Consider the following 143,763-nt stretch of genomic DNA (forward strand, 5'->3'; position numbering starts at 1 on the left):
AGGTCAGCAATGAGCAGGGGCTATTTTTTATTTTTAATTGACGGGTGCTCACCCCGCCACGGGCTGGCCTCGAACTCATGACCTCATGGTCAGAGTCATTTATTGCAGCTGCTCAACAGCCTGCGCCACAGCCCGAGTTTTCTGCTGCTCCAGAGATATAAGTCACAGTGGAGCATAAATGCAGGAAAAGAAATCCTACCTAACATTAGGACAAGTTTCCTGACAGTAAAGGACACTTGAGAGTGGAATCTGCTGCTGTTTTGGAGCCTGGTGGAGACTCCTTCTCTGGATGTATTTCATCAGACTGGATGGTCATCTATCGGGAGGACTTGGATAGTGTATGTTTGCTATAGAAAGGGATTGGACTAGATGTCTCAGGGGGTCCCTTCTAACTCTAATGCCTCAAATGGGGACTCTCCTTCAGTGAAAGCCTTTAAATAAAAGTTGGGTAGCTGTCTCCAAGCGATGCTTTAGGGGTTGACTGGATGACCACTGGAGTCCATATCAATGCCACAATCCTAAACATCCATGATTTGAAGAATTGTCAATAGAGAGGGGAGATGGAGAAGGAAAAAGGGTCAGACGGACAGATGGAAAGATAACAGCTGTGGAAGAGGCAAAGAGAAAGATAGGGATGGAGACCCGAAATCAGCACTCTCCCTGGCTCACTTTCATTTCCTTCTGAGCATTATCCAGGTTTCTTGTGTTTCAGTGAAACCCGGAGCATGTCCTCTGCGGCTGAGGGGGTCCATGGGTCCCTGTCCGGAGCCAAATCTGCAGAACTGCAGCAAGGACGATGACTGTGCCGGGGCCCAAAAGTGCTGCCCCATTGGCTGCAGCAGCGTCTGCAAGGAGCCTGAGGAAGGTAGGTTTCCTCCCCAGGAAAACAGCAGAATGACAGAGAAACTGCAGTTGACTTAAGAGAAGGAGGAAGTGGATAATGAGATGGCAATGGAACAAATATCCTCAGGCTTTGCCTACAGTCCTGCCTCAGTTCAGAGTGACATAGTTTAGACCAGGCATGGGCAAACTGTCAGGGGATGATGGGGTGCAGAGTGGATTCCAAAAATTCATCATCCCAGTCTCACCTCCTTCTCCAGACTGTATTCCCATGCGGAGAATCAGCACTGGTCAAGAAAACACTCCAGCAGGCGAAGTCCAACTGTTGATTAACTTTATTTACATGTCTATTTACAGTTTGCATTTCTCGGCTTCAGAGCATAGCATTCATAGTCCATCTTCTGAGAAAGCTCAAGCCGAACACCACAGATAAGATAAACAACACATTCCTCTGTCCAGAGAAAGTTCCCCCAAAGGCTGGAAGTCATGCCTGATAGGTCATAGCAATCACAACAGGTTGTCAGTCAAAACTAGCCTGCTGTTAACTATTTCATCACTGAAAAATACACACTCCTGCTCATCAGCAGTAAACACTTGATTTACATTTCATACAAAATACAACCATACTCCAACACAAACTTGGGTTCTCCAGGGGTTTTGGACTTCAACTCCCACCATTCCTCACAGCCTCAGGGCCCTTCCTTTTCCCCCTCAGCCGCTTAAGCGGCTGAGGGGGAAAAGGAAAGGGCCTGAGGCTGTGAGGAATGGTGGGAGTTGAAGTCCAAAACACCTGGAGAACCCAGATTTTCCCATGCCTGGTCTAGAAGGAGCCAAATCAGTAATGGGACTTTAAACAAAACCCAATGATGAATCATTGCGAAGCTTGCTCACAAACTAGCAACACTTATGTAAAGTTTTTTCCCTGAATTTCAATGTCCCAATATGTTCCAGAAATGATTTGCATATAGAAAAAAATATATATAGACTTTTTGTGCAAAATTCCACATTTTTGTACAAAAAGATGCATATTTTCTGAATTTTTTGTGAGCTGCTCAAAAATAGGGGAGAAAATGTTCACAAATGTCTCTTTCCTCCCAAAGTGTTGACAAATATCTCTCCAAAGGGAGGGGGAAGCTCCAGTAATTAATATATCTTTGCATTCAAGGATGTAATAAATAAAAATTTACCTCCCTGCAGTGGGTGCATCCTGAGAATATGATACTGGAAATCTTTCTGGAAATCTGGTTGGAAAGAAGTAGATGCCCTCTTGTGGACAGTATCCACTTGGCACTGAAGCCAACTAGCACCATTGTGCATACATATATGGACTAGATCTGGAGACATTTCCCCTAAAAGGAAGGCTAGTCCAAATAGGCATTAGGCACCGGAACTTCCCACTTTTGTGCCTGTGGGAATGTGCAGCCATCACTTTTGGAGATGCCTTTCCAAAATCCCCTCATGCATTTTTATGTTGCATCAATCGAACTGCCATAACTTTATGTCCAGATGAAGGGTAGCCCCAGCACCATTGTATTTGTGGAAATTTGACTTTGTTCCACTTTGGAGGGACTGCCTTTGAATTCCTGTTCTGGATACCAGAGCTTTATCAGCAAGATAATGTGTAAAGATGTTATTATTACGTCTAAGGCTCTTTCAGGCAGGGGGGAATCTTTTTATCCCACCACTGCCACCAATTGTAATGGAGCTTAATTACTACTGCCACCAATTTGTGAAGGGCTAATTATGACTGCCACTAATTTAGAAGATGGGACCACCAATTGAAGTGATCTAGCCACCAAAGACTCAGGGAGGAGACCTTTTACTTTTACTTCTTTTCTTCTTATTATTCACTCTAGATGGTAGCGTCCTTGGTTTATAATATATATGACAGAGGCTTCGATGTTGGAAAAACAAGAACAAGTTTATTCAGGCACAAAGCTTAGTGGTTACAATGATGTTTCTCATGAAGAGGTATTCTTATTAACAATTACAATTCTTGAATAAGATGAATCAACTCTCTAAAATATTACTTCTTTAACCTAAGGTAGTTAAATTCTATTCCTCAGCCACTTTTATACCACAGTCAACCCTGTGATCTGCTATCACAGATTCTCTGTTCCTTACCAGGACACAGATTATATCAAATAAGTCACCAAACTTATTTTAAACTGACTCAAAATGACCAATTGAGTCTCCCTGATCCCCTTAACCTAGGATCAATCTTCCCTGTGCCTCATCAGAGCACAGACCGGCCCTCTTTTTTAAACTCTGCACTTCTTCAGCAAAACAGCAGTTGGCTCCGCCCACTTCTCCATGGCAACCAGCCTCTGAGTGCTAAGAGCAGCAACTGCAATACTTACCCTTTTAAACCCTTTTACCCTGTTTGTTTGATTGTTATATTGTTATTTTCTTGTTTTGTTTTGTATTTTAACTTGTTTATATCCTGTTTTCTTTTGGGCTTCGCCCCATGTTAGCCGCCCCAAGTCCCTTCGAGGAGATGGTGGCGGGATACAAAAATAAAGTATTATTATTATTATTATTATTATTATTATTATTATTATTATTATTGTATTAATGCTTATCAATAGAGTGCAACTGCACCATCTGACCTTGTGCTGCTTACTGTTTAGAAATTCTCTGATTCAGTTTTCACCCAAACTCAGGAAGCTTTTGATCTTGGCAGGTTGCTCTAGATACAAAATATACGTACTCAGATCAGGATCCCCTGATCCCCAATCAGTCAATGGCATATACAGCGATATACTCACGATGTAGGCAAACTGATACACGAGCAAGAGGTAACAGCAAGAGATGTACCGCAAAAGAGTTCATGGGGCAAGAAAAAGAACAAGTGTTTCCTACCTTTTTTATTCCCACTGCTGGCCTGTCATCAGCCAGGGACAAAAATGAATTATGCAACCTTTGTCATGAATGTCTCATGATCCTATCTCAGCCTTTTCAGCATGTCCCTTGGGTAACACATCACCGCCCACACAATCATTCTACAGGTGTGTGACCATGTGTCCATTAGAACTGTATTTTACACAATAGGATTACTGCCAATGCATTCCTGCCTAGCAATGCATTCGCTATCTTGCAACTGGAGTCTTATGGAACACTCAAGTTGCTGCTTGTAGGACAATGTGTTGTCAAAGGCTTTCATGGCAGGGATCACAGGGTTGTTATATGTTTTTCGGGATGTACGGCCATGTTCCAGAAGTATTCTCTCCTGACGTTTCACTTGCATCTGTGGCTGGCATCTTCAGAGATTGTAAGGTATGGAGAAAGGTTGTGAGGTATGGAGGTATGTTTCTCCATACCTCACAACCTCTGAGGATGCCTGCCATAGAAGTGGGCGAAACATCAGGAGAGAATACTTCTGGAACATGGCTGTACAGTCCCAAAAAACCATACAACAACTGCTTGTAGGACAGTTGCTACTTGTAGAACCATCCTTCATTCTCTGAGAGACTACCTATCTGTCACCTGTCTAAAGGAAATCAGTGAGGCAAACGAGCAGATGAACAATGGTGGCTGCATCTCGCATGGGTGCCTTAGGCACCTCTTGGCTTTAGAGCTGAGCTAGGTATGGATCCAAATGTACCCCCTACCAAATGCAGAGAGACCCCAGCAGAGCCCCACAGAACAAGGGGTCCAGAAGGAAGAAGAACCATAGAATCATAGAGTTGGAAGAGACCTCATGGGCCATCCAGTCCAGCCCCCTGCCAAGAAGAAGGAAAGTCACATTCAAAGCACCCCCGACAGATGGCTATCCAGTCTCTGTTTAAAGGAAGGGCATCTGGATCCAATAGCAGTCATCTTCAGTGGAAAGTTAAGGAGCCAACAGCATCCCTTTAGCTCTGCTTCGCTATGCACTGGTTGCCTTGTATGCCAAGGAATTGCCCTGCAGTGGGTCACATCCTTTCCACCCACCTGCTCTTTCTCCCCTGCAGTGCGCCCCGGATCCTGTCCCCTTGTGTCTACACAGAGCAGCAAGGAACCTGAGTGTCCCACCTTGACCTTCTGCATTAGAGACAAGGACTGCTCCCAGAAACATATGAAGTGCTGCTGGCACACCTGTGGCTGGGTCTGCTTGGCTGCCACAGGTAAGGATCAAATAGAGGACGAAGGAGGAAGGGAGTGAACCTTGCCCCCAAACTGGGAGTGCATCAACAATGTAGAGTTAATGTTCTGTCATGCGCTAGGCCTATAGCTATTGTCTTTGTATAGGACATATACTTTATGCCCAGCGGGAAGCCAGGGCGCCTCAAAGAAAGGTTCTTGAGGATTTTCCTGAAAAAGGATAGTCATTTGAGTCTTTAATGAGATAACAAAGTCTTTATTATTGAACAAATAATAAATCTTCAAGGAGTCAAATAACACTTCAAGGTTTCCTTAATAAACTGTTGGCCTTTTCAGTCTTGTCCCCAGGGGAGAGACAATTGGCTTTGGATAACTGTGCTTTCTCTATAAGAAGAAAACCCCCTTATAACCTCTCCCAGGCTCTATTATGGGCCTAGCTGATGTGGGACCCACTACCAATTCCAAATGCGTCTGGGTATCGAGTGGACCTACCAACCAAGGCTTGCAGATGTTTCAGCTGGGGTTCCGTGGATCTGTGGTGCTGTTCCCTCTCCGAGGTTTCTTTGGAAACTTTAGGGCTGTTTCCCTCAGGAGCTGTGAGGCTGAGGGGCTTTGAGCTCTTAGCCAGAACCTTTGGGACCTTTCCCCTGGAATTTCTGTTTCCCCTGGAATTTCTGTTTCTGATTCCTCGGGTGTTCTATATCCCCGGATGTTCTTGAGATATGAAGCTTTTCTATGGGACGATCTGGTCTACGTCCTATAGCTTAGCTTCCTTAAGTGAGACTGACTTAAAAATGGCTCCTCCCCCCCCCCCCCCAGAGCCCTGAACAAGAGGCGGAACCAAACTTAATGATGATGGACAGGTGGCCTGCCCTATGACTGCAAACATTAGCAGCAAGAAAATAAAGTTGGAGCTTCTGGTACAGCCGTGCCACCACAGTTAATGAGGTTTGAGACCACTTGGACTGCCACAACTCAATGCTATGGAATCCTGGGAGCTATAGTTTTATAATGTCTTTTTCCTTCTCTGCCAAACAGAGCAGGTGCCCCAGCAAACTACTACTCTGCAGGATTCCACAGCATTGAGTTGTGGCAGTTCGTGGTCCCACTCTTTGACTCTCTAGATTGCTCACGGTGGTTTCATTTCTGGTTGGTATTTCTCCCACAGGCTCACTGACTCCTCTGCCTCTGATGAAGGAAGAACCGGCAAAGTCAAAAGCAGAAGAGATGGTGAAGGCATAGTGTTTGATAGATAGCAAAATTTCCCATGTACTGAGATGATCAGCCAGCCATTCAGCTTCTTATTTGGTTGTTTGGATGTGTTACCATTTGCTGATTGTGATGCCCAAGAACCTCACTCTGTACAGAGATATGAATGCATCTACACCAGGCATGGACAAACTTAGGCCCTCAAGGTGTTTTGGACTGCAACTCCCACCATTCCTAACAGCCTCAGGACCCTTCCTTTTGCCCCTCAGCCGCTTAAGCGGCTGAGGGGCAAAAGGAAGGGTCCTGAGGCTGTTAGGAATGGTGGGAGTTGCAGTCCAAAACACCTGGCAGGGAGGCCCAAGTTTGCCCAGGCCTGATCTACACTGTGGACCAACTGTAATAGCAAATAATGAGATGCTGTGTCTGCATGGATATATATGTACAATTATAAATAATAGAGTTTAGGATTCTATGTTTTTATATGTCATATGCCAGGGTTTGGTAACAGGATTCGAAATGTGTGAGTGCTAAAATCCCATTATATGAAATAGCATTGCAAAAACCGGTAATGCATATATAAAATTGCAAAAAAATAATAATAATCATGATGATGTTGTAGATGATAGAAAAATATAGATAATATAACTGTGGATGCTCAAGTTACATTATATAAATTGTAAAATTGTGTGCCTGGTATAAAATGGCAAAATCAAGGGCTGCTTTTGGGAATTTATAATCATTATATTTGTTGGGTTGTTGTATGTTTTCCGGGCTGTATGGCCATGTTCCAGATGTATTGTCTCCAAGCATTTGGCCTGCATCTGTGGCTAATGGCATCTCCAGAGGACTGTTGGCAGTGAGGCAAATGGAGTGTATATATCTCTGTGGAATGTCCAGAGTGAGAGAAAGAACCCTTGTCTGTTTAAAACACTGGTCCTCAATCTGTGGGTCTCCAGATGTTTTGGCCTTCAACTCCCAGAAATCCTAATAGCTTGTAAACTGGCTGGAATTTCTGGGAGTTGTAGGCCAAAATACCTGGGAGCGCACAGGTTGAGGACCATTGGTTTAAAGCATGTGTTATGTCTCAGGGACCTTTGGCCCATGACCCCGCAGCCATCATAGATCAACTTGAAGAGGATTTGGGTTTTTTCCCATCTCAGCAAGTCCCCTGTTGACATTTTCGTGCCAGAGCCAATTAGGGATGCCCTTGAAACAGAGCCTGGTTCCCCGGAAAGTTTGGTGTTTGATAGGAAGGCTTTTCTCAAAACACATCGCTCCCATAAGCAGTTTCTAAGACAAAGCGCGAGATTAGCGGAGAGAGATGATTGTGATTAAATCGTTTCCCTTGGGAAGTTTCGGGGAGGCAGGCATCTGGTACAATGTTGAAACAGCTTCGTTCTCTGGGAAGATTTGGGGAGTTAAACACCTGTTGGGGGAAGCTCTTGAACTTCCATAAAAGTTCTGCACTGAGCTTTCCCTATCGCGGTGTCAACGTGACTATTCATAGAAGAACATCGACTCTTGTTCCTGAGCTTTGAAGCGGCCCTCCGGTGCGCTTACTCACGAGTAAACCGGGAGTTGCATTCCACTCCTTGTCAAGTTTGGACTGCGTTTCAGATCCACCACGAAATACCTTACGTAGCCTTGAATCCTTGTTCTGGACTTTTCTCCTTGTGAAACCTTGCTCCTTCCCCACTCAAACTTCCAAAGAGTTTGAGTATGTTTCAGTTATTTGGATTGTAGACTTTGGACTCTAATACTGGACATATAACTTCATTATATTGGACTAATTTTGATCTTCTCTAAAAGGTCAACTGCTAGACTATATACTCTGCTCATTTTTGTTTGGAACTTTTATTGCTTTAATAAAGATATTAGATTGTTTATTGGCCTCCGTGTTGGTTTCCAGTGTTCGCGCTGCTTAGGGGTGTTACAGCATGTGTGAATGTTACAATTAGTAAGCTTGAGTAGCATTGAGCAGCCATGAAGCTGCAAAATCAATCAGTGAGGGTATCTGCGTAGAAGTGGCCTGGTTATTGTTGCCTGGAGGCATCCTCTGTTTGGGAGGTGTTAACTGGCACTTGATTGTTTGCTGTCTGGAGTTCTCCTGTTTCAGAGTGCTGTTCTTTATTTACTGTCTTGATTCTGGGGTTTTTTTTAATACTGGTAGCCAGATTCTGTTCATATCCATAGTTTTCTCCTTTCATTTGAAATTGTCCACATGCTTGTGGATTTCAGTAGCTTCCCTGTGTCGCCTGACATGAACACTACTCAGAAACAGGAGGACACCAGAAGTAAACAAGCGTTAGTCAATACCTCCCAAGCAGAGGGTGCCTCCAGGCAACAAAGGCCAGGCTACTCCTATGCAGAGACCCTCACTGATTAACTTTGCAAACATCATGGCTACTCAATGCTATTTTTTTTCCGTGTCAGGAGCAATCGGAGTTGCTTCTGGAGTGAGAGAATTGGCCATCTGCAAGGATGTTGCCCAGGGGATGCCCGGATGTTTTGATGTTTTTACCATCCTTGTGGGAGGCTTCTCTCATGTCCCCGCATGGAGCTGGAGCTGAGAGAGGGAGCTCATCCACACTCTCCCCGGGTGGGATTCGAACCTGGCAGCTTTCAGGTCAGCAACCAACCTTCAAGTCACAAGGCTTTTATCCGCTAGGCCACCGGAGGCTCCACTCAATGCTATTCAGGCTTGCTAATTGCAACATCCAAACTTTGTTTCTTTCTCCCACCGTGGACACTCCACAGATATATATACAGTAGAGTCTCACTTATCCAACACTCGCTTATCCAACATTCTGGATTATCCAACACATTTTTGTAGTCAATGTTTTCAATACATCATGATATTTTGGTGCTAAATTCATAAATACAGCAATTACTACATAGCATTACTGCGTATTGAACTACTTTTTCTGCCAAATTTGTTGTATAACCTGATGTTTTGGTGCTTAATTTTTAAAATCATAACCTAATTTGATGTTTAATAGGCTTTTCCTTAATGTCTCCTTATTATCCAACATATTCGCTTATCCAACATTCTGCTGGCCCATTTATGTTGGATAAATGAGACTCTACTGTGTATATATATATATATATATATATATATATATATATATATATATATACACTCCACTTGCCTCACTCCCAACAGAACTTCGCCAGCCACAGGTGCAGGTGAAACATTAGGAGAGAATGCTGCTGGAACATGGCCATACAGCCCAAAAAACTTACAGAAACCCTGTGATTCTGGCCATAAAAGCCTTCGACCATGTGCTGCTGCTTTTGCACAGAGAAGCCTGTAAATATGTAATAAACTCTGGACTGGAGCCCAAGCTGTTGCCACACCAACGATTTGTGAGGTGTATTCTGGGACTTTTCAGGGAACAAAATAAACCCTGGTCCCTGCAGCGGAGTGTGACACAACTCTTTGATTCCTTGGCTCACAAGTGGCACAATCGGAGGGCACCATGAGGTTACCTGGAACCAGTTCAGAAATGACTGCAAGAGCTAAGAGAAAATATTTGGAGGTATTGTGTGTTTTGGCAGCATCTCCTACTCAGCTGGAACTCGTGAGGGGGCATCTACAATGCAGAGTTAATGTAGTTTGGCCCTACTTTAATTGCCACGGCTCCATGCTGTGGAATCATGGGATTTATAGTTTAGCAAGGTCTTTAGCCATCATCATCAAAATAGTTTATTGTACGGGCCCAGGGCCATGACAAAAAGCAATGCATGCACACAATACCGTATTTCCCCGAAAATAAGACAGTGTCTTATATTAATTTTTGCTCCCAAAGATGTGCTAGGTCTTATTTTCAGGGGATGTCTTATTTTTCCATGAAGAAGAATTCACATTTATTGATGAACAAAAAAATGAACATTTATTATAGACTGTACCGTAGTTGTCATCATAAACCAGCATAACCAGACAACTGTGAATCCTATCAAGAATTTCTTGTTACTACCATTATTTCCATGTACAACTGGTATGTACATTTACCAATCCTGCATGCTCTGGTGTTCTGTTTGGCAGGCGCTGGGCATGCTTCCAAACAAAAACTTTGCTAGGTCTTACTTTCGGGGGAGGCCTTATATTTAGCTATTCAGCCAAACTTCTACTAGGTCTTATTTTTCGCGGATGTCTTATTTTCAGGGAAACAGGGTAGTACCCTCGGAGCAATAGACTCCAAAGATACTGAGCAGAAGCCATAAACATGTTCCCACAAGGAGCTAAAAAATGCCAGTTAACAGTAATTTAAAAAAAAAACATATTGCAAAAGAGTTCATATACAGATGCATATTGTGAGTCCACTTAATCCTTTGAGTCTCCTCGGCAGTTGATGGCAATTTTATCTAATTCTATCTTTCTGATCTTTTTTGCAGATAGAGCAAACAGGGCTACTTTGTGAGTTACATAGTCGTTTGTGTCACTCAGCAGAAAATGCACAGTTTCTGCTAAGCAATTCCCTTTACCTTGAGTCAACAAGGGTTCCAGGTGTCTTTCTCTTGGGGTACTATACAATGGACAGACTAACATGTAATGCACAATGTCTTCTACCTGACTTTGGCCGCAGATACATAGCCTATTTTCCCATGGCACATTGTGATAGCAACCATCTAACACCACAATAGGCATTACTTGGAATCGCAGCTCAGTAAAGGCAATTCTTAAGGATGGTGGCTTGAGCTTAATCAGATATCTGGCTCTGAAATGTTCAGTTTTCAAAAAAGGGAACCACGGGGAGAATTCTGAATTCCTGGTTGATTGCAAAGTCCTTCTTGAATCAATCCAAAATAGCCAGTCTCTTAGTTGCCTCTTATTCATGTCCAGGGCAGAATTCAATTCAGGAAGATTCTAGCTGAGTAGGAGGTTTTCTAGGCCAAATTTCTTGTGTTGCCGGTTCCTCATTTCCTCCAAGCACAATGCTGGGAGACGGTCGTTATGAAGAGTAGCAATTCGCTTGAGGTATCTTAACTGGGCACAGTCTACTTTTGCTTTTACTGTTGGCCAACCCGATTCAGGGCACAGCAGAGCTGCAGGCATTCCAGATGGAAGAGAATAAAGTTTATGTAGGAACTTGTTCTGCAAAATCTCCAGGGTTTTGCAAATGTTGGTATCTAAGCCTTCTTTTCATAGACGGCTGGTGCTTCACCAAACTGCAACTCCTAGGGTTCCATAGCACTGAGCCAAGGCAGCTATAGTGGTACCAAACTGCATTATTTCTCCAGTGTAGATGCACCCAGACATGACCTCACCTACTTTTAATTCTATCTTCATTCATCACAGGCCTACAGCTCTCAGTAGGTTGTCCAACTCCCAAAGGTTTATCTGTCTCCTATAGCCAAAAAAGGTGCCCACCGTTGGTACATGTAGTGAGTCTGATTGTCTTCTGAATGATGGGGACTCTCTGAAGCATGGGGAGAACATCACTAATCCATCCTGCCAGTCACTTCTAGTTCATAAGGTTACCAAGACCTGGCAGAGAAACGTTGCTCATAAAACCATGCACATGTTCCAAGGTCAGTGCACATGTTGACAAAGGAGCTCGATCCAAAAAAGCACAGCCAAAGGCTGAGGACCATTTAAAGCCAAAACACGTTCCAACCTAAACTTGTGAGCTTTACAAAGATGCCAACTTCACACTAGGCCAATGCATAGCTCTCTCTTTCTGGCTACACAAACAAGTTCTGGTTGTGCATTCCTGCATGGCAGGATGGGGTTTGGCTGGATAGCCCTTGGGGACTCTTCCAACTTTCTTATTCCCTGATGCTAGGAAAACCTAAAGTACTCCACAACAACAGCCTTTGCAGGCAGTACCCGGGTTACAAACATCCAATGTACAAATGACTCATAGTTAAGAATGGTGGTGAGAAAACAGGAAGTCAGAGAAATCAACCCCAGAGATTTATAGTTCGCCAAGGACACCTAAACAAAATAGGATGAAATGATTTCTTTTCCCTTTCTGTGAGGTCTCCATAACTCTCCACAATGGAGCCCCTTCAGAATCTATTTCTCATTTTTATATTTTTACTAGCTTTGCCCGGCCACGCGTTACTGTGGCTTATGGGAATCCTTTGTTGGCCAGGTGGAATAGCAATGAATAGCTTTGCAGTCTCAAAGCCTGGCCATTTTCTGGAGTAGCTGGAGCTTTTTGTTGTATGAACGTAGAGGCATAGATGAGGGGTTGTGCTGCCAAGTTTAGTGTTTCTGGGATGTGTAGTTTTGTCGTTTTGTCCTAGGCCGAAATTTCATTACCCTTTTATATATATAGATTGAAAGACCGTAGATATGCTCCGATTCATCCCAGCGCATGTACGAAGCAGGTCTGCAGCAGAAGATCTCTTGCAGAGGCAACGAGCCTCCAACCTTTTTAATTAAAACATATCCTTCCCTGTTGCCCCTGCCTACAGTGTATCCCCTTTTTACAGCCTTTTAGCCACATTAAAGGTAGACAACCCTCAGGCTTGGAAGGAGGTCACCCATAGAAGGAGACACAGGACCAGGCAGCCTCCGCAGAACTCCTCTGCTCAGCTGCATTTACACAACAGGTTTGAAATTCTAACACCATTAACATACAATCAGGAAACACATCTTGTGGAGGACCACAGTTTCTTAGATACCACTCAGTGGGCCACCCTTGATCAATGCGCAGGGGATAGCCCTGACGGGGACAGTGCATCACCACAGTCACACTTATGTAATCATGCAAATGCTCCATCCCCAGTCGTAGACCAGGAGCAACAGGAACATCCTTGGGAGAGTAATGGGCTCTCAGATGTATCTCAATGGATTGTCATTGATGAATGCACTGGGGATGTTGTGGAGGAGGACAACACTTTACACCTGCATGATTCACTTCAACAGGAACACTCTTCAGGGGACATACACACTGTCTTGCACAAAAGGGACCCTGTCAATCCTCAAAGGAAACAGGTCTTGGTAGTAGGTGACTCCCTCCTTAGAGGAACGGAAGCCATCATTTCCAGACTGGATGGGATGGCTCGAGAAACATGCTGCCTCCCGGGGGCAAAAATACACCATATCACTCAGAGGCTCAGCAGGCTCCTAAAGCCCCATCACCTTCCGCACCTTATGTTGATTCATGTAGGTACCAATGACACCGCTAGGCATACTTTTCAAAAGATCACAAATGATTTTCGAGCTCTGGGAACAAAGCTAAAACTGTATAATGTACATGTGATCTTTTCATCCCTCCTCCCCGTTGTAGGACACGGCTCTACAAGGGCCGGAAAAATAGTACAGGTCAATAACTGGCTCAGAAAATGGTGCCAAGAGGAGCATTTTGGCTTCCTTGACCATGGTCTACTCTTCCAGGAGGATGGCCTATTGGCAAGTGATGGGGTGCATCTCACACAAGCAGGAAAACATCTTTTCGCACAAAGACTCACAAACCTGATCAGGCGCACTTTAAACTAGATCCACTGGGGGAGGGGAACAACATCCTGGCGAACACTATATTACCCACGACCATAGGGAACTGCCAAAAGGCTAAACGGAGGGCTGCACAAACACAGCAAGGACCAAGTACAGAGAGCACAATAATCCCAAATAAACAGTTCGAGGGGAGGTCACAGGGGCTTACATGTCTTTACACTAATGCTCAGAGCATGGGAAATAAGCAAGACGAACTCCAACTCCTAGCACAGCACCACACATACGATGTCATAGGCATCACTGAAACCTGGTGGGATGACTCCCATCACTGGAATTTAACCATTGAGGGCTATAACCTCTTTCACAGAAATAGAACAAAAGGAAGAGGAGGGGGAGTAGCTTTATATGTCAAAAACAGTTATGTTGCAGAAGAAATGCAAGACTGTCATCCGGGAAACCAGCTTGAAAGCATCTGGATAAGAATCAAGGGAACCGGGACTCAAAAAGATCTTGTCGTGGGTGTCTACTACAGACCTCCGAGTCAGGATGAAGGACGTGATGAAGCCTTCTGTCAACAGCTGACCAAACAGGCACAAAGAAGAGATATAGTAGTCATGGGCGATTTCAATTATTCCGATATCTGCTGGAAAACAAACTCAGCCAAGAGTACAAAGTCCAACAAATTCCTCACTTGCCTTGCAGATAATTTTATGGTCCAGAAGGTAGAAGAGGCAACAAGGGGATCAGCAACTCTTGATCTAATCTTAACAAATGTGGAAGACCTGATCAATACAGTTGAAGTGGTTGGATCCTTAGGGGCAAGTGACCATGTGCTCCTGCAGTTTGCAATACAAAGGAATGCTGAAAGTAAGACAAGTCAAACACGCATTCTCGACTTTAAGAGAGCTGACTTCCAAAAAATGAAGGAATTACTGAGCGGCATTCCATGGACGCCGATATTAAAAGACAAGGGAGTTAAGGATGGATGGGAGTTTTTCAAAAGTGAAATACTCAAGGCGCAAATGCAAACAGTGCCAACAAAGAAGAAAAATAAGACAAGTGCAAAGAAGCCAGAATGGATGTCCAAAGAACTTCTAACTGAGCTAAAGCTCAAAAGTGACATGCACAAGAAGTGGAAAAGGGGAGAAATCACCAAAGAAGAATTCAAACGTATAGCCAACACCTGTAGGGAAAAGGTTCGCAAGGCTAAAGCGCAAAATGAGCTCAGGCTTGCCAGGGACATAAAAAACAACAAAAAAGGCTTTTTTGCTTACGTTGGTAGAAAAAGGAAGAAAAAGGAGGCGATAGGGCCTCTGCAAGGAGAAGATGGGGTGATGGCGACAGGGGACAGGGAAAAGGCAGAACTGCTCAATGCCTTCTTTGCCTCAGTCTTCTCACAAAAAGAAAGCCATCTTCAACCTCAGCAACATGGAATGGACGAAGGATTGGCGGAAATCCAACCCCAAATAGGGAAACAAGCTGTCCAGGAACACCTGGCCACTCTAAACAAATTCAAGTCCCCAGGGCCAGATCAGCTACATCCAAGAGTATTGAAGGAATTAGCGGAAGTTATTTCAGAACCACTGGCAATTATCTTCGAGAGTTCTTGGAGAACGGGAGAAGCCCCAGCAGATTGGAGGAGGGCGAATGTGGTCCCTATCTTCAAGAAGGGAAAAAAGAACGACCCAAACAATTACCGTCCGGTCAGCCTCACATCAATACCAGGCAAGATTCTGGAAAAGATCATTAAGGAAGTGGTCTGCGAACACTTAGAAACAAATGCGGTCATTGCTAATAGTCAACACGGATTTACCAAAAACAAGTCATGCCAGACTAATCTGATCTCTTTTTTCGATAGAGTTACGAGTTGGGTCGATACAGGGAATGCTGTGGATGTAGCGTACCTGGATTTCAGTAAGGCCTTCGACAAAGTCCCCCACGACCTGCTGGCAAACAAACTAGTAAAATGTGGGCTAGACAAAACTACGGTTAGGTGGATCTGTAATTGGCTAAGCGAACGAACCCAAAGGGTGCTCACCAATGAGTCGTCTTCATCATGGAAAGAAGTGACAAGTGGAGTGCCGCAGGGCTCCGTCCTGGGCCCGGTTCTGTTCAACATCTTTATTAACGACTTAGACGAAGGGTTAGAAGGCACGATCATCAAGTTTGCAGACGACACAAAACTGGGAGGGATAGCCAACACTCCAGAAGAAAGGAGCAGAATTCAAAACGATCTTAACAGACTAGAGAGATGGGACGAAACTAACAAAATGAAGTTCAACAGGGACAAATGCAAGATACTTCATTTCAGCAGAAAAAATGGAAATCAAAGATACAGAATGGGGGACGATGCCTGGCTTGACAGCAGTGTGTGCGAAAAAGACCTTGGAGTCCTCGTGGACAACAAGTTAAACATGAGCCAACAATGTGATGCAGCAGCTAAAAAAGCCAACGGGATTCTGGCCTGCATCAATAGGGGAATAGTGTCTAGATCCAGGGAAGTTATGCTCCCCCTTATTCTATTCTGCCTTGGTCAGACCACACCTGGAATCACACTGTGTCCAATTCTGGGCACCACAGTTGAAGGGAGATGTTGACAAGCTGGAAAGCGTCCAGAGGAGGGCGACTAAAATGATTAAGGGTCTGGAGAACAAGCCCTATGAGGAGCAGCTTAAAGAGCTGGGCATGTTTAGCCTGCAAAAGAGAAGGCTGAGAGGAGACATGATAGCCATGTACAAATACGTGAAGGGAAGTCATAGGGAGGAGGGAGGGAGCTTGTTTTCTGCTGCCCTGCAGACTAGGACACGGAACAATGGCTTCAAACTACAGGAAAGGAAGGAGATTCCACCTGAACATCAGGAAGAACTTCCTCACTGTGAGAAGGGCTGTTCGGCAGTGGAACTCTCTCCCCCGGGCCGTGGTGGAGGCTCCTTCTTTGGAGACTTTTAAGCAGAGGCTGGATGGCCATCTGTCGGGGGTGCTTTGAATGCGATTTCCTGCTTCTTGGCAGGGGGTTGGACTGGATGGCCCATGAGGTCTCTTCCAACTCTACTATTCTATGATTCTATGATTCTATGATTCTATGATTCTATGATTCATTATGTCTTTTATCTCATATCCTATCCTTCTCTATATTTATATATGTCAAAATGTATTGCCAAGATAGGATTTTCACCAGAACAGCCACGGGGTCATCGCCTCCCCGTTGACTTCATGGAGGAAATTCCTGGACTTTCGGGTTGGGCTGATCTTTGAACAAAGGTGACCATCAAAGACTCATTGTGTGTTCATGCAGGCTTCTGTTCTCAATCTGATATAGTCTGATATATCTACTGATCATCTCGATTGAGCTGAGAGATGACTGACAGTGCACACATTGGACTCCTTTCTTTTAATCCAAGACTTGATTGAAGATAATCATCCCCTTTGTTCTGGAAGCCCATGCCCTTGTTTTCTCCCAAAGGATTTCCTCCTTGCCACAAAGCCGATTCAAAATCCATTTACATTGTATTTTTGGTGCTAGCCATGCTTGCATCCTTTCTGGCCAGATTGTAATTAAACCTCTGTGACTGTCTTCACCTGGTGAGCCTGTTCTTTAATCTGAAACTTTGGGTCTTAGCGTGAATGCTTGCCAGGCAGGACCCTCCTTTAACCGCGGTCCATTGTCTAAATTGGACTTCACTAGGAAGGGAAATTCACTCCTGAAAGAGTTATTATCATGGGGAAAGGGGGTCTCCACTGAAGCTTTATCACTAATCCTTGTTTCCAGAACAAGCCAAATTAGGAAGAACAATTTTTGGTGTTAGATTTGTTAGCCCAGTGGTGTCAAACTTGTGCCCCCCCCCCCCCCAAGTGTCTTGGCCTTCAGCTCCCAGAATTTCTTGACATTAGACAAGCTAGCTAGGGTTTCTGGGAATTAGAGGCCCAAACAGTTAGATGACCACAAGTTTGACATCTGAGTTAGAAAGGGGATAGATCTATCCTCCAGGTTGCACCACTATTTTATGACCCTGTTCTTTGAGGTTTTTATTCTTATTTCTTTCTCACCCCGAGTTTTAACTTAGTGTTCATGTGGCCCGCCCTTGTTTTTATTGTTCTTCTGATTTTGCATTGTAATGTATATTATCATTTATTGTATTGTTCAATGTGTTATGATTTCTTGTTCTTTTTATATTCTGTTATATTGTATTGTTCTGGGCATGGCCCCATGTAAGCCGCCCCGAGTCCCCGTTGGGGAGATGGTGGCAGGGTATAAATAAAGTTATTATTATTATTATTATTATTATTATTATTATTATTATTATTATTATTATTATCATCATCTCCTTGGATGATAGTGGATTCTCCTTTGGCAATCTTCCAACAAAAGTTGAAAGGAGATCTTTAGCTGTCTGCCCGAAAGCTGGCCTAGATGCCCCTTGGGTTCCTTTCTAAGATGCTATGACTCAATGAAAGTCAGCCAGACAACAGCATTAAAGTTGACTGTGAACTTCAATAGTTTCTGCTCACCGTGACACTCTTTGGGGGAAGCTCATTGAAAACATGTGTGCTTTTGATTTCCAACAGTCATAGAAGCTAATAATAATAATAATAATAATAATAATAATAATAATAATAATAATAATAATAAATAAATAAATAAATAAATAAAATTTATTTTTATATCCCGCCCCATCTCCCCGAAGGGACTCGGGGTGGCTTACATGGGGCCATGCCCAAACACAACAATATAAAAGCAAGCAAAACAATAAAGCAAATCACTCAACAATAAAAACAACAATATTGATAAAAACGGTCATAAAACGTCAACATACAAAATAAGGTGTTAAAAACATGGGTTAAAATCACATTTCAACAATACACAAAATAAAATAATGGACAATACATTAAAATCCAAGCAGATAAAATCAGAGTAATTAAAAGCAAACCAGCAGGGACAAGTTTCATAAAGTGCTGTATAATCGAAATGAGTAAGAGTGATAAAGTGCCATACACTTTTAAAACATAAAGAAGTACAGTAGAGTCTCACTTATCCAACACTCGCTTATCCAACGTTCTGGATTATCCAACGCATTTTTGTAGTCAATGTTTTCAATACATCGTGATATTTTGGTGCTAAATTCGTAAATACAGTAATTACTACATAGCATTACTGCGTATTGAACTACTTTTTCTGTCAAATTTGTTGTATAACATGATGTTTTGGTGCTTAATTTGTAAAATCACAACCTAATTTGATGTTTAATAGGCTTCTCCTTAATCTCTCCTTATTATCCAACATATTCACTTATCCAACGTTCTGCCGGCCCGTTTATGTTGGATAAGTGAGACTCTACTGTATTCTGAAGACAGCTCTATTGGGCCTATTCATTCAAACACGCTCCGGAACAACCATGTTTTCAATTCCCGGGGGAAAATGGGCAGGGAAGGAGCTAACCTGATCTCCTTAGGGAGAGAATTCCAGAACCGGGGGGCCACTGCCAAAAAGGGGCCTCTCCCTCATCCCCACCAGCCGCATTTGAGACAAAGGCGGGCGCGAGAGGAGCGCCTTATGTTGCTTCTACCCCAGGTTAACTGTAATAACTGAATCCTATGGACACCTGGGAGTTGTAGTTTGGTAGGGCACTGGTACTTTTGCAGGTATGACTTAGTAAAACTACAACTCCCAGGACTCCATAGCCTTGGGCATGGTAGTTGAAGTGAGGTCGAGCTGCATTCATTTGACAATCTATGAAACTAAAGTGTATGTGAATTCTGGAAAGAACTAAGATGCATCTACACTGCAGAATCAGTGCAGTTTGGCACTACTTGAATTGCCATGGCTCAAAGCTATGGGGTCCTAGGAGCTGTAGTTTGGTAAGGGACCATTGACTTTGGGAGAAAAGGATAAAGACTTTGAAAAAAATTCCATAACTTTGGTCCACGGCATTTAAAATGTGGGCCAAACTGTATCATAGTTCACAGCTAATGTGATGTCAAACTGGATCAAACCGACAGAACTGAAAGTGACCACAAGGGCCATCCAGTCCAAGCTCTTTGTGTGCACAATACTAATCTGTCATGCTAATAGACTGCAAAGATGGGCTGTATCCCACATTCTGCAAGCCTTGGCTGCCCAAAATAAGTGGTTGTGGTCAGAGAGCCCAATGACCAGAACATTGTGTGTCTTCTCCCAAAAGAGACAATGACCTGCCCCAGCTGATTCATTGAGGTCTCAGATAAAACAAGTAGATAATAGTGTTGACATAAGGCAGCAGGATTCAATACCAGCTGTCTAAGGTGCAGGACATGGCACAACGAGAAGACCCCTCGGGCCTGGCCTTGGCATCCGGGAGGGTTTATATTCCAGGCTGCTCCTCCCTGGCCAAGGACTCCAGCAGCCATGAAGAGCCACCACGTTGCCCTGCTGCTCCTGGGCTTCTTCACCCTCGGGACAGAGCCCATTGAGGCCACACTCAGGAGAAGGATAGGCAGTGAGTACAGATATCCCCATGCCTGGCCTGGAGGGAGATTGCCTATATTATGTCCTTGTTTTTCCCCATATTTAAGGCCTACACAGTTTGAGCTTGGACTGTCTTAGCATGCATCTACATTGGAGAATCCACTGCCTATGAGATCCTAGCAATTGTAGTTTGGTGAGATATTTCAGTGGGATCAAACTACATTTATTCTATAGTGTAGGTGCACTCAGTGCCTTTTCAGTGGTTGTTCCCACTGCTTTCTTTCTGCTACTTTTCTATGTAGGTATTAGGGATGTGCAATTTCAGTATCCAATTTTCGGTTGCCTCATTCTGTTTTTTCGGAAGGGCAAAGTTCTCTTTATTGATCTGGCATCTGGAAAATCCATTTTCGCTCTAGGAAGATCTAGACCCAGTGGTGGCAATGAAGCTGTTCAAATGGTTCCACCCCAGAAGGGAACAATGCTGCAAAGGCTCCTGACTGTGACTAATTGCAGCATTCATATTTGCCACACCAAGACTATTAATTGCCATTCAACCTGGGCAACCAAGGATTCCATAAGGTAGAATGTGGCTAGGCTTGCAAGCTGCAAGACTATTCAGTGCAATTCAAGGTGGCCAAACAATGATTCCCCTACAAATCAAGTAGCCAGGCTTCATAGTGGCTCTTTGATTGAGGGTGCTACTCCAGCTCACCAAACAAGAATTCCCCTAGCTATAACACAGCCAGGCATTGAAGCTGCAAGGCTATTCAGTGCAATTCAACCAGACCAACAAAGGATAAACCTTGGTAGAAGACGGTCAGACTTTCAAGCAGCGAGACTAGTGGAACTCTCTCCCCCAGGGCCGTGGTGGAGGCTCCTTCTTTGGAGGCTTTTAAGCAGAGGCTGGATGGCCATCTGTCAGGGGTGCTTTGAATGCGATTTCCTGCTTCTTGGCAGGGGGGTTGGACTGGATGGCCCATGAGGTCTCTTCCAACTCTACTATTCTATGATTCCTCTATGATTCCTCTATGACTGGCCATTGATTAATCTTATGGATTGGTTGGTTGGTTGGTTGGTTGGTTGGTTTGAATAGGGTGCCCGCTTTTCTCAAAATGGGACTCATCTGGTCTTGACTGGAAGGAGAAAAAAAGCAAGAGTGTGCAAACAGGAAGCATCCACTCTCCTTCTTCTTCCCTTAGAAGCATCTTCCAGTTTGAATGACCACCATCCCCTCGATTGTTCCTTGCTTGCAATCACCAAGACTTGCCTTTTTTTTCTGGGGAAGCTTTCGAGGGGGTGTAAAAGGCCAGGAAAAATACCCCTATACCATATACCCAATCCAAAAGATAAATTGCAATGAGGAATATGCATGCTGCTCACAAGATGATTGCCCACCCATAAGATTCGTCTAGGTTCTCAGCCTATATGAAACCCATGGTAGCTGGCATGCTCCTTCCATGGCCATGCATCTTGCTCCCCAAAGAGGCATCTGCCTACCATTGTAAGAAGTCATCTTCTGGGTAAGAGATGCCTTGGACTTGACCTAGGAGATATCTTCTGACATTCAGAGGGCCATGGAAAGGAGTCTTTTCCAAAGTCTGCCTTTCATGGAACTATTTCTCCCCATGAGAGCTGAACATGGGGTCCTGCCCAAAATGGGGAGGACAAGCAACTCTTGAGAGCCTTGCAGCACTTTCTGCAGTTGAGAGTTTGGCCAGTGAGGGGTTGTTCCAAAGAGTCAAAAGGCTGCACTAGAAGAGGGAATCAATTGTTGGAGACATGGTTGGCTTAAGACCTTTTGCTGCCAAAGGCAAGGAATACGATGTCAGCCCCCTTTCCCCTTCCATAGGTGTTATTGCCAGCTCCATTTCATTTCAACACAGGAAACCACCACTTCCATCACCACAAGAGCTTGGAAGTCCTGTTTGGAATACCCTTACTATGATGTGTGTCCCTCTCCTCCAAGAAAATGGGTCCACCAAGGCCTTTGACAGTGCTCATGCTCAGCCTGATGGGATGTCCAGTTGGGTTGGACCTAACCCGTTTTTTTTTCTCTCTTTTTAGAAATGGAAGCACATGATAAGCCACCCACACTTTCCCTGGCAACCTTCCAAGGTGAGAAACTACAACCAAAGCTAAAAAGGTGTTGTAGATATGCAATGAGCAAAGCATCTGGAAGGGTTTTGGGACCCCTCTTCTTGTGCTATAGGGCCTTAGGATTTTTACACACTAGGTAACTAGGCAGCAATGTGGGATGGATACGAGAATGCCTTCTAAACTTAAGTTTCCGTTCCTGGAGTTCTCTTTCTGGTACGATGCCAATAGTTAGAAGGTCCACTGAACTACTGGCCTTGTCCTTTCCCATGTATCTGTACAGTGTCTAAGGAGATGTTGGGTTCAGCCACCCAAGCTGCCAATATCTCATGTTGTTTTACGAATGTACACTGGAGGCACTCTGCCTTGTCGTTCCTTGTCCAGATTCCTGCAAAACTGGAGTTGCAGTGGGTCATCTGGAGAAGTGGACACCATCCACTCTGGCGAATCCAGGGCTACAAAGAAGATAATTGTTTTAAAAAATTAAAATATTATCACCCATTTTCCTCCAAAGGGCTCAAGAGCAGGGAAAATATACAATAAGTGGTAGGAGGAGCATCCCAGGTTCTGCATCCTTTGTAAAACTACTCTGGCAAAAGTAATGGGACTGTGCAAATCTGTTTAGGCATGCATCTCTCCCCTTTGGAATACCTGGTTGACTTCCTACAGTTTTGCTTGTATAGTTATTGGCTTTCCAGGTGGACATTTTCTTTACCTATCCATTTTTAATATGACCAGAATTCAAACTCCCAACCAGCCATTGAAACCCAGAAGATGACCTTAGACAAGTGATCCTTTCTCAGCCGTAGAGGAAGATAATGATAAACCTCCATTAAAGGGGGAAGAAAAAGGATGGCGCAGGACAGAAATAAGGCAGAAATGAGCTTCTCCCAAGCCTTTCTCCTTCCAGAGAAATCATGAGGCAAACACAGCAGTATTCTACCAGGACCACCAAGGCCATATCCAAAACATTCCAACCAGTTTAGGATTATCCACCACAAACACTTTAAAGTCAAGAATCATAGAATAATAGAGTTGGGAGAGACCACATGGGCCATCTAGTCCAACTCCTTGCCATGCAGGAAAAGAACAATCAAAGCTCCTCTGACAGAAAGCTACTGAATTGCAAGCCATTTAATCGACCTTGGTTTCATCTCTCCTTCTAAACATGGAATGACATTCCAGTGGGTCCCAGAAAAGGTTTCCCACCCCTTGCAAAAGGCCTTGTCTGTGGGTTTGTGAGGTGGAGAAGGAGCAACCCAAGCAAGGCCAGTCAAGAGGGGTCTTTGAGGATGGGCCTCCCTGTCCCACCTCGTGCTCAGTGTCTTTTTCCTTCCTTCTTCTAGATATCTGCCTCTTTCCACCTGAAGAAGGACACTGTAGAGGAAACATGCCCCGATTCTTCTTCAACTCGACCTCAAGGAGGTGTGAGAAATTCATTTATGGTGGATGCAGTGGAAATGGGAACAACTTTGAGACACGGGAGGAATGTCACCAGGTCTGCTCACGCCGAGGTGAGGGGCAGAAGGCAACTGGATGACCTTAAAGCTCATCTGGACTTGCTGGACAAGGAGAAGGCGGGAGGGGGAATCACTCTTCAGATACAACCAAGGATTGTATCTCAGGTGGACATCTTCACCTGGTTGTTTCAAAGACAAGAATAAGGCACTCCCACATCAAAATGAACTTTGTGCACTTTTAAATTGCAGAGTATGAGAAACATCACCACAGTTTTCTAGCCACGAACCTGGAGGAGATTATAGGACCCAAGGCATGCAATGTGGCAGCTTCATGCTGCTCCGGGGATTCCTTAGTGGTCATTGATTAGTCTTATTGATAGACTTCCAGAAGCGACTCAAGTTGCTCCTGACACGAAAAAAAAATTGATAGACTGGGTTGGATAGGATGTCTGCTTTTCTCAAAATGGGACCCATCTGGTCTTAGCTAGAAGAGGAAGAGAAGTGAGCGTGAGCAAACAAGTAACATCCACTCTCCTTCTCCTTCCCTTGGAAGCATTTTCCGGTTTGAATTGCCACCTTTCCCTCTATTGTTCCTTGATTACAATCAACAGGACTTGCCTTTTTTTCTGGATTGTATACCCAATCCAAAAAAGGATAAATTGCAATTGGGTATATGCATGCCACTCACAAGATGCCTACCTTTAGTTTCATATAGGGTCTTAGCCTATATGAAAGGGTGGCTGGCATGCTCCTTCCATGGCCATAGATCTTGCTCCCCAAAGAGACATCTGCCTGCCATTCTGAGAAGTTGTCTGCTGGGTGAGAGATGCCTTTGACTTGACCTAGGAGATTTCTTCTGACATTCTGAGGACCATGGTCTTTTCCAGACATTCTGAGTTGGACTTTTCCAAAGTCCACCTTCCATGGAACTATTTCTCCCCATGGGGACTGAACATGGGGTCCGGCCCAAAATGTGGAGGACAAGCAACTCTTGAGAGGATTGCAGCACTTTCTGTGGCTGAGAGTTTGTCCAGTGAGGTGTCATTCCAAAGAGTCAAAAGGCTGCACTAGAAGAAGGAATCAGTTGTGGATGACATGGTGGGCTTAGGACCTTTTGCTGCAGAAGGCAAGGAATACGATGGCAGCTCCTTTTCCCCTTCCATATACGAAGGAAGCGGAAAGGTGTTATTGCCAGCTACATTTCACTTCAACACAGGAAACCACCACTTCCATCACCACAAAGACTTGGAAGTCCTGTTTGGAGCACCCTTGCTATGATACGTGTCCCTCTCCTCCAAGAAAATGTGATGCAAGGGGTCCACCAAGGTTTTTGGCAGTGGTCATCCTCGGCTTGATGGGAGGTCCAGTGCTATTAAATGGTGAAACCTGGGATCTAACTCTGTCCTTTCTCTCTGTTTAGGTGTCCATCACCATCATGAAACAGACGCACATAATGAACAACCAGCACTTTCCATGGCAACCTTCCAAGGTGAGAAACTATGCCCAAAGCTTAAAAGGTATTCTAGAGATGTCTCGGATAAGCGTCTCAGAATACAAAGAAGATAATCTTTTTTAAAAATTAAAACATTATCACTCATTTTCCCCCAAAGTGTTTTAATGCAGGAAACACATATAATAAGTGGTAGGAGGAGCATCCCAGGTTTTGCATCCTTTGTAGAACCATACTCTGGTGAAAGTAATGGGACTGTGTGACTCCATTTAGGCATGTATCTCTTCCATTTGGAATACCTGGTTGACTTCCTACAATTATGCTTGTATGGTCATTGGCTTTCCAGGGGGACATTTTCTTTATCCATTTTTAATAAGATCAGAGTTCAAACCCCCAACCAGCCATGGAAACTCAGAAGGTGACCTTAGACAAGTGATCCTTTCTCAGCCGTAGAGGAAGACAATGATAAACCTCCAATAAGGGGAAAGTAAAAGGATGGTGCAGGACAGAAATAAGGCAGAAATGAGCTTCTTCCAATCCTTTCTCCTTCCAGAAAAATCATGTGGAGAACGTAGTAATATTCTACCAGGACCACCAAGACCATATTCTTTGATCAAAGCATTCCAACCAGTTTAGGATTATCCACCACAAACACTTTAAAATCAAGAATCATAGAATAATAGAGTTGGGAGAGACCACATGGGCCGTCTAGTTCAACTCCTTGCCATGCAGGAAAAGAACAATCAAAGTACCTCCAACAGATTCACCGCTACTGAATTGCAAGCCATTTAATAGACTTCTCAACATGGGATGATGTTCCACTTGGTCCCAGAAAAGGCCCCTTGCAAAAGGCCTTGCCTGTGGGTTTGTGAGGTGGAGAAGGAGCAACCCAAGCAAGGCCAGTCAAGAGGGGTCTTTGAGGATGGGCCTCCCTGTCCCACCTCGTGCTCAGTGTCTTTTTCCTTCCTTCTTCTAGATATCTGCCTCTTTCCACCTGAAGAAGGACACTGTAGAGGAAACATGCCCCGATTCTTCTTCAACTCGACCTCGTGGAAGTGTGAGAAATTCATTTATGGTGGATGCAGTGGAAATGGGAACAACTTTGAGACACGGGAGGAATGTCTCCAGGTCTGCTCACACCGAGGTGAGGGGCAGAAGGCAATGGGGTGGCCTTAAAGCTCATTTGGACTTGCTGGACAAGGAGAAGGAAATGCACTTTGTGCTCCATATTTTTAAACTACAGAGCATGAGGAACATCACTACATTTTCTAGCCATGAACCAGGAGGAAACTACAGGACTATTGATGTTGTTGTTTTCTTCCTTGGGTTTCATTGTGACTGAGACCCAATGACTCCAAGGAAGGCATGGAACATTGGGCCTTGATGCTAGGTCTCCCTGTGCTGCTTTCTGCTTCCTTCTTGAACTTCTCCATGATCATGAATCTCCTTCTCTTCCTTCCAGGGCTCCTTAAACCTGGTGATTGCCCAAGAAGAAGGCTTCCTGGGCTTCCTCGGCCTACCCAGGCCTACTGCATAGAGGGTGGGCCCTGTCCAGGAGAAGAGCAGTGTTGTCCCATCGGCAACATCAGGAAATGTGTCCTTCCTGTTGGAGGTACGTCAGCACCCATTCAGATATCCTCAAAGCAATGAATGAATTGGTGACCCAGAGGAGCAGGAGGAGTCTTCCCTTTCATGTGGGGCTTTGATTGCTGAGATGCTCTAGGATTGGGGGATCTATCTAGAGAAAAATTTCCTGGCATCAAGTACTTCTTCCCCAGGTGGTCCTCAATATAATAGTTCTTCCTTCCTTCCTGAAATTTTCTTCCCTCACAAATAATCTCGAAAATGGGAAGCATGGCTTACTGGTTGAACATGTCTTCAGTAAAACTGGGACATCACCTCCCAAGTGCCACTTGTTCTGAGAGTTTTGACATATGAGAACACATTTGATAAAAATTGCATCAACAAGGGAGTTGGGTTTGCATAGCAGTTAGTCCAAAATATTGTTTTGGATCAAAAAAACCTGATTTTTCCAACCCATACATTATAAAAGCAAGATTTGGAAATGGAGACACAAACTATAATCTTCATGTACAAAAACAAATACACTGCCACTCGATCACGGTTTTGCCACCAGCCTGGGCTGATCTGAAGAGTTGTCCCCTTTGCTGTCACTCGTGAAACAGTTTTCTCCCTTTCTGGACCCACTTCAGGGGTCCAGAAAGCAGTGACCATTCTTGGCCCCTCTCTGTCCCTTTGCCTTGCAGTACATCCTGGTTTTTGCCCCAGGAGAGATGATGCCACAGTCTTCACAAAGCACTGTTCGTGGGACTTGGATTGTACCTTGGATGAGAAGTGTTGCCCCAGTGAAGGACAGAGAAGATGCACCAAAGCCTTGCCAGGTAAAGACCCTTCTGGAGACGTGGACCCAGAGGCAGTCAGCACCCCACATTGCAAGCAGCCCTGCTGTCTAGAACTTCAAAAGAGGTAGCAAGGCTGAACCTTGAAACCCATGGGCCCATGGAGGACTTCACCCTACCTTTCCCTCAGGGAGGACATTCCTCAGTCCTTCAATGCCTCTTTGTTGGCTTCATCCATTGGATCAATGGCCAAAATCTAGCACAGTCTCAAAGTAGCATGGGTGAACCCAAGGATCACTACTTTCTCCCCCAACCCAAGCCTCCAGACCCGAGGAGCACATCATCAAAGCTATGCCAGATAATGATCCTTCTGGATGAGCAATGTCTTCACCACATTGCCAGGGGCTCTGCCAAATAGACATCCTTACAAAAGACTCTGCATGTGTGTCAGTGTCCAAGGGGCACCACTTTCTTCTTTCACCCAAAACCATAGAGTCATGGAGAACCTCCCCCTGCTTATCCCTCAGAGAGAACTTGCCCTCAGTCCTTCACTGCCTCTTTGTTGGGCTATTCCATTGGGTCAATGGCTGGCGTGAGATGCACCTTCGATGTGTGTCAGGGTGACCCTGTTCCTGAATTCTTATCTCAAGGGATGACATTGGGACCTAAGGGAGGAGGGGACACGAGGCTCCCAGTGCCTAGTATTGCCTGATGTCCCCATTTTGCCTGCCTGCCTGCCCTTCCTTTGGGGGATTATGGGTTAACTCTTTATGGGAAGGAGGTACTGTTTGTGTCCCTTGCTAATCCCTTCCCACTCCTGCAGCCAACCCTGGCCTTTGTCCCAAGAAGAGGCTCTCACGGGTGTCCAGCCCCTGTGAAGGCAAATGCAGGGATGACCAGGCTTGTCCCAAGGGGCAAAAGTGCTGCTTTGTCGACTGTGGGCTGAAGTGTGTCCGCCCAGAGAGCCATCACAGTAGAGAGCGAGTGGAGCTGCATCAGGACCGGGACCTTCCCTCACTGGAAGCAGGGCACAAAGGTGAGTTGTGGGCTGGAAGGGTGGTTCTTCCTCGGTTCTACCCTCTGGGACAGTGGTTCTCAACCTGTGGGTCCCCAGGTGTTTTGGGCTACAACCTCCAGAAATCCCAGCCAGTTTACCAGCTGTTAGGATTTCTTGTAGTTGAAGGCCAAAACATCTAGGGACCCACAGATTGAGAACCACTGCTCTAGGACATTGATTCCAGGCCAAAGGGTTGGGTGGCTTCTTGCAATTTCCACTCCTTTACTTTATCTTGCACAAATTGAGGTTCTTCCCTTCAATATGCTAATTTTAAAAACGTAAAGGAACATAGATATAGTGTCTCGTCATTGCTTATCTACACAGCAGGAAAAATTCTGATTTGTTTAATGTGTTGTCGAAGGCTTTCATGGCCAGGATCACAGGGTTGTTGTATATCTTTCGGGCTGTGTGGCCATGTTCCAGAAGTATTCTCTCCTGACATTTTGCCCACATCTATGGCAGGCATCCTCAGAGGTTGTGAGGTATGGATAAACTAAGTAAGGAAAGGAAAGAATATATATCTGTGTGGAGTCCAAGGTGTGGCAAGAGTTCTTTGTCACTGGGAGCCAGCATTAATGTTTCAGTTGATCACCCTAATTCGCATTGGAAATGTTTTGTCTCATGCCTGGGGGCATCCTTTGTTCAGTCAAGCCCTCAAAGTGTTGGTTCCCATCTATTGTTTTGATTTTGGAGTTTTGTAATACTGGTAGCCAGATTTTGTTCATTTTCATAGTTTCTTCCTTTCTGTTGAAGTTGTCCACATGCTTGTGGATTTCAATGGCTTCTCTGTGTCGTCTGACATGATAGTTGTTGGAATGGTCCAGCATTTCTGTGTTCTCAAATAACATCCTGTGTCCAGGCTGGTTCATCAAATGCTCTGCTATGGCTGATTTCTCTGGTTGAAATAGTCTGCAGTGCCTTTCATGATCTTTGACTCGTGTTTGGGCAATGCTGCTGCGTTTGGTGGTCCCTATGTAGACTTGTCCACAGCTGCATGGTATCCGGTAGACACCTGCAGAGGAGAGAGGATCCCTCTTGTCCTTCGCTGACCATAGCATTTGTTGGATTTTCTTTGTGGGTCTGTAGATAGTTTGTAGGTTGTGCTGCTTCATCAGTTTGCCTATGCGGTCAGTGGTTCCCTTGATGTATGGTAAGAACACCATTGAAATCCACAAGCATGTGGACAACTTCAACAGAAAGGAAGAAACCATGAAAATGAACAAAATCTGGCTACCAGTATTACAAAACTCCAAAATCAAAATAATAGATGGGAACCAACATTCTGAGGGCTTGACTGAACAAAGGATGCCCCCAGGCAAGGGACAAAACATTTCAATGCTAATTAGGGTGATTAACTGAAACATTAATGCTGGCTCCCAGTGACAAAGGACTCTTGACACACCCTGGACTCTACACAGATATATAGAATCATGGAATCATAGAATAGTAGAGTTGGAAGAGACCACATGGGCCATCCAGTCCAACCCCCCGCTAAGAAGCAGGAAATCTCATTCAAAGCACCCCCGACAGATGGCCATCCAGCCTCTGCTTAAAAGCCTCCAAAGAAGGAGCCTCCACCACGGCCCCGGGGAGAGAGTTCCACTGACGAACAGCTCTCACAGTGAGGAAGTTCTTCCTGATGTTCAGGTGGAATCTCCTTTCTTTCCTGTAGTTTGAAGCCATTGTTCCATTGTGTCCTAGTCTGCAGGGCAGCAGAAAACAAGCTCCCTCCCTCCTCCCTATGACTTCCCTTCACGCATTTGTACATGGCTATCATGTCTCCTCTCAGCCTTCTCTTCTGCAGGCTAAACATGCCCAGCTCTTTAAGCCGCTCCTCATAGGGCTTGTTCTCCAGACCCTTAATCATTTTAGTTGCCCTCCTCTGGACGCTTTCCAGCTTGTCAACATCTCCCTTCAACTGCGGTGCCCAAAATTGGACACATATTCTTTCCTTCTCTTGCTTAGTTTATCCATACCTCACAACCTCTGAGGATGCCTGCCAGAGATGTGGGCGAAATGTCAGGAGAGAATACTTCTGGAACATGGCCACACAGCGCGAAAGACATACAACAACCCTCTGATGTGTTTGTTTATATAGTTCTGTTTCTCTTTGGATCTGTCCATCAACTTTGTCCCATCTTTGCACACATGTTCAGTCCACCCAGAGGTTGCATTATGCACGTTCTTCCTTCTGGAATAAGACACGTCCCTCCCTTTCTTCCAATGAAATGATTCTGGTCATGTCCTGTCTTGAAAACTGCCACTGCCTCTGTTGTGGCCTTCCATTTCCTTTTCTTCATTTGGACTATGATGCCTGTAGAAACCTTCATGGTCCTTCTCTCCACTAAGAGATTCAGCAGAAACATCTCACTGTTTCCTTCAAAGTCTCCTAAAAGTAAAGGTTTCCCCTGACGTTAAGTCCCGTCATGTCTGACTCTGGGGGTTGGTGCTCATCTCCATTTCTAAGCCGAAGAGCCAGCATTGTCCGTAGACACCTCCAAGGTCATGTGGCCATAGGCATGACTGCATGGAGCACCATTACCTTCCTGCCGGAGCGGTACCTATTGATCTACTCACACTGGCATGTTTTCGAACTGCTACGTTGGCAGGAGCTGGAGCTAACAGTGGGCACTCACTCTGCTCCTGGGATTTGAACCTGGGACCTTTCGGTCTGCAAGTTCAGCAGCTCAGCGCTTTAATGCACTTCGCCACCGGGGCTCCCACTGCTGCATTTTTGTACTCTGCCTGTTTATCTCCCTCTGAGTAGCATTCCCCTTCTTTCTTCTAGATCTCTGTCTACTTCCTCCTAATCAAGGAGACTGTTATGCCTACATGCCCCGATTCTTCTATAATTCAACCTCTGGGAAGTGTGAGAAATTCATTTATGGAGGATGTGGAGGAAATGAGAACAACTTTATGACACGGGAGGAATGTTACTATGCCTGCATTGGCACAGGTGAGAGCCAGAAGATGATGGGCCAGTATGGGCTTGTTAGATGGGAATGGGACTTGTTGGATAATGGAAGAGGAATTTAGATCAAATATAGCTAGACATTGATCCAGATGTTGCTTCTCACTTGGACTGGTTCACAAAACCATTTTAAGGACATGAACAAGTTCAGATGGAGTTCTGGTGGAGATAGAGGTCAGAAGGCAATGGGGTGGTCCTATGACTCATCTGGACTAGTTTAACCAGGAAAATTGTTCAAGGAAGAATCCCTCTTCAGATTCAGCCAAAGATCGCATCTAGCTGGACAGTTTTTCAGCCAACTAGGAGCTGGCGTGGGTTTCTTGAATTGCTGTCAGATGAAATAAAATGTGTTACATTTTTCAATTGTGTTATATCAGTACTTTGGAGTGCTTTCACCACTGACATCCTCTCTGGCCATTGAGAATAAAGCTCTGCTTTTTCCTTCTACCCATCTGTGTCCAATTTGGCCTTCTGGGAGGCTATTCACACTAGGCCCCCAAAGCAGAGCTGAAATTACTCAACATGACCATAGAGGAAATGATGGGCTTCACCAGAGCTAGAGGAAGAATCTGAGTCAAATATAGATAGACATCCATCCAGATGTTGCTTCTCACCTGGATCTGTTCACATGGTCATGGCCAGAACATGAACTCTCATCTTAGTTCAGGTGGAGGTAAGAGGCAGGAGGTAATGGGGTGGCCCTAATTCTCATTTAGACCAGTTTGACAAGAAGAAATTTTGGAGAAACAAACTCTCTTAAGATACAGCCCAAGATTGCATCACTGGTGGACATCTTCACCTGGTCATTTGAAAGACAAGAACCAGTACTCCCACCTCAATATGAATGTTGTGCTCCATAGTAACAAATTACACCATGTGAAGGACATCGCCATCCTTCTAGCCATGAATCCAAGAGGAAATGATGAGCAATTGTTTGTTGTGGTGGTGGTGGTGGTGGTTTTGTCTTCCTTGGGTTTCCTAGCAGCCTTGGGAGACTCAGCAACCCAAGCAAATGCATGCAACAAGGGAGTATAAATCTGAGCATCCTTGTGTCGTCACTTTCTGCTTCCTCCATGTTCTGTCTCCTTAAGATTCTCTGTGACCTTTTGTCTCATTTCCAGCATTGTCCAAACCTGGCAACTGCCCAAGCAGGACAGATCCTGCTCTTCCAAGGTCCTCCAAGGCCTACTGTGCAAAAGATGCAACTTGCCCAGGAGATCAGAAGTGCTGTCACGTTGGAAATATCAAGAAATGTGTCCTCCCTGATGGAGGTAGGCCAACATCCATAAATCTGTCTCTGCAAGGAATGAATGGGTGGTCAGCAGGAGGAACCGTGGTCCTTCTCTCTCATGGGAGGCTCACCTTCCTTATTTATTTATTTATTTCGTGTCAAAAGCATTGCATAATAAATAAGTTTAAAAGTGATAAAATAAAGCAATCACAAACAGCCAAATAGTTTTAGACCAAAAGCGGGCAACAGCAACCGCATTGTCTGTAGCTTTAAACAACTCCTCCTCCGTGCATGAGGCAGGGCATTGTGGGCAAGCAGACATGTGAGGAGTTGTTTGTTCAGCTCCACAGTCACACAAGGTGGAGGATTCCTCCAGGTAGGGCCACCTTGCCAAGTTGTCTTTAGATCTGCCCACCTCGCTTCTGAGTCTGTTCAGGGACTTGCAAGTTGCCCATTCTTGGTTTGCCCCTGGAGGAAGACCCTCTTGGGGGGCCATCCAGTTGGGATTGCCTGGTTTAGCTGCCCATAGAGACACCCTTGGTGTTGCTGGGGGGACATCAAGAGGAGTGGTGGTTCTCATGAAGCCCTTCCGTGATTTGAGTCTGGTGGGAGGAGGCTGATAGTCATGCAGTGGGTGGCTTTCACAATGTTCGACCTTCTTTCTCTCACCGTTAGCAGCAACTTCCCGTCGCACGTCAGGAGGGGCAATGCCAGCTAACTTGTAGAGTTTATCAACAGGTGTAGGTTTAAGGCATCCCGTGATGATTCTGCATGTTTCATTCAGTGCTATGTCCACCTGCTTTGCATGGGCAGACTTATGCCAAACAGGACAGGCTGACTCTGCAGTTGAGAAAGACAAGGCCAGGGCTGATGTTCTTACTACTTGTGGGTCTGCACCCCATGCGCTGCCAGTCAGTTTCCGCAGGATGTTATTGCGTGCAGCTACTTTGTGCTTGGTGTTCATGCAGTGTTTCCTATATGTTAGTGTTCGGTCTAAGGTGACACCAAGGTATTTAGGATGAAAACAGTGCCCGAGCTCTTGGCCTTCCCAAGTAACTTTCAGTTTCCTGTTGGCTTCGCGGTTACGTAGGTGGAAAGCACACCCTTGTGTCTTGGCAGGGTAAGGCTTCAGGTGGTTCTCTTTGTAGTAGCTGGAGAGGTCTTTCAAGATCTTTCAACCTTCCTGGGATGCAGTCAGTGGCAACATTCAGGATTATGCATAATGCACCAAGGAGCTCCTTTCTCACCTTGGAATTTGCAAACATTAATGGTCCCCTGAGTGGCCTTCCCTGGTACAAACTGGTGTTTTTGAATCATCTCAGCAAATGGGAGGCATAGAGCTCAGAACACGTGGAGGCATCTCACCAAACAAATGGTGGATAGAGGATAGCTCTGACATTTGTCACATTGGTGTATATTTTTGCACAAAATGGTTATTTGCACAGTGTTTCTTTGATACACCATACGTAAAAGAACCCTTCTTAGGTGGCTTTGTTTTGCTTTTGCAATATATATATATATATCCCTAAAGTCAAAAATACAATCTACCAACCAGGTCCAGGTCCTGAATAGGCTGTGCTGAGTATATCTGTGTTTTGGGAGAAGGGATACAAAAAACCAACAAAACAAAACAAAACCTATCTCAGCCATCTGCCATGTTCCATGAGGCCATTGTTGTGGCTACTAGATGTTCATAGGAAAGAGCATATATAGGTGTTGACCAAGCCCTTGGGGTAGCTTTCCATATCCTCACCAGCTTAGAGTGACACTCATGCTCATACCTCACATGCATGTTTAGATCATTCATATGTCTCCAATAGAACATATGAATGCTCCAGTTTTATTCACTGATTTTAATACAATTCATTCACAACAGAATAATCAACATTTCAAAAGAAAAGAAAAAATGGGGCAAATATATACTATTTATATATACTAAACCTAACTATACTAAACCTAACTAACTACACTATGCTAAAAACATTAAACTATTGCAATGCAGACAACCCAACTAATCACTAAGATACAAAAGAACTCTTAACACTCTCCAACGAGTTGTAATGAAAATTTTAAAACCCTAATTAAACCCTAATTAATTAGAACCCTAATTAATTAATTAATTAATTAATTAATTACAGTATTTATATTCCGCCCTTCTCACCCCGAAGGGGACTCAGGGCGGATTACAATGAACACATATATGGCAAACATTCAATGCCAACAGACAAACAACATATATAGACAGACACAGAGGCATTTAACATTTTTTTCCAGCTTCACGATTCCGGCCACAGGGGGAGCTGTTGCTTCACTGTTCACTAGTGGCTGTACTTCCTCATTCCTTTCCTCGTGTTTTGCTGGCAGTTTTATGATGTTGTAAATTAGTTAAATTAGCCTCCCGCATAAAGCGTACCTAAATTTCCCTACTTGACAGATGCAACTGTCTTTCGGGGCTGAATAGGTCAACAGCAAGCCGGGCTATTTATTGGTCGGGGGCTTAACCCGACCCGGGGCTTCGAACTCATGACCTCTCGGTCAGTAGTGATTTATTGCAGCTGGTTACTAGCCAGCTGCGCCACAGCCCGGCCCTATAGATAAAGGTGGTGGTAGTGATGAAGAAGACGAAGAAGAAGAAGAAGAAGAAGAAGAAGAAGAAGAAGAAGAAGAAGAAGAAGAAGAAAAGATGCATGAACAACACTAAGCACAGACTTGAGCCTCTTCCAGCTTGCCATGTTTTTGCACCCAACTCGAGCTGACCCTTTGCAGTCAAGCCAAGACAGTTTCTCTCCTGGTGGGAATCCATAACCTCATCGGATCCACCCAAGGGTTCAGGAATGTGCCCATTCTTGGCCTGAGTCCTTTTCTGTCCTTTTTCCTTGCAGTACATCCTGGCTATTGCCCCAGAAGAGATGATGTTGCAGCCCCCTCAAAGCACTGCTCATGGGACTCAGATTGCGCCATGGCTGAGAAGTGTTGCCCCAACGAAGGACACAAAAGGTGCACCAGAGCCATACCAGGTAAAAACTTTTCAGCAGAACACAACCCATGGGCACCTGCCAAGGAGCCCTGCTGGCTAGGTCTTCAAAAGAGGAAGCAGGTGTGTCTCTTCCAACCAAGATCCAAAACTCACAAAGAGCCACACCAAGGCTGTGCCAGATAATGGTCCTTCAGAATGAACCAAGGCTCTGCCAGAGTATGGTTCTTCAGTATCTCCACCACACTGCCACCTGCTCTGTGAGCTAGGCCTCCAAAAAGACCTTGCCTGTGTCTCAGATGTACAAAAGAGCACTGCTATCTCCCCCACCCAAACCCCCAGACCCATGGAGGACCTCACCCTGCCTTTCCCTCATAGAGGACATTCCCTCAGCCTTTCCCTGCCTCTTTGTTGGGTTAATCCAGTGGATGGATCACCAATGCTGTGCCAGAAAATGGTCCTTCAGGATGAACAGGACTTTCACTACAATTAATTATTGTAGGTTTGAACTATCTGCCCACTCAACAATAGGATGCTTTGCCATTATTACCTTGCACTGTATTGACTATTTTAGCTGTGAAACTACCTCTCCCATTTTGAAATATTCTGCACTTTGGCCCAGATCCGTGTTTTAGTCTCCCGTTTTTAACTTTTTATGCTGTATGTTGATTTTTATGACTGTTTTATTGATGCTGATGTTTTATTGTTGGGATATTTGTTTCATTGTTTTATTGCTGTTATTATATTGTTGTGTCGGGCAAGGCCCCATGTAAGCCGCTCCGAGTCCCTCCGGGGAGATGGGGCGGGGTATAAAAATAAAGTTGTTACTATTATTATTATTATTATTATTATTATTATTATTATTATTATTATTATTACAATGCCAAGGGCTCTGCTAGACTTCCAAAAGAGACCATGCATATGTGGCAGGTATCTTTAGGGGCACTGCTTCTTCCCTCCAACCAAATGCTTAGAAACATGGAGGACCTCCTCACTTGAGACCTTTGGCTGTCCAAATACACTGGACCAATGCCCAGCTGTGTGTCACCATCCCAAGTCTAATTGACCAACCCTGTGACCCAGGACTTTGTGTCAGGGTGACTCTATTCCCACTGCCTTGTTGGATGTCATGGCCCTTGGGAATAATCCAGGTGCTGAGTGTGCATTAACTCTTTCCACCCTTTATTTATTTTATTTATTTATTTACAGTATTTATATTCCGCCCTTCTTTCTCACCCCGAAGGGGACTCAGGGCGGATTACAATGAACACATATATGGCAAACATTCAATGCCAACAGACAAACAACATACATTAGACAGACTCAGAGGCATTTTTAACATTTTTCCAGCTTCACGATTCCGGCCACAGGGGGAGCTGTTGCTTCACCATCCAGTAGTGGCTGTACTTCCTCATTCCTTTCCTCGTGTTTTGCTGGCAGTTTTATGGTGTTGTAATTTAGCCTCCCGCATAAAGCGTCCCTAAATTTCCCTAATTGACAGGTGCAACTGTCTTTCGGGGCTCCATAGGTCAACAGCAAGCCGGGGCTATTAATGGTCGGAGGCTTAACCCGACCCGGGCTTCGAACTCATGACCTCTCGGTCAGTAGTGATTTATAGCAGCTGGTTACTAGCCAGCTGCGCCACAGCCCGGCCCCTTTACCTTACCTCCTCCTCTCCAAGGGGTTATGTTCCACCTCTTGAGGAATGGCTCTATACATTTATCTGCTCCTGTTGATGCCTTTTCCTTCTCCTACAGAGAATCCTGGCCTTTGCCCCAAAAGAAGTCTCCCACTGGAGTTTTTTCCATGTAGAGAAGATTGCAAGGATGACCGGTCGTGTTCCAGGGGGAAGAAGTGCTGCTTTGTTGGCTGTGGCCTGAGATGCATTGTTCCAAAGATTTATCACAGTGTGGAGTGGGTGGAGCTGGATCAGGACCATGCTCTCGCCTTGCCAGTTCACACAGGTGAGTTGTGGGTCAGGGAAATGACAAGGCATCACCAGGCGAGGTTTTTGGAACTACTCTTTCTGCATTTGTGATAACGCAGGTTTACATAAGACGCTGCTTTATTGAACCAAAATCTTATTTATTTATTATTTATTTACAGCATTTATATTCCGCCCTTCTCACCCCGAAGGGGACTCAGGGCGGATCACATTACACATATAGGCAAACATTCAATGCCTTTTAACATAGAACAAAGACAAGACAAACATAGGCTCTGAGCGGGCCTCGAACTCATGACCTCCTAGTCAGAGTGATTCATTGCAGCTGGTTGCAGCTGGCTTGCTCTCCCGCCTGCGCCACAGCCCGGGCTTATGCCGTTCTTTACAATGACCCACATTGCTGCACAAGCAAATGCTAAATGAAATGCATGTGCCCTTGTGTGTGCAATTTGCAGGTCCCTAATGGCGCAATGGGTTAAACCCTTGTGCCGGCAGGACTGCTGACTTAAAGGTTGGGTTGCTGACCTGAACTTTGCCGAAAAGAGCACGGATGAGCTCCCTCTGTCAGCTCCAGCTTCCCATGCAGGGACATGAGAGAAGCCTCCCACAAGGATGGTAAAACATCTGGGCAATGTCCCCTGGGCAACGTCCTTGCAGACAACCAATTCTCTCACACCAGAAGCGACTTGCAGTTTCTCAAGTCGCTCCTGACACAGAAGAGAAATATCATGTGCAATGTACAACAATGGGTAATGAAAACATCATGGCAGTCTTATAGAAACAAGCACAACAGAACAATGTATTCAAGTCCCTTTCTGCGATGTGTTGTCAAAGGCTTTCATGGCCGAAATCACAGGATTGTTGTGTGTTTTCCAGGCTGTATGGCCATGTTCTAGAAGTATTCTCTCCTGACGTTTCGCCCACATCTACAACAGGCATCCCCAGAGGTTGTGAAGTTGTGTGATATACCTCATAACCTCTGAGGATGCCTGCCATAGATGTGGGCGAAACGTCAGGAGAGAATACTTCTGGAACATGGCCATACAGCCCAGAAAACACACAACAATCCCTTTATGCAGTCTTGAACTGCATTGCAGGGAGAAGTGAGCCATGTCTTTGCAGGAACTTACACTTCACTCATCACTAGAATCATAGAATCCTAGCGTTGGAAGAGACCTCATGGGCCATCCAGTCCAACTCCATTCTGCCAAGAAGCAGGAAAATCACATTCAAAGCACCCCCGACAGATGGCCACTCAGCCCCTGCTTCAAAGCCTCCAAAGAAGGAGCCTCCACCGCACTCCCGCCTGGGCAGAGAGTTCCACTGCTGAACAGCTCTCTCACAATTAGGAAGTTCTTCCTCATGTTCAGGTGGAATCTCCTTTCCTGTAGAAAAAAAGCTTTCATTCCAAAGTGTTTACACTTGTGGAGTCTGCAAGGAAAATTGTGCAAGGCAGTTGTGGTGGGTTTCCCAGAGCCCAACTGACACGAGTCTTGGGTCTTGTGCTGAGAGGAAACCTCTTCCATTGGGAAACCCACCTTGGGCAATGACACTAGTCTCTGTGGTCCAACTGCCACCCAGACTCACCTTCTCCGTTGGGTTTATAAGACCAAGTGCGATGCCTGCTTCCCAAAAGGGCAGCATGTGGTCCAGACTGGTCCTCCTGGGTCTCCTCTTCCTCTGGGCTGGGCTTCCTTCTGCTCTCAATGGCCAGAAAGCAGGTGAGTAAAGGGACACAGGCAAAGTCCAGGGAAGGAAACTTCCTGCTGACCAACTGGCCTTGGATGGAGAAATGGATGCAGGAATGAGGTCCATTTCTCCCATGCATTTTAACCTGCATTTTAACTGGGTGTATCCCATTATATGTATTCGAATAGTCTTGTGTTTAATCTCTCTATTTTAACCCTGTTTTGCCCACACTCAAGCTGCAAGGAGAGGTGGGTATTATTATTATTGTTATTATTTTATTATGACACAGCAAACAAGATAGATATGCTGGATTTCATTTGACAAAATCACAAGTCGAACACTTCCCAAGTGTCTAGGACTGTGTGATGTATTTTCGGATGATGCGTGCAGATCCCAGTCGGGTGGCCTTTTGCAGTTGGCAGATCGTAATTTTGTCAATGTCTATTGTTTCCAAATGCCGGCTGAGATCTTTTGGCATGGCACCCAGTGTGCCCATCACCACCGGGACCACCTGCACTGGTTTCTGCCAGAGTCTTTGAAGTTCAATCTTGAGGTCCTGATAGCAGCTGAGTTTTTCCTGTTGTTTTTCGTCAATGCGACTGTCACCTGGGATGGCGACATCAATGATCCAAATCTTTTTCTTTTCCACAACTGTGATGTCTGGTGTGTTGTGTTTCAGAACTTTGTCAGTCTGGATTCGGAAGTCCCACAGTATCTTTGCATGTTCATTTTCCAATACTTTTGCAGGTTTGTGATCCCACCAGTTCTTTGCTGCTGGGAGGTGGTACTTGAGGCATAAGTTGTTGTTATTATTATTATTATTATTATTATTATTATTATTATTATTGTTATAGAAACATGGGAGTTGTAGTTTTACACAACATCTATAGCATCCTCTGCCAAAGAGTGCTGCTGCTTTAGCAAACTCCATCTCCCAAGCTTGCATAAGCCAGGGCAGTAAAAGTGCATTGAACTGCATTAATTCTACAGTGTATATGCAACTTGGAGTCCTTGCAGACAAGCCCTGCTATATTCCAAGATCTGATCCCAGGTTTTCTGCTTTAAACTGGATGATATGAGTCCGCACTGCCAGATAATCTGGAATAAACAGAAAACCTGGGATCAGATGCTGGGATATAGGGCCTGTCTGGAAGGGCCCTTAGATGCAGGATCTCAGCCATTAAGTCTCCTTCACAATGTGGAGGTTGATCTCTGTGCAGAAGTAACATAGTTCAGCCCAGTGGTTCTCAACCTGGGGTCCCCAGATGTTTTGGCCTACAACCCCCAGAAATCCCAGACAGTTTCCCAGCTGTTAGGATTTCTGGGAGTTGAAGGCCAAAACATCTGGGGACCCACAGCCCATTAATGTGTTAATATGGTGACAACAGGAGCCTGATCCAAGGGAATAATTGAGTCAACAAGAATATACATTGCTAACCTGACTTTCCTGTTTTTTTTTGCAATGGTGGCATTGCTCTGGTCCCTCTAAATGGGCATCTCCTCTGTGCCTAGATTTCTGCCAGCTTCCTAGTGCCTCTGGCACTTGCGATGCCCCCTCCGTCCTCCGTGTCTTCTACAACTCGCAGGCCGGGAGGTGTGAGAGATTTCCTTACAAAGGCTGCGGAGGCAACAAGAACAACTTTGCAACACAGCTGGAGTGTCTCCGGAACTGCTCCAACCCAGGTGAGAGGGACACTGACGGGACTGCAGGGAAGGCAGGCTCAGGGACGACTTCTATTGCAGGCAAACTAGAGCCGTGTGACGCCCCTGGCTGCGAGAGCACTGGAAACCAATACACCGAGGCCAATAAACAATCTAATATCTTTATTAAGGAAATGAAGGAATGAAATAAAAACAAGCAGAAGATATAGTTCAGCAATAGACCTTTCAGGAAAGGTCAAATATAGTCCAATAATATATTGTCCAATATCTGATATTAAAGTCCAAAGTTTGTAATCCAAAAACCGAAACACACTCAAACTTCCAAGCAGTTTGAGTGGGGAAACGTCCAAGTCTTTTACTAGAGTTCAAAGCAAGTACAAGGCAAGGAATTGAAGACAAGGCTGGATACACGGCACAACAAGGCAAGACTGGAAATCACAGCTAGGCAAGGCGAGGAACACGGCTAGGCATGGCACGGCAAGGCAAGGCAAGGTGGTGGACTCAAACGCGGTCCACACTTGACTGGAAGAGAAGTTAATCCTCCAAGCTGACACGTTGAGGCTAGCCAGCGCACAGAACTTTTAAAGAACTTCGAATCTTCCCTCAGAACAGGTGTCTCAAATGCTCCTTTCCCAAGGGAAAAGAGCTAGAACAACATCTTGGCCAGATGCAATCCTCCCTTAGAATTCTCAGGGGAAAATAAGTCAATCAGCAGACCCTCTAGCTGCTAATCGCGCGCTTCGTCTCCTGCCAGCTTTCTCCTGTCTGTTAGTTTCCACAAACATCCTTCTATCAAAGGGAGGGGAACTGGGAAGAGAAGGCTCCATTTCAAGGCCCTTTTTAATGAGCGTTGAACTAGAATTGTCAATAGGGAACATCTGGAATGGGGCAGAGTCTTGCTGAATCGGCACAAAACTTATTTCCTCATCACTGTGGTCCACAATGGAGTCAGGTTCACGGCCCAAGGGTCCATGGGACATCACAAGCCATGCCACTGAATGAATGGGGTTTGTAGATGTGGCCTTGTTGACCCATTCATTGGCTGACCATTCAAGAATTGGAGCAATGTAGTAGGACTCACAAATGGCAGAATGAGGTTGGACTAAATGGCCCTGTTCCAAACCTACAATCCTATGATTCTATGAAATAACATTCATAATCTATGTATACATGTGATGCACACACACATATGCACAGAATATGACACCTAGATCTACAGGATTGGTACTTGTAATTCCACCTACATACTCTTTCTAAGCCTTTTCCAAACCTTCCAGCATGATTCTGTCAGGAAATGGTTAAATTGAGACAAATTCACTTTTTTTCTCAATTTAACTTCTTCTCTGATGATCTGGCATCTGCTCAGTCACACAGAAATAAACTCACACTTCCCTGCTGTCAGCTGAAGCCAGCAGTTCTTATCTTTATATACATAAAGTTTATATACACTATTTATATATAGTTTACTAGCTTTGCCCGGCCACGCGTTGCTGTGGCTTATGGAAATCCTTTGTTGGCCAGGTGGAATAGCAGTGAATAGCCTTGCAGTCTCAAAGCCTAGCCGTTTTCTGGAGTAGCTGGAGCTTTTTGTTGTATGAACGTAGAGGCATGGATGAGGGGTTGCGTTGCCAAGTTTAGTGTTTCTGGGATGTGTAGTTTTGTCCTAGGCCGAAATTTCATTACCCTTTTATATATATAGATATACACTATTTACATAGTCTTGCAGGAGCATAGCATTTGAGCACCCGACCTGATCGATCACAGCATGGGAAGCATTCTGCTGTAACTTCCCACATTCCACAGCAATGACAAATGTCCTGTTGCGTATCCGGAAATCACTCACTGTTTCCCTCTAGCAATGCATCTCTACTCTATGCAATTAACTCTTATATTACTGGAATGCTGGATTACTTGCTGCATTACAGGCACACACAAGCTTTAACCATAAGTGAAATTTCAATACTACACAAAACTATACCTTCACAGATTCTGTGGATGCTTCAACCAGAGCTTGATCATAGAGTTAAACTGGTGGATCTAGAAATGCTAGTGAGATGTTTTCTATAGACTTTCTCTTGGTCTTTCAGCTTGATTCTGTGGTATGCTTCTACTAGAAATCATTTGTTTCAATAGGGTTTGCTATTATTTGTGGTTTCATATTTCCTCAGTCAGTACAGAAATCTTTGAATATGGGGGTGGTCTTATGCCATACAAAAGGAGCAGTTATTGTTATTTCTCCTCAAGTCAACTTTGACTTATGGTGACCCCATGAATAAGAGACCTTCAAGTTAACCGCATGTGTGCATATAAGCCATACAGGATTCTGCTCTCCAAAATTCCCAATGGGCAAATGGAAATGCACTTCATCCTTGTGGTGGTCTTCTCCTTCCTTCCAGGAATCTGCCGGCTCCCGATGGATCAAGGAATGGGCGATGCCCTGAGACATCGCTACTTCTACAACTCCAGCTCCAGGACCTGTGAGCGCTTCTTCTACCGAGGACACCGGGGCAACGCCAACAACTTCTGGGAGGAAGAAGATTGCCGCCAGTTCTGTGGATCCCGTGGTAAATCTGGGGTGACATAAATGTGCCCAAAGGCAGGCCCAGGTGGACAATGAAGTCCCCCAAAGCAAAGGCCATTTCCCCCCACATTTCTCATCATAGGGTATACTGCTTTAGGAAGATACTAGAAGTTGCAGATCAACAATCTTCTGGAAGATCAAATAATTCCCTGCACCATAACATAACATGTGTATACAGTGGAGTCATGGAATCTGCTGGAGTTCGTTTCCAGGACCCCTTCTGGATATCAAAATCCATGAATGCTCAAGTCCCATTATATACAACGGTGGAATAAAATTTATTTGATTTATTTATTTATTTACAGTCTTTCTAGTTGTCTACATACATGACAACATTCAATGCCATATGAACATAGAGACAGTGGCAAAGACAGAGACACAGAGGCAATTTAACCTTCTCCAGTTTCCAGCTTCCTGGGGGTATGCTCAATTCCGGCCACAGGGGGAGCTGCTGCTTCATCATCCACTGTGACACCGAGTCCTTGGATACTTCCTCATTCCAAACACTACTGGATGATTTTTATGGTGTTGTAAATTAGTTAAATTACCCTCCCCACATAAGTGGTACCTAAATTTCCTACTTGATTGATGCAACTATCTTTTGGGTTTATTTATTTATTTATTTCAAGCATTTATACCCCGCCCTTCTCACCTGGGGGGACTCAGGGCGGCTTACAACAGTTGGCAACATTTAATGCCAAGAACATAATAATAAAACAAAAACAATACATATCATCAATTAAAACTATAAAAATACATCATTAAAATGCATTATAAAACTTAAAACATATGTAAATGAGATCAATTTGTTTAAAAACTTCATGCTTCCGCCTTAAATCGGACCATGTCAACATTACTGTATTACTCGTTAAAAGCTTGTGCACACAGCCATGTTGCTTAGGTCAACAATGAGCAGGGCTATTTTTTATTTTAATGGTCAGGTGCTCACTCTGACATGGGCTGGCCTCGAACTCATGACCTCTTGGTCAGAGTGATTTATTCCAGCTGGCTACCAACCAGCCTGCGCCACAGCCCGGCCCCGGCATAATCTGATATATAAAATGGCAAAATCAAGGTTTGCTTTTTGGATTTTTTAAGAAATACTTTCAAGCAGTAAATCATTGAATCTATGGATACAGAATCCATTGAACTAGAGGACCAATTGTATTGCATCATGTGTCAACACTGGAATAGGCCAGCAGTTGAAGTCCTTTGCAGTAGTAGTAACTCAATACAAACCATACAATAGAAGTGCAATAGAAGCACATAGAAGCCACATGCATTTCTCATCTTTATTTATGACTTGAACTATGATGGCCTCTGACCATCTTTGAACCGCTTTAATCAGGAGCTCAGTTTGTGATCAATGAAAATAGTGGCCTGGATTTGTTAGTTTGGCTTGGAGTAGAGCCATTGAATTGGTTGGGTGAGTCACCATTCAGCCATGGGTCCAATGGGTCTACTCCAGTTGGGATGAACCAGCAAGATCACAGCTTTTCTGGGGCAAATGATGTTGCTCTCGCCATATCTATACTGTTTTTTTTTTTCCATGTCTGGAGTGACTTGAGAAACTGCAAGTCGCGTCTGGTGTGAGAGAATTGGCTTTCTGCAAGGACGTTACCCAGGGAACATTACCTGAATGTTTTGATGTTTTTACCATCCTTGTGGGAGGCTTTTCTCATGTCCCCGTATGAAGCTGGAGCTGATAGAGGGAGCTCATACGCGCTCTCGCCAGTTTGGATTCGAACTGGCAACCTTCAGAACAGCAACCCAGCCTTCAAGTCAGCAGTCCTGCTGGCACAAGGGTTTAACCCGCTGTGCCACTGGGGGCTCCTACTGCAAATATAATAATATAATCATAATCATAATAATAAAACTTTATTTATATACCGCCCTATCTCCCGGATGGGACTCAGGGCGGTTTCCAATCATAAAAACAACACAAACATTACATAACAACATAATAACACATTAAGCAAAGTAAAATATTACAATTATAGCAATAAATAACACTTACATGACCTGGGAACCATTACGGGAACCATAAACCCAATATATTAAAATGTATCATTTTAGGCTAGATAAATCTTGTGCAATATATTCAGGCCCAGAAATCGGCAGTATTCCAATGTAATTACTCAAAAAATGATATCTCAGTTGCTGTGGGGTCCAAAACAATGCATGCTTGGATTTGCTAAAATTGAAATAGGAGAATGCACAAATAAAGTATAGACTTACTACAAAAGAGACAGAACTTCAATTCCTGAGTATACTAAAACGAGAAGAATTAGAGAAGGAAGGCACACTCTTGCAGTGCAGGGTTTATGGGCATTTTCTTTCCACACATTGCTTGCGGAAGCAACACATCCAGCTGTTAATGAGGCTCAAGAGAAAATAGGGTGATCCCAGAGTTTTGGAGGGATCGCTTGGTGCGTATGGCTAACATTGCCTTCTGTGCCTCTGCCTTTTGGCCAATTGTCTCTCTCCTTTTTTGCAGCTTCCTAAACCAACAGAAATAACCTCCTGAAGGAAGAACAGAGAGGACTCAAAACTCCTGGAAGTTATTCCTGGACCCTCCCTGGAGTAGGAAGAGGCCACCAGTCCTGCATGTCAGCATCTTCCATCCATCTTTGTGTCCTTCCATCGTCACCATCTTGCTCTGTCTCTCTTCTTCCATCTTCTTCCATCTCAGACTTCCATCTCAGCTCAGCTTAGCTTCCCCGTTCCGTCATCCTGTCTGACCTTTCCCCTAAACCTTCTCACCCTCTACTTTTTTCACTAATCTCTCCAATTATCTCTTTGAGAAGCCCGCTTTGGCACAGACAACAGTTGCAGACCTTTCTATATTTCTTCTTTCCTGTTTTTAAGCCTCCTTCCTACCTTCTTCTTTCTGTGTTGTCAAAGGATTACATGGCCAGAATCACTGGGTTGTTGTTCATCACTGGCCATGTTCCAGAAGCATTCTCTCCTGATGTTTCACACACATCTATGGCAGGCATCCTCAGACGTTGTGAGGTATATTGGAAACTAGTTAAGGGAGGTTTATATATCTGTGGAAGGCCCAATGTGGGAGGAATAACTCTTGTCTGTTGGAGGCCAGTGTGAATGTTCTAATTAATCACCTTGATTAGCATTAACGGATTTCCCCAGACAGGAAGAAGCTGTCGAGAAACAGTTAAATTGAGACACATTCACCTTCCGTCTCAATTTACCTTCTCCTCTGATGAACTGGCTATCTGCACAGTCCCACAGAAATAAACACACACTTCCTAGCTGAAACCAGTGGCTCTTTATTTATTGAGTTAATTTACACTATTTACATAGTCTTGCCAGAGCATAGCAATCAAGCACCCAACCTCGATCCGGAAATCGCTCACTGTTTCCCTCTAGCAATAAATCTCTACTCTATGCATTTAACTCTTACATTACTGGAATGTGCATTACAGGCACACATAATCAGTTTGCTTTAAACCATAAGTGAAATTTCACAACTACACAAAACCATACCTTATCAGAAGCCAAGCCTTGAAGCTGGCAAGGCCATTAATACTAATCAAGGTGATTAATTACGATATTCACACCGGCCTCCAGCAGACAAAAGTTCTTTCTCTCACCCTGGACATCAATCCACAGATATATAAACTCCACTCATCTAGTTTGCAACAGACCTCACGACCTCTGAGGATGCCTGCCATAGATGTGGGTGAAACATCAGGACAGAATGCTTCTGGAACATGGCCAATGGCTATACAGCCCAGAAAACTCACAGCAACCCACTTCTTCTTTCTGTTCAGTCTAAACTTAGGGTGCATCAACGCTCTTTTTCTGCCATAAATCCCTGCCATAGGATTTCTGGAAGTTGTCCTTTGGCAAGGCACCTGCGCTGTTTGGCAGTGAAAGCTAAAGGCCTTGTAAGACTACGTTGTGTAACTTAGAGCCATGGCAATTCAAACAATGTCAAACCGTGTTCATTCTATAGTGAAGATGCACCCTTAGACTGTAATCTTCTTGGGATGGAGACCTGCCTTATTCTCATGTTTCTCACTGTATAGGATATTACACAAATGATAAAAATCATCATTTCACAGTAAATTGCTTCTTTTGCATTTTTGCTTAGCGAGAGGGGGAGGAGGAATTGGGGAGCAGAGGCTTATGGGCCCTGTAATAGCTCCACTAATTTCACAATCCAAGCAAGTGACAAAAGACTTTAGGCATTTTTTTCTCTGTAGGGAAGTCTTTGAAAGCAGTGTAATTTTTTAAGACCATTGTTATCCAGAGTCCTAATGCAATGTTCAAACCACTGTGCCATGCTTTTTTTTGGCACAACTAAGGGTTTTAAACAAAATTTGTCACTTTTTATGCAGAAAAATATCATTTTTGTGCAAAGCACCCAGCATTTTCTGATGTTTCCTACACAAACAAAACTGGAGATAAAATGTTTCTTGACACTTATTGGTCCCATTTTCAGCACCACTCCCACCTCTTCTGTTTACCAGGAAGCTTCCAAAATTGGGAGGGAGGTTCTGTTTTCGTTACCATAATATTTGGTCCAATGGTGCCAATGGGGAAACTTTAGAGCTTAACAGCTGTTAGGAATTGTGGAAGCTGAACTCCAAAACACCTGGTTGCAGGCATGTAGCGGGGGGGGGGGGGGCTTGAGGGGCTTCAGCCCCCTCCCCCGAAATTCTCAGCCTTACATTTATTATTTAAACTGTTATATTTATTCATATCATGACCTGATCGCCATGCTCAATATATCCCATATGCATGGGAGTATTGAGATAACGATACAAAAGGTTTGCTAGGCTAGATCCCTCCACACCCAGACTCAGCCCCCCCCCCCCCAACCAAAATCCCAGCCCCTTCCGAATCAAAATCCTGGCTACGGGCCTGCCTGGTTGGGAACCACTGCTTTAGAGGCTCTTTCTCTGTCATTTTTAAGCCTATCCACATGTAAACCGCCTCACTTGTAGGCCACACTTATGACTGCAAATGTGCCGTGTTTCAGAATGTTTCACCAATCCACTGATTTTTGGGGAATTTTAAAAGTTTTTACCATAACATTTTATTTAAGCACAATAGAGTGTTCTGGGAACTGAAGTCCCAAGCACAAGCCACAAAAGGGGAAGAGAAAAAATTGTCAAGAAACGGTTAAATTGAGACACATTCAGCTCCTTCTCCAGCAATCTGGCTAATCTTTATTGAGGTTATTTACACTATTTACATAGTCCTGCCGGAGCATAGCATTCGATCACCCGACCTGATCGATCACAGCATGGGAAGCATTCTGCTGTCGCCTCCCACATTCCATAGCAATGACAAATGTTCCTGTTTCCCTCTAGCAATAAATCTCTACTCTATGCAATTAACTCTGATATTACTGGAATGCTGGATTACTTGCTGCATTACAGGTACAGACAATCAGTTTGCTTTAAAACATAAGTGAAATTTCAAAACTACACAAAACCATATCTTCATAAGAATACAATCAACCAGGTCTCTGATAAGTTGAAAAAGAAAGTGAGAAACACAGAAAGAGAAACCACAACTCCCATCATGCCCCAGGAGGGAGCACAGAGGCGCCTTTAATACCCTCACTGTGCAAAGTGCTGCTGGGAAAGCGAGTTCCTATTTGCCTCAAGTGGGCACTGGGGAGGGAGCTTTGGGAAGGGATGGAGGAGCCTGCTGGGGAAGAAAGCAAAGGAGGAGTCGCAGCTTTCCTGATTTGTGAGGTTGCCCACACGCCGCCTCTGCCTCAGATGTTGGAGACTAGCCCGGAGGGGAAGTAAAGGAGAGAATTCCAGGAGAGCAATGAAACAAACCTTTTATTGTTATCACAGCTGATTTTAAGGCAAACAGCCGTAGGCACCCACTCTAGTGGATCCGTACCATGCAAATGGCCCTCTCAACATGTGCGTAGCAAACAAAGAATTTATATCTCGGCTTATCTAAAATTGACCAATGGCTGAGGGTCTTCCCTCCATATCAGCTAAGGCTTTGGGTGCCCCCCCCCAACCAGGGTCATTTTTGACAATTAATCAGCTGAATTTCTTGAATCCCCTGAATCCAGTATGTCAAAAAATAAATCGTGCACATCCCTAAGAAATAACTGGGAAGCAGCAGGAATATATTGTCCTTTCCCATAGAAGAACCTTGTGGTTTCTTTGGTACACCTGCTGGGTGACTTTCTCCCACTGTGCTATAGAGACAGTGTCCTGTCCTCCTGCATCTGCACATGGTTTGGTAACTGCACAGTGTCAGATCATAGAATCATAGAATCATAGAATCATAGAATAGTAGAGTTGGAAGAGACCACATGGGCCGTCTAGTCCAACCCCCTGCTAAGAAGCAGGAAATCGCATTCAAAGCACCCCCGACAGATGGCCATCCAGCCTCTGCTTAAAAGCCTCCAAGGAAGGAGCCTCCACCACAGCCCGGGGGAGAGAGTTCCACTGCCGAACAGCCCTTCTCACAGTGAGGAAGTTCTTCCTGATGTTCAGGTGGAATCTCCTTTCCTGTACTTTGAAGCCATTGTTCCCTTGCATCCTAGTCTGCAGGGCAGCAGAAAACAAGCTTGCTCCCTCCTCCCTATGACTTCCCTTCACGTATTTGTACATGGCTATCATGTCTCCTCTCAGCCTTCTCTTCTGCAGGCTAAACATGCCCAGCTCTTTAAGCCGCTCCTCATAGGGCTTGTTCTCCAGACCCTTAATCATTTTAGTTGCCCTCCTCTGGACGCTTTCCAGCTTGTCAACATCTCCCTTCATCTGCGGTGCCCAGAACTGGACACAGTGTGATTCCAGGTGTGGTCTGACCAAGGCAGAATAGAATAAGGGGGAGCAGGACTTCCCTGGATCTAGACGCTATTCCCCTATTGATTTAGGCCAGAATCCCGTTGGCTTTTTTAGCAGCCGCATCACATTGTTGGCTCATGTTTAACTTGTTCCCCACGAGGACTCCAAGGTCTTTTTCGCACACACTGCTGTCAAGCCAGGCGTCCCCCATTCTGTATCTTTGATTTCCATTTTTTCTGCCGAAGTGAAGTCTCTTGCATTTGTCCCTGTTGAACTTCATTTTGTTAGTTTTGGCCCATCTCTCTAGTCTGTCAAGATCGTTTTGAATTCTGCTCCTGTCTTCTGGAGTGTTAGCTATCCCTCCCAGTTTTGTGTCGTCTGCAAACTTGATGATCGTGCCTTCTCACCCTTCGTCTAAGTCGTTAATAAAGATGTTGAACAGAACCGGGCCCAGGACGGAGCCCTGCTTGTGGCACTCCACTTGTCACTTCTTTCCATGATGAAGACGACGCATTGGTGAGCATCACCCTTTGGGTTCGTTCGCTTAGCCAATTACAGATCCACCTAACCGTAGTTTTGTCTAGCCCACATTTTACTAGTTTGTTTGCCAGAAGGTCGTGGGGGACTTTGTCGAAGGCCTTACTGAAATCCAGGTACGCTACATCCACAGCATTCCCTGTATCGACCCAACTCGTAACTCTATCGAAAAATAGGAAGATAGGAAGGCACTCTAAAGGGTCACCATGTCTGAAGAGAAAATCATTGGTTTGCCCTCTTTTTCCCTTCTTTGGAAGAACTTTATACATCCTGCAGCCTTAAGAAAGCTCAGAACATTCTTGGGGATCCATCTCATTTGTCATTTTCTTCTTTTTAAAAATTATTACCATCTGGCAGACAGTACAGGGTGACAAAGACAAGCACAAACAGACTGAGAAATAGCTTTTATCCTAGAGGTGTAACTATATTGAACCCATGGTTTTGTACTGATGTGGCATTGGGGGCTATGTAGTAGTGGTTGAGGTGTGTGGGGGGGGGGGGGGGGCAGGAGTGTTGTGTTGTGATGTGTGCTGGGGAAAGCATTTAATTTCATTGGGCCATAATACAATCACAAAGGAGGCCGGTGGCGAAGTGGGTTAAAGCACTGAGCTACTGAACTTGCCAGGTTCAAACCCCGGGAACGGTGTGAGCGGCCGCTGTTAGCTCTAGCTTCTGCCAACCTAGAAGTTCGAAAACATGCAAATGTGAGTAGATCACATTTCTGGCGGGAAGGTAACGGCGCTCCATGCAGTCCTGCCAGTGGCCACATGACCTTGGAGGTGTCTATGGACAACGCTGGCTCTTCAGCTTAGAAATGGAGATGAGCACCAACCCCCAGAGTCAGACACGACTGGACTTAACGTCAGGGGAAACCTTTACCTTTACCTTTTACACTGACAATAAAGCTATCCTATTAAATCTCTTTGGAGAAAGACTGCTTTCAGACTGTCTTACATTTAAGCACCATGCTCCCAGGCCATTTTTGTGGTTCTTGCAAATGAGACTTTGTTCTTTCTCTCTCTTAATAATAATAATAATAATAATAATAATAATAAGTTTATTTATATCCCGCCTCCATCTCCCCCGAAGGGGACTCGGGGCAGCTTACAGCAAAACCAAAATACAAGCAATGATAAAATATAAAACATCACAGGACAAAAACAAAAACCAATAATAAAATATACACAATAGGTAAAAAAACAACACAACACAGAATTAAAACATCAAATTAAAAACAATGAGGTTGCAATAGTGGATAAGCAAGGTGCACATTATGAGTAACAAATTCGTAAATAGATAAAGTGCATTAGAATCATTTAAGGTCACATTAGGTAGGGAGGAGTCCTGAATAATATCAAGCAATCAGGAATCGGGAGAAGAGCGACCGGTACAAAAGGTCGAGGAGCATAATAATTGTGGTGGAGAAAGGCGATCTTAACCAAAGGCCTTACATATTTCCTAGAAATTCTAGCCCAGTCATTACAAAATCCTTGCCAGGAAGAACTTGTTCCAAAGTGTTCACACTCCTGGAATCTGCAGAGAAACTTTTGCAAGGCAGTTGGGGTGGGTTTCCTGGAGCTCAACTGACACGAGCCTTGGGTCTTGTGCTGAGAGGAAACCTCTTCCATTGGGAAACCCACCTTGGGCAACGACACTTGTCTCTCTGTGGTCCAACTGCCATCCAGACACACTTTCTCCGTTGGGTTTAGAAGACCAAGGGCGATGCCTGCTTCCCAAAAGGGCAGCATGTGGTCCAGACCGATCCTCCTGGGTCTCCTCTTCCTCTGGGCTGGGCTTCCTTCTGCTCTCAATGGCCAGAAAGCGGGTGAGTAAGGGCACACAGGCAAAGTCCAGGGAAGGAAACTTCCTGCTGACCAGCTGGGCTGGGCTGGAGAAATGGACATGGGCATGGGGTTCTGCCAGGAGGTTTGCTCTGCTTCTTCTTTGGCTCCCAGCCTTGCTTCTCTATATAATTTGTTCTGGGGATGATTTTCATACTGTAGCAGTAGATGCATGTGAGTGTTTTGCTTCAGGGAATCAAAAGATTGAGATGAAAGGCAGGAAAAAGAGGGTTTCCTGCAACTGAATCCAGGAGATGGTTGTATGTGGGATGGGGCTTCCCTGCTGTGAGTCAACTGAGTCCGGCCCAGGTTTATTCTTGAAATCCTATGGAACTCTCTCCCACTGGAGGCTGGGGCAGTTCACCTTCTCCCTACGGATGAATTTATTAATTTTATTTATTTACACTCCGAAGGGGACTCAGGGCAAATCACAATGTATATATACACTAGCTGTGCCCGGCCACACATTGCTGTGGCGTTGTCTGGTGGTGTCTGTATTTTATAGGCAGTGTGGAAGAGGCCTAAGTGAGGCCTAACTTTGTCTGTCCCCTGGGCTGAGTGGGTTGCTAGGAGACCAAGTGGGCAGAGCTTAGCCTTCTAACTGGCAGCAATTGGATAAAAACAATTATTCCTCTCCCTCTAATTAGGACTTTATTTTTCTTTTCTTTTTGTTGTATCAACCTAGAGGCGTGGATGAGGGGTTGTGCTGTCAATTTTTGAGGTTGGGGGCCTGTAGTTTTGTTGTTTTGTTGGTTGCCGTGATGCCATCATTCATTTATATATATAGATGGCAAGCATTCAATGCCATTAGACATACAACATACAGACAGAGACAGAGACACGGAGGCAATTTAACATTTCCAGCTTCCGGCTTCATGAGAGTATGCTCAATTCCAGCCACAGGGTGAGCAGCTACTTCATCATCCACTGTGACACCGAGTCCTTGATGGTAACTTCCTCATTCTTCCGCACACTGCTGGACAAATTTTATAGTGTCGTAAATTAGTTAAATTAGCCTCCCCACATAAGCGGTACCTAAATTTCCTACTTGATAAATGCAACTATCTTTCGGGTTGCTTAGTTCAACAATGGCTATTTTAATTGTCGGGCGCTCAATCCAACCCGGGCTGGTTCGAACTCATGAACTCTCGGTCAGTAGTGATTTATTGCAGCTGGCTACTAACCAGCTGCACCACAGCCTGGCCCTTTTGATTGAGAATGGCTTTTGCCCCTTAACTGGCGGTTGTTGAAGGGCCCTGTCAGGGAATACTAGACTTCCATCCTCACCACAAGGCTTGAAAAGCTGTAGAATTGACAGGTTATTTGACTGTTTTGAAATTATTCTTCATTATCAAGGTTATTTTGTCTTGCATTGTAATTCTTATCCTGGTAGTGAATCTCAAACCAGGAGAACAGGAGGATGAGAGCCAAATGCAATCCAATCGTCCCATCAGTATTCTAGATATGAAAGGAGTCCTCCAAAGTGTTGAACACTACTCCTAAATGGGTTCTTGTTGGGGATGGAAAGAATATTGGTGAATTCTTCCCTCCTTCTTTGTGTCTTCAAGTTGTTTCCGATTTCTGCCCATCCTAAAATGAACCTTTTGATGGATTATCTCTGCAAGATTGGTTCGGGTTGGTTCTGTTGAAAGAAACGATGAGCTCCCTCCACCAGAACCTGCATCTGGCTCTAATTCTGAACTTCTGACATGTCTCCATTTGCTCTTCCAGGGAAAGAAGGCTTCTGTCCTAACAAAACCCCTCCGGGAGTGGTCGATCCTTGCTTCATTCCCTGTTCAAGTGACAGCAATTGCCGTGGCCTGAAGAAGTGCTGCAGAATTGGGTGTGGGTACGCTTGCGTGGACCCACTGCCCGGTAAGGGAGGCCATGACTGGAACACAACCAGGGCAATGGGCGGCACTGGGCACATGGACTGGAACAAGGGGAACATTGGTCAGGGGGGAGGTGTCCAAGAAAGCATCACCAAAATGGTCAAGGTTCAAGGGATTTATTTATATACTAGCTGTGCCCAGCCACGCATTGCTATGGCTATGGGAATCCTTTGTTGGCCAGGTGGAATAGTAGTGAATAGCCTTGCAGCCTTAAAGCCTGGTTGTTTTCTTCTTATGGGAATCCTTGTCTGGTGAGTTAGAATGCAACGGAATACTTTTGCTGCTTGGAAGCCTGGGTACTTGCATTCTAGTGGAATCATTTTTTGGGCTGCTAGAATTGCAATGAATAGCCTTGCTGCTTCAAAGCCTGGCTGCTTGATACCTAAGGGAATCTTTAGTTGGCCAGCTTCAATAGTACAGAGTAGTATCACTGTTTCAAAGCTTCAAAGTAGTATCACTGCTTCAAAGCTCGGGCTGTGGCGCAGGCTGGAGAGCAAGCCAGCTGTAACCAGCTGCAATGAATCACTCTGACCAGGAGGTCATGAGTTCGAGGCCCACTCGGAGCCTATGTTTGTCTTGTCTTTGTTCTATGTTAAAAGGCATTGAATGTTTGCCTTTATGTGTAATGTGATCCGCCCTGAGTCCCCTTCGGGGTGAGAAAGAAGGGCGGAATATAAATGCTGTAAATAAATAAATAAATAAAAGCCTGGCCACCTTCTACCAAGGTTAATCCTTTGTTGGTTTGGTTAAATTGCACTGAATAGCCTTGCAGCTTCAATGCCTGGCTGTGTTATACCTAGGCAGAGCCGGTCCAACAATGAAGCAAATTAGGCAGTTGCCTGTGGCACAAAACATACAGGGGCGCAGTCGAGACTGCTTTTTCTGTTGATTTGTTGTAAAACATGATGTTTTGGTGCTTAGTTTGTAAAATCTTAATGTAATTTGATGTTTAATGGGCTTTCCCTAAATCCCTCCTTATTATCCAACATTTTCGCTTATCCAACGCTTATATTTTTCAGTGATTGGTTTGGGGGGGGGGACCAAAATTTTGTTCGCCTACACTTGAAAAATACCTAGGGCCTGCTCTGTACCTAGGCCAATCTGGGGGGGGGGGGGAGTTTGGGGGGGTGACTGAAGGACATACCTTGGATGTGTTGGTGTATTGTGGCCAAATTTGGTGTGATTTGGTTCAGTGGTTTTGTTGTTTACTCAGTCCTACAAACATACATACATACATATATATATATATATATATACATACATACATACATACATACACACACACACACACACACACACACACACACACACACACATACAATAGAGTTTCACTTATCCAAGCCTCGCTTAATAATAATAATAATAATAATACAACTCCTAGAAATCCCAGCCAGTTTACCAGCTGTTAGGATTTCTGGGAGTTAAAGGCCAAAAACATCTGGGGACCCACAGGTTGAGAACCACTGAAGTAGGTATAGAAATCAAACATTTACTGATAACAAATCAGCATTTGCAAGGATTGCTGGACAGGTTGTTTTTGTGCTTTTTATGGAGTATAGCTTAAGCAGAGTCCACTGTAAACATTGCATAATAGGTTCATGTAAATGTCAAAAACAGCAACTAGGTGACATTCTGAAAATATTTATTGTTAGCAGTTTTTTTTAAAAAAAAAACCCCAACATGGAGCAAAGGGAATCTGCATTAGGGGTCTGGCCTCATCGTTTAAGAAGCAGCCCACTAGAAACTAGAACACAATGGAGTAATGGATTTGGATTGCAGGAAAAGAGCTTCCTCCTAAACTTTAGGAAGAACCTTTTTGAAAGTCAGAGCTGCTCAACTGTGTAATATGCTGCCTGGGAGTCCCCTTCTCTGGAGGATTTTAGCAGAGGTCAGATAGCCATCTGTCAAGAAGGTTTTGATTGTGTCTTCCTGCCTCGCTGAAGCTTTGGACCTAAATGTCCTCTGGAGAGCAGGTCCAAGTCTATGATATACACAGTTTTGTTTATTACAGACTCAGGTGCCATCGAATTGAAATTGAGCTCTTAACTTTGCTCCATCTGTCCTAATAAAAGATAGCTGTGAGGCCCCACTGTGATTGACCCCCCCCCCCCAGGACTTTGTGAAAGATAGTTCTAAAATCAAGGCTTTATATTTCATATATTTATAGCAGAAGGTAACTGAGATATTTACTGTCCACTGTAATTTTACTAAAATCCCTGCACCAAAGATGTTTGACCTTTTAGCCTGAAGCAAGAGATAACAACCCTGTTAATCCTTTTACAAACAAAAGCACTCCCTGTTTATTCAGACAAAAGTTAGCCAATTTTAAACCACATGCTTACCCTTATTTCTCACTGCTTATCTTTCTGCTTTTCCTGTATTGACACACATTTTCCAATATTATTTTCCTTGTGCAATGTCTTTTCCTATGTATGAATTATGTACCCTACCTGTTCCTTTTCTTTATTCTTGTGAAAAATGTCTTATATTGAAGAATGACCGAGACCTGACCTAGGAATGAACAAGTTGCAGCACCGCAGAAGGAAATCCCTTCCACCAGGAAACTGTCAGACACCCATTTCTTGCATGGACAATAGATTTGGTCCACCATTTTAAGGACCAATCAGCGCATAGGAAGGCGGGGAAAAGGTGTAGCGCAGAATTCAATCCACGCCTCCCATATTTTTGTTATAAAAGTAGTTGATCTGTAAATGTATGTTATGGTTCCTTGACGAACGATCGCGGGGGTCATCCTTTTTCAGCTGAAAATGAATAAAACAACTCGGAGTTCTTTCTTCAACATTCTGAGGGTGAGAAATTCTTTGGCTAAACCTTGATTGATCTATAGCGGCTCTCCCTCTTGTCAGGATCCTCGGACTCACGCCCGAGAGAGGAGCGGGGGATTCCCTTCAAGAAGGAAATCCCTAACTAAAAGAGCTCGATATCACCACCACCAGAACTTAGATGGAGGACTTCCAGGTGAATCTTTTTCTGTCTCTCTAACATTCCAGTGAAAGACGGGGTGTGTCCTCTCAAAATTGGTTCCTGGGACCCCAAGAAATGCCGCACGAAATGCACAAGGGACAAGCAATGCCCAGGGAAGCAGAAGTGCTGCCCGGTCGGATGCGGAAGGGAGTGCTTGGAGGCAGAGCCAGGTAAGGGGGCCGGAGCCAGGCCAAGGGGTTGCATCTGGAACTCAGGGCCCATTCTGCCCAACAGGTCAATGCCTTGGATCCTGAGCCCCATGATCACTGTCTGGTTATTGTTTCCTTTTCTCTTTTGCAAAACAGCCCCTAGCCCTCCTTGTGCCGAAATGTGGATGAGGCCCCACTCTCTCGGCTTGCAAGAGCTCATCCTGACGCATCCCAATGTGATCTTAAATGAATCTATTGCACTTTATCTATTTAAAATTTGTAACTCATAATGTGCACCTTGCTTATCTGCTATTGCAAGCCCCCAGATGGCGTAGTGGACTAAGTGACTTGAAGGTTGGGTTGCTGACCTGAAGGCTGCCAGGTTCAAATCCCACCTGGGGAGAGTGTGGATGAGCTCCCTCTGTCAGCTCCAGCTCCATGAGAGAAGCCTCCCACAAGGATGGTAAAACATCAAAACATCCGGGCGTCCCCTGGGCAACGTCCTTGCAGACGGCCAATTCTCTCACTCCAGAAGCAACTCCGGTTGCTCCTGACACAAAAAAAAAAATCTGCTATTGCAACCTCATTGTTTTTAATTCGATGTTTTAATACCGCATTGTGTTTTTTCGGCTGCTGTGTATATATTATTATTGGTTTTTATTATTGTTTTTTGATGTTTCATATTTTATTTTATCATTGTTTTGTATCTGATTTTGCTGTAAGCTGCCCCGAGTCCCCTTCGGGGGAGATGGAGGTGGGATATAAATAAACTTATTATTATTATTTATTATCTCCCTTTGCTCTTCCAGAGAAATATGGCGTGTGCCGCAGCGGCGGTCCCGACGGGTTCCTCAATCCCTGCTTCATCCACTGTTCGAGAGACAACGAATGCCCCGAAAAGAAGAAGTGCTGCAGGAAGAAATGCGGATTGGCCTGCCTTGAACCAACGCCCAGTAAGGAAGCCTCAGCTTGGAGTGAAAGGATGGCATTTGTCACAGAGGATGGCACAAGGACTCCATCCCGCCCAGCATCACATGAGTTGGCTCCCCTGCCCCCCAAAAGTGCTTTCAAAAAGCATGGGGTTCCCACTGAAATAAGGGTGGAGGCCACAAGGAGGCGCTAGAGAGAGACGGAGAGTCCATTGTACAGGGGTGGAGGCTGGGTTGAAGGAAGAAAACCATTTCCCCCTGCTTTCCTGTTACGTTCCACTCATGTCTCCCTCGTGGAAATTTATTTATTTTATTTATTACATGCATTTATACCCCGCCCTTCTCCCCGAGGGGACTCAGAGCGGCTTACATTCTGCCACGAGGGCCAGCAACAAATATACCATAAAACAAAACAATTAAAACATGATAAAAATATACAAAAATTAAAACGCTGCAAGGCAGCGATATTGCACCATCCTCAGTCATTCAATACTGCTACAATTACAGATTTGCGACCCGATTACATCAGCCAATGAGCTTATTCGCTGAATGCCTGGGCGCAGAGCCAAGTTTTTAGTTTTCTTCTAAATCCCAGGAGGGATGGGGTTTGCTGGATATCGCTGGGGAGGGAGTTCCACAGCCGAGGAGCCACCACCGAGAAGGAAGGCCCTGTCCCTCGTCCCCACCAGCCGCGCCTGCGAGGCAGGTGGGATCGAGAGCAGGGCCTCCCCGGAAGATCTTAAGGTTGTAACGGGCTCATAGGAGGAGATACGTTCGGATAGATAGGCAGGATAGATAGGAAACAACCCTAGTTTTTGATATGGGAAGTAAGGAGGGGGGATAACCAGCGAAAACGGAGGAAATGGTTTTCCTTCTTCAACTCTCCCCTCCCTGTAAAATGGGCTATTATTCTCTCTCTAGCACCCCCTTGTGGCCTCCACCCCCAATAATTTTGTAGCCTTCGCCTTCAACTCCTACAATAATATCTTCCGTTTCTCTACATTTACTGTCTTTTTCCTATATTGAATTTTTAAAGTATTATAATACCAAGGTATTAAAAAAAAAAGACCAAGCTTCGTGTAATGGTCGCATCCCACATAATTCGGCACAAAATCTACGATTATGTGGTGGAATACAGTAGTATTCCAGCACTCCTGGAAGACAATCTGTGTGCCAAAACCAGCACTCCTTCACTCTGTAGCTTTGTAAGAAAGAAGCCTGCTGTTGCTGATTACAAAATGACCCTTCCCAGTTCACAAGTTAAATAAAGCAAGGACCCCTTATCTATGGGATCACTTTCTGTAGTTCCAATTACTTCAGATTTTCAATCCTGGACGCTTTGTGGACATCACTTGGCCCTTGAGCCTAGAATCATAGAATCATAGAGTTGGAAGAGACCTCATGGGCCATCCAGTCCAACCCCATCCTGCCAAAAAGCAGGAAATCTCATTCAAAGCACCCCTGACAGATGGCCATCCAGCCTCTGCTTAAAAGCTTCCAAAGAAGGAGCCTCCACCACTATCCGGGGATGAGAGTTCCTAACTCTGGTCTCCCACCTTTCAGCATCTGAATGTAAAGTGGCCAGAGGAAAGTTGGGAGCAGATCCACGGCAATTGGGGTCATTTCTCTTTTGTGATGGAAAGTGTTGTTTCCAGGCCTTCTCTTAACTTTGTACTGAATCCTATAGTTTCAGACCAGGGCTGACCAAGTAATTTTAGTGGGTCAGGACTAAAAATATAGGGTTCTGTACTATCTGTGGTTGAAAGCATCTGCAGAGAGACTTGGGGTGCATCCTTCATAAAGAGGGTCTTAGGTGTATTTCAATTTGGGGGTGAGACACTCTGGTCTATGTCAGAGAGCAGAGGTGTGTTTTTACAGAGCTGCCTGCAAACCATATAATAACAGCACCAGTGGAAAGTTCAGAGAGGAAAACACCCAGAGAAACCAGAGCAAAATGCCAAAAATAAAATTATGAGTATTTCTAGTATTAGTAGACTCTGAGGTGTGTTTTTACAGAGCTGCCTGCAAACAATGGAATAACAGCAAAAATGGAAAGCTGAAGTTGCAAAATACCCAGAGAAACTAGAGCAAAATTGCCGTAAAATAAAATTATGAGTATTTCTAGTATTAATACACTCTGAGATGTGGTTTTAGAGATGTCTCTGTAAAAGGTCTCTCAAAAGGTCTTGGAGGGCATTTGTCACTCATTGGACATCTTTTGCTGCTTTCTGTTCTTAGTGATGCCACGGATGTCAAGTATGGGCAGGTGGGTCATGTACTTGGCTGTGCCGTTTCCCCACATTTCCTGACAAGCCATGATGGGGCTGGTTGGTTTCCCTTGCTGAGAATGACCTGCCACATTTCATGTTCTCTTATTTCTTTCTCTTTTTAGGAGTCCAGCCTTTCAATTCAACAAACCTTGACTCCTGATCTGCTCCAGGTAAACATGGCCTTGGTTGTGTAAAGTCTAGGAGTGACCATGATGCTCTTGAAAGAACCATCATGCCAGTTGTTCATGTCTTTGAGGGGTCTCGTCATTTCCCTGCATTATGAGCCATTGCAGAAGATTCATTATTCGTCACGACCTTCTTCTACTTGGGATTGGCATCAGAGGTGCCCCAAGGTGCCCTTTGCCAGGACAGTTGTATGGATGGCCAAGGAGCACCAGGCAGAGATGCCTCAGGGCAGCGTCAGAGTAGTTTATCCCATATTACTCAGGTCAGTGTAGACATGGCCTCTGTTTCAGCTTTCACTGGTCCAAGAACACAATGTGACTCCCCTCAGCAACCCAATATGAACCCTCTCGACTATTCTGGAAACCAACAAACCAGAGCCAGATGGCTAGAACTTGATGGATGGATATGGCTAGCATTGCCATCTGCCATGAAGCCAGTGTGCCTCCACTATTTTTTTATTTTTTATTTTTTTATTTATTTATTTACAGTATTTATATTCCGCCCTTCTCACCCTGAAGGGGACTCAGGGCAGATCACATTATATACATATAGGGCAAACATTCAATGCCCATAAACACATCAAACAGAGACAGACAGACGCAGAGGCAAATTAACCTTCTCCTGAGGTGTCAGGATCCAGGCTGCAGAGCACCAATAACCATGCGCAGAGACGAGAATCTATCTAATATCTTTATTAAAGGAATATATAAAGTCAATAAAAACAAGTGTTAGAAAGGTCTAATTTAGTCCAGGAAAACAATGTCCAATATGTGATATTAGAGTCCAAAGTTATAATCCAATAACCGAAACACACACTTTGCCAAGCAAAGTGTGGGGAAATGACAGGGTCCTTTAGTCCAATGGAGCTTGACAACAAGGCTGGAAGCAAACTAGATTCTTGGCAAACAAGGCTTGATACGTAGCAACAAGAGGCAAGAAGCAAGAACAAGGTCCGTGGCGTGGTCCGTGGAAACAAGGGAAGCTTGATGCTAGAACAAGGTCCGTGAAACAAGGCTTGGAACTTGGTCCTGGAGGCAAGGGATTGGAGTAGCGTAGTCCACACACGATCTCACTCCACAAGGTGACGAATTGACTCCGCAAGGATTTCCTTGCGGGTAAACACCTATATAGGATCTTGTTTTCCCGCCAAGGAACACTTTCCCTGGGGAACAAGAAACGAAACCTATACTGTGTCCAGATGCATGACTCCTTAAGATTTCCCAAACAGGCTTAATCAGCTAATTGTCTGGCAGCAATCCTGGCGCTTCTGCGATTCGCCTCCCTAGCGCCTCTATCTCGATTATAATAATCCCGGCGAGAAAATGGGGGAGATTTCTGCTCAAGGCTTGTTTGGCTGACTTCTTGTGGGCAAACATCTTGCAGGTGCAAGGGCTCCAATTCTGGCTGAAACGGTGGGAAACCCAAGTTTTCCTCTTCATCTGCCACAATAGTACTAGGAACGGGACTACATGGCCCATGAGTCATCACATGAGGGGATGTTCGATTCTGGCCACAGGGGGGAGCAGCTGCTTCATCATCCACTCTGACGGCACTTCCTCATTCCAATGTCGTAAAAATTAGTTAAACTTGCCTCCCCACTTTTATAAGTGGTACCTTATTTCCTACTTGATAGATGCAACTATCTTTCGGGTTGCTAGGTCAGCAACGAGCAGGGGCTATTTTTTATTTTTAATTGACAGGTGCTCACCCCTCCATGGGCTGGCCTTGAACTCATGGCCTCATGGTCAGAGTGATTTATTGCAGCAGGCTGCTCACCAGCCTACGCCACAGCCCAGCCTCTCACTATCTCCTCTCTTCTCTTTTACAGGGCCCTAAGCTACAGAGGAAACCTCCAAGATGAAGACCACATCTCAGCCGCCCTCCACCACCACTGCATCCCTCCAGCTTCCTCCTTCCCAGCTTGCTTTACAAACCCAGCAGGGCCACACACATTGAGGGCACCCTATAAACCATCCGTTGCCACTTCTTTTGTGTCTTTTGCAAATTTTTTGTTGGCCAGGTGGAGGGATGGAGTACGAGGGGCAGAGTTCACAGGCCTTGCAATGGAGATACATTGCTCCACTCAGGGACCATCTGCACAGGCCAGTAAATCCAAAAACTGTCAAAGACTTTCATAGCCGGAAACACTGGGTTTCTGTGAGTTTTCTGGGCTGTATTGTCATGTTCCGGCAGTGTTCTCTCCTAACATTTTGTCTGTATCTGTGGCTGGCTTCTTCAGAGGTTCTAAGGTGCCAGCCACAGATGCAGGTGAAACGTTAGGAGAGATTGCTGCTGAAACATGGCCATACAGCCCGGAAAACTCACAGCAACCCAGTCCAAGAACTCACTGCCTCGGAGTCCAGTGGAGGCTTCTTTTCAAGGCTTTTAAGCAGAGGCTGGATGGCCATCTGTCGGGTGGGGGGCTTTAATTGTGCTTTTCCTGTATGGCAGAAGGAGGTTGGACTGGATGTTCCCTGGGGTCTCTTACAACTCTGTGAATCTAGTATTCTAAAACCAGTCAGAAATAGCAGGTCTCCAGACTAGCCCTGAAGCCTCCATCACAGTCCATCTCTATCCCACAGCAGAACAGCGGTCCTCCAGACATTCAGTGGGGCTGCAATCAGTTCAGCCTCACTGGACAGCCACTTTCCTTAGTTAGAATCACAGATTCCTAGAGTTGGAAGAGACCCTCTAGGGCCATCCAGTCCATCCCCATTCTGCCCCACAGGAAGACACCTTCAGAGCCCTTCTAACAGAGAGGAAGCTCTGGTTCTCAGGGTTCTTCTACACATGCCTAAAACCCTGGAAGTAAAAGGGGTTTCACAAAGTGTGGGTGAAATCAGGTTAACAACTGAAAAGCGCATGTTAAAATGTGAGCTTAAAACCCAATTCCACCCAAAAAAAGGTACACCTTTAGCATGCAAAACACATGCTTTCCCTCCCTTTCCCCCTGTGTGTACTGCTCCAGTGTATGTGTGCATTTTAAAAGCCCAAAACAGCTGTTCAGTTGATCGGACTGTCAAAACATGGAGCCACAGGGACACAGGTGGCTCAAGGGAAGCACAACTGGAAAGCAATGAGAACTCTCTGAAACCATTCCTTTCTTTTAATCTTTATAATATTAAACAGGGCTTGACTTTAGAGTTGGGTGAGGAAAGAAAATAAGAAATCTGCTTGTGTCTACATAAAGATGTTCACATGTGCGCATATGAGGTCCAGCACATCTTGGAGAGATTTCTCTTTTTAAAAAACCCCTTCCACCGGATGTCCCCCATCCGCCCTCCATCTTGATCCACTTCAAGGGAAGATGAGAGGATGGCAGGGGAGCATTTCCAAGGACTGACAGGTCTGTGTGTGGATTTGATGCCAGGTCCCGAGATTTTTTTGCCTCTGTTTTATAACCCGCATTTTGGCACTGTCTGGAAGTGCCCTCAGATATAACTTTTACAATACAAGAAAGGTCTGGCTTTGTCTCCATAATCCTCTTCAAGGGAATAGAGAGCTGAATAAGGATTTATTCCTTTGAATGAATGCTTCTATTCCAGCTGCCAACCAGACACAGAGAGCCTTGGAGGAGCAGCAAGCAAGTCCAAGGTAGGGCCTGGCAGTCTCAGCAAAGGAGCCCATGCGAAATGGGGAGAGGCCAGCCACCCCAAAGCTTCTGTATATCCCAGCAAAAAGGAACAGTCCATCTGGGGACCAAGAGGGGGAGGTTTCGTCTCCAAAGAAAGGAATCATCTTTCTGTGAGTAGTATGGGGAAACTACAATAAACTTGGAGCTTCGAAGCTCTGTTACTGGGGCACATAGGTCTTCCCAGGACACAGGTATGTTTGGCATCCATGAAAATATATGAATGGTGGGATGGGAAGCTTCTGGAGACATGGAGAGCAGGAAAGTGACTGAAAGTGGACGGAGAAGGGCAGAAGGGCTGCCCTTGCTGCCTTGGCCGCATCTTTCTTCCCGCAGCAATCAATGGTGGAAAAAGTCTCCTTGTTCTTTCCACTGGGCCAGGAAAGAAGCTGCATCTACAGAGGTGAAATGGGGTCATGAATGATGGAAAAGAGGGCAAAAACCACCTCATTGACTTTCACCATTGAAGGTTGCTAGGCTGAATCTGGAAAAAAGGAAGAGAAAGGCATAGGTAAGACTGCATGTATTTAAAAGAGCTTTAGAGAGAGGGTGGAATAGAAATCCTGCAATTAATAAATATACTGTAAAGTAATTATAAACTGATTAAGCTTGAAAAGACTCCAAACGTCATCCATTCTAACCCTCTTCTGTCAAGCAAGAAGATACAATCAAAGCCCTCCCCACAGATGGCCATCCTGCTATCATGAAATATGAAGTATGGTTTGAATGAAAAGGTATGAAAGGTGTATGGTTGGGTCTATATAGGCTAAAAAGGCCATCCTAAGATTGAAATATGGAAAACTACAAGAAGGAGGTGAAGAATTAATGAATTGTAATTAAAAGTTGCTGATGAGAACTGTGACAAAGATTAACTGTTGAACTCTGGGTGGAAAAGAACATGTTTACATATTCAAAGACAATGGCTCTTTTAAGAGAAGGAAAGCCAATTATCACTTAAGGAAGCAAAGTCAACATCTGTCCAGGAACTGATGGGGAGCCAGGATGTTTCAGGCTGGAAAACAACTTGTCACTTGTTCATCAAAAAATTGCTATATAAGAGACTTTATAATATTCCAAAATTGAGACAGACAGCTGGTCTGGCCACCTGCCATGCTCTGCTCCATGGGAAGGATGGAAATGATGTATTTGCAGGGTGAGAGATCTGCATGGAAAGCAGAAGTCTGGTCATCTGCCTCCTTTTCAGGCTGGAAGGGAAGGAATGCATGTTGGAAGTATTGGAAAAGTGGCAGATTTGCAGTGAAGCAGCCTGCCCTAAGTGCTGGTATTTTTCTCCAGGAGATGGAAAAAAATAGTGATGTATGCATATGAAGGATGAATGTATGTGTAGTGTGAATACTGAGTTAAATTCCCCTTGTTTGTTAACCAATGTAGGTTAGACAATCTGTATGTCTATTTTCTTTCTCTTTGTAAAAATTGCTCTGATATACTCTCTCACTGAAAATGCAAAAAAAAAAAGAACATTTGTTTAAAAAGTATTCATGACACTGCCTCTATTGAAAAACCTCCCGAGAAGAACATCTCATCCAAGGAAATTATTTTGTTTAAAGCATTTGTCAAAAGGGGATTAGACTAGGTGACTCCTGGGATCCCCTCCAGCCCTTAGAGGATCATAGAGCCATAGAGTTGGAGGATACCCCAAGGGCCATCCAATCCAACGCCCTTTTGCCAAGGAGGAGGACACAACCCAAGCTTTCCTGGCAGATGGCCATCCATCCTCTTGAAAAGTCTCCTGAGATGGGAACTGTGAGAACCAGCGCGTCGTAGTTTGATAGTTGGGCTAGGACACTGGGAGACCGTGGTTCGGATCCCTTCTCAGCCATAGAAATCCATTGGGTGACTTTGGGCAAGTCATACTCTCTTCAATCTTTTGATATGGCCGATAGGCTAATCAATAAAACGTACTTACTCTCTTCAATCCCAGAAGGCATGGGCAAACCCCCTTAACGAAGAAAGCCCTTAGTGTGGTCATAAGTGAGACTTGGAGGCACACAACAACAATTAAAACTGGGTTGCTGTGAGTTTTTTGGGCTGCATGGCCATGTTCCAGTAGCATTCTCTACTGATGTTTTACCTGTATCGTGGCAGGCATCCTCAGAGATTTCTTCAAAGGTCTGTTGGAAATGAGGCAAGTGGAGTGTATATATACCTGTGGAACAATGTCCAGGGTGGGAGAAAGAACCCTTGTCTGTTTGGAGCAAGTGTGAATGTTGCAATTAGCAAGCTTGATTAGCGTCAAGCAGCCTTGCAACTGCAAGGCCTGGCTATTGCTTCAAACTCGCTTCAAACAGACAAGAGTACTTTTTTCTACCCTGGACATTCCACAGATAAATATGCACTCCACTTGCCTCATTTCCAACAAACCTCTGAAGATGCCAGCCACATATGCAAGTGAAACGTCAGGAAATATTGCTACTAGAACATGGCCATACAGCCTGAAAAACTCATAGCAACTCAGCGATTCTGGCCATGAAAGCCTTTGACAACCATTCAAACCCTTAATGAGAAGCTAGCTCAGTCCCTCTGTTCTGCAGCCGTCATTCTTTCTAGTGAGTTCCTGATGGCCCATCCTTTCTGCCAGGGACCCCCTTCTGTGCCAGTGGTCTCTTTCAGTCACTCACCCATGAACCCGCAGGTTTTGAAGCATTCATCTTCTGTCTCAAAGTTGTTCTTGTTCCCACCACAACCTCCATAGACGAACTGCTCGCATTTCAGGCTGGAGGTGTTGTAGAAGAAGCGGGAGAACATGGCCTTGCAGTTGCCACAGATGGAAGGCAGCTGGCAAAAGTCTGCGGCAAGCAAAAAGAAGAGAGGGATTCGGATTGAGGTTACATTGTGGCTTGCATAAGGCAGTTAACTATTTGAGTCAGAGGGCTACAGTCGCCTTGGACAGCAGCACACCAAGAATGTCTGAGGATTTATTATTATTTATTACATCATTTCTACCCCGCCCTTCTCACCCATCAGGGGACTCAGGGCGGCTTACAATATACATCGGAAACACAGTTAAAAATCATCCAAGATTAAAAATTACAATAAAAATTAAAATATAAATTAAAAACCAGCATAATTATACATCTAAATATACATTTCAGGCGCATTTTTCATGTCCAGGTGGGGGTCTGCAATATGGTGCAATATCGCTGCCTTGCAGCATTTTAATTTTTGTATACTTTTTATCATGTTTTAATTGTTTTGTTTTATAGTATACTTGTTGCTGGCCCTTGTGGCAGAATGTAAGCCGCTCTGAGTCCCCTCGGGGAGAAGGGCAGGGTATAAATGCATGTAATAAATAAATAAATAATAAATAAACCATGATTTCTAGAGTCAGAAGAGACCGCAAGGGCCAACCAGACACAACCAAAGCCCTCCTGACAGATGTCCATCTGGCCTCTGTGTGCCATCTCATTTCTAGCCTTAAACCTTATCAAGGGTGGACAAAGCATAGTAAAATTGCCCTTGAAGCTGCTACGGTACATTTGGGACCACGTATGCTTTGCTGAACTGTTTCTCCAAAATATTGGCACCCTGGGGGGCCCTATTCAGTCTGTGTAGCCTCCTTTTCTTAGAGTTAAGAAAAGAGATGGCAAGCAAGTATAGAGAAGGGACATCCAGAGGCTATAGAATACATACAGTTTGGCACCACTTTGACATGCTATGGAGTCCTGGGAGTTGTAGTTTGGGGAGGCACCAGCACTCTTTAGTAGGAAAAGGTGCTCAAAAACTACAATTCCAATGTTTGCACAGCCGTGAGCCATGGCAGTTGAAGTGGTGCCAAAATCCATTGATTCTTTCAATGCACTCGGAAAGAAAGAGAAAATTTTGGCAATGACTTGGGGCGTATCTACACTGTGAAACTAGAATAGAATCATAGAATCATAGAATAATAGAGTTGGAAGAGACCTCATGGGCTATCCAGTCCAACCCCCTGCTAAGAAGCAGGAAATCGCATTCAAAGCACCCCCGACAGATGGCCATCCAGCCTCTGCTTAAAAGCCTTCAAAGAAGGAGCCTCCACCACAGTCTGGGGGAGAGAGTTCCACTGCCGAACAGCCTTTCTCACAGTGAGGAAGTTCTTCCTGATGTTCAGGTGGAATCTCCTTTCCTGTAGTTTGAAGCCATTCCTCCGTGTCCTAGTCTGCAGGGCAGCAGAAAACAAGCTTGCTCCCTCCTCCGTATGACTTCCTAAGTTTGGCACCAGAATTCAATGCCATGGAATTCCAGGAGTCATAGTTTGGTGAGCACCAACACAAAAAGCCTTGTGAAATTTCAATTTCTAGGATTCCATTGCATTGAGCCATGTCAGTTCAAGTGGCGTCAAATTGCATTAGTTCTACAGTGCAGGTGCCAACAAACCCCCAAAAGTCGCATCCAGTGAAATGTCTGCTTTCTCAGAATGACATAATCATAGAATTGGAAGAAACTCCATGAGTGCCCTGTTTTGTCTCTCAAGAACAGCCTTAAAACACAGTGGTAAGTAAATGAAAACTGCTTTACTTCAGCAAAACCTAAAGTACAGCCCACTCAGTGGAATAATGCAAAAGGAAGCAAGGAAGTCTTAGGGTAAACACAGTTCTTAGTCTCTGTTAAATTCCCAAATCAAGTAGCAGTCTTACTTCAGACAAAGAAACAGCAATAAATCCTTAGGAGCCAGTTTCCCAGATGCAGACTTGAAGCAGGCACAAGGGGAGCGAAGAGTCCGTTTGTTACCAGCAAGAGCGGGCTGCACCTGCTTCTGCTTTATAGCCCTGAGTCCCCTGACAGCTGCTAGGGCAGTTCCCAATTACTCAGCTGCATTTCTGGCAGCTATTCTAGCTGAACGATGTCTCTCTTCTGTTTCCTTTCGCCTCTCCTGAAATGTGGGTACTTGCAAAATCTCCTCCTCAGATTCATGAACACTTTCCTGCTCCCCTTCCTCTTCTGAAGAAGAGGAATCCCTAACAATGAGCCATCCAACCCCTTCTGCCAGACAGGGAGACACAATCAAAGCCATCCCAGCAGATGGCCATCCGGTCTCCGATCAAAAACCTTGAGAGAAGGAAACTTCCTTTTCTATTATGTAGCAACCGTCAAAGAGGAAGGTGGACATGGGAGAACAACAAAGCCTCTTATGTCATAATTAGGCAGATCTGCTTTCGACTGAGCTTTCAGGAAGTGTTTGGGAATCTACGAAACCACAGGCCCAAATAAATCCAGCAGGCGTTGAATTTGCTGCAGGGCTCGTTCTTGTTTTGCTTTGGCATTGGATTTTGGCAGCGTGCAAGTGAGGGAGGGAGACCCGTTGAAGAACCAGACGGACTGGATATCGTTGGCCGTGTGCACGTGTTTAGACACCGACATGCATTTCTTTAGGGATGAGTGAGTCACCCCTCACGCCTAGGGAAACCCACGCAGGAATCCCACAAGGAAGAAAACAAAGAAAGCACAGAGTGGGAAAGGACAACAAGGGATATCTGATGCAAACTCCTGCCTTTGACTCCTTTTTGACTGCCTTGTCTCAGTGGGATTAAATCATGGGATTTGTAGTTTGGTAAGGCAGCAGGACTCTTGGGCATGGAAGGCTCAGAACCTTTACTTCCAGGATACCATAGCATTCAGCCATGGCAATTAAAGTAGTGCCAAACTGCATTCATTCTACAGTGTAGATACACCCAGAAGTAAAGTCAATGATTTGGAGTGCATTCTAAACTATGGGGTGAATGCAGTTTGACACCATTTGAGCTACCATTGGGGTGGGGGCATGGTGGCGCAATGGGTTAAACCCTTGTGCTACTGAACTGCTGACCTGAAGGTTGGCAGTTCAAATCCCCAGGGTGGGGTGAGCTCAAAAACATGCAAATGTGAGTAGATCAATAGGTACCGCTCCAGTGGGAAGGTAACGGTGTTCCATGCAGTCATGCCAGTGGCGACATGGCCTTGAAGGTGTCTACGGACAAAGCTGGCTCTTCAGCTTAGAAATGGAGATGAGCACCAACCCCCAGAGTCAGACATGACTAGACTTGATGTCAGGGAAAAACCTTTATCTTTACCTAGCAAAGAGGAACCTAGACATCCCAGGAAAAAAACTAAGAGTGCACCTACATACTGTATGTTTAATGCATTGTTGTTGTTGTTGTTGGAGCCCCCGGTGGCACAGTGGGTTAAACCCTTGTGACGGCAGGACTGATGACTTGAAGGTTGGCTTGCTGACTGGAAGGTTGCCAGTTCGAATCCAACCCGGGGAGTTGTTGTTTTTATTTTGTTTGTTTATTCATACTGTTGTGTGATGTTTTGCTAACTGATTGTTTTGCACACGCTGGAAACTGCCCTGAGTCCTCTCGAGGAGATGGAGCAGTATATCAATAAAGATTTATTATTATTATTGACACAACGACACTGTATGGCACAGCAAACAAGATAGATATGCCGGATTTCATATCACAAAATCACAAGTCGAACACTTTCCAAGCGTTTAGGAGTGTGTGATGTATTTTCGGATGATGCGCGCAGATCCCAGTAGGCTTTTTTCTGTCTTTTGCAGTTGGCAGATCGTAATTTTGCCAATGTCTATTGTTTCCAAATGCCAGCTGAGATCTTTTGGCACGGCACCCAATGTGCCCATCACCACCAGGACCACCTGTACTGGTTTCTGCCAGAGTCTTTGAAGTTCAGTCTTGAGGTCCTGATAGCAGCTGAGTTTTTCCTGTTGTTTTTCGTCAATGCGACTGTCGCCTGGGATGGCAACATCAGTGATCCAAACCTTTTTCTTTTCCACAATTGTGATGTCTGGTGTGTTGTCAGTCTGGATTTGGAAGTCCCACAGTATCTTTGCGTGCTCATTTTCCAATACTTTTGCAGGTTTGTGATCCCACCAGTTCTTTGCTGCTGGGAGGTGGTACTTGAGGCATAAGTTCCAATGAATCATTTGGGCCACATAGTTGTGCCTCTGTTTGTAGTCTGTCTGTGTGATTTTCTTACAGCAGCTGAGGATATGATCAATGGTTTCGTCAGCTTCCTTGTACAGTCTGCATTTTGGGTCATGAGCTGATTTTTCAATCTTGGCCTGAATTGCCTTTGTCCTGATGTCTTGCTCCTGGGCTGCAAGGATCAGGCCTTCTGTCTCCTTCTTCAGGGTCCCATTTGTGAGCCATAGCCAGGTATTATTATTATTATTATTATTATTATTATTATTATTACTATTATTATTATTATTATTCTCTGCCAAAGAGGACTGGCTGTATTGAAAAACACTAGAATCAAGACACTGAATAAGGAACACCACCCATAGAATCATAGACACAGGACGTCTCCATACAGTAAGCAATCAAGGGCTTACCCAGACAAACTACAAAATCTATAGTTCAATAGCCTTGGGAGTTCAAGGAGGCCCAAACAGAATCAATTCTACAGTGTAAACACACCATGTCTTAGATATTAAATGCAACTGCTCAGGAAAATCCATGAGTGCCCACGTTCCAAGGCAGATCTCTCGCCCTGAGATTCTTCTCTTTGCCAGGCCCTGAGAATTGGCAACCGAATAAGTGCAGATTCAACCCAGGAAGGGCTTGCAAGAGCTGGAACCTGGCATCCCCAAGGGCAATGGGGACCGTCCTGGAAGACTTGCATCATCTCGACAATGGTATGCTCTCGATGTCAGCAGCACCCGCATGACGCAGCCACTGCTGTGGTTCACACCCAGCATGAAACCCAGCCACACAAAGGTCTGTGGGATGAGCCGTAGGGAAGGGTGCAGGGATATATGCAAATGCCTCCTTCTCCCCGCTTTTCTCAGTTCCTGGATGCCAGGATAATTGCAAGGCTAAGATTTCCGCGTGACAACAACCCAATGTGCGTCCACATTGTGGAATGAATGCGGTTTGACCCCACTTTAACTGCCCAGGGTCAATGTTATGAAACCGTGGGAGTTAGTTTTGCACGTTCTTTGGGCTTCTCTGCCAGATCCAGGGCAGTTCAAGAAGAGTCAAGAAGAGCATTCGTTCTACAGTATTGATCAGGTATGGTCCAACTTGGGTTCTCCTTCCAGGTGTTTTGGACTCCAACTCCCACCATTCCTCACAGCCTCAGGCCCCTTCCTTTTCACCCTCAGCCGCTTAAGCGGCTGAGGGTGAAAAGGAAGGGGCCTGAGGCTGTGAGGAATGGTGGGAGTTGGAGTCCAAAATACCTGGAAGGAGGACCCAAGTTGGACCATGCCTGGTGGAGATGCACTCTGAGATCACAGTAAGACTATGAGATGCATTAATTCTAAATCCTTCCCCAAATGACAAATCCAAAGATTCCACAAGATGGCACCGTGGTAATTAGAATGAGGTTAGAATCATAAACATGCAGTCCAACCCCTTTCTGCCATGCAGGAGGACGCAATCAAAGCCCCCCCAACAGATGGCCATCCAGTTGAAAGCCTCCAGAGAACTCTAAGGCAACAGCATTTTCCACTTTAATTACTATCATTGTGTGCTCTGGATCCAGACCGAGATGATGTCACTCACTCACTCATAGAGCGCAAAAAGCAAGGAGAACAAACCCTTTACTTATGGTTGGTGACCAGGTGGGGGACCAAGTGACATTTATGTGACACCTACGACCCACCTTCCAAAGGCATGGTTGGACTTACATAACATGGAATACTTTCCAGCATTGTCATTGCAACTCCCACACCTTCTGGCATGACACACATCTCCACAAATGGAAACCTGCAGGACTGGCCACAACCCTGGACATTTTTGTCTGATACTGGACATCTGCATCCGGTTCAGGGTTTAGAGTGAAACGTACAATGCTTTCGTGCATGCATGAGAATTGTACATATGCATGCTCCTTGCCACTAGTTTTGCATTGAGGCATACTACAAATTGGTTTATGCAAATTTGCAATTTGTGATGGCATGCAAAATAACTATAGTTGTGCAATTTGTGATGGCATGCAAAAAAAACTATAGTTGTGCAATTTGTGATGGCATGCAAAAAAACCTATATAGTTGGGAAAAAACTATCGCGCTTTTACTGGCTTTACTCGGGGGCTATCTGTATACCTTCTGTTAAGGTCAAAACCCTTAACATACAGAGGCACTTTAGGCAAGGTAAAAAGATAACTAAAATGAGTTTACTGAAAACAAGATGAATAAAGGGGTAACTCCATCCAGGACTATTATAAAATAGCTTAGGACAATACATTACAAAAGGGGATTTTGCTGGTTGCAGTCATCTCTCTGGAGTACTTGAAAGTCTTCTTGCTCTGAAACAAAGTGATGGTTTTCAAGCTGGTGCTAATAAACTGTCTCAGTCTTCTTCCTTTTGAAGCTTAAGTTGATCAAAAGCTTCTGTTGTCTCTGGGACTGGTGGTATATGAACAGATTTTGCTGGTTGCAGTCATCTCTCTGGAGTACTTGAAAGTCTTCTGCCTCTGATGCAAAGCAATAGTTTGCAAGCTGATGCTCATACACTGTCTCAGTCTTCTTCCTTGTGAAGCTTAAGCTGGTCAAAAGCTTCTGTTGTCTCTGGGACTGGTGGTATATGAATACTGGTTGAATGAGTAACTTTAGCCCCTTCTGCACTGCCATATAATCTAGATTATCAAACAGATCATCCACATTACCTGCTTTGAACTGGATTATATGAGTCTACACTGCCATATAATCTAGTTCAAAGCAGCTGATCTGGATTGTATATGGCAGTGTGAAAGGGGCCATAATGAGAGTAATACAGTATTATTCTTTGCCTCTTTGCTATTGATTCTCAGCCCTTGGATGTTCTTGGCAGAACTAAGACACACACACACACACACACACACACACACATTTATCATATTGTGCATCTACACTGTAGAATGCTATCCAACCTTGGGATTTGAAGTTTAGGGAGGCACCAGCACTCTTGGGCAGAGAAAACTGAAGACCTTGTGAAACCGCAGCTCCTGGGATCCCAGAGTACTGAGCCATGGCATTTGAACTGCATTCATTCTACAGTGTAGAAGCATCCACAGGTACATCAGAAGAGAGACCCTAAGTGCCATCTAGTCAGTTTGCCTTTTGCTACTGCAGGTTCCAACTCACCTAAAATACCCAACTTCCACTTAAAAAAACTCTGATGAAAACCTTCCCAAGTTGTCCTTTCCAACATTCCTCACTGTGAAAAATTTAGTAGAAACATAAAATCTTAAAGTCGGAATAGACCACAAAGGCCATCCAGTCCAATCTCTTTGCCATGCAGAAACACACAATCAAAGAACCCCCAACAGATGGACATCCAGCCTCTGCTTGGAAACTGTCATAGAATTGCCAAACAGCTCTTACCATCATGAAGTTTCTCCTAATGTTAGGTGGATGTCAATCCCGCAAAAACAAAGGTTTTTCTGGATTATGAGTTTTCTGGGCTGTATGGTCATGTTCCAGAAGCATTCTCTCCTGATGTTTTGACCACTTCTATAGCAGTCATCCTCAGAGGTTGAGGGATCTGTTGGAAACTAAGTAAGTGAGGTTTATATGTCATAGATATGGGTGAAACGTCAGGAGAGAATGCTTCTGGAACGTGGCCATACAGTCCGGAGAGCTCACAACAACCCAGTGATTTCTGCCATGAAAGTTTTCAACAACTCAAAGGGTTTTTTATAATCTAACAAACCTTTTCCATGTTCAATGTGTTGTCGAAGGCTTTCATGGCCAGAATCACAGGGTTGTGTTTTCCTAGCTGTATATTCCAGAAGCATTCTCTCCTGACGTTTTGCCCACATCTATGGCAGGTTGTGAGGTATGGAGAAACTAAGCAAAGAAGGCTTATATATCTGTGGAAGATCCTGGGTGGAAAATAACTCTTGTCTGTACAGTGTGAATGTTGTAATTAATTATCTCAATTAACATTAAATGGCCTTCCCAGCCTCACATCCTAGCCTGGGAGAATCCTTTGTCCAGAATTGTTAGCTGCCCCTGATTGATTCCTGTCTGGAAGTCTTCTGTTTTCAGAGTGCTGCTCCTTATTTACTGTTCTGATTTTTGAGTTTTTTAATACTGGTAACCAGATTTTGTTCATTTTCACAACCTCTGAGGATGCCTGCCATAGATGTGGCAAAACGTCAGGAGAGAATACTTCTGGAACATGGCCACACATCCCGGAAACCATACAACAACCCTTTTCCATGTTTTCCAGAACCAATTAGGAAATGACATTTAAAACCCAGGAACAAAAATTGTGTAATCCTTAAAAGGATCTTTAAAAGGAGAAAGAGAAAGAGATGGATGAAAGAATGGTCTTTGAGGGTCCCAAAATCTGGCCTGAAAGGTCATGGCAGGGCACAGGGTGGCCCTGAGCATAGCACTCACCAAAAATGGCCTCCTGGCAGACGTAGCCACAGTCTCCGGGGCAGCATTTCTGGGTCCCTGGGCACTGGGCATCTCTGGCGCAAGTGGAGCAGGTCCCATTCTTCTCGCAGGCGCTGCAGTCCTTCTCGTCAAAGACATCGCCCAGCGGAGGCACCTGGTAGCAGTAGCCCTTCTTGGCTGCAAAAAGGAGGGGAGACACTGCGGGAATCATTGGAATCCATGGCACACAGAGGGGGAAGGCAGGAAGCAGCTAGGGACACATCTGGGGTCTGCCCAGTACAAACCAAAGGGAGCACTGGTTTCTGTTGGCTTAGCCATGTGTAATGTTATGCCCAAGAGTGCTGGTGCCTCTCTAAACTTCATAATATGGGGTTCGATAGTTAAAGTGATGTCAATTGCAACCATTCTATAGTGTAGATGCACAATATGATATACGAGGGCTATCCACAAAGTAGGTTACGTTTTGGATTTTAAAAAGCACAAAGTATAGGAGAAATCATTTACTATATGCAGCTGAAAGACATATCCCAATACTACAATCTCATGTAATCCCCATTGAAATCTAGGCACGTCTCATATAGATAAATGAGTTTGAAAAGTACTGCTCCAGTAAATTCCCCGCTTGTGTCCTCAGCTCTTCCCCCTTCTCCCTTCCTGCAGCATAGCCAAAATGCTGCACTGCCAGCCACGCCCCCATTGTTGGAAACGGACTGAGGCGGCAAATTTACTGGGGCAGACCTTTTCAAACTCATTTATCTATATGAGACATGCCTAGATTTCAGTGGGGATTACATGAGATTGTAGTATTGGGATGTGTCTTTCAGCTGCATATGGTAAATGATTTCTCCTATACTTTGTCCTTTTTAAAATCCAAAACGTAACCTACTTTGTAGATAGCCCTCGTATATCTATATATATAAAAAGGTAATGTGGCATTTTACTATGGAGTAAACCACTGAACCCAATCACACCAAATTTGGCCACAAAAGACATAGTCATCCACTCTATGTCTTTCAAACAAAAAAACCTAGAAAAATAAAGACCATTAACATTACACATATATCCATGGTTTGATATAGCTCTGTCTTTTTGAAGGCACCCTGCCCCAGAATATCACGGGTTTGGGGCCTGTATTAAAAGGAAAGCTTCCCTTGTACAGGGTGACAAAAACAAGGACAAACAGACTGAGAGATAGCTTTTATCCTAGAACTGTGGCTATGTTGAATTCCGTGGTTTCGTGTTGATATGGCATTGGGGGCTGTGTGGTGGTGGTTGGAGTGTGGAGGGGTTGGTGTGCTGTTTTGTGGTGTGTGCTGGAGAAGGCATCCAATGTTGTTGTGCAATAGTACAATGACAATAAAGCTATTCTATCTATTCTATCTTCTAAAACAGACCTGGGTAAACCTGGGCCCTCCAGGTGTTTTGGACTGCAACTCCCACCATTCCTCACAGCCTCAGCCCCCTTCCTTTTGCCCCTCAGCCGCTTAAGTGGCTGAGGGGCAAAAGGAAAGGGCCTGAGGCTGTTAGGAATGGTGGGAGTTGCAGTCCAAAACACCTGGAGGGCCCAAGTTTGCCCATGCCTGCTCTATAGAAGGAACACCTCACAGTCCTAGAAGGGACAAACTTTGTGGCCCTCAAATAATGGACCTCCCTTATAAAACAGGTATGCTGACCACTCTACTTGAATTCACAGCTCAACATTCTGGAATCCTGGGATTTGTAGTTTGGCAAGGCACCAGCATTCATAGACTCGTTGAGTAGGAAAATCCCAATTGGGCTATCTAGTCCAACCCCTCCCGTGCAAGAAAAACACATTCTTCAGCAGAGAAGACCAAAGACCTTGCAAAACTACAACTCCATAGCAGTTCAAGTGGAGTTATTCCTTTTGGGGGATAAACAACCTGAATATTCCTCATCCTTGCCTGTGGTGATGCACATCTGCATCCTTAATTCAGTATTTATTTATTACTTATTGATGACATGTCTACCCCGACCTTCTCACCTCGAATGGAATTCAAGGTGACTTACATGGGTGGCATTATTCCATGTCAGAATAATAACAATTAAAAGCAATTAAGCAACAATTTAAAACAACAATAAAACAACATATGTAAACATTAGGCAACTATAGTGCATTGTTCCATTGTCTGGGCAGAGGCCAATAGGGGGCGCTAGACAGAGAAATATAGCCCATTTTACAAGGTGGGGGAGGCCTGTAGGGGGCGCTAAACAGAGAAGGATAGTCTCTTTTACAAGGTGGGGGAAGCCTACAGGGGGCGCTAGACAGAGAAAGATAGCCCATGTCACAAGGTGGCAGAGGCCTATAGGGGGCGCTAGACAGTCCATTTTACAAGGTGAGGAGTTGAAGGAGGGGACCCATTTCCCCTGTTTTCCCTGGTGATTCCCCCTCCCCACTTTCTATATCATAAATGAGTGTTGTTTCCACAATGGGGACATGAGTGGTGGTGGGAATAACAGGAAAACAAAGGGAAATTGTTTTAGTCCTCTCGTAAAACGGACTATCCTTCTCTGTCTAGCGCCCCCTTTTGGCCTCCACCCAGATAACAGAACAGGACCCTTAATTCTTTTCTCCCTGGGGATTCCCAGTCCACCCCAGTTAAGAAGGAGGGCCTGTCTACTTCCCCTCCTTCCTTCAAGCACTTACCTTCTCTTGAACTTGGGGCCGAGGAGGTCAGGTGTTGCCCGAAGGCGAGCAGAAGGAGCGCCAGGGCGAGCAGGTGCCTGTGTGCCTCCATGGTGCCGTTCCCTCTGAGCCCTGCCCTCTGAGCCGGGCTGCATTTAAAGAGAGCCAGGCGGGCGGGGATGCGCTGGGGCTTGCCACACCACAGACAGCCACTGCCTCACACCAAACATTCCCCTGTAATCCAGCCCAGCCCGGCACGTTCCCAAAATATGGGGGCGGTGAGATGGGTGAGTCCCAGGCTGGGAGACTGGTTGGACTGGAGCCCAGTTTGCGGAAGCTTCTCCTTGCTTGATGTCAGGTGGAATGAATGTCCAGAAGCATAGGACCCTAGACTTGAGAGACCCCATCCACTCCAAGAGGATGGTGCCTCTTGAGAGGCACCATCCAAGCTCTCCATCCAACCTCTGTTTGAACACTTCCAGAGAAAGGGACTCCTCTGAACTCCAAATCCTAGAGTTGGAAGGGCCCTCAAAATAATCTAGAACCATAGAATCATAGCATTGGAGGAGATCCCATGGGCCAGCTAATCCAAGCCCCTTCAGCCAGGCAGGAAACCACCATCCAAGCACCTCCAACAGATGACCATCTAGCCTCCAAAATAAGAGACTACTCTGATGTCCATGGTGTCCCATCTCCAGAGCAGCAGAAAACAACTGGACATCCTTTCAAAGGTTTAAACATGGCCCTCATGTCCCATTCTCTCAACTTTCTCTTCTTTAACCTCAACAGGCTCCGTTCTTTAAGCCGCTCTTCAGGGGGAATCATGGTTTCCAGGCCTTTGTCCTTTTCTGGACAGCTTCCACCTCCCTCGACTCAGGATTATTCTAGGTGAAATCTGCTGCACTATGTCTCACCGGCTAGGGTCAAGCAACAACGTGCATTAGTTAAGAAAAGCCTTGGTGCCCAATGAAAAAAGCAACAGGGCAGAGCATTATAAACCTTGGAGACCAGAAGACCAGCCAGGACTTGGTGGCATAACTTCCGGTTGAAGTGGGAATGATTGTATATAGAGTTGTTTTATAGCGTTTTATAGTGTTTTCAGTGTTTTATTGTACAATGTTTTATGCTGATTTTATATTGGAAACCGCCCTGAGTCCCTTTTGGGAGAGAGGGCGGTATACAAATAAACTTTTACTTACTTACTTACTTGTTTAAATGTAATTGAGTTATAGTGTTGCAATGTCTGCTGTCCACTATGCGAGTGTGTAAAGAGTTAACTGTGTATTGCATCAGACAGCAGAGGTGGTTATAAATAGCTCCCTGTGTTATCTGTTCTTCCCTCTGCCCTCTGCTCTCTGTCTATCTGCACTCTGTCTGTATATATCATCTTGAGAGTTTTCCGTTTGTTAGTAAATCTTTTGTAGAGGCTTAAGCCTCTTTATTGGTGCCAGTGATTCTTCGTTGATCTTCCGCTGCATGTGTGTTTATCCAAACCGCGCGCTCTGACACTTCCAACATTCCATATAAAAATTCTAGAATTCAAGATGACAAAAATTACAGATGAGGGAATGTACACAAGCTGGGAAAGGCTATGGGTGCATCTACTGTAGAATTAACACAGTTTGGCACCACTTGAGCTGCCAGGGCTCAATGCTATGGGATGCTGGAATCTGTAGTCTGGTGAGGCACCAGAGCTCTTAGACAAAGCAAGCTCAAGCTGAAACACCCAGGGCTCCATAGCACTGTTAGGTTGGTTAAAATGGTGCCAAATTACATTCATTTCGAAGTGTAGATGGACTCTTCAGCAGTTTGCTCTTGCCTGAATCTCCTGGGAAAGGGAAGATCTTGCACCATCCTCTTCTCCCGGCTGAGTTAACAACTTTTGCAATATGATCTCAGTTTGCAGCCATTGAAGGAATGGGATAATTGGAGGAGAAGAGGGAGAAGCTGGGACATGTCAAAAGCAGTTGGGAAAGTGGGATGACGCAGGAATTACCCAAGGTCCCATCTATAATGCCATATAATGCAATTTGAACTGCATCATAATGGTCAGTGTAGACTAGGCATGGGCAAACTTTGGCCCTCCAAGTGTTTGGGATTTCAATTCCCACAATTTCTAACAGCCTGTTGACTGTTAGGAATTGTGGGTCTTGAAGTCCAAAATACCTGGAGGGCCAAAGTTTGCCCATGCCTGGTGCAGACTCATATAATGCAGACCAAACTATATTGAACTTGATTATATGAGTCTACACTGCCATATAATCAAATTCAATGAAGTTAATCTGCTTTCTGAAACTGCAGTATATGGCAGTGAAGATGGGGCCTGAGGCTGTCCTTGCCAAATCGGGACCGTTGGAGGGTGTGGTGCCCTGTATTGGGCCTTGGAATCCAGCCACAGAGATCACTCCCTAATAATACTTCGGGCCTCTGGTCCATCTTCAGTGGTTGCTTTAGAACAAGGAGGATGAAGAGGTGCCTATCCATGTTTTAACTGTCTTCGAATTAATGCAGCTTGATGCCACTTTAACAACCATGGCTCAATGCTACTGAATCCTGGAAGTTATAATTTCAAAGAGCGCTCAACCTCATCAAATTACAGCTCCCAGCATTTCACAGCATTGAGCCATAGTGTAAGGCAATTTATCTCCAAGGGTCCTAGCTCAGGAGGCAATCAGGCAGAAAATCCAATCCTGGGAGAGAATACAAAAGCAAAGTTTATTTTCATCATAGCTATGATAAGGCAAAACAGCTGTACACACTCAAAGATCTGTACATGCTGCAAAGCGTGTCACAGTAAACAAAGTATATATATCTTGGCTTATCTAAACTTGACCAATTACTGAGGGTTTTCTTCATCTTCCACGCCTAACCTAGCACAGATGCTTTGTCTGTAACCTAGTTGTTTACTCCAAGCTAGTTTCTTTCCTTGGAATTTCTCCTCCCCTTGGAAGTTCTCTTTCCCTGTGTTATCTCTCTTGTACCTTCTAGAGAAGGAGGCACAGTCCCTGTGTTTTACCTGCACTACTTTGGTTGACACAAAGAGTTACATTGTTCTATATAAAAGGCTAATATGATATATGTTGTGGTGATCTCTGAGAGGTTAGACTCAATTTAACCCTCTCTGGGGGAGATTCCACCAAAATGCAGCAGAGTAGTAAAAGCAAAGCTTTCAAATACAACAGTTACTTACACGGGGCGAGCAAAGAGAAGCCATTTAGGATTGCAATGGACTGCAGAGTCTCAATAAAAGTTCAAAAAGTATTTATTCAGGTAAAAAGAACTTCATTGTAGATAGAAAGGCTTGGGAGCTGTCTAGTCTACTCTAGACTGGTTTCTAAGGAAAATAAGAAAGGAAAAATAACAAACATCTAAATAGTTACATCTTGCCAGGAGAGATGGCGAGATGCTTCTTGTTAGCTAGAAGAACAAAGGGAGAAGAGACTGAATAAAATGGTTCCAACCTCATGGTCCAGTTTATTGGGGCCATAAAAGAACATTCTGACCAATGGGAAGTTAGTGTCCCTGGAGATTCACATTTCTACTAACTTCAAAGTAATGGATGTGACGTAAACAGGATAGAGGGAAACACAGTAAAGCCCGTCTAGGCATGCTTTGGAAACAGGGAAAGGATTCCCTCAATCTAACTCTATCATCTATCTAACTACATTTGGACTTGAGTAGTCCAGGATAATTCCCAACAATATATGCAGAGGCAAAGCTATATATGCAAAAGTTTACTATTTTCTGGCTTATGGTTCCTTCAGTAGCAGTTCAAATGACACCAAACCGCAGTCATTTGACAATGTAAACGCACCCCCAACAAAGTTCTTGGCATGTGGAGATTGAAACCTGGATATCCCCACTCCTGCTTTTGCATAACAATTTCAAATTGTGTTTGCTTTGCAACCTGCTGCTGCTTCTCTGCAGGGTGTGTGACTCCTTGCAACCTATAATTCACCTCCCGTCTGTCTGTCTGTCTGTCTGAGCTCCATCCCTGCCACGTGCCAAAGGTGACGAATCACTGGGCTTTCCATCCTTTTGTTTTCCCAGCTTTAATCCTGGGCCGGCATTTTTGTTGGGACTTAAGTGAGGGTTGCAAATGTGGTTGAAAGAACCTCTGTTCTTGAGCCTGACTTTCCAGCAACACCCTGCGGTGGAGAAACTAGGCTCACCAGGCACCAAAGGTGATTGCTAAGACTGAGTCCCGATGGGAGATAGGTCGGGATATAAATAAAGTTTGTTGTTGTTGTTATTATTGAGGAATGAGTTCAAAAGTTTTCTCCTTCCTGCACACTCACATTCATGTCTGACATACACACTCCTACACCAATTTCATTTCACAATGGATGCATACCGTCGAATGAACACAATTTTGCACTACTTTAAGCATAGATTTACATAAATGTTGCTATAGAATACTCCCAGTATTGCATAGCACCAAGCTATGGAAGTTCAAGTGAGGTCAAACTGCATTTATTCCACAGGACAAACCTTATACTATGGTGCATGGCTTCTATGTGTATTCCAAATACCCCTTTTTGAAAAATGCTGCGCTAAAACAATGGATTCCCACTATCACCATCACTGTAGAATTAATGCAAATTGACAACAATCGAACTGTCATGGCTCAATGCAGTGGAATTCTAGGAGATGTAGTTTTGCAAGGTCTTTAGACTTTTCTGCCAAAGAGTGCCAAACTACAGTGCTCAGGACTCCATCGCATGGAACCATGGTAAAATGGAGCTCGCGGTGATGCAGTGGATTAAATCCTTGTGCCGGCAGTACAGCTGACTTGAAGGTTGGGTTGCTGATCTAAAGGTTGCCTCTTCAAATCCGGGGAGAGTACAGATGAGCTCCCTCTATCACCTCCAGCTACACGCAGGAACATGAGAGAAGCCTCTCACAAGGATGGTCAAACATCAAAACATCCAGGCAATGTCCCCTGGGCAACGTCCTTGGAGACAGCCAATTCTCTTACACCAGAAGCAACTTGCAGTTTCTCAAGTTGCTCCTGACACAGAAAAAAAAAAAGCCATGGTAAAGTGGTGTTAAGCTGCATTAAATCCACAGTGTAGATACACCAAGATTTGTGACCACAACAGGAGATATCGACTAGAATGATGTGTGTGGGTGTGTGTACACACGTTTGCATAGATAGAGATACAGATACGGATGAAGTGCTCATGTTAGTACATCAGTTAGCAACTTTGGCTCTTCTGCCTGAGGCTGCATCTACACTGCCAAATAGACCCATATAATTCAGCTTGAACTGCACTAAAGGGGCCGGGCTGTGGCGCAGCTGGCTAGTAACCAGCTGCTATAAATCACTACTGACCGAGAGGTCATGAGTTCGAAGCCTGGGTCGGGTTAAGCCTCTGACCCTTAATAGCCCCGTCTTGCTGTTGACCTATGCAGCCCCGAAAGACAGTTGCACCTGTCAATTAGGGAAATTTAGGGACGCTTTATGCGGGAGGCTTATTTACAACACCATAAAAAAAAACTGCCAGCAAAACACGAGGAAAGGAACGAGGAAGTACAGCCACTACTGGACGGTGAAGCAACAGCTCCCCCTGTGGCCGGAATCGTGAAGCTGGAAAAATGTTAAAAATGCCTCTGAGTCTGTCTATACTGTATGTTGTTTGTCTGTTGGCATTGAATGTTTGCCATATATGTGTTCATTGTAATCCGCCCTGAGTCCCCTTCGGGGTGAGAAGGGCGGAATATAAATACTGTAAATAAATAAATAAATAAATAAACTGCATTATATCAGTCTACAACAGTGGTTCTCAACCTGGGGTCTCCAAATATTTTGGCCTTCAACTACCAGAAATCCTAACAGCTGGTAAACTGGCTGGGATTTCTGGGAGTTGTGGGCCATAAAACATCCCAGGTTGAGGACCACTGGTCTGCAAGGGCCATACAATGCAGTTCAAACTGCATTATTTGGCAGTGCAGATCCAGCCTGAGCTGCACTTTTAGCCTCTGACCTCTGACTCCACTCCAATGCATGTTGGCAATGCTGTGCCAGGAAACACATACAGTACTGGGAGAGATGGAAGAAGATAAACAGGGTGTAGGCAGGAGGGAGCGGTCCCCATTCCAATGGGATGCCTGCCTCCCTAAATGCCTGGGGTGTGGGTGCGGATCCTGGCTCGGTGTGGGAGGACAAAGGGGTGCACACCTTCTCTCTGGAGCCTGCAAGCAGGGAGGGGAGAGGTGGCAACGGAGCACCCAAAACGGAGCTCCACCTCCAGCTTCATTCCAGCCTCTTCTCAACGGCATAATATTCATCTTCCCATTTGCTTCCAAGTCCAAACCTAGGTTTAGAGCTCATCTATCCACTGGAATCATAACAACTTAACACTACTTGAACTGTCATGGTTCAATGTTCAGGAATCCTGGGACTTGTAGTTTTACAAGGCTTTTTGCTACTTCTGCCAAAGAGTGTCACTGCCTCACCAAACTGCAACGCCCAGGACTCTATAACATTGAGCCTATGGCAGTTCAACTTAAGTCAACTTGCATTTATTCTCCTATGTAGATGCACCCCTAGTTAGTCCATAGTTGAATACCATGAGCCACTCTGGTGGAGATACAGCAGAGTAAAATGCATTAAATAAACAAATAAGATTTCATGACTTTATGGATCTTGTTAGATAGATAATGCAGTTAGACAGAAATGCATTGATAGAAGTCCTATTGTGTAAACTGGTGTAAAAATACAGTTCTAACGGACATGTGGTCATTCACCTGCAGAATGATTAAGTGGGTGGTGATTTATTTATTTATTTATTTATTTATTTATTTATTTATTTATTTACAGCATTTATATTCCGCCCTTCTTTCTCACCCCGAAGGGGACTCAGGGCGGATCACATTACACATATAGGCAAACATTCAATGCCTTTTAACATAGAACAAAGACAAGACAAACATAGGCTCCGATGGGCCTCGAACTCATGACCTCCTGGTCAGAGTGATTCATTGCAGTTAATTGCAGCTGGCTTGCTCTCCCGCCTGTGCCACAGCCCGGGCCTGTGTGATGTGTAATTTAGGATTCATGCTGGAAAAGGCTGTGTCATGTAGATGTGACGTTCATGATGAGGGTTGCGTACAGTAGAGTCTCACTTATCCAAGCCTCGCTTATCCAAGTTTCTGGATTATCCAAGCCATTTTTGTAGTCAATGTTTTCAATATATCATGATATTTTGGTGCTACATTCGTAAATACAGTAATTACAACATAACATTACTGCGTATTGAACTGCTTTTTCTGTCAAATTTGTTGTAAAACATGATGTTTTGGTGCTTAATTTGTAAAATCATAACCTAATTTGATGTTTAATCGGCTTTTCCTTAATTCGTCCTTTATTATCCAAAATATTTGCTTATCCAAGCTTCTGCCGGTCTGTTTAGCTTGGATAAGTGAGACTCTACTGTAATTCATTTTTGTCCCTGGTTGATGACAAGCAAGCAATGGGTATAAAAGACAGTGGATGTGCATGTTCTTTTGCTTGCCATGCAAAATCTCTTGCTGTACATCTCTTTTGCCAATATCTGTTGCACATGAATCTGTTTTCCTACGTCATGAGTACATCACTGTATATGCCATTGACTGATAGGGGATCAGGGGGTCCTGATCTGAGTGTGTAATAATAATAATAATAATAATAATAATAATAATAATAATAATAATAACAACTTTATTTTTATACCCCGCCCTATCTCCCCGAAGGGACTTGGGGCGGCTTACATGGGGCCTTGCCCGATAAAACAATCAAATATCAAAACACAGCAATAAAACAGTTATCCAATAAAAACATTAATAACAGTAAAAACAATCATTAAAATCAACATAAAACATACAATATTGACACTGGAGACTAATTCATAGAACCCAGGCAAAGTGCAACATGTGCCGAAATGGGCCGAAATGGGGAAGGTAATTTCACAGTTGAAATGGACAAAGTGCAAGTGTATATTTTGTATATAGAGCAACGTGCCAAGATTAAAAGTCTCCTATGAGTTTGGATGAAAACTGAGTCAAAGAGTTTTTCCTAAACAGTGAGCAGCAGAAGGTCAGACACTGCGGTTACACTCCGCTGACAACTGATGAGCACTAGGCTGTTTAGGTTTATTTTTGACTTGTCTCTGAGACAAGTCCATTCAGTCCAGTGCGCAGCATATCCAGGGAGGGTGTAATTGGGAAAAATTATAAATCATGCACCTCCCCCACCTCAACACTTCTCTACTTAGGTCTTCAAACTGAGTTTTGAGCAACAGGGCAATATTTGTATTGTAAGAGCAACCAAGGAGCCATGTGTTGACATTTTGGAAGGTGGTAAGCAGAATGTGTTTCACAAACAAGGCTATACTTTTAGCAGACAAGGCTATACTTTGGAGTCCTATTAATATCCTCTATCCACACCTCTTCTTCTGATTGAGGCCTGTTTTTGAGAGGTCATCTCCACCTTGTTGGATTTCATAGAAGGTCCATCTCATGGCTTTGGAATGTAATTAATTCCCTCACTTTTGACACCAATGAAAAAAAGGCTAGGGGTTGGTTGGAGCAAAAGTCCAGCCCAGAGGTTGTGCCTTTAACAGGCTGAAAGGACCCAGGGCAACCATCCTGCTTAGAACTGGAGCAGATGCAGAAATGCCCAATCCTTTATCCAATGAACATGGACCTCTTGGGTGGTGCTTTGGAGCCATGGCAGTTCAAGTGATGTCAAACTGCATCCATCCTCCACAGTGTAGATGCACCCCAGGAAAAAAATGTGAGAGCTTTGCTCACCACTTCCCTGGAGATGCTGTTTGTCGGCATCGGTGTGATGCAACTGATGCTTTCCAATTGGCCTTGGGAAAAGAGATCAGGAATCTGTGCCCTGCGGAGAACCAGATCCAGATCCAGATCCTGGAAGAAAACCAACTCAGGTGAATCCAAATAGGCAGGCAATTAGGGGATTTTACTTGGCCCCGAACTCCTGGGTTTATTAAACTCCAGGGCATCTGCCCAATCTCTTACATCTCCCTAGACCAGTGGTTCTCAACCTATGAGTCCCCAGATGTTTTGGCCTTCAACTCTCAGAAATCCTGTGTTGTTTATTCGTTCCGTCACTTCCAACTCTTCGTGACCTCCTGAACCAGGCCACGCCAGAGCTCCCTGTCAGCCGTGGACACCCCCGCTCCTTCAAGGTGGAGTCAGACCCTTCAAGGAGACCATCTACTCACCTTGCCCTTGGTAGGCCCCTCTACCTTTTTCCTTCCATTTCTCCCATCATCATTCTCTTCTCCAAGCTTTCCTGTCTTCTCATGATGCAGCCAAGGTCCTTCATATTTGCCTCTAATATCCTTCCCTCCAATGAGCAGCCGGGCATTATTTCCTGGAGGATGGACTGGTTGGATCTTCTTGCGGTCCAAGGCACTCTCAGCATTTTCTTCTAACCACATTCAAATGCGTCTCTCTTCCTTCACTCAGCCTTCCTGATGGTCCAGCTCTCACATCCATAGATTACTATGGGGAATACCATTGCTTTAACTGTGCGGACCTTTTAATAGCTGGTAAACTGCCTGGGATTTCTGGGAGTTGTAGGTCAAAACACCTGGGGACCCACAGGTTGAGAACCACTGCCCTAGACAAATCTAGCAGAGTTTTAAAGCTGCAGGACATCAGAGCTTCATTTGGTGAGGATGCAGGAAAGACAGGGATTTTGCGGTGGCTGCTCCCAACTGTGGAACTACCTGCCACAAGAGGTCTGGTTAACCCTCTCCTTGTTCTCTTTCCTGTAGGCCAGTGGAACTGGCACAAGCCAAGATGGAGAGTCCCGAGGTTACAGTAACACAAAACTGGGGCTTGGACCCAACACCAGGAAAAACCCCAATCTCATTTCCAGAAGAAGTCATTTTAATTCTTACAGACCCAAGAACTTTTTACAGCAGTATCCCCACCTCGACTTGCAAAAGGAGAAGAACTGAATGAGGGCTATTAGTATTTACACCTGGAAGCCAAGATAATAATAATAATAATAATAATAAGAAGAAGAAGAAGAAGAAGAAGAAGAAGAAGAAGAAGAAGAAGAAGAAGACATTGACAAAATCACGATCTGCCAACTGCAAAAGGCCACCCTACTGGGATCTGCACGCATCATCCGAAAATACATCACACAGTCCTAGACACTTGGGAGGTGTTCGACTTGTGATTTTGTGATACGAAATCCAGCATATCTGTCTTGTTTGCTGTGTCATAATAAAATAATACAAACAGAGGCACAACTATGTGGCCCAAATAATTCATTGGAACTTATGCCTCAAGTACCACCTCCCAGCAGGAAAGAACTGGTGGGATCACAAACCTGCAAAGGTTGTGGAAAATGAACATGCAAAAATACTGTGAGACTTTCAAATCTAGACTGACAAAGTTCTGGAACACAACACACCAGATATCACAGTTGTGGAAAAGAAAAAAGTTGGATTATTGATGTTGCCAGACCAGGTGACAGTTGAACTGATGAAAAACAGCAGGAAAAACTCAGCCGCTATCAGGACCTCAAGACTGAACTTCAAAGACTCTGGCAGAAACCAGTGCAGGTGGTCCCGGTGGTGATGGGCACACTGGGTGCCGTGCCAAAAGATCTCAGCCGGCATTTGGAAACAACAGACATTGACAAAATTATGATCTGCCAACTGCAAAAGGCCACCCGACTGGGATCTGCGCGCATCATCCGAAAATACATCACACAGTCCTAAATGCTCGGGAAGTGTTCGACTTGTGATTTTGTGATACGAAATCCAGCATGCCTATCTTGTTTGCTGTGTCATACTGTGTTTTTGTGTCAATAATAATAATAATAATAAATCTTTATTTACATCCCGTTTTACCTCCTCACGGGCCCCAAAGTTTACTGGGGGGCTGGGCTGTGGCGCAGCTGGCTAGTAACCAGCTGCTATAAATCACTACTGACTGAGAGGTCATGAGTTCGAAGCCCGGGTCGGGTTAAGCCTCCGACCATAAAAAAAAAAAAAAATAGCCCTGGCTTGCTGTTGACCTAGCAGCCCCGAAAGACAGTTGCATCTGTCAAGTAGGGAAAATTTAGGTACGCTTTATGCGGGAGGCTAATTTAACTAATCTACAACACCATAAAACTGCTCACGAGGAAAAGAAGAGGAAGAACAGCCACCGATGGACGGTGAAGCAACAGCTCCCCCTGTGGCCGGAATCGTGAAGCTGGAAAGATGTTAAAAAATGCCTCTGTGTCTGTCTAAAACTGAATGTTGTTTGTCTGTTGGCATTGAATGTTTGCCATATATGTGTTCATTGTAATCTGCCCTGAGTCCCCTTCGGGGTGAGAAGGGCGGAATATAAATACTGTAAATAAAATAAATTTACTGCCTTCTATAATAATTGGCTGATAATGAAGAAGTATCTACAGGAAAGTATGGGGCTCTTGAGAACACTTGCAAAAATAGTGAAAGAGGAGGTTTTGGAAAGCCTGTGCGCTCTCTCCCCTCCCTAAGGCACCCTCAACAGATGACTTTAAGGGTTGCCATAAGTAGGAAATGACTGGAAGTCACACAACGATAACAACAACAGCTGGATTTTATTATTTCTCAGCTGACTCTTAATTGTTTGTATCCCACTTTTATCTCTCTGCTGAGGTGCAAAGCGGCTGGCTTGGGTCCCATTCTAGGACAAAAGCAGCACAGAAATGAAATGAAATGCAACAAATGGAGCCTGCCTGTGTCTGGCTGGCAGCCTTGCTCCTTGCTTCCCCTTGGGGCCATTTGTCCTACCATGTGGGCAAGTAGGTGTGCAGTGCCCTCTGCTGTCCTCCGGTGACATTTGCACAAACTGAATTGTGTCTGTTTGCACACAGGCTGGGTCTGCTGCTGCTGCTGCTCAGTCGTTTAGTCGTTTTGGACTCTTGGTGACCTCGTGGACCAGTCCAGGCCAGAGCTCCCTGTCAGCCGTGGACACCCCCAGCTCCTTCAAGGTGGAGTCAGACCCTTCAAGGAGACCATCTACTCACCTTGCCCTTGGTAGGCCCCTCTACCTTTTTCCTTCCATTTCTCCCATCATCATTCTCTTCTCCAGGCTTTCCTGTCTCCTCATGATGTGGCCAAAATACTTCAGCTTTGCCTCTAACATCCTTACCTCCAGTGAGCAGCCATTGGGCATTATTTCCTGGAGGATGGACTGGTTGGATCTTCTTGCCAAGGTCCAAGGCACGCTCAGGATTTTCCTTCAAAAACATCTCCCTTCCTTCGCTCAGCCTTCCTTATGGTCCAGCTCTCGCATCCATAGGTCACTATGGGGAAGACCATTGCTTTGACTATGCGGACCTTCCTTCGTTGCCAGTGTGATGTCTCTGCTCTTCACTCTTTTGTCAAGGTTGGCCATGGCTCTCCTCCCAAGAAGGAAACGTCTTCTGGTTTCCTGGCTGCAGTGATCTTCGCATCTAGAAATATAAAATCTGTCACTGCCTCCACGTTTCCTCCCTCTATTTGCCAATTATCAATAGGTGTAGTTGCCATCATCTTGGTTTTCTTGATGTTTAACTGCAACCCAGCTTTTGCCCTTTCTTCTTTCTTCTACCTTGGTGATAAGGCTCCTCAGCTCCTCCTCGCTTTCGGCCATCAGAGTGGTATCATCTGCATACCTAAGGTTGTTCATGTTTCTTCCATCTATTTTAACTCCGGCCTTGGATTCCTCAAGCCCCGCACATATGTCGCATGATGTGTTCTGCGTACAAGTTGAATAGGGAGGGTGAGAGGATGCAGCCCTGATGTCCGCACTCCTTTCCCAATCTGGAACCCGTCTCCTGTTCCGTGGCCTGTTCTGACTGTGGCTACTTGGTCTTTATACAGATTTCTCAGGAGACAGACAAGGTGACTGCCATATAATCCAGTTTCTGAATCTAAATTGTCTGCTTCGAACTGGATTATATGAGTCTACACTGCCATATAATCCAGTTCAAAGCAGACAATATGGATTCAGAACCTGGATTATATGGCGGTGCAGATGGGGCCACAAAGGAAAAAAACACCAATCTTAAATCCATCACTGGCATTCTTCACTACATACAGAGAGTTCTAGTAAGGCCAAGAACAAGTCATGAGAGTCAAGAGAAAGATCCTCCCAGTGTGTTCTTACCATAAATCTTACCACTTAAGTGTTCTTACCATAAATCAAGGGAACCACTGACCGCAGAGGGAAGCTGAGGAAGAAACATAACCTACAAACTATCTACAGACCCACCAAGAAAATCCAACAAATGCTACGGTCAGCGAAAGATGAAGGATCCTCTCACCTCTGCAGGAGTCTACCATATATTGTGCAGCTGTGGACAAGTCTATGTAGGGACCACCAAATGCAGCATTGCCCAGACATGAATCAAGGAACATGAAAGACACTGCAGACTAACTCAGCCAGAGAATTCAGCCATAGCAGAGCCCTTGATGAACCAACCTGGAAACAGTATATTATTTGAGAACACAGAAATGTTGGACCGCTCTCACAACCCCTATGTCAGGCGACACAGAGAAGCCACTTAAATACACAAGAAGCATGTGGACAACTTCAACAGAAAGGAGGAAACCATGAACATGAACACAATCTGGCTCCCAGTATTTAAAAAAACCTCTGAAATCAGAACAGTAAACTAGAAGCAACACTCTGAAAACAGAAGAATGCCAGACAGGAATCAACCAGGGGCAGCTAACGACTCTGAACAAAGGTTTCCCCCAGGCAGGAAGAAGCCAGGAGGTGAAGCTATTCAATGCTAATCAAGGTGGTTAACTACAACATTCACACTGGCCTCCAACTGACAAGAGTTCTTCTCTCACCCTGGACTTTCCACAAATATATATATACAGTAGAGTCTCGCTTATCCAACGTTCTGGATCATCCAACGCATTTTTGTAGTCAATGTTTTCAATACATCGTGCTATTTTGGTGCTAAATTCGTAAATACAGTAATTACTACATACATAGCATTACTGCGTATTGAACTACTTTTTCTGCCAAACGTGTTGTCTAACATGATGTTTTGGTGCTTCATTTGTAAAATCATAACCAAATTTGATGTTTAATAGGCTTTTCCTAAATCCCTCCTTATTATCCAACATATTCGCTTATCCAACATTCTGCCGGCCCGTTTATGTTGGATAAGTGAGACTCTACTGTATATATATATATATATATATACTAGCTATGCCCGGCCACGCATTGCTGTGGTTAAGTATGGTGGTATGGGAGATAAAATATTGAGGAATTGGTGGTAGTTAAGGTAAAGGGTAAAGGTTTTCCCCAGACATTAAGTCCAGTTGTGTCTGACTGCACACTGATGTGGATTATATGACAGTGTGGAGTCAAGATAATCCAGTTCAAAGTGGATAATATAAGATTATACATGGGTTATATAGCTGTGTGGAAGGGCCTTGAGTCTACACTGCCATATAATCCAGTTCAAATCTGCTAATCTGTATTTTATAGGCAGTGGGGAAGAGGCCTAAGTGAGGCCTAGCTCTGCCTGTCCCCTGGGCTGAGTGGGTTGCTAGGAGACCAAGTGGGCGGAGCTTAGCCTTCTAAAAACAATTATTCCTCTCCCTCTAATTGGGACTTTATTTTTCTTTTCTTTCTGTTGTATGAACGTAGAGGCATGGATGAGGGGTTGTGCTGCCAAGTTTAGTGTTTCTGGGATGTGTAGTTTTGTTGTTTTGTCCTAGGCCGAAATTTCATTACCCTTTTATATAGAGAGATATATAAACCTTCCTTGCTTAGTTTCTCCATACCTCACACCGTCTGAGGATGCCTGAAATAGATGTGGGCGAAACGTCAGGAGAGAGTGCTTCTGGAACATACAGTTCGGAAAACACACAACAACCCTGTGATCCCGGCCATGAAAGCCTTCGGCAACACAGTATCGGGCGCTTCCTTCCTTTTGGCTCTTCGTCCAGAGACTTTGTTTCCAAAGGCCTGGAAGAGGGGGGGGGGGCTATTATGGGATGCCGGGAGGAAGGCGGGGCTTAGAGGGGGCGGGGAGGGGGAGCCTCGCTGGGGGAGGGGCCAGCGCTGCATCCGGGCACACACACACACACACACACACACACAGAGATACACACTCGCCATCCCTGGGGGGGGAAAACCGTGGTGCTTGGGGCTCAGACCTTTTGGAAGAAAGAGCGGCGGGAAGAAAAGAAGGGGGTAAGGGGGAGCACGAGGGAGGGAGGGAGGGAGGGAGGGGGGGGTCTCGGGGGTGAGGAGGGGGAGGCGCACGCACTCACGCACGGGAACCCCAATGGCGGACAAGCCCCCCGCCCACTCTCTCCCGGGACCCTCTGCCTCCCCCATTATTTATTTATTTGCGACATTTATATCCCGCCCTTCTCACCCCGAAGGGGACTCAGGGCGGTTTACAAGTATATAATATATATACATACAATATATTGCATTATACGACTATACTGCAATATTATGAGTAATATTGCATGAAATATAAATATACAATTATAATAGTGAATTATCACTATCATTACATTGTATTACATCAGGGGTCCCCAAACTAAGGCCCGGGGGCCAGATGCGGCCCTCCAAGGTCATTTACCTGGCCCCTGCCCTCATTTATAATATAATATTTTATATCAGTTTTAATAATATAATATATTATATATACATATGATGTTGATAATATTATGTTATACAATGTAATACTAATAATAATACCACATAATAATATTAATTACATGTTATATATTACATATAATATTACAGTAGAGCGGTATAGTTCAATATAGTAATATATAATGCTAATATTGTGCTTTGTTAATAATATAATATATTGTATGTACATGCAGCTGCTCTGAGTCCCCTTCGGGGTGAGAAGGGCGGGATATAAATGTAGTAAATAAATGTAGTAAATGAATAAATAAATAATTTTAGACTTAGGCTCGCCCAAGGTCTGAAATGACTTGAAGGCACACAACAACAACAACAACAACAACAACAATCCTAATTAACTTGACTTTCTCATTGGCCAGAAGCAGGCCCACACATCCTATTGAAATCCTAATAGGTTTATGTTGGTTAAAATTGTTTTCATTTTTAAATATTTTATTGTTCTTTCATTGTTGTTGTTGTTTTGCACTACAAATAAGACATGTGCAGTGTGCGTAGGGATTTTTTCATATTTCTTTTTCAAATGATAATTCGGCCCCTCAACAGTCTGAAGGATTGTGGACCGGCCCCCTGCTTAAAAAGTTTGAGGACCCCTGTATTACATCATAATATTATTATTAATATTACATGTATATACATGTATGCCTCCCCCCCCCCTCCCTTTCCCCCATCTCCCACCCCAAATGCCCCCTTTTGTTCTCCTCCTTTCCCCTTCCCTTCCCACCCCCCCCCCCCCCGGATGCAGCCCAAAATAGCCTTGGCTTGTTCAGCCGCAGCCTCACACCTTGGGCTCACCTTCCGCATGAGGCCTGACAAGACTCCTCCGCCCCTTCCAGACCTGCTGTTTCCAAGCCAGGTCCCATCATCCAGGCAATCCTGGAATCCTAGAGTTGGAAGAGACCTCATGGGCTATCCACTCCGAGCCCTTTCTGCCAAGAAGCAGGAAAATGGCATTCAAAGCATCCCCGACAGATGGCCATCCAGCCTCTGCTTCAAAGCCTCCAAAGGAGGAGCCTCTACCACACTCTGGGCAGAGAGTTCCACTGCTGAACAGCTCTCTCTCAAAGTGAGGAAGTTCTTCCTCATGTTCAGGTGGAATCTCATTTCCTGTTACAGTAGAGTCTCACTTATCCAACATAAACGGACTGGCAGAATGTTGGATAAGCGAATATGTTGGATAATAAGGAGGCATTAAGGAAAAACAACAAATTAAGTTGTGATTTTACAAATTAAGCACCAAAACATCATGTTAGACAACAAATTTGGCAGAAAAAGTAGTTCTATACGCAGTAATGCTATGTAGTAATTACTGTATTTATGAATTTAGCACCAAAATATCATGATGTATTGAAAACATTGACTACAAAAATGCGTTGGATAATCCAGAACGTTCGATAAGCGAGTGTTTGATAAGTGAGCCTCTACTGTAGTTTGAAGCCACTGTACCATTAGTCTCCAGGGTAGCAAAAAACTGTTGTAGTAATCTCTGAGCGGTTAGACTCAATTTAACCCTCTCTGGGGGAGATTCCACCAAAATCAGCAGAGTAGCAAAGCTTTCAAATGCAGCAGTTACTTACACAGGGCGAGCAAAGAGAAGCCTTTGACCATTTAGGATTGCAATGGACTGCAGAGTCTCAATAAAAGTTCAAAAAGGATTTATTCAGATAAAAAGAACTCCATTGTAAATAGAAAGGCTTGGGAGCTGTCTAGTCTACTCTAGACTGGTTTCTAAGGAAAAATAACAAACATCTAAATAGTCACATCTTGCCAGGAGAGTCTCACTTATCCAAGCCACGCTTATCCAAGCCTCTGGATTATCCAAGCCATTTTTGTAGTCAATGTTTTCAATATATCGTGATATTTTGGTGCTAAATTTGTAAATACAGTCATTACAACATAACATTACTGCGTATTGAGCTGCTTTTTCTGTCAAATTTGTTGTATAACATGATGTTTTGGTGCTTAATTTGTTCAATCATAACCTAATTTGATGTTTCATAGGCTTTTCCTTAATATCCAAGATATTTGCTTATCCAAGCTTCTGCCGGCCCATTTAGCTTAGATAAGTGAGACTCTACTGTAGTTACATCTTGCCAGGAGAGATGGTGAGATGCTTCTTGTTAGCTAGAAGAACAAAGGGAGAAGAGAGAACCAAAATGATTCCAGTTTATTGGGGCCATAAAAGACATTCTGACCAATGGGAAGTTAGTGTCCCTGGAGATTCACATTTCTACTAACTTCAAAGTAAGGGATGTGACGTAAACAGGATAGAGTGAAACACAGTAAAGCCCGTCTAGGCATGCTTTGGAAACAGGGAAAGGATTCCCTCAATCTAACTCTATCATCTATCTAACTACATTTGGACTTGAGTAGTCCAGGGTGGTTCCCAACAAAAACAAGCTTGTTCCCTCCTTCCTGTGACTTCCTTTCACATCTTGATCCCTGGCCCTCATCATGTCTCCTCTCTGCCTTCTCTTCTGCAGGCTAAACATGCCCAGCTCTTTGAGCCACTCCTCATAGGGAATCTTGTTCTCCAAACCCTTGATTGTTTTAGTCGCCCTCTTCCTCTGGACACCTTCCAGCTTAGAATCAACATCTCCCTTCAATGGCGGTGCCCAGAGTTGGACACAGTGTGATTCCAGGTAAAGTGGTCTGACCAAGGCAGAAGAGAAGAGAGCATGCGGAGTGGGACTTCCATCCCTGGATCGAGGCACTAAGCTCCTATTTATTTATTGTTCAGGGCGCTCTCCTCCCCCCCCTCTCTCTCTGGAGCCCCCGCATAGAACAGCCCCCTCCCCAAGCTCAGCCTCTCTTGGCCCCTCAGTGTCTCCTGAGAGGGAGGCAGGGTGGCCAAAGCATTGGGCATTTACTGGCCCTTCTTGGGACACCTTCCTGCTGAGTCCAGGTCCTTCTTGGCCCAGAACTGGACACAAGGTTATGATTGTTCCAGGTGAGGAGATCTGGCCAAAGAAGAAAGGGGGGATTATGACTTCCCTCCACCTGGGGACTGGGCTTCTCTGGATGCAGCCTAAGACAGGCTTGGCCTTTTGAGCAGCAGCATCACACTCTGGGATCACCATCCACTTGTGGCCTGACAAGTGTTGGGAATTGAAGAGCCATTAAGCTCTAATCACCCTCTTTATGAGCTAAATTCTCATTAAAAATAGCAGAGAAGAATGCAGTGGTGAGACTTATGTGGTGTGAGTTTTGGAAGGCCTCTGTGTCTTCAGGAAGGCAAAGGAATGCAAACTTAGCTTTAAAGTTTAAAAGAATTTATTGAGGTAAAAAGAAATCCATTGGTGGATAGAAAAGTTTTGGAGCTAACTAGCTAATCTATCCTGTTCTAATACACATAGACGGATCAAAATAACAAAGGTATAGAAAGCTACATCTTGACAAGTAGAGTGGACAAAGTGTGTCCTCTCTCTGGAACAAAGCAGGAAGCTGGAATGGCGACCAAGCCTCGTGGGTCGCTTCTTCGCTAGGGCCATAAACATTCCAAAGGCCCAATTGGGGAAGTTACGTCAAAGCCCTAGGAGAGATCACATTTCTAAAGCATCAAAGGGGTGGGTTGACTTAAACAGGACATGAGGGAGGAAACAATAGTAAAGCCTAATCAAAGCATACATGGAACTGGGGAAGGTGTCCCTAACTCTTTTTCTAGGCTTCCTATCTAACCATAGAGACTTAAGCAGTGCCGGATGACATTTTTCCAACAACAAGACTCCTCCACCCCTTCCATATCTGCTGTTTCCACGCCAGGTCCCACCATCCTGTCTCTGGGCGTTTCATTTCTCCTGCCCAGGTGTATTGGAGAAAGCCATCCTAACTTGGAATGAGCCTGGCCTTCCTTTCCCAATGCTTACAGACAGTTTCTCTAAAAAGATTTCCTTTAGAATCCTTCCTCGTTGACAATTACTGCCTTCCAAGTGTAGGGTCTTGGTGGTGAATCCATAGGTGACTACAGAAATCTATTCTGGATCTACATATCCTTTCACAGTGAGAACTGTCAGGGATTTCTGTTACCTTAACAGGGTCCTTGGAGCTTCCCTTGCAGCCAGTAGTCAAATCCAAGCTCCCATTTGTAGCTGTGGTAGGATAATCTCTAATGGAACACATGGTAGCACACAGGTTGGGTTGCTACATTTTCCGGGCTGTCTAGCCATGTTCCAGAAGCATTATTTCCTGACATTTCACCCACATCTAAGGCAGGCATCCTGAGAGTTTGTGAAGTCTGTTGGAAACTGGGCAAGTGGGGTTTACATATATGTGGAATGTCATTCATGGTGGGAGAAAATACTCTTGTCTGTTGGAGGGAAGTGTGAATGTTGCAATTGGCCAGCTTGATTAGTGTTGAATGGCCTTGCAGCTTCAAAGCCTGGCTGCTTCCTGCCTGGGGGGAACCTTTGTTGGGAGGTGTTAGCTGGTCCTGATTGTTTCTTGTCTGGAATTCCTCTGTTTTCTGCATGTTCTTTATTTACTGTTCTGATTTTTTTTTTAATATTAGTTGCCAGATTTTGTTCATTTTCATGGTTTCCTTCTTTGTCCACATGGTTGTGGATTTCAAGGGCTTCTCTGTGTAGCCTGACGTGGTTGTGAGAGTGGTCCAGCATTTCTGTGTTCTCAGATAATATTCTGTGTCCAGGTTGGTTCCTCAAGTGCTCTGCTCTGGCAGACTTCTCTGGTTGAGTGAGTCTGCATGCCTTTCATGTTCCTTGATTGGTGCTTGGGCATTGCTGCTGCGTTTGGGGATCCCTATGTAGACTTGTCCACAGCTTCATGGGATACGACAGACTCCTGCTTATGTGAGAGGATCCCTCTTGTCCTTTGCTGAATGGAACATTTGTTGGATTTTCTTGGTGGGTCTGTGGATAGTTTGTAGGTTGTGTTTCCTCCTCAGCTTGCCCTTGTGGTCAGTGGTTCCCTTGATGTCTGGTAAGAACACTTTGGGTGGATCTTTGCTTTTGCGCTCATGGCTTGTTCTTGGCCTTGCAGCTCTTCTGATGTCTGTGCTGGAGTCTCCATTGGCCTGTAGAGCCCGGTTTATTTGATTTAGTTCACCTTGGAGGAGGTGGGATTCTCAGATTCTTTTTGCACAGTCTGCCAGGACTTTAGTTGTGCTTTTTTTTAAAAAAAAACTTGGGTGTGGTGAAGTATTCATTGGCCTGAGTTTTCTGGGCTGTATGGCTACGTTCCAGAAGCATTCACTCCTGACCTTGCACCCACATCTATGGCAGGCATCTTCAGAGGTTGTGAGGTCTGTTGGAAACTAAGCAAGGGAGGTTTATATACCTGTGGAATGATGTCCAGGGTGGGAGAAAGAAGTTATCTGTTCATGGCAAGTGTGAATGTTGCCATTGGCCACCTTGATTAACACTGAATAGCCTTTCAACTTCAAAGCCTGGCTGCTTCCTGCCTGGGAAAATCCTTTGTTAGGAGGTGTTAGCTGGCCCTGATTGTTTCTTGTCTGGAATTCCCCTGTTTTTGAGTGTTGTTCTTTATTTACTGTCCCGATTGTAGAGGGTTTTTAAAATACTGGTGGCCATATTTTGTTCGTTTTCATGGTTTCCTCCGTTCAAAGCATCCCCAACAGATGACCATCCAGCCTCTGCTTCAAAGCCTCCAAAGGAGGAGCCTCTGCCACACTCCTTGTCAGAGAGTTCCACAGCTGTATAGCTCTCTTTCTCACACACAGTGAGGAAGTTCTTCCTCATATTCAGGTGGAATCTCCTTTCCTGTAGTTTGTGTTAATGTGGGATTTGTGTATTGATAGTGTTTAAATGCAATTTGTGCCATGCTTGTATTGCAACTGACTGCATCATCCAGAATGTACCATAGTGTGGAAAGAGTTAATTGCCAAGAAACTATGATATCCTTGATGTGTGGCTGGAACTAGGGAGTATCCAGACACAAGTGTTTGTGCATACCGATTGCATCAGTTCAGTTGAGTTCTGTCTGCCTAGAGTTCGAGTCAAGTTCTGTTGGAGAACAGAACAGTCCGGTGTTCGTCTGTCGTCTGCAAGTCTGTCTGTGTTGATTACTACTGCATACAGTAAAACTTTGTAAATAGTTTTACCAACGTCCCTGAGTGTATCTTCATTCTGCGGTCCACTGCTTCCATCCAACTACTGCTGCTCTGCAAATACTCTGAAAGTTTGAAGCCCTTGTTCCATTGTGTCCTAGTCTCCAGGGAAGCAGAAAACAAGCTTCCTCCCTCCTCCCTAGGACTTCCCCTCACATATTTATCTATTGCCCTCATCATGTCTCCTCTCAGCCTTCTCTTCTGCAGGCTAAACATGCCCAGGTCTTTCAGCAGCTCCTCATACTGCTTGTTCTCCAGACCCTTGATCCTTTGACTCACTCTCCTCTGGACACATTCCAGTTTGAAGTCAACATCTCCCTTCAATTCTGGTGCCCAGAACTGGACACAGTGGGATTCCAGGTAAAGTGGTCTGACCAAGGTAGGATAGAAGGGTAGCATCCATTGATCTGTGGTTTTGACCTGATTCTCTTGAGGAGTTTGGGTGTAAAAGAGCAATTTTTGTACTAAAATTGAAGGAATCGCCTTGCGTCAAAAAACTATAAGTATCCCGTTTTTGTATCTTTGCTTCCCAAGCTCTAAATTCTTTACATCCACATGGCACTTCATGTTCTGCTTTCTGTGAGCTGAATGCTCAACTATAAGTAGAAGAAGAGACAACAAGGGGTTGCAAAGTTTATTCCTCTAAAATAGGCAGAATGGGGGGAAAGTATATTGGAATTTTCTCTATGAACAGAGATAAAGGTTTCAAAACACACCCCCGTTCAAGTTTGTTTTATTTTAATCATCCTAGTTTTAAAACATTTCAATGAGGACAGCTGTTTCCAAACTGATTTGGTTTTTAGTCTCTGAAAGCAGTCCATTAGGAGGAGAAATATAATGTTCCTCCAAATGATAAACCTTGTTACTTGCATTAATATTTTCAAAAGTTCTCTTGCAGAAAGCTGCTCGTTCAGCATTTGTTGTCTGTTCTTTGCGCTGGCAGACACAACTCTCCTTGATGGAGTCTCGGTCAGACCCACGTCTCCACCTTGAGGTTCTGATTCTAGAGCCTTCTCCATTGTCGGAGTGGGAGTTTTAGATACAGATCATTAAGCCGAAACGAACACAATGAGGTCCCTTCCAACTCTACTATTCTATGATTCTGGTGTGGTCTGACCAAGGCAGAATAGAAGGGGAGCATGACTTCCCTGGATCTAGACACTATAATCCTATTTATGCAGGCCAAAATCCCATAGGCTTTTTTGCCGCTGCATCACACTGTAGGCTCATGTTTAACTTGTTGTCCACAAGGACTCCAAGATCTTTTTCACACGTACTGCTGTCTAGCCAGGCGTCCCCCATTCTGTATCTTTGATTTTCATTTTTTCTGCCGAAGTCTCTTGCATTTGTCCCTGTTGAACTTCATTTTGTTAGTTTCGACCCATCTCTCTAGTCTGTCAAGATCGTTTTGAATTCTGCTCCTGTCTTCTGGAGTGTTGGCTATCCCTCCCAGTTTGGTGTCATCTGCAAACTTGATGATCGTGCCTTCTAACCCTTCGTCTAAGTCGTTAATAAAGATGTTAAAGAGACCGGGCCCAGGACGGAGCCCTGCGGCACTCCACTTGTCACTTCTTTCCATGATGAAGATGACGCATTGGTGAGCACCCTTTGGGTTCGTTCGCTTAGCCAATTACAGATCCACCTAACCATAGTTTTGTCTAGCCCACATTTTACTAGTTTGTTTGCCAGAAGATCGTGGGGGACTTTGTCGAAGGCCTTACTGAAATCTAGGTAGGCTACATCCACAGTGATCCCCGCATCTACCCAGCTTGTAACTTTATCAAAAAAAGATAAAGAACTGAAATACTGTGTCCAATTTTGGGCACCACAGTTGAAGGGAGATGTTGACAAGCTGGAAAGCGTCCAGAGGAGGGTGACTAAAATGATCAAGGGTCTGGAGAACAAGTCCTATGAGGAGCGGCTTAAAGAGCTGGGCATGTTTAGCCTGCAGAAGAGAAGGCTGAGAGGAGACAGGATGAGGGCCATGTATAAAGATGTGAGTGGACATCATGGGGAGGAGGGAGCAAGCTTGTTTTCTGCTGCCCTGGAGACTAGGACACAATGGAACAATGGCTTCAAACTTCAGGAAAGGAGATTCCACCTGAACATCAGGAAGAACTTCCTCACTGTGAGGGCTGTTCAGCAGTGGAACTCTCTGCCCTGGAGTGTGGAGGCTCCTTCTTTGGAGGCTTTTAAGCAGAGTCTGGATGACCATCTGTCGGGATGCTCTGAGTGTGATTTTCCTGCTTCTTGGCAGAAGGGTTGGACTGGATGGCCCATGAGGTCTCTTCCAACTCTAGGATTCTATGATTAAGCCTTGGGTTTCCCACTACCAGGGAAACACTTTCTCACCCATTTGTGATAAGAACAACTGTGATTATCACAACCTGCACTTTCCTTTGTTCCTCCTCATCACTAGGAAACCTTCACGCAGCCGTTTTAGCATCCCAGAAATCCCACACTTTTGTTGTCTTTTGTGTGCACCCTTGAGATCCTTCACATCTGAATTTCTTGGCATTCCCATTTTCAACATGACCCATGAAGGGAAAAGGAGAGAAGGTTTATGGCAGGGATCCCCAAACTAAGGCCCGGGGGCCAGATGTGGCCCTCCAAGGTCTTTTACCTGGCCCCTGCCCTAATTTTTAGACTTAGGGTTGATCTAAGTCTACCTGGTCTTTGGAGGTCTTTTTGCTTACCTATGGTCTTATGGGATCATCTATATGGTCTTTGAAGGTCTATTTGCTTAGCTACGGCCTTTTGAGACCATCTAGATGGCTTTTGGAGGTCACTTTCCTTATCTATGGTCCTATGAGACCATCTAGATGGCCTTTGAGGGTCCCTTTCCTTACCTATGGTCTTATGAGACTAACTAGATGGTCTTTGGAGGTCTCTTTGCTTACCTACGGTCTTATGAGATTGTCTTGATCAGAGGTCCCCAAACTAAGGCCCATGGGACCCCCAAGGTCATTGACCTGGCCTCTGTCCTAAACTTTAGACTTAGGGTTGACCTAAGTCTGAAATGACTTGAAGGCACACAATAACAACAATCTTAATTTTAGAATATTTCATCATAGTCCAGGCCCCCCAACAGTCTGAGGGACTGTGAATCGGCCCTCCACTTAAAAAGTTTGAGGACCCCTGGTTTGTGGCTTTCATCCCTTATCTTTTGTTTCTTCTTTCTTCACCAGGGAAATAGGCCTTCCATGGAGCTACATTGGTCACGATGCGAAACAATCCAACATTGAATGGATTTTGAAGAATTTGCACTTAAAAATGCAGTAAGGAAATCAGTCCTATAGGAAGAAGAAATGCTCTAAAGGTTCTGATCTTGCTGAACCTTTCACCTCGCTCACAGTTCAGAAAGAGGAAAAAGAGTCAAGTGTCTACATTGTTCTTTAAAGTAAATACCACTACCAACATGGGGAAGAAAGCATATAAATGTACTGAGTGTGGAAAGAGCTTTAGTCACCAGACACCTCTGCGGATACATGAAAGAGCTCACACTGGTGAGAAACCCTACACATGTCAGGAATGTGGGAAGAACTTCGCACAGAGTGGAGCTTTAAACATACATCAAAGAATTCACACTGGAGAGAAACCCTACACATGCCTAGAATGTGGAAGGAGCTTCACTCACAGTGGTGGTCTACGTTCACACCAGAAAATTCACACTGGGGAGAAACCCTATACATGCCTGGAATGTGGAAGGAGTTTCGCTCACAGTAGTGTTCTACGTTCACACCAGAAAATTCACACTGGGGAGAAACCCTATACATGCCTGGAATGTGGAAGGAGCTTCGCTCACAGTGGTGGTCTACGTTCACACCAGAGAACTCACTCTGGGAAGAAACTCTTGAAATGCTTGGAGTGTGGAAGGAGCTTCATTCACAGTGCAGGTCTACTTAAGCATCAAAGAACTCACACTGGGGAGAAACCCTATAAATGCCAAGATTGTGGAAATACCTTTGCTGGTTATGGAGGTCTACAAATTCATCGTAGAACACACACTGGGGAGAAACCCTTTCAGTGCCCTGAGTGTGGAAAGAGTTTTACTCAGCACACACATTTACGTATACATCAAAGAATTCACACTGGGGAGAAACCCTTTAAATGCTTGGAGTGCGGAAAGAGCTTCACTGACAATAGAAGTCTACATACGCATAAAAGAACTCACACTGGGGAGAAACCCTTTAAATGCTTGGAGTGTGGAAAGAGCTTTGCTCGGAGTGGATATCTACGTTCACATCAGAGAATTCACACTGGGGAGAAACCCTATAAATGCCAAGATTGTGGAAATACCTTTGCTGATTATGGAGGTCTACGTAGTCATCGTAGAACACACACTGGGGAGAAACCCTTTCAGTGTCCCGAGTGTGGAAAGAGTTTTACTCAGAATGCACAACTACATTCACACCAAAGAACTCACACTGGGGAGAAACCCTATAAATGCTTGGAGTGCGGAAAGAGCTTCACTGAAAGCGGAAGTCTGCGTAAGCATTATAGAATCCACACTGGGGAGAAACCCTATAAATGCTTGGAGTGTGGAAAGAGCTTTGCTCGGAGTGGAACACTACGTTTACATCAAAGAACTCACACTAGAGAGAAACCCTATAAATGCCAGGAATGTGGAAAGACCTTTGTGCACAGGGGAATTCTGCATTCACATCAAAGAACTCACGCTGGGAAGAAAGCCTATGAGTGCCTGGAGTGTGGCAAGAGCTTCACTCACAACTCAAGTCTACATATACATCAAAGAACCCACACTGGGGAGAAACCCTATACATGCCTGGAGTGTGGAAAGAGTTTCTCACAGTTGGGAAATCTGCATTCACATCAGAAAATTCACACTGGGGAAAAACTATAAATGTCTCAAATGTGGACAGACATTCCCTGAGAGTGGAGAGCTACATAAACATAATAGAACCCATATTGGGAAGAAACTCTATACAGGCAGTATCCAAGTTACTAACATGATAGGTTCTGTAGGTTTGTTCTTAAGTTGAATTTTAAGTGTAACTCCATCCAAATGTTATGTGTGTGTGTATGTATGCATGCCATGCATGTAGATAGATAGATAGATAGATAGATAGATAGATAGATAGATAGATAGATAGATAGATAGATAGATATGTTTTGCATAGCATACAGAACAGTTAACACTCCTATAGTGTTAGTTTTGCTGCCTGTGCCCCTGTTCAGATGATTTCACCTCACCTTCTCTCCCTGTGATAATTGGATTTTGAAAAAATTGGCTTGTTGTGGAAACAAGGATTGGGGATAAAACCTCAGTGGAGTCCGCTTTTCCTTATGTTAACCCTTTTGGAGTTATTTTGTCTTCCTAGGCGTAGAGTTCTCTCACATCCTGTTGTCTCAACCTGTTCTTAGCTATGAGTCATTTGTAAGTTGGATGTTTGTAATTTGGGAACTCCCTGTACATGCCTGGATTGTGGAAAGAGTTTTGCTCAGAGTTAACATCTACATTGATATCAAAGTCTTCACAATGAGTTCAAACTGTATACAGGCTGTCCCCGGGTTACAAGCAAGATTGGTGGTGTGGGTTTATTCTTAAGTTGAATTTGTATATAGGTCAGGAGAGGTACATTTTAAAGTGTAATTTCAGCCAATTTTGTGTAGTTCTTGATAGTATAGGGAAGTGTTAACACCCCTGTTACGTTTGTTTTGCTGTGTATGTCGCTAGTCAGAAGATTTGTTCTCATTTTTTGTCCCTGTCAGACTTGTTGTTGTTTATTCATTCAGTCGTCTCCGACTCCTCGTGATCTCATGGACCATCCCACGCCAGAGTTTCCTATCTGCCGTTGCCGCCCCCAGTTCCTTCAAGTTCATGCCAATCACTTCAAGGATACTATCCATCCATCTCGCCCTTGGTCGGCCTCTCTTCCTTTTTCCTTCCATTTTCCCCAGCATCGTGATCTTTTCCAAGCTTTCCTGTCTTCTCATGATGTGGCCAAAATGTCAGGGGATGATGGTGTGCAGAGTGGATTCCAAAATTCATTATCCCGGTCTCACCCCCTTCTCCAGACTGTATTCCCATGCTGAGAAACAGCACTGGTCAAACAAACACTCCAGCAGGCGAAGTCCAACTGTTGATTAACTTTATTTACATGTCTATTTACAGTTTGCATTTCTCAGCTTTAGAGCATAGCATTCATAGTCCATCTTCAGCGAATGCTCAAGCCGAACACCGGGAGATAAGACACACCCCTGCATTCCACAGACCAAGAAGGAAGTCCCGGTCAAACAAACTTGACCCCATTGGTCCTGTGATACGTCAATCATAGCAGGTTCCCATTAACTCCATAACTACTGAAATGCCTTGCCGAAAACTAACACAGAAGGCATTTCTAACAACCCAGATTGATTTTAACATTTCACAATACACAATACCCTGACACAAAATATTTCAGCTTTGTCTCTAGTATCCTTCCCTCCAGTGAGCAGCCAGGCTTTCTTTCCTGGAGAATGGACTGGTGGGATCTTCTTGCGGTCCAAGGCACTCTCAGGATTTTTCCTCCAGCACCAAAGTTCAAAAGCCTCTCTCTTCCTTCGCTCAGCCTTCCTTATGGTCCAGCTCTCTCTCGCATCCATAGGTTACTGTGGGGAATACCATTGCTTTGACTATGGGGACCTTTGTTGCCCGTGTGATGTCTCTGCTCTTCACTATTTCGTCAAGATTGGCCATTGCTCTCCTCCCAAGAAGTAAATGTCTTCTGATTTCCTGGCTGCAGTCTGCATCTGCAGTGATCTTCATGCCTAGAAATATAAATTCTGTCACTGCCTCCACGTTTTCTCCTTCTATTTGCCAGTTATCAATCGGTCTGGTTGCCATGATCTTGGTTTTCTTGATGTTTAATTGCAGCCCAGCTTTTGCCCTTTCTTCTTTCTTTCACCATGGTGAGAAGGCTCCTCAGCTCCTCCTCACTTTCAGCCATCAGAGTGGTATCATCTGTGTACCTAAGGTTGTTAATTTTTCTTCCAGCAATTTTAACTCTGGCCTTGGAATCTTCAAGCCCCGCACATCGCATGATGTGTTCTGCGTACAAGTTGAATAGGTCGGGTGAAAGTATACAGCCCTGCCGTACTCCTTTCCCAATCTTGAACCAGTCTCCTGTTCCGTGGTCTGTTCTTACTACAGTTGAGTCTCACTTATCCAACATAAACAGGCCGGCAGAATGTTGGATAAGCTAATATGTTGGATAATAAGGAGGGATTAAGGAAAAGCCTATTAAACATCAAATTAGGTTATGATTTTACAAATTAAGCACCAAAACACCATGTTAGACAACAAGTTTAACAGAAAAAGTAGTTCAATACACAGTAATGCTATGTAGTAATTACTGTATTTACGAATTTAGCACCAAAATATCACGATGTATTGAAAACATTGATTACAAAAATGTGTTGGATAATCCAGAACATTGGATAAGCAAATGTTGGATAAGTGAGACTCTACTGTATTTAAAAATTAAAAAATGAAGGAAATATACCAAGATAGAAATAATCAACCAAAAATCTTGGTTTAAAAAAATGACAAGAAGAATGGGAACTCTATTCGAAATTATTAAAAACTAGAAGAAGATAGTTATAACAGGATTAAAAAAAATTAACATTGCCCTGTATATATACACATACACACATACATTGTATTATCTATTGGTCCCACATTTAAGTTGTTCCACATGTACTTGGAACAACACTTTTTAAATGAGATTTAGAATGTTTATATACACATTTTGTGTAAAATATCTACCCCACACTTAACACCTCTTAAATAGATTAGGAATGTTTGTGTTGAAATATATACGCTCTGTGTGGACAAGAATGATAGTCATAGCGATACATAACAAACTTTGTTCATACATTACTAACAGATTATCTTGAATTTTTAGATTTCTTAGGAAATAATTAGATTTAGATAAAGAATTAAAAGAATCTGACAAGAATACCTGAGATGAACTTTTACAGAGGAAAACTGGAAAAGAAAGAACCATAAAAGATAACAGAAGACACAACTATCAGATCTGAAACTAATTGATAATATCACTCTTCTCTTTGCTACAGGGGATATAATGAACTTTTAATACTGTAAAGAAGTATGAATTTTAGTTTACAGATGTCATGTTTAACTGTGTTTTAAAAGAGTCAGTATTTCAGTTACTCTGCTCTCATGAGTGGTTGCCATAGAAACGTGGGCAGAGCCAACAGTCATTTGGCAGAAGAAAGTTTGAAAAGAAACTCAGTCAGTCTGTGGTCAGAGAACCACAGGGAAGGTTGATTCTCAATTGGAGAATCAGGGAGACTCAAAGGTTTAAATTTTGAGTCAGTTTAAAATAAGTTTGGTGGCTTATTTTAAGGTAGTCTGTTTCCAGGTAAGGAACAGATAGGCTGTGATTGAAATTCATAGGGTGACTGCAGTTTAGAGCAGTAAAGAAAGAAGTGACATTTTAAGAAGTTTGAAACACCTCATTCTGTTATTGCAACTGTTAATCTATGTGCCTCAAACAAGAAGAGAAGTTATTGTAACCATTAAGCTTGTGTTATTGTTCTCTCAAACATCTCAGTCTCTGTGATGTCTCATGGGCCTTGTAGTCCCGTTCCTAGTACTATTGTGGCAGATGAGGAGGAAAACATGGGATTTCCACCGGTTCAGCCAGAATCGGAGCCTCTGCACCTGGAGGATGTTTGCCCTCAAGAAGTTAGCCAAACAAGCCTTGGGCAGAATTCTCCCCCGTTTTCCCGAAAGGACAATTATAATAGAGATAGAGGAGTCAGGGAGGCTAATCGCCGGAGCCTCAGAATCGCAGCCAAACAACTAGCAGATTAGGTCTGCTTCCCTTGGGAAATTCTAAGGAGTCATGCATCTGGACAGAGTTGGGTTTCGCTTCTTGTTCTCCAGGGAAAGTGTTCTGTTGGCGGGAAAACAAGAACCTATATAGGGGTTTTGCCGCAAGAGGAACCTTGCGGAGTCAATTTGATCAGCTTGTGAGAGAGATCGTGTGTGGACTTCGTATTCCTTGTTCCCTGCTTCCCGGATCTAGTTTCAAGTCTTGCCTTGACTCACGTTTTGCCACGGACCTTGCTTTATGCCACGGGCCTTGCTTTCATGCTTCATGTTGCCACGTTTCAAGTCTTTGATCCAGCCAAGTATCAAGCTCATGTTCTAGCTTTGTTGTCAAGCTTCAATGGACTATAAGACCTTGTCATCTCCCCACACTATTGCTTGGCAAAGTGTGTGTTTCGGTTAATGGATTATAACTTTGGACTCTAATATCTTATATTGGACAATATTTTCCTGGACTATATTTGATCTTTCCTGAAAGGTCTACTTCTGAACTATATTCTTCACTTGTTTTTATTGACTTTATATATTTCTTTAATAAAGATATTAGATAGAATCTGGTCTCTGCGCATGGTTATTGGTGCTCTGTAGCCTGGGTCCTGACAGTCTCTGTCATATATACACACATCAAGAAGAAAGAAAAACCAAGATTTAAAAGTCTCCTCTCTAAGTAGCCAGTGACTAAATCTTCCAATAGTGGTGGCAAGAGTTGATAATCCCCTTAACATTTGGTGGCAGCATTATAAAGACATTGACATTTGGTGGCAGCTTTTAAATAAAAACATCTTTATATTGGTGGCAGCAGATATATAATATAAATATGAAAGCCTTCGACAACGCAATGGATAGTGCTGTAATTTTATACTGCTATGTAAGTAATGAGAGGGTTGGGGCATAGATATACATAGAGGAGTTGGGATTGTTGGAATAAAATGTCATCCTGCACTGCTTAAGTCTCTTTGGTTAGATAGGAAGCCTAGAAAAAGAGTTAGGGACACCTTCCCCGGTTCTATGCATGCTTTGATTAGGCTTTACTATTGTTTCCTCCCTCATGTCCTGTTTAGGTCAACCCCACCCTTTGATGCTTTAGAAATGTGATCTCTCCTAGGGCTTTGACGCAACTTCCCCAATTTGGCCTTTGGAATGTTTCTGGCCCTAGAGAAGAACAGCCCCACGAGGTTGGTCACCATTCCTTCCAGCTTCCTGCTTTGTTCCAGAGAGGATGCACCTCTGTCCTCTATTAGTCAAGATGTAGCTATCTAGAGCTAAACCTCACAACCTCTGAGGATGCCTACCATAGATGTGGGCGAAACATCAGGAGAGAATACTTCTGGAACATGGCCAGACAGCCCAGAAAATGTACAACAACCCTGTGATCCCGGCCATGAAAGTCTTGGACAACAAGATCAGCAGGTTTCCCCTGCAATAGGCAGAAAGAGCACCTAAGGCTTTGGAGATCTTCTGCTCATCCCTTTCAAAGTTCCCTCCCAGGCCCCCAAGTCAGCAGTGCCCAGAATGCTGAAGAAGACAATACAGAGGCTATAACAGGAGAGCTTGGCAATATCACGATGACCTCTATGCACAAGCCCCCAAATGAAGAAGAGTCTTCTTTTTGGCCATGAAAGCCTTTGACAACACATTGAACATCTCTACGGACTTCTAGAACATGGCCATACAGCCCAGAAAACATACAACAACCCCAGTCTTCTTTCTCCTCTCCTGAAAACTTTGATAGGCACCAAAGGGCAGTTGTAATTTATTTATTTATTTATTTATTTATTACAACATTTATATCCCGCCCTTCTCACTCGAGAGGGGACTCAGGGCGGCTTACAATAAAAACACACATATAAAAATTATACAATACACTATAAATCAGATTAAAGTTATTAACTTACATCAACATTCATAAAAACATTCTAAAATGCAAATGGGTGTGTTCAAGTTCAAAAGACTGGGTCTGTCAATTGAGTTCTGGCGTGACCTTAAAAACCAGATCCACTTATGGAGCTATGCTCAGGAGGAGAAACATCACCAAGGCATGGACCACCAGGACCAAGCCTGGCTTCTGAAGATCCATGGCCAGGCAGCCAGAAAGACTGAGAGCAACCCAATCTTTCACACTTTGTAATAGTGTCCTTGTTCCTCAGTGCAGCCATCCAAGTTTCAATAGGCTTTATTTTCCACTTTATTGTCTTTGGAGTTTTCTTTTGGCCACGAAAGCCTTCGACAACACATTGAACATCTCTACGGACTTCTAGAACATGGCCATACAGCCCAGAAAACATACAACAACCCCAGTCTTCTTTCTCCTCTCCTGAAAACTTTGATAGGCACCAAAGGGCAGTTGTAATTGGTGACCTTAACAACCAGAGCCACTTATGGAGCTATGCTTAGGAGAAGAAACATCACCAAGGCTTGGACCACCACAGCCAAGATTGGCTTCTGAAGATCCATGGCCAGGCAGACAGAAAGACTGAGAGCGACCCAATCTTTCACACTTTGTAATGGTGTCCTTGTTCCTCAATCCAGCCATCCAAGTTTCAATAGGCTTTATTTTCCACTTTATTGTCTTTGGAGTTTTCTTTTGGCCATGAAAGCCTTCGACAACACATTGAACATCTCTACGGACTTCTAGAACATGGCCATACAGCCCGGAAAACATACAACAACCCCAGTCTTCTTTCTCCTCTCCTGAAAACTTTGATAGGCACCAAAGGGCAGTTGTAATTGGTGACCTTAACAACCAGAACCACTTATGGAGCCATGCTTAGGAGGAGAAACATCACCAAGGCATGGGCCACCAGGGCCAAGCCCGGCTTCTGAAGATCCATGGCCAGGCAGCCAGAAAGACTGACAGCAACCCAATCTTTCACACTTTGTAATAGTGTCCTTGTTCCTCAATGCAGCCATCCAAGTTTCAATAGGCTTTATTTTCCACTTTATTGTCTTTGGAGTCTTCTCTTGGCCACGAAAGCCTCCGACAACACATTGAACATCTCTATGGACTTCTAGAACATGGCCATACAGCCTGGAAAACATACAACAACCCCAGTCTTCTTTCTGCTCTCCTGAAAACTTTGATAGGCACCAAATAGCAGTTGTAATTGGTGACCTTAACAACCAGAGCCAGTTATGGAGCTATGCTCAGGAGAAAAAAACATCACCAAGGCATGGATCACCAGGAACAAGCCCGGCTTCTGAAGATCCATGGCCAGGCAGACAGAAAGACTGAGAGCAACCCAATCTTTCACACTTTGTAATGGTGTCCTTGTTTCTCAATGCAGCCATCCAAGTTTCAATAGGCTTTATTTTCCACTTTATGGTCTTTGATCTGGAGACCTGGTTTCTCATTTGGAGGAAGGCTCTGGGGGGGGGGTCTCCCTTGAAGCCCCTCCCTCGGCACCAACAGGACTGGAGGGGGGTGGGCTATGGGATGGCGGGGGGGAGGAAGGCGGGGCTTGGGGGGGGCACATACATACTCACAGGCACATACATCGCGGCGCTTTTGTCGGGTGAGTTCCTTTGGGAGCAAAGAGCGGCGAGAAGCAAGGAAGGAGGTAAGGAAGGGGCGGCCTTTGGGGAAGAGGGAGGGGGGCTCGGGGGTGGGGAGGGGGCCTTCTAAGGGGTCCCAGGAGAGAAGAGGGTCAGGGTTAGGCACACACGGACACACAACCCCGGAAACCCCAAGGCCGGCCTCTCCGCCCCTCCCCTCCCCTCCGGCCGCTCTCTGGAGACCCTTTGTTCCTCCCCGTCCCTCCTCCTTGGCCTTCCCTTCTCTCCGTGGAGGCAGGCTGGCTTGCCAAAACCCTCCCGGCAGACGGCCACCCGCATCTGCTCCCAAGCCCCAGAGCCCCCTAGATCTTTCCCAGACTCCTTCCTGGGGTCCGTGCCAGGCAGACAGGGCCGACATTGGGTTGTGTTGTCGAAGGCTTTCATGGCCGGGATCACAGGGTTGTTGTATGTCTTTCGGGCTGTATGGCCATGTTCCAGAAGTATTCTCTCCTGACGTTTCGCCCACATCTATGGCAGGCATCCTCAGAAGTTGTGAGGTATGGAGAAAACTAAGCAAGGAATCTATATCTATCTATCTTCTATCTATATATATAAAAGAGTGATGGCATCAGGGCAGCGGACAAAACTACAGGCCCCCCAACCTCGAAATTTGACAACACAACCCATCATTCACGGCTCTAGGTTGATACAACAAAAAGAAAAGAAAAATAAAGTCCTAATTACAGGGAGAGGAATAATAGTTTTTATCCAATTGCTGCCAGTTTGAAGACTAAGCTCCGCCCACTTGGTCTCCTAGCAACCTCCTCAGCCCAGGGGACAGGCACAGTTAGGCCTCACTTAGGCCTCTTCCACAGATTATCAAATTTGAACTGGATTATATGGCAGTGTAGACTCAAGGCCCTTCCACAAAGCTATATAACCCATTTATAATCTTGTATTATCTGCTTTGATTATCTTGACTCCACACTGCCATATAATCCACTTCAGTGTGCATACTAAACATAAAGACAACCATACAACAGACATTCAATACCACCACTACCTCAACAATTTCTCACCAACACCACCAGACAAGCCACAGCAACGCATGGCCGGGCACAGCTAGTGTTTATATATATCTGTGGGAAGTCCAGGGTGAGGGAAGAACTCTTGTCAGTTGGAGGCCAGCATAAATCTTACAGTTAATCACCCTAATTTGCATTGAATGGCTTCATCTACTAGCTCCTTTCTGCCTGGGGGCATCCTTTGTTAACTGCCCCTAGTTCCCATGTCTCAGAGTGTTGCTTCTTATTTACTGTTCTGATTTTTGAGTTTTTTAATACAGTGGAGTCTCACTTATCCAAGCCTTGCTTATCCAAGTTTCTGGATTATCCAAGCCATTTTTGTAGTCAATGTTTTCAATATATCGTGATATTTTGGTGCTAAATTCGTAAATACAGTAATTACAACATAACATTACTGCATATTGAACTACTTTTTCCTGTCAAATTTGTTGTAAATATGATGTTTTGGTGCTTAATTTGTAAAATCATAACCTACTTTGATGCTTAATAGGCTTTTCCTTAATTCCTCCTTATTATCCAAGATATTCACTTGTCCAAGCTTCTGCCGGCCCGTTTAGCTTGGATAAGTGAGAGTCTACTGTACTGGTAGCCAGATTTTGTTCATTTTCATGGTTTCCTCCTTTCTGTTGAAGTTGTCCACATGCTTCTTGTGTATTTAAGTGGCTTCTCTGTGTAGTCTGACTTGATGGTTGTGAGAGCGGTCCAACATTTCTGTGTTCTCAAATAATATACTGTGTCCAGGCTGGTTCATCAAGTGCTCTGCTATGGCTGATTTCTCTGGTTGAGTGAGTCTGCCGTGCCTTTCATGATCTTTGACTCGTGTTTGGCCAATGCTGCGTTTGGTGGTCCCTATGTAGACTTGTCCACAGCTGCATGGTATCCGGTAGACTCCTGCAGAGGAGAGAGGATCCCTCTTGTCTTTTGCTGACCGTAGCATTTGTTGGATTTTCTTTGTGGGTCTGTAGATAGTTTGTAGGTTGTGCTTCTTCATCAGTTTGTCTATGTGGTCAGTGGTTCCCTTGATGTATGGTAAGAACACCTTTCCTCTGGGGTTGCTGTGAGTTTTCCGGGCTGCCTGGCCTTGCTCCAGAAGCATTCTCTCCTGACGTTCCGCCCACATCTATGGCAGGCATACTTAGAGGTGGTAAGGTCTGTTGGAAACGAGGCATTAAGTGGGGTTTGTATATATCCCTGTGGAATGAGGTCCAGGGTGGGAGGGAGGAAGAACTCGAATAGCAATTGGCAGCGTTAATTATTATTATGTACGCTGCAACTCAATTGACAGACCCAGTCTTTTGAACTGGACACGCCTATCTGTATTTTATAATGTGTTTTATGAATACTGATGTAAGTTAATAATAATTTTTAACTGATTTATAGTGCACTGTACAATTTTTATATATGCGTTTTATTGTAAGCCGCCCTGAGTCCCCTGTTGGGGACTCAGGGCGGCTTACATAAATAAATAAACTCTTGTATGTTGGAGGCAAGTGGGAGTGGTGCAATTCATCACCTTGGTTAGTTTTGAAAAGCCTTCCAGTTTCAAGGCCTGGCAGATTCCTGCCTGGGGGAATCCTTTGTTGGGAGGTGTTAGCTGGCCCTCATGGTTTCCTGTCTGGAATCCCCCTGTTTTCAGAGTGAAACTTTCAGCAACCCAGTGATGCCAGCCACGAAAGCCTTCGACAACACAGGGTGGTCATTGTTTGGGCCTCTTTTGTCCCCTTCTGAAGATGGGGAACCCTTGCCCCCCTCCATCCAGTTTGCTGGGACTCCTCCTCTTCTCCAGGACTATTGCCAGGGGTTCTGCAGGGACTCCTGCCAATTCCATCCCCTTAAACCTCTTGGATGGGGTCCACCTGGTCCTGGAGACCTGAACCCATCCAGATGGGCCAGATGTCCTTGCAGTGCCCCTCCCCCTCCTTCCTGCCCCCTCTGCCCCCTCCTCCCCACATGGAGCCCTGTTCACCTTTTGAGGGAAAGAAGGGGTTGCAGAATTCGCCCCTTTCTCTGCCCACCTGCACAAAGCAGCCCAACGGTTTCCTCCCTCCTCCTTTTCGCTGACAAAAAAACCAAAGAAGCCCATTTTGTAGCTAGCTAGCTACGAACCACCTCAGAGTCTAAGACCGTCTGGGGAGGCCTTGCTCCCGGTCTTGCCTCTTTCGCAAAATAGAGCTACATCCACAGCATTCCCTGCATCTACCAAGCTTTTAGTCGTGGAAGTCAAACTCGTGTCCTGTGTTTTAACCTCTGTTCTGTTTGTTTTATAATGCATTTCATAGAAATACATTTAATATGTGTATTTATAGATTCTTTACAATGTTTATGTGTTTTACCTATGCTGTAAGCCGCCTCAAAAGCACAACCTTCTTTCCTAAGTGATTACGGTCTGCCTTCTTAATGATCTGCTCCAGAATATTCCTTAGTATTGACATCAGGCTGACTGGAGGGTCATTGTTTGGGTCCCTCTTTTTTTCCCTCCTTGAAGAAAGGGACAACGTTTGCTCTCCTCCAGTCTGCTGGAACGTCTCCTGTTCTCCGAGAATCCTCAAAGATTATTGCCAGTTACTTCTGCTAGTTACTTCAATACTCTTGGATGTAGTTCATCTGGTTCTGAAGACAAGAATTCATTTAGAATAGCTAGGTATTCCTGGACTAATTATTTACCTATTTTGGGTTGCATTTCCTCCCATATTGCTCAGGTTGAACACCTGTTGTATCCCAGCCACAGGCTGGCCAGATTCAGGATGAAGATGAAGGGGATTCTGGTTTTGGGATTCAAGAGCAGCAGTCTGAGGCTGAAACCAGCTCAGAGATGCAGTTTCAGTTTGAGCAGGATGAACTGCTGATTCCAGGAGAAACAGATAATGGTCACGATGACATTCTTCCCTTGGGAAATGAAGAGGGAGAAACTTCAGCTTTGGAAAATAATGAGGGAGACAGTTTAGCTCCAGGCCAGGTGCAAGATAACGGTAGCACAAGCAATGAGTTATCCAGAGAGGACCGTTTGTCTTGGATGGGTTCCCAGTTTCATAGAAGTGAGTGTTTAGCGTGCAAACGAGAGTCTAGCTGTGGGAAAAGGAACACCTTCCTGAGTTGTTATTAAAGTGTGCTTTTGCAGATCACTCTTTGTCAGAGCAATTCATCACTTCATCTATGTGGATGTGTTTCCTTGCCAGTGTTCTTGGATTCTTGGGCCTTGTTCTTTGGATTCTATGGACTAATACCTTGCCTTGTGGATTATCTTGGTTTCTTGGACCTTGTTCTTTGGACTCTATGGATTAATACCTTGCCTTATGGATTATTGCTCTTGCCATGCTCTTTGAACTGATGGACCTTGCATTTTGGATTATTGGACATTTATTTATCTTGTGATCTTATTGGAAATATTGACTCTCTCACTACAACTTTGAATTACCTTTTGATTGATTGCTTGATTTATATTCTGCTTTGCTTAATAAAAACCTCAAAAGACTACCTGTGTGTCCAACTGGGTATCTATAGCAAGGTGAACTTAGCCTGAGGTGCGACACCAATATGGGAGAGGACTGAGGCAAAGAAGGCTTTGAGTACTTCTGTCTCTTCCCTGTCAGCATCTCACCTTCTCCACGCAGAGGACCAAGCATTTGCTAGTTCTTCCTTTTTCTACAGAAATAACCAAAGAACCCCTCCTTCTTGTTTTTAATCTCTCTGTTAAGCCTGAGCTCATTTTGCACCTTAGCCTTATGAACCTTTTCCCTACATATGTTGCTTATTTGTTTGAATTCCTCTGTGATGGTTTCTTCCCTTTTCCATTTCTTGTACATGTCCCTTTTAGATCCTCGCTCAGTTGAAAGTTCTTTGGATATCCATTCTGGTTTCTTGACACACCTATTATTTTTCTCCTTGCTGGCGCTGTTTGCCATTGTGCCTTCAGTATCCCATTTTTTAAGAAACACCCATCCGTCATAAATATACTTCTCTTTAAGCATTCCTGTCCATGGGATCACACTCACTAGTTCCTTAAATTTCTTGAAGTCAGCTATCAAGTCTAGAATGCATGATTGGCTTCTCTTAGTTTCCCCCTTCCTTTGTATCACAAACTCTAGGAGCACATGGTCACTCCCACCTAAGGATCCCGCCACTTCCACTCTATCGACTCGGTGTTGGTTAGGATCTGATCCAGAATAGCTGATCCCCTTGTTGCCTCTTCTACCTTCTGGACAATAGAATTCTCTGCAAGGCAAGTGAGGAATTTGTTGGACTTTGTACTCTTGACAAAGTTTGTTCTCCAAAAGAAAGAAAGAAAGAAAGAAAGGGGAAAAGGTATAATGGAATTTTCTCTCTGGACAGAGATAAAGGTTTCAAAACACAAGTCTGTTCAGGTTTGTTTTATCTTAATCATCCTAGTTTAAAAGCCTTTTAATGGGAAAAATTGTTTCCAAAATGGTTTACTTTTGAAAGCAAATGTTCATTAGGAGAAGAAATATAATCTTCTTCCAAAAGATAGATCTTGTTACTTGCATTAAAATTTCCAAAAGTTCTCTTGCTGAATGCTGCTTGTTCAGTGTTTGTTTTCCATTCCTCTGGATGGCAGATGCCATCTGGCTTGATGGCATCTCACTTAGACCCACTTGTCCTCACGAAGGCTTCGATTCTGAAGCCTATTCAGATGTCTATTTTCAATATGATCCATGAAGGGAAAAGGAGGAAAAGTTTTTGGCTTTCATTCCTAATCTTTTATTTCTTCTTTCTTCACCAGGGAAAGGAGCAATCTTTGGAGTCATGCTTGTCATGAAGAGAAACAATTCAACATCTAGTGGATATTGAAGAATTTGGAATTCAAAGGTGGAGTAAGGAAACCAGTCCTATAGGAAGAAGAAACACTCTAAAGGTTCTGATCTGGCTGAAATCTTCACCTTACTCACAGTTCAGAAAAAGAAAGTGTCTATCTTGCATTTTAAAGCACCAACATGGAGAAAAAAACATATACATGTACTGAATGTGGAAAGAATTTCAGCCAGCAGAGACTTCTGCAAACACATGAAAGAATTCACACTGGTGAGAAACCCTATAAATGCCAGGAGTGTGGAAAGAGCTTCTCGCAGAGTGGAGATCTACGTTCACATCAAAGAACTCACACTGGGGAGAAACCCTACGCATGTCTGGAATGTGGAAAGAATTTCGCTAAAACTGGAGATCTACGTACACATCAAAGAATCCACACTGGGGAGAAGCCCTATAAATGCCTGGAGTGTGGAAAGAGCTTTACTCAGATTGGACACCTACAGTCACATCAAAGAACTCACACTGGGGAGAAATCCTACGAATGTCCAGACTGTGGGAAAAGATTCTCTCAGAGTGGAAATTTACAGAAACATCAAAGGATTCACACAGCGGAGAAAACCTTTAAATGCCAAGAGTGTGGAAAGAATTTTGCATGTAGTGGAAAACTACTTTCACATCAAAGAACTCACACTGGGGAGAAACCCTTTACATGCTGGGAGTGTGGAAAGATGTTCACTTGCAGTCAAAGTCTACGTATCCATCACAGAACCCACACTGGGGAGAAACCCTATGCATGCCTGGAATGTGGAAAGAGTTTTACTCACAGTGGAGCACTACGTTCACATCAGAGAACTCACACTGGGGAGAAACCCTATAAATGTCTGGAGTGTGGAAAGAGTTTTGCTCACAGTGGAGCACTACGTTCACATCAGAAAGCTCACACTGGGGAGATACCCTATGCATGCCTGGAGTGTGGAAAGGGTTTTACTCACAGTGGAGCACTACGTTCACATCAGAAAACTCACATTGGGGAGATACCCTATGCATGCCTGGAATGTGGAAAGAGTTTCACTCACAGTGGAGCACTACATTCACATCCAAGAACTCACACTGGGGAGAAACCCTATGCATGCCTGGAATGTGGAAAGAGCTTTGCTCACAGTGGAAAACTACGTTCACATCAAAGAACTCACACTGGGGAGAAACCCTATGAATGCCAGGAGTGTGGAAAGAGGTTCACTCAGAGTGAAAATCTACATAGGCATTATAGAATCCACACTGAGGAAAAACCCTTTAAATGCCTAGAGTGTGGAAAGAGTTTTACTCGGAGTGAATATCTACGTTCACATCAGAGAATCCACACTGGGGAGAAACCCTATACATGCCTGGAGTGTGGAAAGAGTTTTACTCAGAGTGGGACACTACTTTCACATCAGAGAACCCACTCTGGAGAGAATCCCTTTAAGTGCCTGAATTGTGGAAAGAGCTTTGCTGTCCATGAAAGTCTACGTAGTCATCACAGAACCCACACTGGGGAGAAACCCTATGAATGTCCAGAGTGTGGAAAGTGTTTCTCACAGAATAGAGATCTGCATTCACATCAAAGAACTCACACTGGGAAGAAACTGGAAATGTCTTGAATGTGGGAAGAGCTTTCCTGAGAGTGGAGAAGCATATCAACATAATAGAACCCATATTGGGAAGAAAGTCTATATAGGCAGTCTCTAAGTTATGAACAAGATAGGATTATGTAGTGTTGAAGGCTTTCATGGTCAGCATCACAGGTTGTTGTGTGTTTTCCGGGATGTTTGGCCATGTTCCAGAAGTATTCTCTCCTGATGTTTTGCCCACATCTATGGCAGGCATACTCAGAGGTTGTGAGGTTGTATGGATTTTTCCTTGTCCAATTTTTCATAATGTTAGAAATTTCCTTCCACGTCGGTTTATACTTGATCTCTACCATCTGTTCTATGTTCTTATGTATAGTCACTCCCAAATATTTTATTTTCATCTTTCCCATACCTATTTCTGTTATATTATCTATTTTTCTTTTCCCTTTTTTGTTTACCTCAAAATATGTCAAGACCTAGGCTACAGAGCACCAATAACCATACACAGAGGCCAGAATCTATCTAATATCTTTATTGAAGGAATATATAAAGTTAATAAAAACAAGTGTAGAAAATAGTCCAGAATTAGACCTTTCAGGAAAGGTCAGAATTAGTCCAAAAAAGCAATGTCCAATAAGAAATATTAAGGTCCAAAGTTGTAATCCAATAACCGAAACACTCACTTTGCCAAGCAAAGTGAGGGGAGATGACAAGGTCCTTTAGTCCATGAAGCTTGAGCGAGGCTAGGAAATAACTTGATACTTGAAACAAGGCTTGAACGTGGAACAAGGTAACTAGGAACAAGAACAAGGTCCGTGGGATAACTTGGTAAAATCCGTGGTACAAGGCAAGGATTGGTCCTGGGAAACAAGGCAAAGTCCGTAGGTAAACAAAGGCTGGGAAGCAAGGCGAAGGCTGGATAGCAAGGCAAGGCTTGAGCGAGAGCGAGGCTTGAATCGGAGCGCGCTGTCCAGACACGACCCGCTCTGTAGGCTGACGAATTGACTCCGCGAAGTTACTACGCGGGTAAAACACCTAAATAGAGTCTAACTTTCCCGCCGAAGCAGTTCTCTGGGAATCAGAACCGAAAGCTAAACTCTGAGACCAGATGTGAGACTCCCCAAAGATTCTCACGAGAAGCAGTCTTAATTGGCCACATTCTTAGCTGCAATCCTCGCACTCCTGCGCGAAGCTGATTCCAAACTTCTCTGTTGTTTACAAAACTCCCGCCGCAAGAACACGGGAGAAGTAGGCTCTGGGCTTGTTTGACATACTTCTGGGAGACAACTTTCTTGCAGGTGCAAGGTTCCCAGATCTGCCTGGGAAAGATCTGGCTGAGAAGAATCCAGTTCAGACTGGGAAGGTAAAAAACCCAAGTTTTCATCTTCATCAGGAATTACAATGTCCTGAGCAGGACTACAAGGCCCATGGGTCATCACACTATCCCCCTCCTCAAGGCCCCTCCCAAACTGGGGCCCTCTCCCCGAGGCGCGAGGTCGCGGTTTGGTGGGATAGGTCTGATGAAAGCGACGGGTTAGATCAGGAGCATGGACTGTGGAGGCGTCTTCCCAAGAGCGTTCCTCAGGGCCAAAACCCACCCAGTCAATGAGATATTGTAGGCGGCGGCGGTGAAAGCGAGAATCCAAAATGTCCTCAACCTCGAACTCCTCCTCCCCATTCATCAAAACAGGAGGGGGGACCGGTTGGTCTGTATCAGGTCGCACACCATCCGCCGGAAGGAGCAGGGAACGGTGAAACACTGGGTGAATGCGCATTGAACGCGGAAGTTGGAGTTTGAAAGTCACGGGGTTAAGTTGCGCCACCACTGGATAGGGGCCAATGAAACGGGCATCTAACTTCCGGCAAGGGCGGTGGGAGGGCAGGAAGCGAGTGGACAGAAAAACCCGATCTCCTACCTTGATTTCGGGGCCCGGCTGGCGATGTTTGTCAGCGTGGCGTTTATAGTCCTCCTTGGCTTGATCCAGTTGCTGGAGCAAAAGTTGTTGCACCGCTGTGAGTTCCTGCAGCCAATCCTCTGCTGCGGGAACTTCTGAAGTTTCAATGACAGGGGGGAAGAAACGTGGATGGAAGCCGTAGTTTGCAAAGAACGGCGTTTCTTTTGTAGAAGCTTGAACTCCATTGTTGTAGGCAAACTCAGACAGTGGTAACAGAGAAGCCCAATTGTCCTGTTGGTAGTTTACATAACAGCGAAGATACTGCTCCAAAGTGGCATTGGTGCGCTCCGTTTGCCCATCTGTTTGGGGATGATGAGCTGAAGATAAGCGAGAGTCTATGCCCAATAGTTTTTGTAGTGCCTTCCAAAAACGAGAGGTGAATTGAGATCCACGGTCTGTGACTAAACTCTTGGGCAATCCATGTAGTCTGAAAACATGTTGAAGAAATAGATCCGCAGTTTCTTTGGCCGTGGGGAGGCCTTCACAGGGAATGAAATGGGCTAACTTGGTGAAAAGGTCCACCACCACCAAGATCGTGGTGAATCCACAGGAAGGTGGTAGGTCAGTGATGAAATCCGCGGAAATTATTTCCCATGGGCGAGATGGGGTAGGAAGGGGGTGTAAAAGCCCTGAGGGCTTCTCCCTTCGTATCTTGGAGCGCTGGCATACTGGGCAGGTGTTGACATATTTTTCCACATCCTTGCGGATCTTGGGCCACCAAAAATCCCTTAGGATCAAATGCATAGTTTTAAATAGTCCGAAGTGTCCTGCTGGTTTGCAGTCATGACACAGACGAAGCGCTTTTTCCCTGCCCGGTCCGGGTGGGATATAAACATGATTTCTATAGCAGAGCAGCCCATCTTTAAGCGAAAAGGGAAAGTGCAGACCTTGGCGAAGTTGGTCCTGCGCCCAGGCATCTGCTTGCTGACTAGCCCTGATTTCTTGAGCACAGATGGGTCCTGGAGTAGGGGAAGTTGAACCAATGGGAATGGATTTGGTGTTCCCCACCGTGAGCGTGGCAAAGTTCTCGGGTTGTAGCAGTTGGGATTCAAAGGTCTCCTTGCGTCCTGCAGCGTATTCCGGTTTACGTGACAGGGCGTCTGCTTGCTTGGTTTGGGCTGGGGTCACATAATGGATCTGGAAGTTGAAGCGTTCAAAGAATAAAGCCCAACGTTGCTGCCTCTGATTTAGTTTGCGGGCAGTTCTTAGATGTTCTAGATTACGATGATCAGTGTGGACTTCAATGGGAAATTTGGCCCCTTCTAGCCAATGTCTCCAAGTTTCAAAGGCTGCCTTTATGGCCAGTAGTTCTTTTTCCCAAATGGTGTAATTCCTCTCTGGTGTGGTTAGTTGACGAGAATAAAAGGCACAGGGATGGAGGTGATCTCCCACCGGTTGTAAGAGTACAGCCCCAATTGCCACATCAGAGGCGTCCGCCTGCACCACAAAAGGGGTTCCAGGATTTGGGTGCTGTAGAATTGGCTGGGAGGTGAATAGTTTCTTTAGTTGCTGGAACCCTTTCTCTGCTTGATCAGTCCAGCGGAAAGGCTGCTTTCCACGGATGCAGCTAGTGATGGGGTCGGACCAGCGGGCAAAATCTGGAATGAACTTGCGGTAATAGTTCGCGAACCCCAAGAAACGCTGCACCTCTTTCTTGTTAGTTGGCGCCCGCCATTCCAATACTGCTGAAACCTTGGCTGGATCCATGGAAAGCCCTAGAGGCGAGATGCGGTAACCAAGGAAATCTACCTCTTGTAGATCAAAGGCGCATTTTTCCAGCTTGGCATAAAGTCCATGATCCCGCAATCGTTGTAACACCATTTTGACGTGGTTCTCATGTTCTGATTGTGATCTAGAAAACACCAAAAAATCGTCCAGGTAGATTATCAAGAACCTGTCTAGATAGTCCTGAAAAATGTCGTTGACAAAATGCTGGAACGTTGCGGGGGCTCCGCATAAACCGAAATTCATAACTCGGGACTCGAATAATCCGAATTTGGTCTGGAAGGCGGTCTTCCACTCGTCCCCTTCCCTGATGCGAACTAAGTTGTAAGCCCCCCGAAGATCCAGCTTGGTGTAAACCTTGGCTCCTCGAAGCCGATCCAGTAGATCCGAGATTAAGGGCAGGGGATAGCTGTTCCGCTTGGTGATATTGTTCAATGCTCTGTAGTCCACCACCAAGCGTAGTTCCCCTGACTTCTTCTTCACAAACATCACTGGGGAGGCGGCTGGGGATTGAGAGGGTCTGATGAATCCCTTGCGAAGGTTTGTCTCTAGGAATTCCCTGAGAGCTTCTTGCTCTGGTTCAGTCAGGGAGTAGAGATGCCCTCGCGGGATCGGGGCCCCCTCCACCAAGTCAATGGCACAGTCATAAGGTCTATGTGGGGGTAATTTTTCGGCTTCTTTCTCATTGAATACATCCCAATACTCGGAGTACTTCTTTGGCAAGGTGATGATGGGCTCGGTGTCTGTGGCGTGGCATACCTTGGCTACGAGGCAATGGTTTTGGCAGTACGGTGAAGCAAACTGCAGTTCTCTGTTGGACCAGGAGATGTTAGGGTCGTGGAGAGTCAGCCATGGAATTCCCAAAATCACAGGGAAATGGGGAACCTCGGTAACAAAGAAGGAAATCTCTTCCATATGTTCCCTTATCCACATCCTGGTGGGTTCCGACCACTGACTTACGGGGCCCGTCTTGAGGGGGCGGCCGTCTATGGCTTGCACCACACGGGCATTCTTGAAATCATGATATTGTAATCCCAGAGAGTCGGCATACTCTCTATCGATGAAATTGTTGGTAGCTCCAGAGTCTATCATGGCGTGGATCATGACGGGTCCCCTTTTTGCTGACCATAATGTGACCACGAGAAGGAACAGGACCCCGGTTGGCGGCTCTTGGATGGATTTTTTGACCGGATTGGCGAGCCTCTCTACACCCGGTCGTTGGCTTCCCCCGCCGGCTGTGTGCCAGTCGGCTCAGACGTCTTCGTCTCCGTGGAGGACGCCGCCGCAAGACGGGCGGCAGGCTTCCCTTTGGCTGGGCACTCTCTGGCGAAGTGGCCCCCGTTCCCGCAGTACCAGCAGAGGTTTAAGCGTTGACGACGGGCCTTCTCGGCGGCATCTAGTCTGGGACGCACATTGCCCAACTGCATCGGCACCTCCTCGCTCCCTCTGGGGTATGGGGTTGGCGGTGGGGGTCTCCAGACCGGACGTGGCTGAACGCTGGCGGGAGCGGGGGGTTTTGCCCCGGCTCTACCGCCCTGGCCTCGAACCCACTGTTTCCTGTTGGCAATCATGACTTCAGCCCGTAAACATTGATCAATGAGTGCCTCGAGGGTCTGGGGAGGATCCACCTTGGAGATTTCTTCCAGCATTTCAATGTTGAGACCCTCCCGGAATTGTCCCCTGAGGGCTACATCGTTCCAGCCGGTGTTGTGGGCCAGCACTCGGAACTCGGCTATATACTGAGACATAGGTCTGTCTCCTTGGAAAAGGCGACGGAGTTTGTGACTGGCTGCCTCCAAATTGTCTTCGATTCCCCAAGTCTCCTTGAGGTGGTCCAAGAAGCGTTGCGCTGATCTTAGGTGTGGAGAGGCTTGGTCGTACAGTGCCGTCGCCCAGCTGGCCGCTGGCCCGTCTAGAAGACTGTAAACCCATGCCACTTTGATGTCTTCTTGGGGAAACTCGGCAGCACGGGCCTCTAGATAAGCTTGACATTGGCGACGGAAGACATGAACCTTAGAAGCTTCTCCAGTAAACTTGGTTGGCAACGCCATGGCCGGAAGACGAATCCCGCGTTCCTTCAAACCCCTTATTTCTCCATCCTGTGCATTGAGCTTATCACAGATTCGGTCCACCTCCTCCTTGTCGATGGTGTAGGTAATCGGCTGGCCGCTCGGCCCAGGTACGACTCCGGTAGACATTCTGGCCGAGGTTAATTGGTGCTTAGGAGGCGGAGTCAAACTGTCAAGACCTAGGCTACAGAGCACCAATAACCATACACAGAGGCCAGAATCTATCTAATATCTTTATTGAAGGAATATATAAAGTTAATAAAAACAAGTGTAGAAAATAGTCCAGAATTAGACCTTTCAGGAAAGGTCAGAATTAGTCCAAAAAAGCAATGTCCAATAAGAAATATTAAGGTCCAAAGTTGTAATCCAATAACCGAAACACTCACTTTGCCAAGCAAAGTGAGGGGAGATGACAAGGTCCTTTAGTCCATGAAGCTTGAGCGAGGCTAGGAAATAACTTGATACTTGAAACAAGGCTTGAACGTGGAACAAGGTAACTAGGAACAAGAACAAGGTCCGTGGGATAACTTGGTAAAATCCGTGGTACAAGGCAAGGATTGGTCCTGGGAAACAAGGCAAAGTCCGTAGGTAAACAAAGGCTGGGAAGCAAGGCGAAGGCTGGATAGCAAGGCAAGGCTTGAGCGAGAGCGAGGCTTGAATCGGAGCGCGCTGTCCAGACACGACCCGCTCCGTAGGCTGACGAATTGACTCCGCGAAGTTACTACGCGGGTAAAACACCTAAATAGAGTCTAACTTTCCCGCCGAAGCAGTTCTCTGGGAATCAGAACCGAAAGCTAAACTCTGAGACCAGATGTGAGACTCCCCAAAGATTCTCACGAGAAGCAGTCTTAATTGGCCACATTCTTAGCTGCAATCCTCGCACTCCTGCGCGAAGCTGATTCCAAACTTCTCTGTTGTTTACAAAACTCCCGCCGCAAGAACACGGGAGAAGTAGGCTCTGGGCTTGTTTGACATACTTCTGGGAGACAACTTTCTTGCAGGTGCAAGGTTCCCAGATCTGCCTGGGAAAGATCTGGCTGAGAAGAATCCAGTTCAGACTGGGAAGGTAAAAAACCCAAGTTTTCATCTTCATCAGGAATTACAATGTCCTGAGCAGGACTACAAGGCCCATGGGTCATCACAAAATACATAATTTCTGATCTCTTTATATTTATTCCCAGTCCTGTATTTTTTTTCAAAATTCATTAGTATGATTTTTAATTCCCTTATTCCTGTTAAAGGGTGAGATAAAATCATCATGATATCATCGGCGTAAAAATTGAATTTGATTTCCCCACTGTAACGGATTTGTCTTGCCTCAGGAAAAGTTAGTGTTTGGCCTACCTTGCGGGGTTGGTTTGCAAGCCGCCATTTTGTAAAAAAAAAAAAAAAGAACTAGGCAGCCATTTTGTGTGGCTCCTTTCTAATAGAGCCAGGGGGAGGAGCCAGATTGCAGCTATTTGCATTTTTTTATTTATTTCGTTTCAAAAGCATTGTACAGCAAATACATTTCAAAATATTGAAAATCTGATTGGCCAGATGCAAATAAGCAGATGCTAAAGCCTAAGAGAGGGGTGGAGCTAAAATGTCAATTATAGCAGTTATTCCTGAACATTCTAGAAACTCACCTGAGAAAAGGGAGCAAAAGGTATTGTCCCAGTCTTATTTTGCAGAAAGGTTGAGCTCAGAGGAGAAGAGCAGATCTAGAGCTGTATTGGTTATTACTATCCTAGTTTTGTAATTTTGAAATTATTTCATTTTTGAAAGACATGGAAGAAACATATTCATAAAGGGTAGGGATTTTCTAAGTTGGAAACACCGACAGTTTTTATGGTTAAAGCAATAGAGATGGGGCCTCTATTCATAGGAGTAGATATTAATTGTGTAAGTGATAGGAAATTGGACAGTTCTGGCGCAAATACAGGATCAGTTAGTGAGGGAGGCAAAATGCTCTCAGTCTTTATTTTATACTCGCTTGAGGACTCGGTGATGCCTGGGTGATTTGGAAAAGGCATTGTTGATTTGAGATGTTAGGTAATATTGAAAGGGACGTGGGTTTAAAAAAAAAAGAATTTTCAAAAATACTTGTAATGACTATAAGTCCCATATGTTCTGATTGACCTAAGTTGCAAAAGGCCTAGGTTTGAGGAAGGCCTGCGCTTGAGAGAAAATGCTGATGTTTGGGAAAAGAGTTGTTCCAGAGAAAAGAAGTTACTTTCAAATAATAACAAGACATCAAGTCAGAACCGGTTCCCATACAATTTCGAGCTTATACTTGTAACAAGGAATAGATAGGGAGGTACTGAGATCAGGGTCAATAACACAAAAGCACCATTGTCTAAAGAATCACATGTTGTTACAGCATAGAAAACCAATGGGATTGCATGGTGGTTAAGATGCTTGTGACATAGACAACATTAGACAAATGGGGTAACTAATATTTGTAAGCCAATAAGGATATGCTTGCTAATTTCTGTGGAGGTGATAAAACCCTTGCAGCCATTTTGAAAATGGGACAAATCCTTTGATTCACATTGCTATGGCCACGCAATAAATAGTTCTTTTGCAGTTTGAAGATCCAACTTTTTGTGGTGTCTTTCCAAGTCCTCTCCACAGAAAAGGGGCCTCCTGCTTTTGACTTTCAATTAAGAGGAATATTTTTTTACATCTTTTACATCTTTGCCCCTTCAATATCACTTAAGTTTGGTCCAGATACATCATGGGCTGAGTTCAGTGCTCTCTGAATACGGGTGAACTACAACTCCCAGACTCCCGGGGCAATCTCCTCCAAACCATTGTTAATGTGGGATTTGTGTATTGGTAGTGTTTAAATGAAATTTGTGTATTGTCTGTATTGCATTCTGATTACATCATCCAGAGTGTAACTATAGTCTGGAAAGTGTTAATTACTGAGAAGCTGTGATGACCTTGATGTGTGGTTGGAGCTGGGGAGTATCCAGACACAAGTGTGTATGCATTACTGATTGCTTCAGTTCAGTTCTGAGTTGACTTGAGTAGTTGAGTCCTGTGTTTGTCTGCAAGTCTGTTTGTCTTGATTATTACTACTTACAGTAAAACTTGTACAGTAGAGTCTCACTTATCCAACATTCGCTTATCCAACATTCTGGATTGTCCAACGCATTTTTGTACTCAATGTTTTCAATATATCGTGATTTTTTGGTGCTAAATTAATAAATACAGTAATTACTACGTAGCATTACTGTATATTGAACTACTTTTTCTGTCAAATTTGTTGTATAACATGATATTTTTGTGCTTAATTTGTAAAATCATAAACTAATTTGATGTTTAATAGGCTTCTCCTTCATCTCTCCTTATTATCCAACATATTCGCTTATCCAACATTCTGCCGGCCCGTTTATGTTGGATAAATGAGACTCTACTGTATATACTTTTATCATCGTCTCTGATGTCTCTTCGTTCTGCGTTCCACTGACTCCATCCAACTACTGCTGCGCTGCGTAAATTACTCTGACAACCATGCCAGTATACAAAGTTGACTGTGCTGGGTCTGTGTTCCGAGCTAGTTCCAGGTCTAAGGCAGTGGGCAGGGTCATGCAAATGGAGAGAGAGAAAGGAACCCTGGGATGTGCTCGCTGTAACCTGCAATGTCCTGGGAGGGAGAGACTTGGAGGCTCCTCAGCCCTGGGAACTGAAGCCTGTTTGTGGAGGCCGGAGGGAGGCTGTCTGTGTGAGTGGACACCCATGCCACATACACTTGGCTGCTCACTGGAGGGAAGGATATTAGAGGCAAAGCTGAAGTATTTTGGCCACATCTTGAGGAGACAGGAAAGCTTGGAGAAGATCACAATGCTGGGGAAAATGGAAGGAAAAAGGAAGAGAGGCCGACCAAGGGCGAGATGGATGGACGGTATCCTTGAAGTGAGTGGCTCGACCTTGAAGGAACTGGGGGGCGGTGACGGCCGACAGGGAGCTCTGGCATGGACTGACACATACCCACGAACAGATTTTCACTTTTATTATGTGTATAGATTTATTGTGTCAGCAGGGAATTGGGAATAAGCTTCTTACACAATAAATATAAAATCAATTTTGGAATTTTAAAACATTTACTAAAATAAAAATAAACCTTTCCAAGACCTAAAAAAATGGAGAGAAAGAGTAGGGGAGGTGATCTCGGATACTGGTAGACATAAAGAAAAGAGCAAGCAAGGAAGCTAGGGCCATGTTGGATTGGGATTTTTTAACTTACGGGGAAATAGCCTGCAAATGTGGAACGTGATGAATGGTGTGTAACATGATCCAGAGAAAGGACAAGACATCTTTCTCCTGCTTCCATTCTTTACTCTTATTTTTGCTGGGATTTATTTTCCTACTTGGATTTAACCTTGTACCCAGCGGCGGTCCACCAGCGAGGCCAATTAGGTGGTCGCCTGTGGCGCTTGAGCCTGAGTGATGTGCAGAAGATTGTAAATAAAATACTTTGGTATCTTACCATTTTGGTGTGATGTCCCAGAGTCCCTCAGGTCATGATCCTGTATTCGTTGCGGACCAGAGCGACGAGGATATAGGGTTTATGCCGACTCAGCAAGAGTCCGTTCCCTTCCAGATGCTCCCTGTTAACAGTTCAAGCCCAAAGCTCATTAAAAAAGGCCTTGAGGCCGAGCCTGTTCCCAGAGGTTCCCCTCCCTTTGATAGGAGGGTGTTTTGGGAATCAAGTCGCTCGGAGAAGGCTAACTTACGGAGGAGCGCGAGATTAGCAGCCAGAGAAGCTGCTGACTAACCCGTTTCCCTTGAGAGTTTCCAGGGAGGCTCACATCTGGCGAAGATGTTGTCTCTAGCCAGTTTTTCCCTTGGGAAAAGTGTTGGACACCTGTTTTGAAGGGAGATTTGAAGTCCCTTAAAAGTTCTGCGCGCTGGCTAGCCAACGTGTCAGTTGGAGGATTAACTTTGCTTCTAGTTCCTTGTGGCGCACTACTCTCGAGTAGACCGGGCGATGCGCCTCACCTTCTAGTGAAGTCTGGACCACGTTTGGATCCACTATCTTCAGCCTTGCCTTGCCTTGTTTCCTTGCCTTGCCTTGAACTCCTTGCCTTGGACTAGCTTCCTGAGACTCTTGCAAAAGACCTGGATTATTCCCCACTCAAACTGCTTGGAAGTTTGAGTGTGTTTCGGTTAATTGGATTATCATCTTTAAATACTGGACATTGGACTTTATAATACTGGACTATATTTGACCTTTCCCAGAAGGTCTATTGATGGACTATATATTCTGCTTATTTTTGTTTTATTTCTTCCATTCTTTAATAAAGATATTAGATTGTTTATTGGCTTTGGCGTCTGGTTTCCAGTGCTCACGCAGCCTAGAGTATCACATTTGGTTTGTTTGGTCTCATATTTTTACTAGCACATGAATTGAAGGGGGAAATGGGGATGAGGACTTTGAAACTCTCCTTAGAGTTGTCTCCCCATTTGTTCATTCCCCTGCTCTGCTGTTTTACCCAAACAGACATTCCTCTCATGCATTTTTAAGGGTGAGAATCTTAACCAGTTAAAAGTGTCTGGTGTAACGGCCAGACATCATATGATACATATAGGATTCTGTATAGCATATGTACTATACCAGGGGTCCTCAAACTTTTAAAGCAGAGGGCTGGTCCACAATCCTTCAGACTGTGGAGGGGCCAAATTATCATTTGAAAAAAAAAAAACGAACAAATTCTTATGCACACTGCATATGTCTTATTTGTAGTGCAAAAGAACAACAACAATGAAAGAACAATACAATATTTAAAAATGAAAACAATTGCAACCAACATAAACCTATCAGAAGTGTGGGCCTGCTTCTGGCCAACAAGATAGTCAAGTTAATTAGGATTGTTGTTGTGTGCTGTCAAGTCATTTCAGACTTTGGGTGAGCCTAAGTCTAAAATTATTCATTTACTACATTTATTTATTACATTTATATCCCACCCTTCTCACCCCAAAGGGGACTCAGAGCAGCTGTATATACATACAATATATATTATTAGTATAGCACAATATTAGCATTATATATTACTATACTGAACTATACCACTATACTGTAATATTATCTAATCTAAATCTAAATCCATAATAAAAGCAAAAACCCATATGTGTGGATGTGGCATGGATGTCTGCTCACACAGATAGCCTCCAGCCTCCACAAACAGGCTATACTTCCCAGGGTTAAAAATCTAGCAAGTCATTCTTTCCCACTGACATTGTGGTTACAGCGAGTGCCATGAAAATGCAGCCCAAACCCTGCCAATGTCCTTCCCAAACACTACAGTCCACCACCCAAGGAATGCTTTCATTTGGGGACAATTTCCTCCTAGATCTTGCTTTTTCTTTCACCACAGGCAGGCATCTCAGGGTTCTCCATTGCTGTGGAATTTGCATGGCCCCGCCCACTACCCTTTCCTTTCCAATCTCTCTGCATAACAAACAGAGCAGAACTGAGCAGGAACTAAACTTATTGGAGGAGTTTAGGGATTGACTCTACATGGTGGAAATTGTAGTTCACCCTGCATCAAGTCAGAGCACTGTCACTCCTACTGGGGAATATAGAGGAGTTGTAGTTCACCTACAGATTTGACTACTGGTGGGTTTGGAGGGGAACTGGCCTGGAAGTTAAGGAGTAGTAGATACTAGGATTTATAGTTCACCTGCAATGAATGAGCATCACACTTGACACACAGAGCCCCCATAACCAATACAACATATTGGACAAGTTTGGGAAAAAGGGAGTTATAGTTCACCTGCAACCAGATAAACACTGACCCCCACCGACAATGCACTAGGAGCACACTTCACACACAGAAGCCTCATGACCTACTGAACATACTGCAGGTATTTGTGGGAAGGGGCCTTGATTTTGGGAGTTGGAGTTCACCTCCATCCAAAGACCACTGAACCCAGCCAATGACAGACTGAACTTAGCACACAGACTGAATATTGCCTGCTGTGAATACTAATAGATATTTTGGAACAATTACCCCAGGAATCTGGAAATTGCAGTAGTTCACCCCCATCCACAAAGTACTGTACCACACAATTCTGGGAATTGTAGTTCACCCACTCCAAACAGAATACATAACATTAAAAGACAACTAATACCATTCTCAAATGACCCGGGCATCGCCGGATCCCCAAGCTAGTATGTAATATATAACATATAATTAATATTATATGGTATTATTATTACTATTATATTGTATAACATTATAATATTATCAATATTATATGTATATACAATATATTATATTATTAAGACTGATATAAAATATTATATTATAAAACTGAGGGCGGGGCCAGGTAAATGACCTTGGAGGGCCGCATCCGGCCCCCGGGCCTTAGTTTGGGGACCCCTGTACTATACTATCAGCTACATAGTATAACATAAAATAGTATCAGCCCCTTTCTAGATTTGGGGACCTAAGACAGTAGGGAACGCACTGGTAACCTCAGGGTTGGACTTCTGCAATACACTTGAAAATGGGCCACCTTAATAGCAAGTTTGGAAGCTCCCGTTGGATGAAAATACGGCAGCCAGACGGGTTACAGGAGCATTTGGGAGGGAGCATGGTGCACCTGTCCTAAGGTCACTCCACTGGCTGACATGGCATTTCCGGGCAAAGTAAAAAGTGTACAAAGTGTGAAGCCCTCCATGGTTTGGGTCCAGGTTCCTACAGGGTGGCCTTCTCCCATACGATCCACCACTTGAGACACTGAGGTCCTCTTATGGAGGGGGGGGGGTTACTCCAGACCAGCGTGTCTCAACCTGGGGGTCAGGACCCCTGGCGGGGGTCACGAGGGGGCTTCAGAGAGGTCACCGAAGACCATCAGAAAACACACATTTCTGATGGTCTTAGTTGACCCCTTTGGCAGAGAAGGCTGAAGATCTCTCTGCCCGTCCTTTCTATTGTTGGTGGGGTTCAAGGGCTCTTTGATTGTAGGTGAGCTATAAATCCCAGCAACTACAATTCCCAAATGTCAAGGTCTGTTTTCCCCAAACTCCACCAGTGTCCATATTTGGACATATTGACTATTCGTGCCAAGGGTTGTTGTATGTCTTTCGGGCTGTGTGGCCATGTTCCAGAAGTATTCTCTCCTGACGTTTCGCCCACATCTATGGCAGGCATCCTCAGAGGTTGTGAAGATGCCTGCCATAGATGTGGCTGAAACGTCAGGAGAGAATACTTCTGGAACATGGCCACACAGCCCGAAAGACATACAACAACCCTGTGATCCCGGCCATGAAAGCCTTCAACAACATATTCGTGCCAAGTTTGGTCCAGATCCATCACTGTTTGAGTCCACAGTGCTCTCTGGATGTAGGTGAACTACAACTCTAAAACTCAAAGTCAATGGCCTACCAAACCCTTCCATCATTTTCTGTTGGTCATGGGAGTTCTGAGTGCCAAGTTTGGCCCAATTCTATCGTTGGTGGGGTTCAAGGGGCTCTTTGATTGTATGCGAACTATAAATCCCAGCAACTACAACTCCAAAATGACAAAATCACCCCCACACACACCCAATCTCACCAGTACTCAAATGTTGGCGTATTGGGTATTTGTGCCAAATTTGGGTCCAGTGAATGAAAATCCATCCTGCATATCAGATATTTACATTACGATTCGTAACAGGAGCAAAACGACAGTGATGAAGGAGCAATGAAAATAATGTTGTGGTTGGGGGTCAGTACCACATGAGGAACTGGATTAAGGGGTCGCGGCATTAGGAAGGCTGAGAACCACTTCTCCAGACAGACATAACCTGACTGACAACCGTCACCTCAAGGACCGTTTCATTGTCCGCCCCATGACTGTGGAATGACCTGCCTGGAGAATTAAACGATTTGTCAGAGTTGAAAAACCACCTGAAGACCTCTCTCTTCCGGCAGAAGGCCCACCCAGACAGTTTTAAGCATGAATTTTCAACTTGGGTCTTACGTTTCATCTTTGCTCTGTGTATTTTAATATGTGTTTAGTAGAAACATGTTTTAATATGTGTATTTTATCAAAAGCTTTCAGCGATGATGTGTTTTTAGAGATGTGACCACCCACGTCCCAGCAGGAGGAGAGGCTGGTAAGACATAAACAATTCAATTTCATTTTATTTTTTCCCTTTAATTTTTATTGCAAAGACATGAGGAGCAACTTGGAAGGTGCTGAACAGACGCAGAGCCAAGATGCAGAGCCAAGCTTAGTAAATGGGCCACAAAGCGGAGTCTGTGACATGCGAGTGTGTGGGGGGAAGAGCCAGCCACAGACCACCGACCACAATGCGGCCTGAGCCCTGAGACATGCACTGTGGAGGACCTTCTCACAATGACCCCAGAGACACCCCAAGGGGCCAACTTTGTGTTTTCAAATCCATTAAAACTTGTAATCTTGGTTCGCTTCTGACACGAGAAATAAAAGTTCTCTCTGGTAGATTGATTTTCCAGGATCCTCCGGATATCACTGGTGATCCTGTTATTCTTGAAAAATAAAATTATCATCGATATTATTATTAAGTTAGAAGAGACCCCACTGGCCTTTGAGGCCAACCTCCTTCTCGGGGCAGCTCGCAACACAAAAACAATATACGTACAGTAGAGTCTCACTTATCCAAGCTAAACGGGCCGGCAGAAGCTTGGATAAGCGAATATCTTGGATAATAAGGAGGGATTAAGGAAAAGCCTATTAAACATCAAATTAGGTTATGATTTTACAAATTAAGCACCAAAACATCATGTTATACAACAAATTTGACAGAAAAAGTAGTTCAATATGCAGTAAAGTTATGTTGTAATTACTGTATTTACAAATTTAGCACCAAAATATCATGATATATTGAAAACATTGACTACAAAAATGGCTTGGATTATCCAGAAGCTTGGATAAGCGAGGCTTGGATAAGTGAGACTCTACTGTAATATGTATTTAGTAGAAACATGTTTTAATATGTGTATCTTATAAAAAAGCTTTAGATGATGGTGTGTTTTTAGCCATGTGGTTACCCACCCACCCCACCACGATGAGAGGAATGGTAAGAGATTAAAAAGTTCAATTTTATTTATTTTTTTCCCTTTAATTTTTATTGCAAAGACATGAGGAGGGAACAACAGTGGGTATCAGACAGGGGCATTTTTAGCATCTCGCATGTTGGTCTTCTTCCATTGTTATCTAATACAAAAAAGGTTTCTGTGGCGTTACAAAAGGAAAGAGAGAGAAAAGGGGATTTTTTTTCCAGTCGAACACAGAAGGATAGAAAAGTGGATGCGCAGTGTTTCAAAACCAAGGAGATGGAAAAGTTGAGAAAGGGAAAAGAGAAAGCCCGAACTCATGCTTCCTTTGGTATCCTGTCTCTGCTGTCTTTCTCATAATAAAAGAATCTGTCCTTTTTGTCATGAATCTTCTTCATACCACTGGAGAAATTACTGTATATACTCGAGTATAAGCCTAGTTTTTCAGCCCTTTTTTTAAGACTGAAAAAGCCCCCCTCGGCTTATACTCGGGTGAGGGTCCTGGTTGGCTTATATTTGGGTCAGCTTATACTCAAGAATATATGGTACATTTGGTTATGTGCCCAAGCTTTTGATGAGTAAATGACAAAGTTGACATGGCCTGATTTAAGGATGAAGCATGAGGATCTCGGACGAATGGAATTAATTATATATACGTTTTTAAGGTTTTTATCATGTGTTTTAATAATGTTATTAATAGATGTGTTTATATTGTTTTGTTTTTATGATTGCATTTTGGGCAATAAATTTCGCCAATTTTTGTAAGCCGCCCTGAGTCCCCTCAGGTGAGAAGGGCGGGGTATAAATGTTGTAAATAAATAAAATAAATAAATTTATTATTTTTCTCTATTATTATTGGTATTATTACATTTATTATTTTTCTCTATTATTGCTGCTACTATATTTATTTTACTCTATTATTATTATTATTATTATTAATACATTTATTATTTCACTCTGATCTTATTATTATTATTGCATTTATTTCTGTTTATTATTACTTGTATTATTTTCCTGTATTCATTGTTATTATTATTACATGTATTATTTTACTCTATTATTATTAAAAGGATACATAAGCACATTTACATTGAAGAAGATGAGGATAATGATTGGATCAGAGTTGGACAGTCTTATCTTAAATTTGAGCTTTATGTAAATTTTCAAAAATATTGAACCTACTGATGCCTCAATTAATGTAATTTTATTGGTATCTATTTTTATTTCTGAAATTTAGCACTCTCGGCTTATACTGGAGTCAATGTTTTCCCAGTTTTTTTGTGGTAAAATTAGGTGTCTCAGCTTATATTCGGGTCGGCTTATACTCGAGTATATACGGTATACTGTTTAGCCCGCATTGCACCACCTGACATCTGCCGGGAAGGAGCAGCCAGCAATGAAAGGACCATGGCATTGACATCTCCGGCCCATCCTCTGTTCATGTATCAGGCAGCACGCCAACGCCTTAAATCAATAAATAGTTTTCTAAGCTCTACAAAGATATTTGCAGGAATACCTCAGCAAGCAAGAGTCCAAAAGTGGCAGTGCGGAGGAGAGCCAACCACAGACCACTTACTACAATGCAGCCTGAGCCCTGCCACGTGCACAAGGGAGGACCTTCTCACAGCCACACCAGAGACACCCCAAATGGTCAGCTATGGGTCAAAGGGCATTTAGTATCATGCCAAGTTGTTTTTTTTTACTTTGTGTTTTCAAATACATTACAACTTGTTTCCTCGGTTCGATTCTGACACAAGACATAAACATTCTCTCTGGTAGATTAATTTCCCAGGATCCTTTGGATATCATTGGGGATCTTGTTATTCTTGAGAAATGAAATTATTATCATTATTGTTAAGTTAGAAGAGACCCCACTGGCCTTTGAGGCCAACCTCCTTCTCGGGGCGGCTCGCAACACAAAAACAATATACACAATATCAAACCAAAGGCTGTCAATCAAAAAGAAGACATGAAGGGCAGACTAATTCAGACGAAGTCAGCCATGGCAGAGCCCTTGAGGAACCAACCTGGACACAGAATGTGATTATTGGAGAAAACAGAGATTCTGGACCTACTACGTCAGAGAAGCCACTGAAATCCACAAGAAGCAGGTGGACAATTTCAACAGAAAGGAGGAAACCATAATAATAATAATAAAACTTTATTTATACCCTGCCACCATCTCCCCAATGGGGACTCTGGGCGGCTAACATGGGGCCATGCCCAGAGCAATACAACATAATAAAATATAGAAACAACATATCATAACACCATTTAAAATACAATAAATAATAATAAACAGAACATCAAGAAATCAAAAAAAACAATAAAGCAAGGGCAGGCCGCTTGAACACAGAGAGAACCATGAACATGAACACAATCTGGCTCACAGTATTTTAAAAAAAACACACCAGAATCAAGACAGTAAATAAGGGACAACACTCAGAAAGAGGAGAACTCCAGACAGCAAACCATCAGGGCCAGGGAACACGTCCCAAACAGAGGATGCCTCCAGGCAACAGCGGCCAGGCCACTCCTAGGCAGATACCCTCACTGATCTCAGGAGCCTCCGGTGGCCTAGGGGATAAAAGCCTCATGACTTGAAGGTTGGGTTGCTGACCTGAAGGCTGCCAGGTTCGAATCCCACCCGGGGAGAGTGTGGATGAGCTCCCTCTCTCAGCTCCAGCTCCATGCGGGAACATGAGAGAAGCCTCCCACAAGGATGGTAAAACATCAAAACATCCGGGCAATGTCCACTGGGCAACGTCCTTGCAGACAGCCAATTCTCTCACTCCAGAAGCAACTCCGGTTGCTCCTGACACGGGGAAAAAAAAAACCTCACTGATTGACTTTGCGGCTTCCTGGCTCCTCAATGCCACTCAGTCTGGCTCATTCCAACACTCAGACTTGCTTCGGGCAGACCACGGCCCTTCCTCCCTCTCTGGGCGTCTTCCACAGGGATAGACACACTCCGCTTTCTCTACTGCCAACAGGCCACAAGGGCGGGACAAGCATCAGGACAGAGTGCTACTGGAGCAGAGCCATATACTGCACGAAAGAGTGACAGCAAGCCAACCTTCTCCTTCTTTGGCATGGAGTCCTTGTTCCTCAACCCGACCCTCCCAGTCTTGAAGAGCCTGGATTTCCCAGTCCATTGTATCCTTGATCTGGAGCAGGGGTCCCCAAACTAAGGCCCGGGGGCCGGATGCGGCCCTCCGAGGTCATTTACCTGGCCCCCGCCCTCAGTTTTATAATATAATATATTATATATACATATAATATTGATAATAATATTATAATGTAATACAATATAACACTAATAATAATACCATATAATAATATTAATTATGTATTCTATATTACATATAATATTACTACTGTAATAATATTACAGTATAGTGGTATAGTTCAGTATAGTAATATATAATGCTAATATTGTGCTAGGCTAATAATATAATATATTGTATGTACATATAATTTGTAAGCCACTCTGAGTCCCCTTTGGGGTGAGAAGGGTGTGATACAAATGTAGTAAATAAAATACTTAATAATAAATAAATAAATACATTTTAGACTTAGGCTCGCCCAAAGTCTGAAATGACTTGAAGGCACACAACAACAACAACAACAACAACAACAACCCTAATTAACTTGACTATCTCATTGGCCAGAAGCAGGAGCACACTTCCCATTGAAATCCTGATCAATGTATGTTGGTTAAAATTATTTTTATTTTTAAATATTGTATTGTTCTTTTGTTGTTGTTGTTGTTGTTGCACTACAAATAAGACATGTGCAGTGTGCATCGGAATTTGTATTTTTTTTTTCAAATGATAATCCGGCCCCTCAACAGTCTGAAGGATTGTGGACCGGCCCTCGGCTTAAAAAGTTTGGGGACCCCTGATCTGGAGACTCTGTTTCTCATTGGCAGGAAGGCAGGACGTGGAGGGGGGGGGGTCTCCTCCTTGAAGCCCCTCCCTCGGCACCAAGAAGAGGAAGGAAGGGGGTATTATGGGATGCCGGGAGGAAGGCCGGGCTTAAGGGGGCGGGGAGGGGAGGGAGGGGCTCCTTGGTTGCACAAGGTTGCAAACACACACACACTTTTGTGGGACCGAAGAGTGGCGAGAGGAAGGAAGGAAGGAAGGAAGGAAGGAAGGAAGGAAGGAAGGAAGGAAGGAAGGAAGGAAGGAAGGAAGGAAGGAAGGAAGGAAAGAAAGAAAGAAACAAACAAGGAAAGAAAGAAACAAGGAAAGAAAGAAACAAGGAAAGAAAGAGGTAAGGGGCAGCCTTTGGGAAAGGGGGGAGGGGACCCTCGGGGATGGGGAGGGGGCCTTCTATGGGGTCCCAGGAGGGAAGGGGGGCACCCACCCACCCACCCCGGAAACCCCAGTGCCCTTGGTCCCCCCCCCCCAGTCCCTCCCTTCTTGGCCTTCCCTTCTCTCCTTGGAGGCAGGCTGGCGCGACCCCCCCCCCACACACACCCGGGACCCCCCCCACCCCCCAGGGAGAGATGGAAACATGGGACCAAAGAGGAATCCTTCAGCCCCCCCCCCCCAATGCCCTCAAGGGTTGGGACTCACTGACCTACAGCGTATTATATTGTAGAACCTACTAGCTGTGCCCGGCCAGGCGTTGCTGTGGCTTATGGGAATCCTTTGTTGGCCAGGTAAAATAGCAGGGAATAGCCTTGCAGCCCCAAAGCCTGGCCGTCTTCTTCTTATGGGAATTATTTATTTATTTACAGTATTTATATCCCGTCCTTCTTTCTCACCCCGAAGGGGACTCAGGGCGGATTACAATGAACACAGATATGGCAAACATACAATGCCAACACACAAACAACATTCAGTTTTAGACAGACACAGAGGCGTTTTAACATCTTTCCAGCTTCACGATTCCGGCCACAGGGGGAGCTGTTGCTTCACCGTCCATTGGTGGCTGTTCTTCCTCATTCTTTTCCTCGTGAGCAGTTTTATGGCGTTGTAGATTAGTTAAATTAGCCTCCCGCATAAAGCGTACCTAAATTTTCCCTACTTGACAGATGCAACTGTCTTTCGGGGCTGCATAGGTCAACGGCAAGCCGGGGCTATTAATGGTCGGAGGCTTAACCCGACCCGGGCTTCAAACTCATGACCTCTCGGCCAGTAGTGATTTATAGCAGCTGGTTACTAGCCAGCTGCGCCACAGCCCGGCCCCAGGAATTCCTGTTTGGTGAGCTGGAATGCAATGGGATAGGCTTTCTGCTTAGAAGTCTGGGTCCTTGCGTTCTAAGGGAATGGTTCTTTGTGCTGCTAGAATTGCAATGAATAGCCTCACTACTTCAAAGCCTGGCTGCTTGCTACCTAGGGAAATCTTTGGTTGGTCAGCTGCAATAGTACAGAGTAGTATCGCTGCTTCAAAGCCTGGCCGCCTTCTACCAAGGTTAATCCTTTGTTGGTCTGGTTGAATTGCACTGAATAGCCTTGCAGCCTCAAAGCCTCCTTTAAGAAACAATTGAAACCTTGGATGTCTAGGTTGGCCTTTGGAGAGACAGCCATTGGATGACCAGCCTCATCATAATTGTATTCTGAATTTGACTTATCTGGGTATTTTAATCTAATGATTCTCTCTATATATTGCTGCTTTAGTCCCCCCACCTATGAAGTTTGACTGAATTGTATTGGTGGTTGTTTGATTCTACAGTAGAGCCTCGCTTATCCAAGCTAAACGGGCCGGCAGAAGCTTGGATAAGCAAATATCTTGGATAATAAGGAGGGATTAAGGAAAAGCCTATTAAACATCAAATTTGGTTATGATTTTACAAATTAAGCACCAAAACGTCATGTTAGACAACAAATTTGACAGGAAAAGAAGTTCAATACGCAGTAAGGTTATGTTGTAATTACTGTATTTAACAATTTAGCACAAAAATATCACAATATATTGAAAACATTGACTACAAAAATGGCTTGGATAATCCAGAAGCTTGGATAAGTGAGACTCTACTGTATTTATATTGTAGAACCTACTAGCTGTGCCCGGCCAGGCCTTGCTGTGGCTTATGGGAATCCTTTGTTGGCCAGGTGGAATAGCCTTGCAGCCTCATAGCCTCCTTTAAGAAACAATTGATGAACCAACCTGGACACAGTATATTATTTGGGAACACAGAAATGCTCGACCACTCCAACAACTATCATGTCAGACGACACTGAGAAGCCACTGAAATCCACAAGCATGTGGACAACTTCAACAGAAAGGAGGAAATCATGAAAAGGAACACAGTCTGGCTACCAGTATTTAAAAACTCCAAAATCAGAACAGTAAATAAGAAGCAACACTCTGAGACATGGGAACTAGGGGCAGCTAACAAAGAATGCCCCCAGGCAGAAAAGGGGCTGGGCTGTGGCACAGGCTGGTAAACAGCTGCTGCAATAAATCACTCTGACCATGAGGTCATGAGTTCGAGGCCAGCCCATGGCGGGGTGAGCACCCGTCAATTAAAAATAAAATATAGCCCCTGCTCGTTGCTGACCTAGCAACCTGAAAGATAGTTAGGAAATAAGGTACCACTTATAAAAGTGGGGAGGCAAGTTTAACTAATTTACAATGTTGGAATGAGGAAGTATGGAAGTGCAGTCACAGTGGACAATGAAGCAGCTGCTCCCCCCTGTGGCCAGAATCGAACATCCCTTCGGGAGAAGGTTAAATTGCCTCTGCGTCTGTCTGTCTGTTGTCTCTGTCTCGGTTCGATGTGTTTATGGGCATTGAATGTTTGCCCTGTATGTACATAATGTGATCCGCCCTGAGTCCCCTTCGGGGTGAGAAAGAAGCGTGGAATATAAATATTGCAAAATAAAATAAAATAAATAAATAAATAAAAGCAGCCAGTAGATGTAGCCATTCAATGCTAATTAGGGTGATTATCTGCAACATTTACGCTGGCCTCCAACTGACAAGAGTTCTTCCCTCACCCTGGACTTCCCACAGATATATATATAAACCTTCCTTGCTTAGTTTCTCCATACCTCACAACCTCTGAGGATGCCTGCCATAGATGTGGGCGAAACGTCAGGAGAGAATGCTTCTGGAACATGGCCATACAGCCCGGAAAACATATAACAACCTGTGATCCCAGCCATGAAAGCCTTCGACAGCAAATTGAAACCTTGGATGTTTAGGTTGGCCTTTGGATGACCAGCCTCATTATAATTCTATTCTGAATTTGACTAGGTCCTTCTTTAATCTAATTTTAATTTAATGATTCTCTTTTTATATTGCTGCTGCAGTCCCCCCACCTATAAAGTTTGACTGAATTATATTGGTGGTTGTTTGATACTATTACTGTTGTTTTATTTTGTTTTATTACCTTATTGTGTCTTAACCTTTGTATATTATTATTATTATTTAGCAACATTTATATTCTGCCCTTCTCACCCCGAAGGGGACTCTGGGCACTCAGGTATTACAAGTATATATACATACAATATATTATATTATATGACTATATTGCAATATTATTAGTAATATTGCATGTAATATAAATATACAATTATAATAGTGAATTATAATAATTATTACATTGTATTACATCATAATATTATTATTATGCTAATGTATTTGTGTTGTTACTTTTGTTACTTTTGTAACAATGTGAACCGCCCCGGGTCCCCGCGGGGAGATGGTGGCGGGGTATAAATAAAGTTTTATCATTATATTATTATTATTATTATTATTATTATTATTATTATTATTATTATTATTATTATTAAGCCTGGCCGTTTTCTTCTTATGAGAATCCCTGTTTGGTGAGCT

At 44.4% G+C, this 143,763-nt stretch overlaps 6 protein-coding genes and 1 long non-coding RNA gene across 10 annotated transcripts in view; 6 read left to right on the forward strand and 1 right to left on the reverse strand.

Moving 5' to 3' along the window:
* LOC103281248 (keratin-associated protein 16-1-like) overlaps positions 1-8,016 on the forward strand; it is a 21,120-nt gene extending 13,104 nt beyond the window's left edge. Inside the window, exons 7-9 of the mRNA XM_062979207.1 lie at positions 713-865; positions 4,794-4,946; positions 6,092-8,016. Of these exons, the coding sequence (XP_062835277.1) occupies positions 713-865; positions 4,794-4,946; positions 6,092-6,165 (380 nt within the window). The 3' untranslated portion in view covers positions 6,166-8,016. The remainder of the gene's footprint in view (positions 1-712; positions 866-4,793; positions 4,947-6,091) is intronic.
* An 11,263-nt stretch (positions 8,017-19,279) lies between these two features.
* Positions 19,280-47,548, forward strand: LOC103281247 (papilin). Its single transcript, XM_016998105.2, has 15 exons — positions 19,280-20,013; positions 22,047-22,097; positions 23,423-23,590; positions 24,957-25,025; positions 25,963-26,130; positions 26,449-26,598; positions 27,254-27,388; positions 28,170-28,382; positions 31,192-31,359; positions 32,496-32,645; positions 35,488-35,622; positions 37,337-37,543; positions 40,726-40,896; positions 43,272-43,439; positions 45,954-47,548. Exons 1-15 carry the CDS (start codon positions 19,923-19,925, stop codon positions 45,959-45,961), a joined length of 2,052 nt encoding a protein of 683 aa, XP_016853594.2. The 5' UTR covers positions 19,280-19,922; the 3' UTR covers positions 45,962-47,548.
* Positions 47,549-52,364: 4,816 nt separating this feature from the next.
* On the forward strand, positions 52,365-63,026 carry LOC103281243 (WAP four-disulfide core domain protein 3). 2 transcript variants are annotated; one of them, XR_001730988.2, is made up of 6 exons: positions 52,365-52,612; positions 54,360-54,503; positions 57,532-57,675; positions 58,464-58,607; positions 60,976-61,023; positions 62,868-63,026. It is a non-coding gene; the product is annotated as a WAP four-disulfide core domain protein 3 (long non-coding RNA). The 2 variants fall into 2 exon arrangements; XR_010005678.1 differs by lacking the exon at positions 52,365-52,612 and adding an exon at positions 54,102-54,263.
* On the reverse strand, positions 61,717-80,723 carry LOC103281241 (eppin). Its single transcript, XM_008122407.3, has 4 exons — positions 78,665-80,723; positions 76,000-76,176; positions 67,310-67,477; positions 61,717-65,154 (listed from the first exon to the last, which is right to left on the reverse strand). The coding sequence occupies exons 1-4, from the start codon at positions 78,753-78,755 to the stop codon at positions 65,144-65,146; spliced, it is 447 nt and encodes a 148-aa protein (XP_008120614.1). The 5' UTR covers positions 78,756-80,723; the 3' UTR covers positions 61,717-65,143.
* Positions 80,724-93,731: 13,008 nt separating this feature from the next.
* LOC100558972 (zinc finger protein 658B) lies at positions 93,732-109,810 on the forward strand. 2 transcript variants are annotated; one of them, XM_062979236.1, is made up of 3 exons: positions 93,742-93,844; positions 96,799-96,957; positions 103,586-109,810. In XM_062979236.1, the coding sequence occupies exon 3, from the start codon at positions 103,816-103,818 to the stop codon at positions 105,259-105,261; it is 1,446 nt and encodes a 481-aa protein (XP_062835306.1). In that variant the 5' UTR covers positions 93,742-93,844; positions 96,799-96,957; positions 103,586-103,815; the 3' UTR covers positions 105,262-109,810. The 2 variants fall into 2 exon arrangements, with proteins under 2 accessions (XP_062835307.1, XP_062835306.1); XM_062979237.1 differs by lacking the exon at positions 96,799-96,957 and having other exon boundaries at positions 93,732-93,844.
* A 2,893-nt stretch (positions 109,811-112,703) lies between these two features.
* On the forward strand, positions 112,704-120,718 carry LOC100558773 (zinc finger protein 420-like). Its single transcript, XM_008122404.3, has 2 exons — positions 112,704-112,814; positions 118,573-120,718. The coding sequence occupies exon 2, from the start codon at positions 118,784-118,786 to the stop codon at positions 120,236-120,238; it is 1,455 nt and encodes a 484-aa protein (XP_008120611.2). The 5' UTR covers positions 112,704-112,814; positions 118,573-118,783; the 3' UTR covers positions 120,239-120,718.
* A 19,306-nt stretch (positions 120,719-140,024) lies between these two features.
* The window catches only part of LOC100558576 (gastrula zinc finger protein XlCGF57.1), a 10,125-nt gene continuing 6,386 nt past the window's right edge, over positions 140,025-143,763 (forward strand). The window contains exon 1 of one of the 2 annotated variants that reach the window (XR_010005689.1): positions 140,025-140,247. The gene's annotated coding sequence lies outside the window, so the exon portion shown is untranslated. The remainder of the gene's footprint in view (positions 140,248-143,763) is intronic. The other variant, XM_062979239.1, reaches the window with a different exon arrangement.

Source organism: Anolis carolinensis, chromosome 4 (assembly GCF_035594765.1).
Source record: "Anolis carolinensis isolate JA03-04 chromosome 4, rAnoCar3.1.pri, whole genome shotgun sequence".
Classification (NCBI taxonomy): domain Eukaryota; kingdom Metazoa; phylum Chordata; class Lepidosauria; order Squamata; family Dactyloidae; genus Anolis; species Anolis carolinensis.

Excerpts from the sequence above, each read along its gene's own strand:
- LOC103281247 (XM_016998105.2), top strand. The coding sequence starts at position 19,923 with ATGAAGAGCCACCACGTTGCCCTGCTGCTCCTGGGCTTCTTCACCCTC. Across the intron at positions 28,383-31,191 it reads ACTGGAAGCAGGGCACAAAG|ATCTCTGTCTACTTCCTCCT; the intron begins GTGAGTTGTGGG and ends TCTTTCTTCTAG. Across the intron at positions 40,897-43,271 it reads CCGGAACTGCTCCAACCCAG|GAATCTGCCGGCTCCCGATG; the intron begins GTGAGAGGGACA and ends CCTTCCTTCCAG.
- LOC103281241 (XM_008122407.3), bottom strand. The coding sequence starts at position 78,755 with ATGGAGGCACACAGGCACCTGCTCGCCCTGGCGCTCCTTCTGCTCGCC. Across the intron at positions 76,177-78,664 it reads GGCCCCAAGTTCAAGAGAAG|CCAAGAAGGGCTACTGCTAC; the intron begins GTAAGTGCTTGA and ends TCCTTTTTGCAG. Across the intron at positions 67,478-75,999 it reads CTGCCAGGAGGCCATTTTTG|ACTTTTGCCAGCTGCCTTCC; the intron begins GTGAGTGCTATG and ends TGCTTGCCGCAG.
- LOC100558972 (XM_062979237.1), top strand. The coding sequence starts at position 103,816 with ATGGGGAAGAAAGCATATAAATGTACTGAGTGTGGAAAGAGCTTTAGT.
- LOC100558773 (XM_008122404.3), top strand. The coding sequence starts at position 118,784 with ATGGAGAAAAAAACATATACATGTACTGAATGTGGAAAGAATTTCAGC.